General features: G+C 36.8%; 1 protein-coding gene across 1 annotated transcript; it reads left to right on the plus strand.

The window, feature by feature from the left end:
* Window positions 1-54,263: 54,263 nt before the first annotated feature.
* TET2 (tet methylcytosine dioxygenase 2) lies at window positions 54,264-115,055 on the plus strand. Its single transcript, XM_044682144.1, has 9 exons — window positions 54,264-57,723; window positions 59,608-59,698; window positions 61,520-61,613; window positions 63,227-63,435; window positions 68,674-68,824; window positions 80,854-80,943; window positions 100,442-100,579; window positions 106,423-106,783; window positions 112,779-115,055. The coding sequence occupies exons 1-9, from the start codon at window positions 54,264-54,266 to the stop codon at window positions 114,221-114,223; spliced, it is 6,039 nt and encodes a 2,012-aa protein (XP_044538079.1). The 3' UTR covers window positions 114,224-115,055.
* Window positions 115,056-144,179: the final 29,124 nt, after the last annotated feature.

Here is a 144,179-nt window from a genome sequence, read left to right on the forward strand (position 1 = left end):
TGCATTGGATCCTCATGGTGGCCTGTTGAGTTACCAGCCCCATAAGCAGGAGATGGGTTCAGCAGTAATCAGCCAGTCATGATCCACAGAGGACTGTGAGGGATAGACCCACTGGTAAGCCAATTGTAGTGAATGGGCTATTAAGAAAGACATTGCTTTGGAAGGAGGATCTTAAGGTGATTCTGCTTCAATGATAACCTATTTAAGCCCTTTCTCTGTGTGCAAGTTATTCACGTCTAAGTTCTTTCCTTTCAAATTGAAGAGCTGATAAATCTTTGTGTGTGTTAGGTGATAAATCTTTATTATCACTTTTCCTCTCCCATAATTCTCATCCTTGTGTATAACTACTTCATCTTCTTCGGGAGAACTGAGCAGAATCATTGGACTGAGACCTTCAAGGTTTAAGAAACTGGGTCCAATAGATTGTAAGGATGGTTTGGGGGATCTGATATGACATTTCTTGAATCTCTGTATGGTTATCATATGGAATCAGCTCTGAACTCAAATTGACCTCAGAGTGGTACATTTTCAGAAGATGGTTTGAATTTCCATAAGGCTTGTTAGTATAAGATAGAAAGATAAGGCAGAGGAAACAAAAGGAGGAGCCAATGTTTTTTTTTTTCATTTTTCATTATTATTTCACCAGAGGGAAATTTTGATAAAAGTTCAAAGTTATTTTTAATATTTCTTCTTGATATCTGCTTACTCACCTTCCCCATCCTGTCTTTTTTCCCCATCATAAGTTGTCTTGTGCCTTGCTATGAAAATAACATTATCTTGCAGATAAAATTGATTTGTAAGCTAGAAAATGCCCCCCCCCAATCAAACCACTGTGGTTTATAAGAGATCATAGATGATGAGAGCCACAGTATTTTTCATAGGATATTTTACATTGGTGCCAGGATTATTTTTAGAAACTTCTAAATCTAAAAAATCTAAAAAAAAATCTTTTGTAGATTTACCATAAATCAATAAAATTGTGGATAAGCAAAAAATTATTTCAGGCAGGAAAAGGTAAAGAGAACAACATTGGTGTTTTCCATCTTCTAGGATTCTTTTAATAAATTACATCATTTTAATTTCATTGATTCTTTTAATCAATTACATTGCTACATTTTATTGAATCCCATTTAAGTATTTATCAGGTTGTAACTACTAATGAAGCACTGGATAGCAGAATTGTCCCCTTGCTGAGAAGTTTGAGCCTATAAGTAGCTAGTCTGTTACTTAATATTTCTAAGGGACTATCTTGGCAGTCAGACATACACGCTGAGGTTATCCTCAGTTAAACTCCCATAATTCCTGGTCTGGGAACATTATCATTTTCAAGAGAGACTAGAGTTCTATTTGCCTAGATCACCTCTCTTTCATCAAGGAATTTCAAATCATTTTGAGTAACAAGAACAGTACTGAATTTCAGAATGAAACTTCTCTTTCCCCTTTCAAGTTAATTTTGTCAGAGTAATTATTGTCACTGAAAATAGACTTCCTCTTTCCCTTCTCATGCTGGAAAATCTTAGGCAATTATATATAAATGTTGTTTTTCTTTTTTTCACTTTACCATGATGAATTTAATTATTTGAATAAGTTTTGGGCCAGAGCAAACTCTGGATTTACCCTTTAAATAAGGACTAGGGAAAGCTTTTCTTGGGATTTTTACAGAGGTATGAAGCCCTAAGGTCAGCTCAATAATTTTCTATACCCCTTGGGGAGAAATTCCAAGGTCTAAAAAAATAGGAGAAATATTATCACAAGTAAAAGAAGATTTTTACAAGTAAGTTTCCAGGAATTTTCATTCTCCTATCCCAAAGGAATTTTGTTTTAGAATTACTTTTCTACAGCTGGATAAGGCCACTCTTGGGTTTGCTCTCTTAAGTGCCTTCATATTGAAATATGATACTCCTGAATATGTCAGTGAAATGCAAAATAATTTTTAAAAATCATTTATTAAGCAAATGTAGCAAGCACTAACAGCTAGTCCTGTCCTCAAGGAAGTTATGTTCTATGGCTAAGAAAACATGTAAATGAAATTAAATATGAAAATAAATATGAAATATGAAATATGAAAATAAATATGAAATATCCACAAAATAATTTCTGGATGGGAAGAGCACTAGCAATTAATTAGGGGACTCAGAAGAAATTTCCAATAGCAGATCATTTAGGCAACAAACATTTATTAAGTACATACTATGTGCCAGAGATTATAATAAGCACTGGAGATATAAGGAATGATTAGAGACTCGAGCCTCAAGGAGCTCAAAGTCTGATGGAGGAGACAATCTAGAAACAACTATGTACAAACATTCCATGTATAAGATAACTTGTAGATAATCTCAGAGGGAAGGCACTAAGGTGAAGGATGACTGAGAAAGACTTCTTGTAGAAGGTAGAACTTGAGCTGAAATGTGAAGAAAGTCAAGAGACAGAGATGGGGTGGGTCAACCATCTTGTCTGAGAAACAGTAAGCCAGCCAATTTGGTTGGAACATAGAATATTCAAGGAACAATAATATAGTAATGTGCAGTCATCTTAGAAAGGTAAACTGGAACAAGATGGTGAATGGCTTCAAAAGTGAAACTGAGGCATTGTAAATTATTTTAAAGGCAAGAGAGAACCCCTGGAATTTCTTAAGTGGGGGAGTGAAACAGTAAAACCTGTGCATTAGTTATTTAAGTTTGACAGCTACTTGAAGGATAGTTGGAGAAGGGAGAGACTAGAGCAGGGTCTATTATCCTGGTATATATGAGCTATTAAAAAACTATTTTCAAAACTATTTCATTATAATCCCATTCCTTTATAATTTTATGTATCTTATTTTATACACTTAAAAACATGATACTGAGGAGTACTCTACCAGTCTGCCAAAGGGAATCAATAGCACAAAAATAATCAAGAACCCCTGAACTAGAGGTGGGAAGACCAATTGAGAAGGAAATTGAAATGGTGAAAGGGTAGTGACTATGAGAAAAGAGATTATATGTGAAATTCATGTTTTGGAGATATAGTTAACAAGACTTGGAAGCTGATCAGTTATGAAGGGTGAAAGGGAAGAGGGAAGGGAAAAATCCATTTAGTAAGTGCCTGCTATGTACTAGGAATTGTGCTAAGGAATTTACAAATATTATCTGATTTGAGAATAGAAATATTATATCATTTCATCATGCCATTTCCCTACTCTGAAACAAGGATGAGACAAAAGTGATGTATGGATTGAAAACCTGTATTATTAGAAGGAGAGTGAAACAAACATTTATTATGTGCCTACTGTCTACTAGGCACCTTACAAATATCATCTCATTTTATCCTATGAAGTAGGTGCTTTTTTTATCTCCATTTTACAGGTGAGGAAACTGAGGCAAACAGAGGTTATGGGACTTGGTTGGGCAAATTACACAGATAGTAAGTATGCAAGATCACATTTGAATTTATGCCATCCTGATATCGAAGCTTTATCTACTGTGCCATCTATCTGCCATTAGGTGGAAGGATGTTGTTATGATGTGTACTTTATGGATTTTACTGCTCACAGAACAAAAAATCCCAGAATAATTAAATAATAACCAAGTGCCAAAGTATGGCCAATTAGTGCTATGCACGTTTAAAGAAAAGGGAGTTGAATGATTGTTAGCTAACAAAAAAACCTATCCACAGCCATACAACCAAGAGTACAAAGTTTAGTCAAAATAAACCAAAACCAAAACCTATGTACCTTTCAAAGTCCAACTCTGGCAAGAGGTCTTCTTGTGACTACCTCAAGTAGTAGAGTTAGATGAAACTGAAACAAATGAAAAAGAAATTTATGGTCATCGGAATTCTCATACTTCAGGGCTGGAAAGGACTGAGAGATCATCTCCAACCCCTTATTTTATAGATGAAGAAATTGAGACCCAGAGAGACTTCATTAAAAATCACATAGTGAGTTTATGAAAGAGCTGGGATTAGAAACCAAATAGAATTACTCCAGGCAGACTTCTTTTTCTACTTACCAGGTTGCCACTTTACACCTCCCGCTAACATGCATTTTACAAGACGATTGGCAGGGGACTGGGGCAGAGTCTTTGCCTTTTAGAGTAAAGCTAACTGAATCAGAAAGAAATCTGAACTTAATAGCATCTGAATTTATCCTTTTCTTTCAATGTGTGCTTTTTTCATGCCATAAGACTCCCAAAGATCCTATTTCCTTAGAAGTCTCCAAGTAGATCTCACTAATCCTATAAAGTTAGATTCCAAACTTAACTTGACTAAGAACTTTCTTCATTTGTGATCAGTTATCAGAGCTATCCTGTTTGAAAGACATTACAAATCTTCTGATCACTCAGTACATTGAAAACAAGAGATTCTGCTATCCTAAAGCCCCACCCCACCCCATTGATCTCTGGGAAAATATCATTGTTTTTTTTTCCTAAAAATGTCATCACTTTGACTATAAAATTCTCAACATATACTTCTTTGATGCTGCAACTACTTTTCCCTGTTTCCCTAACTCTATTCCCACTGAACTTGAATTCACACCCTCCACTGAAGCCATACAAACTGCCATTTTGTTTGTGGAATCAGACATAGGCCTTTATGTTTACAAGGAATCTTAGAGATTTTCTAGTCCAGTTTCCTTATCCCATAGGCGAGGAAAGTGAAGCTCACAAGTAATAAGTCATTTAACCAAATTCAAATAACTAGTTGATGTCAGAGCTGCAACTAGGATTGCAATGTCCTAATTTGGTGTCAAGGAAAAAGCACTGGGTCCCTTCCACTCTTTGGCCCTCTTCCACCTTTAAACAACGTGTAAAGGTCACCCCTACCCTACACTCTTTTTCTTCAAAGTTCCACTCAAAATTCATCTCCTCCATGAGGTCCTTCTAGTCCAACCCTGCCAAGTTAATCTCTTCAATTATCCAACAACCAACATTTCCTTTTGTTTTAATTATTGGTTTTAATGTTATTCATAGAGGCCCATACAAAAGAAAGAACAAATTGTAAGGGTTGGGCATATATGAGTAGGAAAATGTGCAACAGATTTTATCTGACCCTTAGTGATAGTCACAATCCTTTATAATGCTGCTTCCTAATCAGGCTTAATTGGTGAGCAATTCATGTAATTGGCAGTAATCAAAACTGCAAAGAACCAGGCATTTCTGGGAACTATTATGGGTAACTGAGGCAAGGAACTGATTTGGGCAGGAAACTATCCTAATTTCCCTCTAACAACCTCTGGATCTCTAAATCTAGGCAGATCTAAGTCTTTTCACTCCATCAAAGCTACAGTTTCATTGAAGAAGATTAATCAGATTGCTTTTCTAAATTTAGAACTGAGCTGTGAAGAAATGGTTGAAATCTGATGCCTCCTAAACCTTAACTCTGCCTAGGGTTTTTATTTCTTAGCTCCTAGATAATTTTAATTCATAGAATTTCAGAGGGAGGTCGGGTATTTAGTGTAGATTTGGATACTTAAAGGACTCTCAGTCTTGGGGGAGATGGGAAGGAGAGAAGAAAGTGGGCTTTATCCAAGTGTCAAAATAGGGTTTATCTGCTCATTGAAAGTGCCCTCCCACATCCCTTACTCCCTTCTGCACTTCAAAGCCCCCAACTCTGCCTGCTTATCTTTTTGTGTAGTGCCCTAAACTTCCAAATTATCTTTGGTTTCTTTCCATTCACTATTTTCAGTTACACTTCATAGTCCCTTAGGCTATTGCAAGTAGCCAAGAAGCATTTACTAAGTGTTTACTTGGACTAAATTCTGGGGATTCTAAGAAAAGCAAAAACTTGGTCTCTGCCCTCAAGGAGCTAGTGTTCTAATGGAGGAAGCAACATGCAAATAACTAGAAAATAGAGACAGAACATACCCCAGGTGATCTCAAAAGAGAAGACACAAGATCTCAAGAGGAAAGGCATTCTGTAGAAAGTGACATTTAAACTGTGTTTCTATGACTGTCAGGGAAGGCAGGAAGAAGAGGCAAGTGGGAAGAGCAGCCTGTTTGTGGGGAAAGGCTCATGATATAAAAGCCCAGATTGGGAAATGGAGGGAGAAACAGCAGATAGATGAGAACAGCTAACTAAATCAGAGAGTAAGTGGAGGGGAATCAACTGTAAGAAGCTTGCCGAGGTAGGAAGGGGTCAGGTTGTAAAAAGCCTTCAATGGCAAACTGTACTTTATAATTTATTCAGGAGATAATTGGGAGCCAGTGGATTTTGCATGAGTATGTGTGAGGAGGAGAAAGTAACTTGACTATGCTTTAGGAAAATCCCTTTGGGGTTTTTCACATTTTCACATTTAGAATCCATTTTTTAGGGAATGTGTTCTAAAGGCTTCAAATAAGAGAAATTCCACAGAGAGACAGACTTTGACTTTTTCCCCCACCCCAATTCTTCCATTCAGAACCATTGCCTCTCTAAATACAGAAATTGGCCCTGATCCATAAAACACCAGAATCAACTTTGATGTGTGCCCAAACAATGGGAAACTCTGGTTATTTCCCTCATTTGGGGGGCAATTATTGCTTTCTTGGCATTATGATCCTATGGAGTCTAGTTTATAAATGTGACAGTTTAGGAATCTGCTATCCTAAACTGTACCATCCCCCATATAAGGGAAGGAGCAGACAGAGGGGACAATGTTATTTCAATTCAGTAAGTGGACACTAATCATCTATTACATCCAGAGACTTATTGAAAGTATGATATAAAGTTTATGTGTGTGACCTTTGTTCTCTTAGTACTTACATAGGATCAGAGATTTAGAATTAAAAGGAATCTTCAGATTTTACAATTGAGGAAACTGACTCTAAAGGGAAAGTGGGTTGTGAATTGCCTTAAGATCCCATAGCTACTAAGCTTCCAAGATAGGATTTGGACCCAAGTCTTCTGATTCCAGAACCAATACTCTTTTCATTATTCCTATATCACACTAGCTCCCTATCACCTTTGCCCCTCCCTCTTTCTCCATTTCTCCTGTGGGGAAGATGATTATGCTGACTGCCTGCAACCTTCCAAACTAGTACTGTACTCTCTCATATCAGGTAAGGACAACGTATCTTACCTTCTCTCTCCTGCAACCCCAATATTCAATACTCTCAAATCGAATTCTCTTCTCCTGCCATCTTGCCTCCCCTCCCCCCCCACACACACACATTGTTCTAGCTTGTTTCCCTCTCCTTGGATATCCCTCCTTCCTATGAGGCCAATTAAGTACTTGCCCATTCTCTAGATGCTAAGTATTGCTCAGCTAAGTGTTAGAAGATTGTCTGGTTAAAGCAATTCACACTAAGATGGTTAAATCCTCCCCAAGGTGCCTGCTTTGTAAAAGAAGAGGGTTTTTTTTTTCTTTTCATGCAGATGAATCTCCAAATTCATGTAATGAGCTTTCTAGTCTATAACCATATTGATCTCCATACTGTCTTCCTCCCGTTTATAAGAAAAAGAAAGGGGATGGAGAGAGAAATGATACCACTTAATGAAAATAAATAATTAGCTAGCCAGTAAAGCATATTCAACTGGCTCTTACTGGAGCTTGGGGGGCCCCCAACCAGCTGTGAAAAGGCAACAGAAGGTAAGCTCCTGGGGTTTGTTTGTTTGCTTATTTTGCAAAAGGCGGGTATTTTAATAGGAAAACTACCAGCAATCACTCATTCATAGATTCTGCAGGGATAGTCATTCATTCCATAACATTTAGGATGCCGAAATACATAGAATGCAGGATAAGACATTTTTGAGAAGATAAAAGGCAGTTATATTTCCTCTCCTCAAATAATTTATAGCTCTCATATTTATATACAGTATATTTCCCTTTCTTGCTTCTTTTAAGCTCTTTTGCCTTTGTAACTCTCCCATAATATCTGCCCACGTGTCTGTACTTAGTGGGCAACTAGTAAATGTCATTGGTCAATCAACTTCATATTCCTATTAATACCCTTAAGAGAAATACCTCTGAGTATAACTGCTCATGTAGCTCTTTTTTCAAAGACTCATTGAATTTGAATTTTCAATAAAAAGAGAGGAGAATTAAGTGGGATTTGGGGGGGGCAGCATATGCAGAGAAAGAACAGAATTAAGAAAACTAGAAGTAACCTTTAGGTACAATTTTTTATTCAAGGCATTTTAGTTGTTGTTTTTTTTAATAGAGATATTGGAATATTAATTTTAAAACTTACAGTTTAGGGGGCAGCTGGGTAGCTCAGTGGAGTGAGAGTCAGGCCTAGAGATGGGAGGTCCTAGGTTCAAACCCAGCCTCAGCCACTTCCCAGCTGTGTGACCCTGGGCAAGTCACTTGACCCCCATTGCCCACCCTTACCAATCTTCCACCTATGAGACAATAAACCGAAGTACAAGGGTTTAAAAAAAATTAAAAAAAAAACAACTTACAGTTTATAATAATAGTCTTGTTTGCTTAGGAAAGGGAATGTCATTAACAATTGTTTGTTTTTATCAGTCATTCAGTAAATATATAGTAACCTTCTAGTATGTTTCAGGAACTGTGCTAAGTGCCAAAGTTAGAAAAAACTGCAAGAGTCAATTCCTGCCCTCAAGAAGCTAATAATCTAATGGATCTTCATACATAGAGAGAATTTGTCCTTAAAACTAAGTACATTATCTAAGGAAAACTAATGAGATATTTTTTCTCATTGACCTTGGAGAAATCATTTCCTTTCTCATGGCTTAGTTTACTCATCTGTTAAATAAGACATTTTGACTAGGTGATCTCTAAGGTCCCTTTCAAATCTGATATTTTATACTTTTGTAATTCCTGACTCAAATAATACTTGAATTAAGATAGTGCATAGGCAGAAGGAGACAGAGAAAGAAGTATCAGCCTAACCATTTGGGGAGTGGAGCCATCATTATTTATTTATTTATTTGGTAAAGAGTTTTTTGTTTTTGTTTTTTTTTTTACTTTTCCTTCTGTTTGGACACATATAAAGCTATGGTTTTCCCCTAAATAATGGCAATCTGTCCTCTAACTTTGTTTTAAGGCATCTGAGTCAGATTTTGGCATTATTATCAAAAGACTAATTAAGTTATATTATTCCTTGAATTAAAGTAATTAAATATGGTAGACTGTAATTATTTGATCATGATAATATGGAAGTTTTACAAGTTAGTATGGAAAATGGTCTTTTCCTTTAAAACAAGAAAGGATCGAATGGGATCATCACTTATTCACTTGAAATCCTCAGACATAATTCTTTTGGATGATTGTTCTACTTAAACACTAAATCGATTTCTGGCTGATTACAAAAGAGTAAAACCATAGGGACAAGCATTCCTATTAAGAGCCCAGATATCAATATTCAGTAAATATTTTGACTTTCCTTTAACGCATTGTACATCTTTAGTTTTGGTCTGCTCTTTAGGAATTATGGTTGGGAACTCAATAATGCATCTGAGGTATCATCAATTATTATCCTACCTTCCTATTTATAGTTCAAAATCTCCCAATTGTAAATAATAATCTAGCATATTGTAATGGAACTGGAAAGACATTTAAAAGAGAAAGTTTCTTAGGTGGTGTTTTTTTTCCCCCAAGGCTGGCACCATGCTTACAATATGTTTGTTCTGAATTCTTTCTTCCATCTTATCTATTGCCATCATAAATGTTTTGTAGGATACTCATAGGATAACAGAGCCATGTGTAATGGACTTTCTAAATTAGAGGAATAATCGATTAAGCAATTGTTCTTTTCTGAAGACCTCAAAGCTTTCTATGAACTTCAGCTTTAGAATCATAGAATGTCAGAGCTCAAAGCAACCTTTAAAAAGGGCATAGATAGGCCCCACCTAGAGTTGGTGGCTTTACAGAGTACTTCCTCTACTGTAGAAAATTAATGCAAATAAGCTTTCTTTCTCTATCTAGTGCTTTCATTGTGTCTCTGTGTCCAGAGGGTTATGATATTTGTGGATATGTGCATGTGTGTATAGCTTTAAGATTTCCAAAGCATTTTACATAAGTAACCTCATTGGATCTCTGCAACAAGCCTGTGAGAGGAAAACTACAGGTATTATTCCTTTATTGATTGATTGGCTTTCTTGTTTATTTTTTTGTCTGTCTGTCTGTCTGTCTGTGTATCTATCTATCTATCTATCTATCTATCTATCTATCTATCTATCTATCCATCTATCAGGACTTGAAATTTCATCTCTGCAGGAAATTCCTGATACAGAAATTTCCTTTCTCAGTGCAGACGAGCCCTGATTCTATTAGCTGCTTGGGGAACAAAGAGGTTAAGTTAAGTGACTTGCAGAGGGTTATATAGCTAATATGTGTCTGAGGCAGACTTGAATCCATTATCTGTTTACAATACTCAATTATCTCTCATCTCCATTTTACAGATGGGGAAGCTTAGGCTCAACAAATTTAAATGATTGACCTATACTCATACAATGTCATAAACAGAATCAGAACTTTAGTGTCATTATATTCTAGATCTCTTATGACTTTCTTGGCAGTGTGATTTAGCATTTTAATAATGGAAATTAATCTTTCTGAAATTATTTAGTCATACTCAGTTCTAATTTTCTACTGCTTTAGGAGAGCTCTATAGACTTGTTTTTACTCATATTTTCTCTCTGTTTCTATTTCTGTTTAGTATCTGTATCTCTTTGTCTTTCTCTGTATGTCTAACACAAATTAATTTGGTTGCATTAAATGTTAAGGATTTGGGGGTAAAATCATGCAAAAAACGAATCTAATCAGTAGCCAAAGGGAATAAAGTGACATCATGTCACCAATATTGGAAGTTAGGTAGTCTGGATTCTGATCTCAGCTAAAATTTTGATGATATGAAAGTAAATTTTGTACAAACTTTGACTTCATAAAAGTAAATTTTAATCTTGTTATGTCTGTTTCCTTCTTTCACCTAAAATGATCATGCTGTTTCAATGGAAATTTTTGGAACAAATGAGATCAAGTGAAACTACCTTGCAAGATGGGGTAGGGGAGTCAGAAGGTTTTGTGTGAATATATATGTGTATATATGGGTATAAATTGTGTTATTTTATTAAGAGGAGTCACTATAGTATTTTCCTCATGTAAAGTTACATTTGTTGGTCTTTCTTGATATAAATGTGGAAAGTATGTGAGATGTCTTACATGCTTAGCCCTTTAAATATGGAGAGCAGAGGGACCAATCAGGTTTTCCAAAGGACTTGTGTTCAGGAGTTTAGAGCAAGATGCTCAGATTTCAGATCCCTGAGTTCTGTTTTCAATTCAATGATTCAGTCAATTACCTTTATTTTGTGTTTAGAATACCATTTTCTCCTTCAACTAACTCTTTCTCAAAACTGATCAAATAACTACCTCATGGGGAGGTTGTAGAACTCAAGCAACAGATTCTGAAGGTTGGAGATTCCACGTACAACGTCAAGTTATTTCAGACTTCGGGCTTTTAGAGATGTTTAATTGTTGCCAGTGTTTGAAATATATACTCATTTTATGCACTGTTCGATACTTTCCTATTTTGGATCCACTATCCAAAATAAATTGGTTGTAAATTTCCTGAGTATTTTGTAAAGTTTTCCTGCAGTGTAATTTTCTAATTTTCCAGAACTCTGATTTCCATAGAATCATTGCCTAGTGATGTTTTCTTATAACGAGATCAAAATGGCATCTCTGGAGGACATATACTATTAGCACAATTAGCCATGCTTTTGACCCTGGAGAAATGTTCAGAACCATTCATTTTGGGGGGGAAAGGAGGAGCTTCAGAAATATAGAAAAATTCCTGTGCTAAATAGGTAAGTTTCTGTTGTGATTTCTCTCTCAGTACTATATTCTCAGGGATGAGAATGGAGAAATTAACCATAGTTTTCAGAGAATAATTATGTGTCTGTCAGACATCCTTACCTCACTTCTAAGCCTCTGAAAGACACAAAAGGCACACAACTTTGAAGAAATATATTTAGAATGACCAAGTTACCATGTCAGTTGGGACAAGTCTTCAGAAAAATAACAAAACCATAAAGTGTTCAATGGACTAAGGTTGCATTCAAATATTATTAGGAGACATGGTCAAAATGTTAAATGAACTCAGACCTGTGGCATTACTTGTCCTATTCATGATTTTTAGGGTATACTTTGTGTCTTTTGGGGAAAGAAAATACATTTTTATCTTAGAATATGTGGTAGATGTAGAGTGTTTAATACTAGGTCAAATTAAGCCAGGAAATGCTTAGAAATGTGGAGAATTGGACACAAGTGATTGTAACATGATCTCGAAGACTTCTTATGACTTCTGAACCTACTGTGTATTAGTTTCCAGTATGTTATCGGGGAGAGAAAAAATGTAAATTTCTTTATCATTTCCCACAGTCTCAATACAAGGTATTTCTTTTGTGGGAAAGCCCCAATAGTACCACAAGGTTATTTGTTTTTCCAACCTAGGAAAGTAGTTTTATTTCACAAATTTCTATTCCAGTTCCCTTCATTGAAATTACCATCTACTAGAGGTCACCCAATAACTATACTCTCATTTCTTCCTACCTTCTTACTACATTTTTTCTCTTATTTTCTTGTCTTTAAAACTCCCTTGTTTATCAGTGAACCAAGTGGAATATGTTGCTTCTAATACAACTTTATTTCCTCCTACTAAAAGAAAAGCTAATGACTCTCTGTTGCTTATAGAATAAGGGTTGTCAACCTTGGGATACAAGAATGTGGGGTATACACCTCTTCATCATCATTTTGTATTTATTCCTCTGAGCAAACATTGTATTAACCTCATAGAGTATAAGCTAAGCTTTTTGAGTGGTGTTGTTTTTTTTTTTTTCCCCTTTGCATCTCTAGTATCCAGTGCAGTATTATCCAGCATAGTACTAACTTGACCTTAATAAGTATTTGTTGATTTTTTTAAACTTGAACTTCATACCGCAAACCCTGTTGGATCATCATCCCTAATCTAGGAAATTTTTACATAAAAGGAATGAGGTCCAGGAGCACTGAGCTTTCTTTTTGACAAAGCCATTGGCTTTCATTATAACTAGGAACATGAACCTATTTCGTTCGGTTATTGTATATAAAGGCATCTCTTTATCTACACACATTGATCTCTTCTTGGGACATGAATGAAGGATCTCCAAAGATGTACACCCTTTGTGATAGATGTTTCTGAAAAAAAAAATCTAATCATTTCGAATATGCCATGTTGTATGGCTTCTAAAGTCAAACTGGGATAAATCTACTTTGAATCTGGAAACTTCCATTAACAAAGGAATCATAAAACACCGAATCTTAAAAAAAAAAATGAATCCTATCCTCTCAAATTGATTGTTGATAAAATTGAATCTTAGAGGTCCTTGGCCTATTCTACCTTTACTATGGTCCCATGGCTATTTTAGTCACAGAGCTGGAACTAGAATGCATTTCTTCAATTCTACAATCTAATGTGCTTTCCATTATACCATATATTCTAATTATTTTCTTCTTTTTACAGTTTTATAATATTATTTTTATTTAAATTTATTTGTTTGTCACATTAAAATACCCATGTAACTCCTCTTCTCCTCTCTCCTCCCCTTATTAGAGAAGACATTATTTGACAAAAAGATATATGTATATGTAAAACTACATCTTGCTTATTTGTATTTATCAGTTCTTTCTCTTGAGAGGGATATACACATATCACTCTTTAACCAATATTTCTGTAGCTATATGTAATGTTCTTTTGGTTCTGTTTGTTTCATTCTTCATAATTTCATATAGGTCTTTCCATGTTTTTTTAATTAGCCTGCTTAGTATTTCTTATAACCCAGTAGTATTCCATCACAATTGATTTTAGTGTTTCATAAATTCATGTTTTTACACGTAAATTTTCTTCAAGCTATGTACTGAAGAACAGCTGGTAGTAGTTTTCTTCTCTGAACTGGTATTTTCTACAGTCATCATGGGGGAATAGCAGGATAGCACAATGGATATTTGCATTTGAAGGTGGAAGGTGGCATTTTGGGTAAAGTAATCACTAAGTTTTTTTCTTGATACTTCATTTACTTTTACTTAGCCAAGTTGCGATGAGCTTTTTTTAGAATTCTGAAACAAAGAATAAAAGCTATTTGCTTCTTTGGCTTCACAACAGAATTCATCTCAATTGAGAAGTACTACTGATGGCAAAACTTTTATGGTTCAGAATAATAGTTAAACATGTAAGGCAAAAGAAATGTACATATAATGAGAAAAATGGTGAAACATTAGAACCTGTTTTGAGATGTTACATTCGAAAATTTCTGACTCTAGGCTATTTGGAATGTAGATTGAAAACTGAGAAAGGAAGGCTGGTTAACATAATTATTTCATTTGTTGAATTAGAAACATGATTGGGACGGAGCTACTTATTCAACATCAAGCTCAGTCCCTTCCATAGTGTTTTGTTTGTTTGTTTGTTCCATTTTTTTTTAAGATTGGGAAGAGAAAATCAGTGGCACATGAATGAAACATGGAGACGGTACTAAGTTGTGAAGTGTTGCCAACACTACCTAGAGCAGAGAAATTAATATGGGAAACTCTAGAGAGATCATGGGCATACACACAAAAAAATCAAATGTTTGGATATTGATAAGAGAAACTATAGAGCAAAAGAAAAGCCAAGAGGATAAGGCTTACCTGGAGACAGTTACTAACAAGAAAAATCCTGGACTAAAATATGCATTGAATGTTTTATGCCAGAGGAATGGTGCTTGGCTTACCCAATGCATTACATTACAGGAGATGGAGGAAAGTAGGGAGTATCTGGCTCTGAGGGGAAACACATCTGCTTTTTAAACAATTATTATACATTGACTTATAGAAGGAACATTAGGAAGAATCATAATCATAATTAATGATGTTAAGATAATAGCAGGTAAGACAATGTGATAGAACTTGGAAAAATTATGATGAGACACATCATCATATTCTATATCTGAAATACAGTAATGACAAGGAAGGACAGGATTTGCTTATGTTGAAAGTTTCAGCTACATCAAGTCATTTTCCAATATGGCTGTTCTTTAGCATTTAAAGTTATGCACACTTAAAATTAATTTATTGGAATTTGTTGTTTTTACTTCATCTATAAATATAAATATGTTCCTCCTAACATCCCCGAGCCATCCCATGTAACCAATGTTTCTTTTTTTAATATAGGTGGGGGAAATTGTTTAGTAAAACTATGAGAATAAAAAAGTAATAAAGTAATTATCAGCAATATTCCATACTCTAGAAAAAAAAAGATTTTTTTTTCATAGCTTAGCCAGGACGATTTTACAGCATTCAGTTTCAATTTTGTTTTAGTTCTTTACATATTTGTGTTAATATTCAGCTATTATATTGTTTCCCCGGTTCTGCTTACTTCACTCTGCTGAGTTTATGTCTTCCTATATTTCTGTGTATCCTTCACGGTCTTTATTTCTTAGAGTATAATAGTATCCATTACATTCATGTAGCACAACTTCTTTCACCAGTTTCCAGGCAGTGGACATCCACTGGTTCCACAGCTTTTTTGTAAATACAGAAGATCTATGCTGATTAAAAGATTTCAAAACTAGGTGGAGATTTTTAGAAAAGAGAGAACAAAGGACAGCTGGGTGGTTCAGTAGATTGAGAGCCAGACCTAGAAATTATGTAGAGTGTAGGTTCAAATCTGGCCTCAGACTCTTCTTAAATGGGTAATTTTGAGCAAGTTCCTTAATTATTCTCCATTGCCTAGCCCTTAACATTCTTCTGCCTTGGAACCAATACACAGTATTGATTCTAAGACAGAAGGTAAAGGTTTAAAAAAAAAAAAAAGAAAAAATATAGAATAGAAAGTGATCTTTCAACTAGAGGAAAGAGAGATTATGGACACAAGCTCAAAAGAAGACAAGCAATATGAAGCAGGAGTGACAAGAAGAAGTGTTAATTGACACTTACTTAACACTTTTTAAAGTTTTAAAGAGTGAGCTGATGGCTGAGTAGATAAAGCAGAAGACCTGGAGATAGGAAGATCTGAGTTCAAATCTAGCCTAAAACACTTCCAACTTGTGTGCTAAGGCAAATTGCTTAACCTATTTGCCTCAGTTTCTTCAACTGTAAAATGTAAATGATAATAACATCTCTCACAGTATACTTGTTAGGATCAAATGAGATATTTGTAAAAAGCATTTAGTATAGGGCAGCTAAGTGGCTCTCAGTGTATTGAGGTCTGGCCTCAGCTACTTCCTAGCTATTTGACTCTGGGTAAGTCATTTACCCCCCAACTGCTGAGCCTTTATTGGTCTTCTGCCTTAAAACCAGTCAATACAAATGGAATATAAGGGTTAAGAAAATGAAAACATTTAGTACAGTGCTTGGCATTATAATAGACACTTTATACATTCTTATTCCCTTCCCTCCCTGCCATTTTAGAAGCACTTTACATATATTACATGTCATTAAAGCCTCTTAGCCTCCCTATGAGAGAGTCACCACACTATGCCCATTTTACAGATGGGGTAACTGACACTAAGAAAGATAAAATGATTTGCCCATTGTCTCACGGCTAGCAAATGTCAGAGGTGGGATTCGAACCCTTGTCTTCTGATTCCAAGTCTAGCCTCATAATACATTCACTCCCCAGGCAAATGGAATTGTGCCAAACATTCTCCAGCACCTACTTCTTGATCAGAGAATATGCAAGTATATGAAAGAGAACAAACTTTATAGGCAAGCAGCTAGAATGAAACTTTGATCGTTTCTAAATCAGGTTGACCTCTATGGAGAAAACCGTCTAGCAATTATTTGTTGATTTTATTAATACATTGAAGGAGGAAGTGCTCTCTGGTATCCAATTTTTATATTAACCTTCCATCCCACAGCCCATTCCTTCAGAAACAAAGTTGGTTGTTTAGCGACAGGTAGAAGAAGCCAATTTCCTTTTATGTGGTCTGTTCTGCACAGATGGGAGCAGGGCAATGCAGAAGACTGTGGAGCCTTGGAATGGCTTGGAGGTGCTGAGGTTTTGAAACACGCCCAATATAACTAGCAAACACGTTTGAAACAGGATCCTGTATTGCCTAGTTACCCTGGTATGCTGAAAGAGGAAGAGACAGGGAGATTTAAAAGACAAGTGGAAAGTAGGATTTTGTTTATTTTGGCTCTGGGTAAAATTTCTGCAATTTTATTTGGGACATAGCAGAAGGGTGAGTATAGGTGAGGAGAGGAGAACACACATAGGAGAGCTGAAATGACTGGTGGGAGTAGCGAGACTATTTGTGCCCCTGGAGGTTCCTGGCCCAGGAGTTCATGAATTGTTTTAAGGGAGCCTGTGCTGCCAGTGGGGTCAGTGTGAGTACCTTTCTTTTACTCTTAAATGTTAGCTGAGTAAATAAAACTCCTTGGTTCAGGTCAGGAAGGTTTTTGTCTGCTTTGCGAACTATTGTGAAACTTCCAAACATTTTCATAGTTTTCTTTGTTTATTCATTCATTCATTCATTGAGTGAGGGTGGAGTGTGATGAGGAATCCAAAGAGTTATTTGTGGTATTAGAAGGAACATACATTTTGTTCTTTCTATCATTGTATTATGTACCTACTGTTCCTCCCTTTTAAAAATCCATATCCCCCCAGATATTCTTCATTGTTATCCCTTTGGTTTTACCTTAAGTTCAGGAGATCCTTGTTTTGTTTTTATGGATAATACAGGAAGAATAAAAAATGTGTTCCATTGAGGTCTTTTCATCACTTGGCTTTTTTTGTATTGGGGGTTTTCTTTGCAGTTTATCTTTCCAAGGCTAAGTTTGTTCAACATATTTTGAAGGCAGATAAAGAGAGGAGGAGGAGGAGGAGAGGAAGACTGGAGTGAGGAGATGCAGAGGGAGGGTGGGTGGAGTATTCTCTGTCAATTCAAGAAGTTCAGAAGCATTTTGGCTTTTATTCTAAAAATTGTGTTGTACTTTCCACATGGTGTTCTGTCATAAGAAATAGAGCAAGGCTTGGTTTACAAACTCAAACCATTCTCTTTTCACTCTTGATCAGAGTTGTTACTCAAAACACACATTAATTACATTTGGAGAGAGAAAGAGAAAGCATGAATAATGGAGAAAGGGAGAAACTGTAAATTTATAACATCTACCAGATAGTAATCGAAGCAAAAAGCCAGTATAATCAAGTTTGGTATTTAATGAGTTACAACTTGTATCAAAGAAACACACAGAAGGGAGCTCAATGTACTCAGGCAAAATGTCAGTCTATCTACCCTTGCTGGACATGATCCAATCCTGTTGGTTGTTAAGCCATTTCATTTCATTATAGTTGTCCAGCCATTTAATTTGTGTTAGATTCTTTGTGACCCCACATGGGGTTTTCTTGGCAAAGATACTAGAGTAGTTTGCCATTTGCTTATTGAACTCATTTTTTACAGATGAGGAAACTAAAGCAAACAGGGTTAAATGACTTGACGAGGGTCACATAGCAAGGAAGTATGTGGAGCTGAATTTGAACTCAGGTCTTCCTGATTCTATAACTGGAAGTCTTTCTACTGCACCACCTACTTGCCCTCTGATCTAATCCTAGGAATGAATTATTTAGATTCACTGGTGTCAAACTCAGTTAGGAAAAGGGACTGTTGGGTCATAGGTAAGGATCCCTGCAGATGCATCTTGACTTGGAAAATCACATATTAACATTATCTATGCCTTAGTGTATTTTTCTTTATTTTATTAATTAGTTCTCAACTATATTTTAATCTGGTTTGGGCTACACTGGGATCTGTTATGGACAGCATATATATGGCTGCAGGTGTATACATGATACCTCTGCTCTAAACAATAATTCCACTTGAAGATTATGGATCTTAGAGGATAGTCAGATAGAATCTCAGTATTTTGAAGGATCTCTGACTTTGTCCTAGTAATTGATATACCTGCCCTCAAGATCATCTCATAACTTCCCCAAACTTCTCCGGGGCTCTCTGTGCACTGATCCAAGATCTTTCTCCCTACATACCTGTACCCCAAAAACTTAATTAAAGCTGGACTTCCTTGAAGGAGTAAAAAGAAATATGTAAATATCTTCATGCTGGATCAGAGTTTTTAGCCTGGGTTCTATCATTTTTTTAAATTTTGATAGCTTTATTCCAATATAATTGCTTTCATTTGTGCTCATTTTTTTTCTATGACTTTAAAAATATGATTCTTGGATGGGTTGTAAGGTTCACCACAGTACCTAAAGGGTTCTTGGCACGCAGAAACATTTAAAACATATCACATGCAATGTATACCTCCAAATGTTTTAACCCACATCTAGGGAAGAAAGGGGAGGACAATTTTCTCTCAAAATAGAGTTAATTATTTTCATATAACTTACTAGCTTTTGAAAATAGAATTTAAAACATTTTTTTCTGAAGTATATTAATATATTCTTAAAAATAAAGGTCATAGAAATAATTCAGAATTCTGGAATGCCTAAATAATCTAGTCAATAAAATAGATTTAGTGTTTAAATTGTTGAACTATAGTTTTGCTTATGATACTCATCATGTGTTGAATGCTATTTTTCCCCCTTATGATTGTTATTCCATTACTAGCCCGTAAATATTTACTACAGTGTATGTTTTTTAATTCCTCCATGTTTTAGCAGTTTAAAGTGAGGATTTCAAGCACAATCATCCCAACTTTACAGAAAGAACTGATTTGAAGAAGCAAAAAACAGTCAAAGATCACCTGAAAAAGCTCTGAGAAAATCAGAAATCAAACTGAAAGCTTTTTTAATCCTCTGAAAGAGGACGTTCACATAATACAATTAAAAATATACATGGAATGTTAACAAATGAAATGTTGTTATTAAAGCTGTTTTTTTTTCTTCTTTTTAAGTGGCAGGGAGCAGAACTAGGCATTAAGATGAACAGAAAGCTACATTGAATCTCTTTCCAATTTATTGATCTCACCAATGTGGATATGACCTCAAGTAGTAAAGATTACTACTTATCCAAGTCCTTCTTATCCTGAACCACTCTTATCCATGTCCTCCCATAAATTTCTATAGAGAGTACATCCAGTGTGCCAGGATCTTCTTAATCTGTGACCATTGCATGGATACCAGTATAGCACATAATTTACTGGCAGTCTCTTAGGTGTTCTTGTTTTTGCTACATAACCAGATCTTTTTTCCTGGTCATACATCTTTCTAATGACCTCCTTTAAGCCTCTCCTCTTGTGAAATTGGTGTTGCACTCTAGGTGTAGCCCCCACATACCTCTTCGTTGACCTCTTGACAACCTACAACTTTGAAGATTGTAGTATTTATTGGAGTATTTGTAGTTCTCAGCTATCCATAAGCAGTGGAAGAAGAATATGCAAACACACATACATATATATGTATGTGGATAGATAGGGAGAAAGACAAGCAGGTCAGTAGGTAAATAGACCAGCTATCTAAGCTGACAGTCCATAGTCTGGGAAGTAGGCATTTTTCATCCATTTGGTTTTTACTGTGTGGATAGTTAGACGAACTCTTCTGAATGATTACTTGTCTTTTTGCAAATATCAAGGAGTGATCCTGATCTTTCTGCAGTCAGCATGATGCCATCTACAAAAAAGAAGTAACTTAAAAGCCTTGAACTAGAGGACTAAAGAATCCTTTTTCTGACTTCATAATGGATCGCTTACATTCTAGTGGCAAACACCTTTGATTAATATATGTCTACTTATTTTATGCTTCCATTGATATTGGTGAACAGGAGAAAAAGTTATCTCACATGTTTCAAGACCTCTCAGGTGATTCTGACATATGCATTTAAAATATTTTACTGAGGAAGAACTCCCAAGGTGATACTTTACTTTGCTAAATAAAATTGTTTTTTAATCTTCAAACAAGCATACTTAGGTTCCGTGTCCTTTGAACTCCTAAACTGGTTCTAAAGATGACTGCAAATATGTGAAATTTGTAGAATATTATTGGAAAAAGTATTTGTTTCTTTCTCATCCCTTCATCAAGGATGGCTTCAAAGTGGAAGATTTTGTAGATTCTTCACATAAAAGGAATGTAGGTTGGCAGTTTTTTTTTTCTTATTTCCCTTATTGATATAAAGTTTGGACTTTTTCTTAAGCATTTGGTTAGTGTCTTTTACAGATATCTATCTTGAGAATCAGTCCCTTCATGCCCTCAAAACTGTTTTGCCTTCATCTAGCACATACTTTTTTTCTGTATATAGTTGGTCTAGCCTGGCTATTTTTTCCATCTTTACTGATATTTAAAACTTCCTCATCCTGTATTTTGATGAGTGTGATGTCAGAATGCAAACCCTAATGATTCCATTGTCATTGATGGAGAAGAGATTTTATAACAGAAATCTTTGCTGATCTTTTCCTTTAAGTAACTTGTTCTTTGCTCTTCATTCAATTTCATGCTCAAATGCCTTCAGGGTGATTTGGCCTAGTAGGTTATCTCTCCAAGCTGACTATAAACTTCTTTCCCTTTCCTCTGTTTCTTGCTATTTACAAGATGATTGTTCTCATAATCTTCTTCCATTCTTTGCCCAGTGATTTTATAAACACATTTGTGGTCTAAACTGGTTTTACCCATGATTGCCATCTTCCTTGGTTTGACAAGGAAATCAAATCTTTGTTGTCCGAGGTTTCAAAACTCTTGCAATTTATTTTCAATGTTTAAACTTCCTTATAAAATGGTGAAAGTCTCTGAAGATATCTGTACTTTTATCCTCCTACCTTTTTGATTTATTTTGTCCAACATTTTGTCTAAATAGGTCAGGTTGAAGCCATATCAATTGGTTACTATCTAGTCTTCTCATTATTTTCTATAATTTAATATATATGCTTATATATATATGTATATATTGATCTTTCTCCTTAAAACTTAAGTTTATGACTATATGTATATGGTTGTATTGGTCTTGTTATGCAAAACCTTTTTTAATATGACATAATCAAAATTATTCATTTTACATCTTTTAATACTATCTCCTGATTGGTTATAAATTCTTTCCTCATCCACAGATCTGACAGATAAACTATTCCATGCTTTACTAATTTGCATATGCTATCACCCTTTATGTCTAAATCACATTCTTATTTTGACCTTATCTTTGTATACAGCGTGAGATGTTAGCTATACCCTCCTCATCCTTTGCAATAGACATTAGCATGGACAATGCTATTATTTTCAAGGTGATCCTTTTGCAAATGTTGATTATGAGCACTGGAATACATAAAATGAAGACTAAAGCAGTGTGCTCTCTGGTGTTCAGAAAGAACCTGCACTCACCTTTAGGTTAAAAGAATAAGGATTATTCTCATGTGTTAGATGTTATTTCTGCCAACCAATTGTTTTGCTAATCAAACAGGTTAGGCCAGTGGCGCTGCTTACCAAATAGAGAAACAAGGTATATTGTGCTTTAGTATTGGTTTACTGTACTTTATGTGCCCTTTTGGTGGTACAGATGACAGAAACTTAATTATATTACATTTAAATATCAATCATAGTGTTTGTGATATTACTTCTGTCTACCTCTCAAAAACTTTAAAAGGTCATAGACCTCAGAAGTGCCTTGGGGGATACCACTAAGTAATACTCCTGGTAAGTGCTGATCCAGCCTGATTGAAGAATTTCAAAAATAGGAACTTGTCATTTCCTAGGGTAACCCATTCATCTTTGGACAGCCATTCCATTAAATGGAAGCCAGTTTCTTCTCATGTCAAGTTGAAATCTGCTTCTCTTCAACTTCTGCCCATTATTCTTCATAGCATCAAAAAAAAGAAAGTCTATTACTCTTACACTGTCCTTTAAAGATCTGAAGACACCTTTCATAAAATTTAAGTAGAATTAATTTCTCTTGTTCTTGTCAGTTATATTTTAATTCTAATTTTTGCTACCCCAACCCCAAAAAGGGATTCAACTTTCATGTAAGAGAAATGATTAGATTAATAAATATTATGGAAAATGCATGACAGCAAAATGAAATTATGAGCCCAGGTATTTGATTTCCTATCATTTGATCTCCTTGTTTCTTCTGCCTTTGTGAAGTTTGGAGAATGGTTATACCAATAAATATAGTATCTGCTCTTAAACCATGGAATTGACCTCTAGCCAAGTCATTTTCTTTAGTTTTCCTATCACAGTCTTTCTTCCCTTCATTTCATAAGCCTTCAAGTTTATTTTAATTTTTTAATTTTTTAAGTTTTTATTTTGAATATTTTCCCTTAGTTACATATTTCATGTTTTTTCCCTCTCCCCTAAATCCCCCTAACCTCTTATCCGATGTGCAATTCCACTGGGTTTTACATGTATCATTGATCAAGACCTAATTCCCTATTATTGATAGTTGAACTAGAGTTATCATTTAGTGACTACATCCCCAATAATATCCCTATCAGCCCATGTGTTCATGCAATTGTTTTTCTTCTGCGTTTCTTCTCTCAGAGTTTTTCCTCTGAACGTGACTAGTTTTCTTTCCCATAAGTCCCTCAGCCTTGCTCTGGATCCTTGCGTTGCTGCTAGTAGAGAAGTCCATTATGTTCGATTGTGCCACCGTGTATCAGCTTTTGTGTACAATGTTCTCCTGGTTCTGCTCCTTTCACTCTGCATCAATTCCTGGAGATTTTCCCAGTTCACATGAAATTCCTCCAGTTCTTTATTCCTTTGAGCACAATAGCATCTATCACCAACATATACCACAATTTGTTCAGCCATTCCCCAATCCAAGGACATTCTCTCATTTTCCAATTTTTTGCCTCCACAAAGAGCACGGCTATAAATATTTTTGTACATGTCTTTTTCCTTATTACATAAGCCTTCAAGTTTAAAGAGAATCAGCAATCAATTATCTGTACTAAAGGAAGCATCTGTGATATGGAAAATATATCATGATTCTTATTTAAAAATTATATTTGGGATATAAAATGCTTTTGAAGAGAGGAAAGGAAGGGAGAAAGGGAGGGAGGGAAAAATAAAGGAAGAATTGATTAAATAAGCATCCACCGTGTGCCAGTCACTATGTCAAGTGCTTTCCAAATATCTCATTTCCATCACCCTAGGAGGTAGGTGCTTTGATTTTCCTCATTACAGGTAAGAAAAATGAATCAGATTTTAAATTACTTGCCTAAGTTAATGTAGCTGGTAAGGTTTTGAGGTCATATTTGAACTCAGATCTTCTTGACTTGAGATGTAGCACTCTATCTACTGCAACATGTCAGAAATTATGAAGGAGATAATTTCAGAAAAGCCCAAGAAGACTTGTATAAATTGATATAAAAACAAAATGAGCAGAACTAAAAGAACAATCTACAGAGTAATAGCAATAGTTTAAAGATATTCTAGTTTGAAGTTCTTATAAACAAAATGACCCAGCATACTTCCTAAGAACTCATGATGTCATGATGAAACATGCCATTCACATCTATGGAAGATGCAGATTGAAGCATATTTTTCTAAGCTTTTTTTTTTGGACACAGCAAATGCAGAAATTTGTTTTGCAAGTCTGCACATATTTGTTTTTCCTTACTTTCTCATTGAATGGAGTGGATGATTTAGAATTTAAAATAAAATTTAAATCTATATTTTAAAAAGTAACTTATGAAAGAATGAATTCACTCAATGATAGTAGTACTTCGCACAAATCTTTGGACTTTTACAATGTAGTTTTCAATTTTATTGACTTTTTCTTTTTTTGTCTTTAAAATATTATTTGTTATATGAAATGAGTCCCTGTGAGGGGAAAAGAGAAGATGGTGGGCTTTTGATGATATAAAAAAAAAGACATCAATAAAAATTTATTTAAAACATTTTAAGAATAAATTTACTAGACAGTTAGGTGGTACAGTGGGTTGAGCACTGGACACAGAGTCAGGACGATTCATCTTCCTGAGTTCAGATTTTGCCTCAGATACTTATTAGCTCTGTGACCTTGAGCAAGTCACTAATCCTTGTTTGCTTCAATTTCCTCATCTGCAAAATGAGCTGGAGAAGGAAATGGCAAACCACTTCAGTATCTTTGGCAAGAAAACACCAAATGAGGTTATGGAAAGTCAGACATTACTGAATAACAACTCCTAGTGGCTCAGGGTATTGAAAGCCAGACCTAGAGGTGGGAGGGAGGTCCTGGCTTCATATCTGGCCTCAGATACTTCCTAGCTATGTGACCCTGGGCAAATTATTTAACTCCAATTGTCTAGCCTTTTCTTCTCTTCTCAGGATCAATTCTAAGACAGAAAGTAAGGGTTTAAAAAATGTTAGTTCATACTTAAGCACAGAACCCTGAAATTATCTGGCAAAAATCTCCTTCTAGGTTGATCTTGAACCTAATTTAATCTTTGGATCAAGCCATTTGACCAGATCTAAACCCATCTATTTGTATTATCATCCATCCCATCTCTCTCCATATTTTTCACAAGAACAAAATGAGAGACTTTGTCAAATGTTTTGCTAAAATCTAGGTAAAATTCATCTATAGTATTCTCTTGTTCTTAAAGTTCAATAAGCTTGTCAAAAAAATATCTAGTAGACACAGGGGATAGAATGTTGGACTTGGGAGTCAGGGAAACCTGAAATTGAATCCTGCCCCTAAATGCTTCCTAGCTATGTAACCCTGGGCAAATCATTTAATGTACCTTCATAGTTCTCCAGTCTTTGAAAGATCTTTTTTAACCCTGATTCAACAATCAGTTCCCAGGTGCTTATCTTAGGATGTAGTTCATCTGGTTGAGACTTGAAGTGATCAAGGGCAGCTGGGTGAATTCTACTATTTATTGCCTTGTTTCTCTTGGATATTAATTCCCTCTTAGCTATTTTGGTTTTGACTTTTCCAGTTGAAAGATCGTTTTGCTTGATAGAGATGAGAGCTCTGCCTTCTCTCTGTTATTACTTATTATTCTATCCTCCCAGAATTGCAGCCTCATTTTTTTCTTCTATCCACTCTCCCACCCACTATAGCTCTAAAATTTACTTGCTGCTGTACTTTGCTTTCCTTGACTCATTCTGAATGTTAGCACAAATAAGGCTATTCTTAGAGGACTCTCACATCCTTTTGTAAGCTGCCTCTGTTACTTGCTCTGGCTTTCATTTTTTGTACATCCATCCTGGACCCTTCTAGTTAGCTTCCTCTTTTCCTTATCAGAATTGTTTCCTTGTGTCTTCAAACTTAAATTCTTAAAAGCTGCCCATCTCTGATGGGCAGATTTCCTCTGTACAATTTTAGTCTTTTAAAACCTGATGATCCCTTTCAACCTTTGTGAAATTTCCCCCAAACTAGAATGCATACCAGATTACTTCTGTTTTTTTTCCCCTTACAACAAATTCTAATATGAAGCAGTCACTTTACTCAGCATTGGCACTACATTGCCTCCTCAAGTCCTTCAGCTTGATTTCCTCTAATAAAAATGCCACTATCCAATGTTTTATGAATCACTATCCAATTCATAAAACATTTATTAGCATATCTACTATGTACAGGGCATTTTGCTAGGTTCTGAAAATACTCAGACAACTAGGACAGAGGCTCTGCCCTTAATTTTATGTGCAAGAGAGTGGGAAAACACACAGGAGAAGTTCAGGCAAAATCCTATTTTTAAAAATTTAGGACAGAGAAATCACTTTGTGGAGGCTGGGAAAGGAAGGCTTCATGGAGGAGATGGGATCTGAGTTGAGCCTTGATGGAAGAGAGTAGATATTAACAGATAGGTACTCCATTCCAGATATTTCCAACAACATAAAGATTAGAGAAGCAGACAACAACAGAGAATAGAGTTCTACTGTGTAAATGTTGTTGCCCCAAAGACTTCTTATTAAGATTACTTCCTTTCTTGGTCCCTGCCTTTCATTCTATTATCGAAGGAGTGGCTCATTTAGTATATATCTTTCATTTTTGAGGTATGGTTAGCTTTCAAAAATACAGTTAAAAAGAACAGATATAGCTATGGATTTTTTTTTAAAACCTTATCTTCCATTTGAGAATCAATACTGTATATCCGATCCAAGGGAAAAGAGCAGTAAGGGGTAGGCAATGGGGGTTATGTGATTTTTCTCAGGGTCACACAGCTAGGAAATGCCTGAGGCCAAATTTGAACCCAGGACCTTCCATCTCCCGTCCTGGCTCTCAATCCATGGAACTGTCCCCAACCATAAACTTTGATTTGACAATCTTTAATTAATTAATTAATTAATTAAGGATATTTTCCCATGATTACATGATTCATGTTCTTTCTTCCTCTCACCCCTCTCCTGTAGCCAACAAGCAATTCCACTGGGTTTTACATGTGTCATTGAAGCCATGGACTTTGAGAGGTATATACTGGATTGAGGAGTTTAATTATGCTCTAATCAATCCACATTTATTAAGTGACTACTTTGTTCTAGGCACTGTGCAAAGTGTTGGAGATATAAAAAGAGGCAAAAGATAATCCCTGTTCTTAAGGAGCTTCAATTTAATGGGGGTAGACAGAGGGGAACCATATGCAAACAAACATATACAAAACATGCTGTATACAGGATGAACAGGGAGTAACTTAAAAGGGGGAAAGTAGTGGAATTAAGGTTAGTTAGGAAAAGACTTCCTACAGAAGGTAAGATTTTTGTAGGGATGTAAAGGAAGCCAGGGAGGTCAGTATTTGAAGCATGAGAGGTAGAGCATTCCAGACACTAATAATAATAATAATGATGATGATGATAATAATGATAATGACAATAATTCCCAGAGTTAAAAGCTAAAAGAATGTCTTGTTTGTGGGATATCCAGGAGGCTAGTGTCACTAGATCACAGAATATGAGTTGGGAAATAACATGTAAAAATAATGAAAAGGTAAGAAGGGCATTGAATGCCAAACAGACCATTTTTGTCTTCGCTCCAAGAGGCAAAAGTAATCCACTGGAGTTCATTGAATAGAGAAAACAGCATAACCAAAAGTTACTCAAATTTTATTAAATTAGATAGGGCTTATAGGTGATTGTTTACTGGGGTATGTAATGAGTTTATCTCCTTGTTAATTTTCCCACTTTATAGTAATATTATTAGCCTGTACTATCTAAATAAAGTTTAACTAGATCTCAAATTTTATAAATTTACAAATGTTTATGGCGGGTATGCATGTCCTGAGACACGTCTTTCAGCCTATATGACCAATTTAAAATTTTAGTTGTAGCTAGTATTAAGGATTCTGAATTCCCTTTCCATTTGCTTTTTAAAAAGTCATTCATTGGGTTCCGGGTTAAGATGGCGGCAGAGTAAGAAGCAGCTCTTAACCTCTCCTGACCAAAACACACAAAACTCCTCAAGGGGACATAAAAGCAAGTCCAGACGAACGGAGGAACCCCACAACAGGGCACAGCGTGGAAGGTACGTGGAATTGAGTCATTTCCATGCTATAAAGGGGTGAAACGGCTCTCACTAAATCGCGGGCTGAGCAACCACCCCACCCCCACCCCCTCCACACACAACACCTATAGCGCCGAAGCCAGCTAAAAAGAAATAGAGCAAGTTTGGGGCACCCATCGAGTCATTGGCAGCTCCGGGGCCTGTTCCTGAGAGCAGCAAGATTTAGGACCCCAAAAAGCTAACGAACGCACACCAAATCTGAGCGCGGGAGCAGGGCGCCGAGAGCGGACGCAGGGCGCAGAGTACGGGCGCAGGGCTCAGAGCACAGGCAAGGGCAGAGGTGTGGGTGGAGGCAGACACAGCCACGAGCTAAAGCTCTGAAACCCTGAGTGGGGAACCAGCGTAGGCGGGTATACGACTGTGGAAGCAGCGCCCTGAGACTTGTAAAGAAACCTCTGGCAGAGGATCAAGCAAGGGGGTCCACCAAGGGGCTTGACCACAGACAGACCCTGAGCATGAGGATAAACCTGAGAAGCTGCTGGGCTAACTATGGCTACCCAGTCTCAGGAAGTTCAGAAGAAAAAGATTAACAACAAGAAAAAGAAGTCTTTAACACTCGACAACTTTTACACAGAGAAAATCCAGACAACCAAGCAAACAGAGGAGGAGAACAAACAAGCATCCGAACCCTCCTCAAATAAGGAAAACTCCTCACAAGCTATGGAAGAGTTCAAAACTGAGATTTTGAGGAAAATGGAAGAGATCTGGCAAGAAAATAACTGTTTAAAAGGTAGAATCTTGCAATTGGAAAGTGAGGCTCAGAAACCAAATGAACTGATAAGCAAATTGAACACCAGAAATGACCAGATTGAAAAGGAATACCAGAAGATTATGGCCAAAAACCAGAAGATTATAGCCGAAAACCAGAAGATTACAGCCGAAAACCAGAAGATTACAGCCGAAAATCAAAAGATCATAGCTGAAAACCAAAAGATTATAGCCGAAAATCAATCCCTAAAGGCTAGAATTGAGCAAGTAGAAGCTAATGATCTCTCAAGACAACAAGAACAAATAAAACAAAGCCAAAAGACTGAAAAAATAGAAGGAAACATGAAATATCTCAATGAGAAAGTGACAGACCAAGAAAACCAGTCTAGAAGAGACAATTTGAGAATAATTGGTCTTCCAGAAAAACCAGAAATTAATAGAAACCTGGACTCCATACTAACAGAAATAATCCAGCAAAATTGCCCTGAAGTCCTACAACAAGAGGGCAATATAGACATTGAAAGGATTCATAGAACACCTGTGACATTCGATCAAGAAAAGAAAACACCCAGAAATATAATTGCCAAATTCAAGAGTTTCCAAGCAAAAGAAAAAATCTTACAAGAAGCCAGAAAGAAACAATTCAAATATCAAGGAGCACCAATCAGGATCACACAGGATCTGGCAGCCTCCACACTAAAAGATCGCAAGGCTTGGAATACGATATTCAGAAAGGCAAGAGAGCTGGGCCTGCAACCACGGATCAACTACCCATCAAAATTGACTATATATTTCCAGGGGAAAGTATGGGCATTCAACAGAATTGAATAATTCCAGGTATTTCCACAGAAAAGACCAGGGCTAAATGGAAAGTTTGATATCGAACCACAGAAATCGAGAGAAACCTGAAAAGGTAAATAAGATACAGAGGGGAAAGAAAGAAAACTTATAATTTTTAAATTTGCCTTTTTAAGGGCCTCAGTGAGATCTAATTATCTGTATTCCTATGTAGAGAAACATTATGTATAATTCTCTGTAGTGAACTCTATTCACTATTATAATATTCACTATTATAGTAATCAGAAGAATAATTCACAGGGTGAGGGTGGAACACTAAATAATCTAAGATGACATGGGGGATGGGAAAGAGGGGGTGAATAGCAGGGGACACCAAGAGAAACTTGAGTGAATAAGAAAATAGGATTTTCTATTACACACAAAGAGGGCATGGGAGGGAGAGGGGACAAATACTATTTTAAGAAGGAGAGGAAGAGAGCATTAAGAGGCAATAATCAAACCTTAGTCTTAGTGTAATCAACCCAGAGAGGGAAGAGTAGCTATACTATCCATTGGGACATAAAACTCTTATCTAACCCTTCTGAGAAAGTTAGAATGGATAAACCAAGGGGAGCAGGGGAGTGGGGAGGTCAAAAAAAGGGAGGGGAGAAGAGAGAGGGAATTCATAAGGCCTTTAAAAACAAAAAGAGGGGGAAAAATAAGGGAGGGGGTAGAAAGGGAAGTTAATCAAGGGAAGGGATAAGGGATAGCGGCTCAATAGCAAACCACTGATTTAAAAGGAAAAAGTATAAGGAAAAAGGGGGTAGGAAGAGGGGAGGATTCGAAAATGTCAGCAAATGCACAACTGATGATTATAACTCTGAATGTGAATGGGATGAACTCGCTCATAAAATGGAAGCAAATAGCAGAGTGGATTAGAAACCAAAATCCCACCATATGTTGTCTACAAGAAACACATATGAGGCGGGTGGACATACACAAGTTTAAGGTTCAGGGTTTGAGCAAAATCTTTTGGGCGTCAAATGAGAAAAAGAAGGCAGGAGTGGCTATTATGATTTCTGACAAAGCCAAAGTAAAAATAGATATGATTAAAAAAGATAGGGAAGGTCATTTCATCCTGATTAAAGGCAGTATAAACAATGAGGAAATAACACTGCTCAATATGTTTGCACCAAGTGGCATAGCACCCAAATTCATAAAGGAGAAACTGGCAGAGCTCAAGAAGGAAATAGATAGTAAAACCATACTAGTGGGAGATCTAAATATTCCTCTGTCAGATCTAGATAAATCAAACCGAAAAATAAATAAGAAAGAGGTAAGAGAGGTGAATGAAGTCCTAGAAAAATTAGATTTAATTGATATGTGGAGAAAAATAAATAGGGACAAAAAGGAATACACCTTCTTCTCAGCTGCACATGGCACATTCACAAAGATTGACCATGTTATAGGGCATAGAATCATTGCAAACAAATGCAAAAGAGCAGAAATAATAAATGTAACCTTCTCAGATCATAATGCAATAAAAATAATAATTAGAGATGGTAAAAATTAAAGATTGAATTTTTATATATAGGGAGGAATTCCTTCCTCAAAGCCAGTGTCAGAGATTGCCAGGTTTAGCTCTCTCTCCCCCTTTCCCTTTCCAGGTGTCCCTAAGTGCCTCTTGAAGACTCATTAAAGATTCAAGGAAAGCTAGCTACCAGGAAAGTTGAACAGAAGTCATTTGCTTCAGCCCAGATAGGATAGAGAACTGTGAAACTTTAGGTTAGGAGAGGGGAGAAAACAGACTGGATAACAAATTAAATCATTATAAAAGGGAGTTTGACAACTTCTTGAAGATCTTTCTGTGCCAGCAGGGTATGGATGTGAGCCTGACTTACAAAGACATGAAAATATGTTGATTAGCTCCATGTGTGATGACCAGGACAGTCTCTTTTAAAAACAATAACATTCCCTTTGGAGAAGAAGCTGCAGTAGATAAAATTTTCTGGAGACCATATCTTGATTTTATAATTATTTATTAAATGTCAAAAAGAGGTCCAGGAAAAGAATGAGAGTGTGAGCCATATATGGCTGACTAGTTCTTTCTACCACCTCCCCATGAGCAGGCAAAGCCAGTCACAAGGCAGACCTCATGCCTCCTAATTCCATGTTTCCCAGGAAGAGAGTTACTTCCTATCCCCTCCACCAATTATGCTCTTTGTGATATTGATTTTCCTAGTTTCTCAGACTGGCGACTCAGACAAAAGGGGGTTGGGTCTTCCAGATGCCAGCAGTAACCATAGGGCTTTTAGAATGGCCCACAGCAACCATATACCTCCTCCTAAAATGGTAGATAAAAGGAGGGAAGTCTCCATCCATATCCTAGGGAGATACAGTCCAGAATTTCAGTCTTGAGATTTTTTTGCTTTAAACAAAAGATTATTTGGGGAGCCAAAAATGGTTACAGATTAATATTAACTTTCCACAATAGTTAGCAAATGGAAATGGCAGCAAATAATAGCTTTGGTGAAAGGGAGAAATGGAAGTAATGAGGTACATCTGGTTACAGGAAATGAAGCCATAAAAAGTATCCAAATATATACACTTTGGTATGGGTTTTCTGGGAATTGTTCACTCTCCAAGTGATTTGGGACTCTATAGGAGGCTATATACCTTTGTATCGAGGGGGAAGGGAATGAAGACACTTCTTGATTTTATCTTTCTTACTTATTTTACTAGTATCCCAATTAAATGTATTGCAATCTGAAAAAAAAAAAAGTCATTCATTTTCCCTCAGGGTCTTCAGAGAAATTATATTCAACTGAAGTTTTTTAGGTCTTTTGGTCTGTTTGCTGTCAGTTTTGATACTTCACAGAGGACCCTGACAAGGTTCTTCAAGTCCCAATTAGCCACTCTTCTCTTCTTCAGATTGTTCCTCAGGTGATAAGGAGCAGCCATGGTGTGAAACAGCTGGTAATTATAGTTTTCTTTCAGGCCTGCAACCCAATAGCTGTAAACACACAGAAACAGGCAGCTGAAGTGTGACGAGAACATGAAAAAAAAATGTAATTGCTTACTTGAAGTTTAGAGAAGCATCCAGCTTTGTTAGCATATTTAGAAGAAATGAAGATTCTTTGGGGAGTAATTAATCATTACAAAGACTACCTACTAATCTTTTATGAGAAGCTAAAGAAGATGTACTAAATGGCTAACTAGGTGGTTCAGTGATTAGAGCTCTAGGCCTAGAGTCAGGAAGACTCATCCTCCTAAGTTCAAATCTGCCTTCAGACACTTACTAGTTGCATGACCCTAGGCAAATCATTTAATCCTGTTTGCCTCACTTCCTCATCTACAAAATAGCCAGAGAAGGAAATGGCGAACCACTCCAGTATCTCTGCCAAGAAAACCCCAAGTGGGATCATGACAAGTCAGACACAATTGAACAACCAAAAGAAAACATACTAAATGGTTTAGTATGATTTAATTTTGCATTTTTAGAGAAGTTATATAATTTGTTTTTTTTTTTTTCAAAGCTCAAGATTTTTAGCTAGTTTAATTCAGTCTTGTCAAGAATACTGCCCAACCTTTCCTTTTGTAGGTATACTCTTGGTCATTACAACTTTTATCTACTCAAAAATTGTTCCCCATTTGTCCTCCTGTCAAGCAGTTTCATGTAATGAAAGCCATAATTACTTTTTTCTCAGACCCTGAGAAATCAGGTAAAAGTGATTTCTTGACCCTTGTTTTTTCAACCAATTGGTATTATCAATCTGAAATGACTGAATTCTTAATTTTTATACTGTTAATCTTTTTTGGAACCAAAGTATGTCTGTTAGGGAGGAGACACCAATAGGTTTCTGTAGGACTATCTTTCATCATATGGCAGATGAGGAAAAAATGTTTTTGGAAAGTTAAGCTTTTAATACTTTCGTAATCATTACATTGGCTTTATTTTTGAATACTAAGAAAGTTTAGCTTCTTACACTAATTAATTTTTAAGCACAAGTTTAATAAATTTACCTAAATGAAATTCTAGATCTAATAAATTTTATTGTGATGTCTTTTCAATTATGAAAGTGATGTTAGCCTGTAGAGCATAATTTCTGGCAGGTCCTAAGAAAATAGAAAGTTTTTAGATGTAGTCTGGGCAAATGAATTCTCTCTTTTGTCTAAGGACTAGCCTAGCTAAATTAGGACAGATCTGACATTGACTATAAAGCAGTGAATTTTTTTTTTTTTGGTTGGGATGTGTGTGCCCATATTAACATCTGCTAAATTGGGAGGAAGATATTTATTTGGAGGAAGTCCTAAGATTTCTGATGGTTATCTGTGCTCAAAAAGTGGCATTTATCAACAGTATGGAAATAGATCTTGATCAATGACACATGTAAAACCCAGTGGAATTGCCCCTCGGCTGTGGGAAGGGGGTAGAGGGCAGGGGAGGGAAAGAACATGAATCTTGTAACCATGTCAAAAAACCCCAAATTAATTAATTAAATAAAATTTTCAAAGATCAAAAAAAATGGCATTTGGCTATTGTTCAGGAAATATATGATCAGTAAAAGATGGATCAGTCATGTGGTAAGAGCAATGGATAACATGAGCCAGATAGCACCACCGAAAAAGTACCCAGGAAATCTACAAAGACCTAGAGGAAGGCACATTGGATAAATAATTTATGGGGAAGAAACTGGACAAAAATCATGCCTGATAGGAAAAAATGGATAAAGTCTACTCTTTAATGGGAAGAATGCCTACATTGATGAGATCACAAATCCACTGAGGTATGGGAAGAAATGTAGTCCTATATTTGCATTAAAAATCAATTATAAAAGTATATAATAGAGGAAATCTGAAAAAGAACTCAGGGTTTCACCAAGATCATCATGAGTCAATGGTGTGATATGAACAGTGAGAAAACTAGATTGCATTAAAGAGAGGAATGATGTTCAAAAATAAGTAGGCAATACTCTTTTGGGGCTCTGTCTTTGTTAGACAACATCTGTAATATTATGGTCAGTGTTGGATACTGCATTTTAAAGACGTTGATAGACCAAGGAGAACAACTAGGATAGTAACTTCTTTCAGTTCAGTGTCATATGGATCAATTGAAGGTACTCTGGCTGTTAAACTTGTAGAAGGGTAGACATGGTGAGGTCAGGACAGCTGCCACCTAGTTTTTTTAAGCTGTTGTGAAGATTTTCTCTGCTGGGCTATCCTTTCTTAGTCATATTGAAAGCATAGATGTCATCTTAATAAAGAGGTCAAATTTGCTGCCTTTATTAAAGATTTATAGTTGTTCTCGTTTGTTAATTATAGTTTGTGCATTTGCATATAACCATGTAGAAACATGTGTTTTACTTTTACTCCTTTCTAAAAATGTGGTGTTTTTTGTTGTTGTTTGTTTGTTTGTTTTACCATGTAATTTTCTAAGGATCTCCACTGCTATTCTTCTTCCTTATAACATCTAGCAATTCTTGATATGTCTTCTTAGGGGTAGGTAGATGGTAGAGTACCAGACCTGGAGTCAGGAAGACATGAGTTAAAATCTGGCTTTATACACTTACTACTGGGCAGGTCACTTAATCTTTGTTTTCTTCAGTTTCCTCATCTGTAAAATGAGGATCATAGTAGTAATTGCCTTCCAACATTGTTGTGAGGATCAAATATGATAGCAGTTGTAAGGTGTTTAGCACAGTGCCTAGCACATAGTAAGTGCAATGCAAATGCTATTTATTGTTATTATTTATCTAGCTTAATATTCATAGGCGGGCTTTTTCTTTCTTCTCTTTCCCTTTCTAAGTCCTCTTAGACTAGATTTTGTTCTTGCTCGGTTGCTTTTCAGTCCTACAGGACTTTTTGCAACCCCATTTGGGATTTTCTTGGCAAAGATACTTGAATGGCTTGCCATTTCCTTCTCCGACTCATTTTTCCAGATAAGGAAAGTGAGGTGAGCAGCCATTAAGTGACTTGCTCACAGTCACAGAGCTAGTAAGTGTTTGAGGTCAGATTTGAACGCTGATCTTCCTGACCCCAGGTCTAGTGTGTTAGCCACTGAACCAGCAAAGCTGCCCTTTGATTAGATCTACAAGACTCCAAAAAAAAAAAAGACATTTTTACCGACTTCATCTTTTATGTTCTCTGTCAGTAGCCAGGATGGTGATATTCCCATATTTTAAGCTATGATCTAGAAGTCCAAATTCCATCCTCAGATGCCATCATCTTAACTAAAAATTTACCTCCAAAATCCACTTTTTTTCCTTACAAGTTTCTTGCCTTTGATAAGGCAGCAGTGATGAAAACACCACCTGTGCTTCTATGGTTTTCATTTTCTTTCTGAAGACTTTGTAGGTTCCTTCTGACAGCATCATATGTGCCCCATATGAAGCACCAGAAGTGTCTGGACATTCATTTTGACAAGGATTTGCAGCTTCTCTATTATTTCTTGGAGGCAGGCCATTGTTCTGAACTATACTGATCACTTCCTTCTTAACTACTGGCAGTAAGTCACTAACAACTACTTCCCATCTCATCTTCAGTCCTTTACTGGATGACTTTCCATCTTATTTGTTATCATTCACTTGTTCAGTCCTGTTTGACTCTTCAAGACTTCATGGACCATAATACTGCACCATAATAATGGAGGTCATTCTATTCTCTGCTATCTCTCAAATTCTATCCAAGTTCATGGTCATCATTTCCATGGCTCTATCTATCTCCTCCTCGGCCATCTCCCTTTTGCCTTCAGTCTTTCCCAGCATCAAGGTCTTTTCCAATGAGTTCTGTCTTCTCATTATGTAATCAAAGGATTAAGCTTCAGCTTCAATATTTGATCTTCCAGTGAAGAGTCTGAATTAGTTTCTTTCAGTTTCCATCTGATAGCATCTATAAATCCACATTGTTATTCTTTGTAAGACAAGCAGCTCTGATTCCCCAGAGCATCCAGTTCTCTCCTCTTTATGAAGTCTGGAAATTTTTTCTTGGCTCAAATATTCAGTGGTTCTTCTTCCTTTTCTTCTCTACATTCTTCCATCCTCCATCCTCTCAACCCATACCAGAATTCCCCTTGGCCCTTTCAGATCATTTTTCTCCTCTCCCACACTGACAATGATTTTGTAAAGAGATGCTATTATGCCTCAAAACCTTGAGGTTAAAAGGGGCATACCTGGAACTTCATGGACTATGATTTTCCCTCTTCAGCTTTCCTATCCCTAAATGATATGATTGATTTCCAAAATAAGTTGCTTCAATAATCACTTCTGAACTGATGGCCCCAAATCCATACCTCTATTTTCAGCTGCTCTTTGAGATACTAACCCCTTATTTACAGTATTGGAAATAAATCCAGGATTGTATATAATTTATTGGATATGCTTCTGGTTTCTCAAAATCAGCATATTCAAAACTGATCTTATAACCCCTGTCAAATTTTCCCTTCCTTAACATCTCTATTTCCATCAATGAGTCTATGACCTTTTTAATCACTCAGGCCTATAATTTGTCTTCTTGCATTTTTCCTTCTCCCTTCTTCCACATATACAATCAGTTGTCAGGTTTTGTCAATTTTCTCTCCACAAACTCTACTATTGATTCTTTCTTTTCTGTGCCTAATACCTTCACCTATACTCTTCTTGAAAGCCACAACAGCTTCCTCATTGGTCTTCTATACACCACACTATTAACTGATCCTTCATAATGTGAGCTGGATAATCTTCCTAATGCAACACTGTGAAGATGTCATCACAATTCTCAAAGACTTTCTCCAAATCCCAAATACTCTCAATGGTTTGCCATGGCCTACTAAATAAAGTACAAACTCTCTTTCTAATATAATTTTCCAGTTTTATGACATATTATTACTCTTTCATGGATTTTTATGTTCTACCCTAATGAGACTATTCTCTATCCTTATTTTTATCCTGCCTCTCCTTTCACTTTGGCTTTGCTCACATCATACCCCATACCTGGATTGAATTCCTTCCTTTCTTTCAAGGTCCACCTCCATTACTTGCTCTTTTAAGGAACCTTTCCTTATCTTCCTCTTTCCTACAAGTGGAAAAGATTTCATTCTCAAGTTTCTCAAACCATTTTACCTGGACTTCCTAGACTTCTCTTTTGCATTCCTCACTTTTTCTTATATCATTTTTATTTTTGTTTATATTTTCTTCTTCTATTTGAATTCTTTTGTATCAATTTTATGCCCTAATGTCTTACATATCAATAAATAAATATTTGTTGAATTAAATATATTGAATTGACTCTCTGGGAGATGAATTCTATTCCTTTTTATACACAGCTATAGTGATATTTCTATTTTATTTTTTCTGAATGTACTATACCCAACAATATTCAAGCATTTTTAAAATACATAATGAAAAGCTATGTTATGTGAGATTGTTTTAACCCATGGAATAATACCAAGTTGAAGTCATCTTTTCATATTAGTATTGTTTATTCATTTTTATCCACTTAACTTAATCTCTTATGTTTTTTTTTAATTTTAAACCCTTAACTTCTGTGTATTGACTTATAGGTGGAAGAGTGGTAAGGGTAGGCAATGGGGGTCAAGTGACTTGCCCAGGGTCACACAGCTGGGAAGTGTCTGAGGCCGGATTTGAACCTAGGACCTCCCGTCTCTAGGCCTGGCTCTCAATCCACTGAGCTACCCAGCTGCCCCAACTTAATCTCTTATTGATATTTAACTTTTTCTTTTGGTATCTGGTATGGAAATATCAACCAATTCAACTACATTCATTGCAGTCTGAAAGTGAATTTATTTGATAAATTTGGAGGGACTAGAAAGCCTAAAAAATAATAAATATACCATAATTAAATTCTAAAAATCTTTCCTCACTTAACCTCTGAAATTAAACCCAAAAGTTATTTGTGCAATAAAAATAGCTTGTCACAGCAACTGGGCTATGTGTCTCAATCATGATGCCAGTGGTCATCTTCAAATATTTTAAATTTCCATTGTTGGTACATCCTCTGCCAACACAAATAATTAGTAACAAGGATATATTAAATGTTTATCATATATTAGGTTCCATATCACTGGAACCTAAAGCAAAAGTTATTTACTTCTTATTTATGCAGCTGGAATAGAACTGTTTATATAAACATATGAGCTGGGTATAGTGGCATATAGTCTCTGTTATTGGGAAGATGTTGAGCTTATTAGTTTTGAGCTGTAGTAGGATTAAAGCTGTGAAGGTACCCATACTATATATGGCACCTAAGAAGGGGCCCAAGTCAGAAATAGAGCAAGTCACAACTTCCATGGCATTTAGCAGTAGTATGGATCCTAAGAGTGGCCACAATACTTCCATCTTGAATGAGATCAGGAGGGTGTGTGTGTGTGTGTGTGTGTGTGTGTGTGTGTGTGTGTGTGTGTGTGTGTGTGTGTGTGAGAGAGAGAGAGAGAGAGAGAGAGAGAGAGAGAGAGAGAGAGGTGGGGGGGAGGAGACAGACAGAAAGAGATAAAAACAGAGACAGAGACAGACAAAGAGAGAAGAAAAAAGAGGAGGAGAAGGAGGGCATGAAAGGGAATAAGCATTATTAAGCACCAACAATATGCCAGGCACTCTGCTAATCACTTTACAAATATTCCATTTGATTCTCACATCTCAGTGAGGTAGTCCCTATTATTATTCTCATAACAGTTGAGGAACCTGAGGCAGAGGTTTAGTAACTTCCCCAGGGCCTTTCTGATGCCATGTGCAATGATCTATTCACCACATCACTTAGGAAAGTAAAAACAAACAAACAAAAAGCATACATAAATATTTGTATGCATATGTATAGATTTGATAATTTAGTAGAGTTCTATGTTTATAGCTTATATAATAGCTTCTTGTCCTCATGGACTTAGAAGTCTCTCCTCTCTATTCCACAACCAGTTACTTTTTTTATACAATGAGAAAGAAAGATAAAGCTACTTTACATATTTTATTCATTAAGTAAAGATATGACTACCCACAATGGGCGTGGTATAGTAGGCACCATATCCTACAGAGAATATAAAGAAAACATATGACTTTTTCTCTTACCTTTAGAACATTGAATCCTATTTGCAGTGTTAAGAATTTTGTGAAATAGATAATTAATCATGGAAATATGTTTTGCATGACTGCACATGTATAAACTGTAGCAAGTCGCTTGTCTTCTCAAAGAGAGGGGAGGGAAGGGAGAAAGGAAGAGAATATGGAACTCAAATTTTTTTTTTAAAATCCAAATGTTAAAAATTGTTTTTACATGGAATTGGGGGGAGGGGAATGTGAGTAAAGTGATAAGTAACAATAAAACAGAAAGGCAGTATGAGATTGAGTCTCCAAAATGAGAAATACAGAAAATCAGAGTTAAGGGAATTTAAGAGGATAAAATCATTGTGAATTCAAGTAGTAACAGAACTTGAGCTTGAACTTGAAAGATAGAATTTGAATATTAGGAGAGAAGCTAGATGGACCTCTCCAGGGTAGTAGGAGTCACAGGAATAGTACTAACCGAAGCTTTAAAGCAGTGATTCCCAAAGTGGGCACTACCTCCCCCTGGTGGGTGCTACAGCGATCCAGGTGGGGTGGTGATGGCCACAGGTGCATTTATCTTTCTATTAATTTCTATTAAAATTTAAAAAAATTAATTTCCAAGGGGCTAAGTAATATTTTTTCTGGAAAGGGGGCAGTAGGCCAAAAAAGTTTGGGAACCACTGCTTTAAAGTCTAGAAAAATCTTGGTGTGTGAAGAGTAACAGTGAAGGAAATAGCTTGGCTGAACCAAAATGTTCATCATAGAGATTATAGTGGGAAATGAAGCTGGTTATGTAAAGTGGGGTGAATTTATAGAGAATCAGGCTGTGGGATAGACATTGTCCTGAGCAAGCAGTGAACTTCTGAAGCTTTGTGAGCAGTCCAATGACAAAATTAAATCAGAGTTGTAGGAATGTTATTCTGGTGACTCTGTGTAGAATCGATTAGATTGGAGAATGATGGAAGGCAGGGACACAGGATTCTACAACAGAACTCCTAACTTGGAGGTATAAGCACTGTAGCTAGGGGAAGAGCAATAATAATGGAGAGAAAGGGAGGTTACAAGAGCTATTTCAAAGAAGAAATTAATGGGCCTTGGTGTGTGACTGGATATACCAGCTAGGGTAGAGGAAAGAATCAAAGAGGGTTTCATTGCTTTTTAGTCCAAATAATTAGGAGAATGGTAATGTTATTGGCAGAAGTAGAGTAGTCGAAGAACAAACAGTTCATGTTGGAACACGATGTCATTTGACTGGATGATAAGACAATTACCTGTTGTTTTTCAATGGTCAGAAATAGGTGTGTATGTGTGTGGAAATGTGTGTGAAATATCTTCTCATTCCACAAGTCTTCTCAAAATGTGGAGGACAAGATAAATTAATTTTATTAGCAAGCAGGTTTTAATGATGTGGATACACCAAAATGTATGCAAATATTAATGCATTAAAAAGCACAGGTATAGTTTAATAATTTATATTTTAATATTTTATTTTTTAATCCACCTCAGCAATGTTATATAATATTAAACCTGCTAAGTGCCTCTGAGGTCACCTAGTCCAATCCTCTTATTTCATAGATAAAGAAGTAGGTACAAAGAGTAAGGAACCCAAAGTCACTTGAACTTCTTTTTTCACTTAGCACTAGATCTTGGACTGTAATATAAATTTCTAATCAATCAATTTATCAGGCATTTATTAAGTACCTACTATTTGCCAAGAACTGTGCTAGGCACTAGGGACAAAAAGACACAACAGAAAGATTTTTGACCTCAAGGAGTTTTTTAGTCTATTAGAGAAAGTAACATTCAAACATTTAAGTAAATATATATACAAAAATAATTTCAGAGGTCAAGGGAGTCATTATCTTTTAGAAAAAAGTCAAAAAATATGTCTTGCAAGAAATAAAGCTTGGCTTGTAGAGGCTAAGAAATCTAAGGGATGAATATAAGAAGGCAAACATACAAAGGACTGTCATGTATTTATCCTAGAAAAGTATTCCTTACTTGTTTCAAGTCTCATTCCCAGTGTTTTTATTTCTCCAGTAGGCAGGGCACATGTCTTCCTTTCCTTCCAGATTACATGGATCAGACCCTGATGGGGGGAAAATAATTTAAAATTTTGAAAATTTCAATTTAAAAAAAAAAAAGAACCTGATTGGGGAAAAAAAACAAAACAACTCCTTAGTGTTCTACTATGTCTCTTAACCTCAATTAATTGTTTAAATCTCTCTAAGATGGTTGCAACTATCTGGGTTAAATCAAGTCAAGGGTGAAAATCATAATGGAATATAGTACACTTAAATTTAATCCCACCACAATGAATATCGCTCTCTTCAATTTTTCTATTTATTTATTTAAATTTTGACTCCTAAAGTGCCTCTAGTGATCACATAACTTTTCGATAGGATGCCTTGAAAAATATATAAGTTACATAAAAGCCTTTTACCTATCTCAAGTATTTCTCATTTGCCTAATACTCTACCCACGAGACAATTTCCTACATTTTTCCTCTTCTGGATAGAATAGAATTCTTATATTTTATATCATAAAATAATGAAGTCAGGTGCCTTTAGGACTGGCACATATCACAGAAAATAAAAATGATATTGCATTGAGTAGCAGTGGTTGCATGGAATTACTCATTCTTGAGCTCTAAGTAGAGTGTGCCTATCTCATCTCCCAAGGGTAACTTTGCAGCTTGCTTGTAAGTTAAACCAAAAGCGTGATAATCACTAGTTGCTCCAAAAATAAGCAAAATGAAAATTTAAAAAAATATATATCTGGGTTGTCATGGCAACTGTAGCAGATAACAGCTCTATTACTGCAGAGTTAGACCTATTTAAGTTTCTTTAGAACTTCACAGGGCCACATTGTGTATATTTTAGGAAACAGATGAGAGAAGAAGACCACTGGGCAAACCATCAACCATCAACTTTTTTAATATGACAAAAAAGCCTTACGATGAAATTTTCAAGGAAGGCATTATTTAATAGTAGTAATAATAATTATGATGATGATGTCAATGCTAATAATAGCTAGCATTTTTATAGTGCCTTAAGGTTTGCAAAATACTTTTTATATATTATCTCATTCTATCCCTGCAACTTATTCTGCGGCAAAGGTACTATTATTATTCCCAATTTGTAAATGAACAAAATAATTTTCATATGTTATCTCATTCTATCCCTGCAACTTACTCTGGGGCAAAGGTACTATTATACCAATATACCAATATACCAATATACCAATTTGTAAATGAGGAAATTGAGTTAGGTAGCAGTTAAGTGATTTCCCCAGGGTCCATAGCTAGTAAGCATCCAAAGCAGAATTTGAACTCCAGTCTTCCTGATTCCAAGTCCAACACTCTATGAACTGTACTCCCTAGTTGCCTTGATCTTTGGTTATTATCCATTAATTTTTTTTAAACCTTTTCCTTCTGTCTTCAAGGCTGAAGAGTGGTAAGGGGTAGACAATGGGGATTAAGTGGCTTGCCCAGGGTCACACAGGAAGTGTCTGAGGTCATTGAGCTGTTTCTGAGCCTGGCTTTCAATCCTCTGAGCCACCCAGCTGTTCCTCTATCCATTAATTTTTGTGAGTCTGTTGGGTGTGTTGCACTGCATTGGACATTAATGTAATTATTTTCTGTATCTTAAAAATGGCATTTCTCCATGTATTAGAAATGTCTCTAAAAGGGAAGAACAATTAGCATATTTATTCATTTGGATCCTCTTTCTAGTTTACTTTCATTTTTCAAAGACTACTTATTTGTTAAATAATAGGAGCCACCTTAACGTGGTTACAGCTATCATTATATAAAGATGTTGTCTGGAGAACAACTTTCTTTACTTATTATTCTTGTTGTTGTTGCTTTTTTCTTCTTTTTTTTCTCTCTACTTATTCTTGAAATTAAACATGTATATTTGATGACTTCAGGGAAGACAGATATAAATTTCATTCAAACTAATATATGATATTGAAGTATTAAAAGGAAACTAATAAATGATTTTTGTTGATTTCTTTTTACCTGATTTCAATTGCCTTTTTACCTAAGAGTTTACAAGTATAAAATATATATTGTGTGATTCTCATTGTACCTTACCAGGTACAATCAACTCATATTTTATTTGAATAATGGAGAGCCATTGTTTAAGTGATCTAAAACAGTATCACCCAAGTCATTTGTATTTTGCATTGAGAAACATTATATCTTGTTTTGTGGTAATTCACCATTTAGTTATGTTTTGTTTAAACAAAAACACATCTTCATCCTTAGGGTCCAAATAACAAGCTAATAACCAACAAAGTAGCCCAGTTTTAATAAATTATAATTAAGAGCTGACCAAAAGGTGCTGTCCACTTTACTAGTGGGAAAATTGGCATTAACCGATTTTCCACTGGTTCCCATTGTGAATCAGAACCTATTCTATTCCCCTTTTACCCAACATGCTCAAATTCTAACTTCATTCCTCTGAGTATGAGGCCTCCCATCATTCTTGATCAAGTAATCTAAAGTTAATTAGCTCTATCTTTAATCTTTTTTTATAAAGAAAAAAGGAAACAGAAAGCATAGCGTATGGAGAGCTAGATTTGAGAACAAGACTGGATCTAAATGCCACCTCTGACACATACGGATTGTGTGACTCTTGGCAAATCATTTAACCTATCTGTACTTTAGAAAACTCTCTAAGACTATAAGTTAAAGATAAGGTATTGGCTTGACTGGTAAGAGAGGGCTTTCCTCACCAGGAAGCTTCCAGTTTCATTGAAATCACAGGTCCAATCTGGTGCCTAAAATAAGGAGACCTTATTTAAAGCTGCAAACCTAGAAATGTATTCATCCTAAGTGATGTCTGGGACATCTGTGCATGTCCCAGAGCAAAAAATGTATTGTTTATAAGTAACCTTATAAACATATCTGCTTAGTATGTGCAGATGTCTGGAATCAAGGACAAAGCTGTTTTTTTTTTTTCCTTCTATTTTCTTTGAAGGGAAAGGGTTAACTGCCCCTTTTATTAAGGACCTAAAAACAATTCCAAACTCTTGGCCTTAAATTCCCTTCTAGGATGAGAAGTTCAAAAAGTCAAGATTGCCATAATACTATGACAGCCCACATTCTCCATGCTTAGGACATGTGTTAACTATTAAGTATGGAATCCAAACTGCAATCTCCGTGTAGGTTGGGTAGGCTAATTTTCCAACAAGAACCTGAGAAGTTTTGATTCTTTATGGTTTTAATTTGTAACCTTAAAGTTGCCTTGATATAGTTTTTTAAATTTAATTTTTAAGTTTCATAAGTTTACTGCAGGGTATCAAATCACTTCACCACTGGGACTGAACATGGCAACTATTTAACAGTCACATTACCTAATAGTTTAAGGTATAAAGCGAAACTCCCGAGAGTGATAGTTTGATGAATACAGAGAGGGAAGATTCAAACTCAAATTGTTATCCATACTCAAGAGCTTCCTCCAGAGGGCCTGGCAATAGACAATAATAGAAAGTGTTGTTCTGGGTCCATATCAGAAATAATGGGGAAGGTACTCTTATCCTTCACTAGGAAAAGCTTAGAAAATAACCCCAAAGGAGAAGGGAGCTACTTACTGTGGTAACCTCAGGTATTTTCCAAAACATCCATTTCTCTCAAACTTTTTCCAAAGCAAATGCTAATTTTATCCTAATGCTTTGGACTGATGACATCTGACAAGACCTGCAGTTGGACTGTTTGGGGATATGAATACAGAATGGCACCTCAGGCTGTTGTTGAGGCACACATTGCCTACAAGAGAACCATTCACATGGAGTAATTGGTGTTAAATGGTTCCACAGATAAGCTAAATTAATGAGCAACATGTTGCCATTTGAGGGCTTTGGGAGTTGGTGGTCATAGAAGCTTTTGTCTATTTGTTTAGAAAAAAAAATCAAACTGCAAAAACATTCAGTAGCTCATTTAATATTAGGCAATTAATATTACCATATTACGCATTTAATAAATGCTTATGGAATTGAATTGTAAGAAATGGAGGAGAGGGAAAATTTGGTGTCTTATCAGCATAGCCACGAATAGACAAAAGAAAAATGTTTACAGGATGTCAGTTATTTTTCAGAAGAGCACACCTCCTCTTTTCCCCCTAAATCCTTTTACATAATTACCAAGAACCATCTACAGTTTTTTGTGGCAAGAGATGCATCTACATTCCTTCTTGATTCCTAAGAAGTCAAATGGTGTTGAGTTGAATTACAACCCTAAATGCATATTGGTGGAATGAGATGCCGACCCATTTGCACAGTAATATGCTATTTTTAAGTCATGCATCATAGCATCTTCAAAGAGGCCAGTCATAATTATGATGGATTAGACTGCAGAGCCAGTCCTAGATGGAGTAATTGTTTCACAGATGCTGCTGATGTGACTTGAATTTATAATAAATTATTGCTTGAGGTTGGGAGGGGGCGGTTTACAATTATCCAATGCAGAGTTGATAACTGCTGTATCTAAAACCTGGCTTGGCTTTCTCAGATCCAAGTGTCATCCCCTGGTCAAAGATGCAATGTTCCTGCTTTGAAATGAAATGAGAATGCTTTGTAATTGTGTTTCTGACACTGAAAACACAAGCTTTAGGTGCTTGGTGCTTCTATAGATGATATATGCTTTGTGAAGATGATGCTAGAGAACTATTGGAATTCAGAAACCAGAGGGATCAGAAGACTAATTTCGCATCTTCCATATTTAAATTACACAACATGACTACAATAATGATTTTATTGCCTCCTAAATAATTGATTGTATTCGTAGTTGTCGGAAACAGAAGCAGTGAAGTGACTTCTTGTAAAACCAGACATTAGAGCATCATTAGCTAGGATGATAGATCCAGGAATCAAAATTATGTGCAAGATCATTTCTGGGCTACTTTGTCTCTAAAATGTGGATTTGCTTAATTAAACGAACACTCCTCACCCCTAACTACTAAATTTATTATTTCTGGAGATGATTGTTTCTTCCTTGTTTTTAAAAAAGAACTTGCTGCCTGCGATATAAAAATCTGAGCCCTTAATTTTTGAGATTTCTGTTATGTATGCAAAGATAACCCTAAGTATTACAGTGAAACAGTTATATATACTTGCAGGTATTTTCCAAAGTAGTGATAATAGTCCAGTAATCCAACATTCCAGTGATTCTGTGATTTCATTTCTGGGTACATTCTCTCAATCTGGGCAAATGACCACCTATTCATGCCTTCTTAGGCAACTAGGTGACACAATGGAGAGAGGACTGAAGTGAAGAAGACTCATCTTCCTGAGTTCGAATCTGGCCTCGGATACTCCTAGCTATGTGACGTTGGGCAAGTCAATTAACCTTATTTGCCTCAGTTTCCTTATTGGTAAAATAAGCTGGAGAAGGAAATGGCAAACTACTTTGCCAAAAAAAAACCACACACACAAATAGGTTCACTAAGAGTTAGACATAACTGAACAACTCAACTACAGCATGCTTTCTTTTCCGATGTAGTTCTTCATGCTTCTTTAATGATGGCTTGTTTGCATGTGTATCCATGCATACATGTGTGTGGTTTGCAAAACAACTCAACAAAAGGGGCAAAAGATAGTCTAAGTTGCTTTATATTTCATAGTATTAGTATGGAACTTGAACTATTCATTTATTTATATCATTCTTGCTAAATCTTCTATTTTGAACATACATTTCTTCATTATTTTCATGGAGAAAACATAATTTCACCAAGGAAGTAGTTCAGTAATGAGTGAAATATTCAAAATACTCTCAACATCACTGGCCAAAAAACTACATCATTGTTATTTAAGAATGTGATCATTATGATTCTAGTATCTAGGTTTTCTTAGAGTAGAATAACATTCACATAAACATTTAACTATGAAGCCATTTCTTCTCCCATCCTCCCAGGACCTTATGTGTGTTATAATATCATAAGATAGATATTGTTTTTCAGTCATCAGTTGGGTCTCACTCTTCATGACCCTATTTGGGGTTCTCTTATCAAAGATACTGCAGTAGTTTGCCATTTGCTTCTTCAGCTCATTTGACAGATGAGGAAACTGAAGCAAACAGGATTACATTATTTTCTAGGGTCACACAAAAAACAAGTATCTGAAGCCAGATTTGAACTGGGGTCTTCCTAATTTCAGGCTTATTACTCTATCCACTGGGCTACATAGCTACCTCTTACATATAGATGTACATATCTCTATAATAGTAATGCTAACATTTGTATAGCACTTTGAAATGTTTAAATATGTTAGATGTATTATCTCGTTTTCTCACAACTCTGGGAAATTAGGGCTATTATTATCCTCTCCATTTTTTTAGACGAGAAAACCAAGGCAAACAGGATTAAGTGACTTGTCCACGGTCACATCAACAAGTATCTGAGACTGTATTTAAAGTCATTTTCCTGACTCCAGACCCAGGATTTAATCCACTATACCTGTCTTTATATGTATATATCAAATATGTCATACTTTATGTGTCACACTTTATACATGTCTCATTGTATAAAACATAAGCTCTTTGAGGTATGTACTGTTATGTTTTTCTTTCTTTCTATTTTTAATGCCTAGCTTAATGTCTGATACATATTGGTCCTTTAATAGATGTTTATGTACTGATAACTGACAGATACATCTAACGGAATTAAATAATAAATTTATTTATTGTTCTCCTTATTTTATAATTTGCTAGAAAAGTAATTTTCATTTAGAGCATTTGTTTTCCACTATGATCAAATCAATAGGTTGGGACTATATTTCACTTGAGAGATTCGAATTAGACCTCAGAAAGGGAAAAGTGTTCTTTCCTTCCACTGAAATCCAAGAGCACAGGAGTATATACATATTTATGTGAATATATGTATACATTTGCACACATAGGTACATATATACACATATGCACACACACAGTCAGATCTACTTTAATATTGTATATGCATTCCTAAAAACCATTGCATTAAGCCAAATTGTTCAGCAAAAATCACAGGACACATGGGGAAAATGAGGTTCAGAACCAACACTCAAAAACTCTGTAGTGACAACTTAAAGAAAGATATGAGTGTAATAAAAATGGTAGCATGTTTTTATGCATGTGAAATGGTTAAGAAATACATAAATACTACAATAAATAGTGTAAAAGTCTGGGGCTTTGGGCTGCTGCTGATGCCATACCTTGTTTTCATAGAACCAGCCTGGCAAAGACTGAGACTATGGAGCAAGGGGATGAGGAGGGGGTCCTCAGTTATAGAGAGGGGTTGGGGTTAGTTGAATGGAATGGAGTATGTGAGTATAGACCAATCCCTCCTGCATCCCTTCTTCCTTCTACATGAGAAGATAGTTGATAACATAGCACTTAGACATTTTTTTAAGAAGGTGAGTGTTGTTGTTTTTTTTTAATTATAATAAAGTTCAAATATGCTAAACTTTGTGGGATTACACATACATTGAACTGAGGCAGCTGGTGGCTATTAGAGGTGTGTTCCAAAGTGCGTTTTGTTCATTCCTTTTCAGCTTCATTAAGCTGCAACTTTTCTATGTTCACTCTGTTTCTTTGGGATGAAATTACACATAAGCAAACACGAAATTCATGTTATGCTCAAATTGTTCCCTCATATATCAAACACATTGGAACAAATTTACATTTTCAAAACACATATGTGTATATGTTTCTATATATGAGCATGCATATGTGAGTTTATGTGTATGTTACAGTGCAGAAACCATTTCTTCTTCCTAGTCGATGGTACCTAAGCACAATAGTAGGTCCATAAAAATTTCTTAGTAAATATTTATTGAATGAACTAATATTAGGAAGATAGCTTTGGAGATAAAGGGCTGACACCCTAGAACACTGTACTAGAGAATGTATAGAAATTATCAATTCTATAAGTTTGAAGAAAACCTAGACAACTACTTCTCTGGCCCAAAGTACAATATTGCCTAGAAGAGATATGTATCTTGGGTAATCTTTTAAAATAAGGGCCAATTAGTTTTTTGTCTGTCATGGTACCCTTTGGCATTCTGGCAAAGCCTATAGATCTCTCCTCAAAATCATATTTTTAAGTGCATAAAATAAATTGCACAGAATTACAAAGGAAATTAATATATTGGAAAATGGTTATTAAAGCATTTTGTTTTCAAACAAGTTTATAAATGCCCTCCTTCCCCATTAAGAACTCTTGCATTAAGATCTCTTTAAGTTATTTCCTTATTTCTTTTTTTCTCAGGAACTTTCCACTTCAGTTCACATACACAGCGAAAAATGAGGCAACCCATCAGATTAGGATGGAGATATAGTTCTTTATGTTGTCATACTAATGATCGCAGGCCCATTGGGTATAGGGTCTGAAATAAGCAAATCCCATATTTAAAAATATTTAGGGAATAGCAAAATATGATTTTAAATAAAAAATATAATCTTCCATAGCACTAATTCTTCCTTCCCTCAAGCCATCCTGGTTCTTCATCATAGGGAATGCCATTACTGTTCCTTTGGTAAATGTCTCACAATTTTTTGGTTGGACCACCAGATTAAACATTTGATTCAATGAGAAACAGGGGGATTAAAGTGCTATATTGCATGTATGTCATCATAGGAGAATTGCTATACATTTTGGTTTTCCTTCCACTCCTGAATAACATTTACCAGTATTTCTATAGTAATATATATATATATATTTTAAATTTTAAACCCTTAACTTTTTTGTGTATTGATTTATAGTTGGAAGATTGGTAAGGGTAGGCAATGGGGGTCAAGTGACTTGCCCAGGGTCACACAGCTAGGAAGTGTCTGAGGCTGGATTTGAACCTAGGACCTCCTGTCTCTAGGCCTGGCTCTCAATCCACTGAGCTACCCAGCTGCCCCCTTATAGTAATATATTTGAGCCCAAATCCTCTATTTTGCAAGAGCCATGAATTCATATGGTACCTTTCCTTAGTCTTCCAGTTCAAATTTAAACAAGAAATCAAAAGCATAAATATATAATAAAGGGATAAGTAAACTAGATGGTAGAATTTATATGTTGATATATTTCAGTATTGCAGCATGTTACTAGCATAGTCCTATCTTTCTTCTTACATAGCAGATTTAAATTCCTAATTATGGATGGATGGATGGATGGATGGGTGGATGGATGGATGGACAGAGAATTTATTAAATGTTTATAGTCAATCGTGTAAAATGGCAGGGACACAAACATAAGCAAGCAAGATGTTTTCTGCTCTTCACCAAGCTTCCATTTTAATGGGAGAAGATAATATATAAAGGAGAGCTGAAAAAAGGATGGAAGTACACGTGAAAGTATGGCATCAAGCAACCCAGGAAGTCATGGAGAAGCCCAGAACCATGCAAGCTAAGGGAAACAACTCATCTATCAGAGCTGAGGAATGCATTTTGGGAGGAGATGGGAGTGATGATCTGAGAAAAGAAGGCATGGAATGAATTGGGCTAGGAAAATCACATTTTGGGTCTATTCAAAGAAATTACAGAAAGAAGGTCTTTCCTGAGAGAGGATGATTGACTTTCCCTGAGTCAGGGAGCTAGTAAGTATCAGAGGCATGACATAAACTCTTCCTGACTTCAAGGCTAACATTTAATCTACTATGCCACCTAATTGATTGTTTGTGCGTAGACACAACACTCTCTATAAATTTAAGCCCTTTGAAGCTAGGTAGCATTAGGATCAATCCAAAAAATATATATCCTAGTATTAGGATCTATCCAAGACTAGCTAGTTTATCTATTATGGAATTAGGGTCTATTCGAAGGAAATTACATGAAGAAGGTAATTGTCCAGTAGGTTTACAGAATAGTATTAGAACTGGAAAGGACCTTTCAGGACATCTAATCTAGCCCCTTTATTTTAATCTGTTCCCTTTTTATAATTTATTTGCATTTATAAATGACTTATTAACTACAATTCCTCTGTCAGTAGTGTGTAAAGCTTCGTCTTATATGATATTCTCCCAGTCTGTCATTGGGTATGTGTGCCATTGGTAAAGATTTAGAAAGCCAAAAGCAAAATTTGGTACTATTTAGGGAACAGCTTTCAGTTCACTAGAATCATGAATCTTTAAACTGTTATTTTAAGTAGAATTCGACTGCTACTGAATGGAATGTGGGCCTTTGTATTGTAATATGCTTATATGGTAAAAATCATTTTAATGAATACCCCAATACTCCAGTTCATATGAGGGGAAAACTTTTGAATCTCTGTATTTAAATATAGCTTACATGTAAAACATGGAGTATTTCTCTTTTGTTTTGTTTTTTAAATATCCAACAAGTAAGAATTTAAAAATATATGATCAATGATCATTAAGCATTCCTACAATGAGAAAATGAATAAGTCAAACATTGGGGTTTCTTTCTCTTGTAGCTAAATACCACCATAAAAAGTAATAGGTGAGAAAAAGCCAAGATTTTGGTTTGTTATATGTGTAATATACAGTGAATAATGACTCAGAAATAGAACCCAAGAAGATGATGTCAGGCAGCTGACAAGAGGTTGGGAGGGAGGGGCAGGGGAGTTAAGGGCAGCAGTGGAGAAAGGAATGAAAGGGAGAGTTGAAGAGAGGCATCTTTTTCTTGCTTTGAATTGGCAAGCTTACTTGATGTAATCTTCTAAGTCAGAGTCTTGGCACACTAATAAAATAACAGTCTTAGCCTTTAGCCTGGAAACTAAGATTTTTGTATAAGTTCCCCACCCTCCTTTGGAAAAGCTAACCACAAGAGTTTATGTGAGTAATTGGTAAAAAGAAAATGCTTGCATTAACTACAAAAAATGGGATTAATATTCCTTGTCAGTGTTTATCTCTACAAAGAGAATCACTATGTTGACTAGTTAAATTAGTTGTTGAAAATACCACTGTACTAAGGAATGTATTAAAAGAAAACTTCTGACCTTTGTTTCTTATGCATTTAATAAATTTATTAATCTCTTTTAGAATTCAGTTTTTGATAGTTTAATGCATGTCCCTCCGATATATATAATAGAGAATAGTTATGCTGAATTTTAATTCTTTGTGTGCAAAAAAGGTATATATTTGAGAAACAAGCACATATCTTATGCCTACCTCTATATTTGTGTGTTTATAGGCACAAAGTTGGCCAGTGGATTTCCGTTCATGCATTTTTATAGTTTCTTACCTAGAAGGTATGATCCAGCTCTATGATTCCATATCCCTAACAACTCTGCATTGCCTCTTCATGCCTAAATTATTTAAAGATTGTTTCAATTCTCCAAATCATAGATTTTTCTTGCATATGAGACAGTTGGCTTTCTTGGAAATGAGGCTTTTCCTACATATAAATTTTGTAAGCTAACTAAATAGATTGAGGTCTCCCTACCAAACGTGAAGTAAAAGGTGAAGTGGTAGAAATAAAAAAGTCTCCTTGTTCTGCCTCTTTTTTCCTATGGTTTGGTTTCTCTGCCCAATAGGAGTAATTGTTTTGTTAGAGCATTTTGTGGTCAAATAAATAAAACACATCATTTTATATTATTCTTATACGTGTCTCAAAACCAAGTGTTTTGAGAATGAGGAGAAATTTTGAAGAAAATAGCAAGACATTAGAGACATAGTGCTAACTAAAGAGTGGAAGAAGGCAAAAGTCCATAAAAAAAGAAATAGATGGATGAAATAGCAGACCTAAAATACATGTCTATGGGTTTATTGGTTTATAACCTTAAAATGAATAGATTAAGCAAAAACTAGTTACGGGAAAGAATGACTGGATGAAACAGAATGTATAAGTAATATTCCATTATTCAGAGACAGATTATGTGAGCTATGCTTCTCACACCTTTCACATACTTCTCATTTCCCTCCTTTTCTTGAACCTCCAAAACTCTGAATTACTAATTAACAACTCTATCATCAACTGTTGGGTGTGTTGCTAACTGGTGAGCAAAGAGAAAGAAGTGACCCTCCTTTGTTATTGTTGCTATTCGGTTAATGTTTCTAATGTTAGTGGTGGAATAATCTGAAACTGTTGATGAATAAATACTATAAGCACTTACTGCAATGCTTTTATTTACTGTCTTTGCACCCTCCACTCCTCTACCATGAATAACTAAGAATTGACTACAAGAGATTAAAGGGAAGATAAAGGATATTCATTTGTGAGTAGCTGTTGGTAGTTTGCAAAGTTCAGTAAGTTTGGTAACTCATTGAGAAAAAAAGAAGTATAGATTATACTACTGTATGAACTATTATTCTGTATTACTATTATTCTTATTATTTATTAGATCATTATTATATTATTATATCATTACATTATTATTATATTATATTATTATTACATCACTATTATTCTGTATTAGCATTTAAAATATGTTCACAAATTTAAAGGATTTTTTTCCCCCTTTTTCTCCTCCCATTTTCTCCTTTAAGATACCTTTACAGGGCAGCCTTGTGGATGGCCCCGAAGCAAGCCAGATGGAACAGGATAGAACTGACCATGTTGAGGGGAACAGACTAAGTCCATTCCTGATACCACCTCCTTCTCACATTTGCCAGACAGAATCATTGGCAGTGAAGCTACAGAATGGAAGTCCATTAACAGAGAGACCTCATCCAGAAGTAAATGGTGAAAATAAGTGGCTGTCATTCAAGAGCAATTATGGAATGCCCCCAACAAAGGGAAGTCAGAACAACTTTATCAGTCCCAATTTCAAGCATGAAGATAGAGAGTATCCCAAATGTATGCAAAATGGGGGAATAAAACGGACATCTAGTGAACCTTCTCTCTTCGGATTCCATCAGAACAAGAAAGTGAAGCAGGATCAAGATGTTAATGGACAAAGAGATGACTTCAGGGGAAAACAAGAAGGAAATAGCGAAGGTGAAAGCAGCAGTCAACCAAATGTCTCCAATTCATGGAACAAGGTGCCAGTGAACTTTACAGTTCAGGAAGAATCCGCCTCAGATTTCCCCTGCTCTGCTGGGCATAATTGCAGCAGGTCTGAAAACGCGGAACTTCAAAATCAAAACGAGCAAGAGAAGAAAAATGCTGGTTACTCGAACAGGAACGTTGTATCATATCTTACAAACCAGGCAATGCCAATGCCTAACGGTGCTACAGTTTCTGCCTCTTCAATGGAAAACACACACAGTGAACTCCTGGAAAAAACGCTGTCTCCATACTATCCAGACCGTGTTTCCATTGCAGCGCAGAACACCACATCTCACATGAACGCCATTAATAGTCAGGCTACTAATGAGTTGTCCTATGAGGTCACTCATTCATCCCATACCTCAGGGCAGATCAACTCCCCGCAGACCTCAAACTCGGAGCTGTCTCAAGTGACAGCTTCAGTGGTGCCTGAGGGCTGCCATGCTGATGACTCCGGTATACCAGCCACAATGCCAGGTAGTTATCCCCTTCAGAAGCCAGAGCAACAGGTGCAGCAACAGAAATCCATTTTTGAGATGTGCCCCTCTACGGTAGAGAACAGTAATCACCAAGGAGACACAGAGCTGATACCTCGTGAAGAATTCTGCCTGGGTTCCAGCAACAATCTGCAAATTTCCAGTGGTGCTCCCGATGGATATTCAAAGCAGACTGAAATGAGTGCAGCTTACCCAAAGCCAAACTCTGTGTTTGCAAAGGATTCCTTCACCGATACACCTCCTCCACCACCACCCCAACCATCTCCTCTTCCTTTTCTTCTTCCTCCTCCTCCTCCTCCCCATCCAGTTCCTCAACCTCCCTCAGAAATGGAAGGCACTCTGACTGAAGAGGTGACAGAAGAACCCCATCACTACCCCAGCCAACGTAAAGAAAGTCTTCTAAGGGAAATGAAGAATGGGGAGCTGTCAGAGGGTCCTATGTCCCAGAATCCTGACCTATCCACATGTGCTACCAAATCTTTGGTGTTTCCAGAGAAACCTCAGACTAACTGTGTCCACAGAAATGAAATGCCAACTTCCATGGTGGCGTTGGCAGCTCCCTCATGCTCTGAGGAAAGAAAACCAATGGCTGAACAGCTTAAACAGCAACCAGAAGTCATTGGAAGTGGTAGAGATCTTCAACAACACTATCAGAAGCCAAGTGGACATAAAGATCAGGAAGTACCAAATGAGAAGGAAAGGAAAGAGACAAGAGAGGATGTACTACAAACTCAGCCATACCTGAAGCCAGGCTGGATTGAGCTGACTTCCTCCCATTTTCATCAAGGAGAATCTCACTCAAAGTCCAAGGAGGAACTACTGAGAATGATGCTTCAGTATCAGCCCAATAAAGTCGATCAGATGACCTCAAAACAATATGTCAGGGCCCCCAACATATCCAAAGGAAACCCGGGACACACTTATATCCAGAAAATGGTGCAACAGGATCAGATGCCCCAGATGTACCAAATGGAGAATGCACAGGGGCAGTCTCAGGCCCCCGTGGACCAGCAGTTCCAGTTCCAAAAGCCTTCACCCCAAATGCCCCGCCCCAAGAGAGAATCACCACACCAAACCCATATGCAGGCACACTGCATGCCCAAATTTCATTTTCAGGCAAAACCAGATCACCAAGCTGAGAAAGCCTTGGGCCCACCACTGAAACAGCAGCACTTGAACCCTCAGGCTGCAGAGACTGAGCCATTCTTACCCTCCCACCTCCCGCAGCCTTCCCTGCAGAAACAGGCAGCACAAACAAAATTGCCTCTGAACATGCCTCTCACTCTGAACCATCAGCAGCAAAAACTAGCAGGGAAGAGTAAAGAAGCAGGGCCCCAGACTTTTCCTCATCCACACAGCAGCAACGAACAACACCTAGAGAGGTCCTCCTTTGGCCAGATAAAAAGGGAGGAATGCCTTCATTCTGAAAGTCGGTATAGCAAGTCAACCGAGTTCTTGCCTCATCATACACACGTGGGGCTAGAGCAGGTTAACAATAGCAATAGCAGAAACCCTTCTTGCAGCCAGATGCTGAAATCCAACATAAATAATATGCAACTTTCATGCCAAAACAATGTGCACTTGGCTTCAGAGAGGAAGGAAAATGCCATCAATTCTGAATTTTTCATAGGAAACGAAACACAAGCCTTGCAACACATGCAATACTTTCCAAATAATGCAACTCCAAAGCCAAGTGTGTCTCATGGGTGCTTTCAAGAACAGGGACATAACCTACAGCAAAGGTCTCCCCATCAACAGTTACCACTCCAGCCACCACAGGGATATCACAGTAAGAACCAAGACTTGCCTGGTAAGCAAGCAAGCCGGGACCTTCAGCAAAGGTACTCATTGCATCACCAAACAGCTGCCCCACTTGCACCAGAACAGAGGGGAAGCCACATCCAGTCGCCCCCACAGAAGGACTTCCAAAAGCATGCAGCCCTCCGGTGGCATCTCCTGCAGAGGCAAGAACAGCAACAATCCCAGCAAGCCAAGGCTGAGGCTTGCCACAGGCACATGCTCAAGTCAATTAAGGTGGAAGCCGGAGCTAAGTCTAATGCCTGTATGCGCTCCTTGGCAGGACTGCCGGAGAACAGAGGATGGAAGAAAACTTCGAAGCAGGAAGTTCAACACTTGGGGTGCGATCAGTCCCAACAAAAGAGCATCATCGAGACCATGGAACAACAGCTGAAACAGATTCAGGTCAAGTCCTTATTTGATCACAAGGCCCTTACTATCAGGTCACAGAAACACGTGAAGGTGGAAATGGCAGGGCCGGTCACTGTGTTAACGAGAAATACCAGTGCTTCGGAACTCAATGGGCATACCCCAACACCAGAACAGCAGGCAACTTCTTCCTCAGAAAAAACACCCACAAAAAGAACAGCTGGTTCTGTTCTCACTCATTTTTTAGAGTCACCTTCCAAGTTACTAGATACACCTATAAAAAATTTATTGGATACACCTGTCAAGACCCAATATGATTTCCCATCATGCAGTTGTGTGGGTAAGTGCCAGAAATGAAAGTGAAACACATAGCATTCAGTTAAAATTAGCAAACTTGCCTTCAGTTGTGAGATTGTGTTTTTGTTTTTTGTTTTTTAACTAAGTCTACCAGTAGTTTGTAGAGGATCATAAAAAGCTGAAGCTTGCATTTTTGTCTTTTCAATTAAAGATGCTAATGCTATACATAAAGAACATCAGGGCTAAACTAGTTTTTCCAAAAGAGTTGGGTATATTCATTTATCTTATGTTCAAAGCCTTTTAAAATATATGTGTGTGTCTATTTAAGATTATTCAATCTATTGAATTATTCAGTTAGCCCATTGCATCCCATTTCTTTGTGAGGATGACTATGCAAACAAATGTTATCCAAACAGAAAATAGTGTCTTAAAAAAGTTTTAATCAATGCTGATTTTGGTGGTTAGCATTTTTTGGTACTTTTTTAATGAGAATAAAATAAATGTATATTCTGCTAATGAATTGTGAAAAATAACATGAACTTTGGAAGTGTCTTTTTTTTTAGGTATTTGCATCCTAAATGTGATTTTTTTCATTTTTCTCTCCATTTTATCTTTAAAGTGTCAATAACCAAGTTGGTATTTTTTCAAAGATCTTTTGGTTAAAATTCAAGTTATTTAATACATCCAAGGGAAATAGGGAGGTCTTTGTATCTTTCAGTATGGGATTTGTGGTTGAGAAAAAGAACAAAATTCCAAATTCCCCCCTTTCTTGATATTAAAATGCATGCTATTTGAAAGAACATTAAGAAATGGCATATTGGTAAGACTAATGGTCCACCCAGACCAACATTCTCTTTCTGACAATGATACCAAAAGATATTTTGTAAGGGGGATGAGCTAAATGAAGACTAGGATTGCTTGTTCTTTTCTCTGTGTGGTCAGTGTTAACTAGCCTACATACCTCACGGCAGTCTTTTATGACTGATGCTAGATAAATTATAGCCTAGGATCCTTTATTCGCTTCTCTTGTCCTCCAACTCCCCAAATCCCCAAGGTATGGTTGTGTGTATATACATATACAAACATATGTATATATTTATATGTAAATATTATACTTCTAATATTGTGTTTATATATTATATTTATACTATTTGTATGAATATAAAATATTTATACATGCCATTATATATTTATGTATAGCAAAATATACAGTATACACACACATAGAGAATTGGCTAAGAAAAACAAGGGGACAAATTGGCTGTTCTGTTTACATGAACTATTGTTCCAATTTTTGTTTTTGCTTTTGTTTGCTTTTCCTGCAAATCATTTTGTTTTGTTTTTCCTACAAATCATTCCATGACAAAGTAGGAGAGTCTATACAATGAGGTTCAGTTAAGTATTCTTAATTTAAAAGAATCCCTTGAATAATTTGAGGAAATAAATAATCTAACTTTGATATTGTGGCAAAGCAGAAGGAGGAAGAGAATACAATTAACTGCATCCTTGAAGATAAATTTTGTTAATGTCAAATAAGCCAGGTAACAGAAAATTCTCATTAGCTTTTAAAATAACTTTTTTTCATTTAAAATTGGAGCTTGTGGTGAATGTGACTCATATTTGTAATTCAGTTCTACTTACTTGATTCCCCTACACTATCAAAAAAGGGGTCAGTGTCTCTCCTCCCCATCTTTGAAATGCACATTTAAATATACTTTTTATCCAGCTGCCCTCCTTATTAATCATTTGGCACAATTTCTGATAGAAAATCAGTCAACTAATTTGCTCATCCTGTAATTTTTTCCCCCTATATAACAAGTCACATTTAGTGTTCTTAATGTGCAGTTGGGGGATAAGCTTTGTGAATGTAGTCTTTGTACTTAGTATAATTGAGGTCTAAAATAATAATCTTCTATTATTTCAACAGAGCAAATTATTGAAAAAGATGAAGGTCCTTTTTATACCCATCTAGGAGCAGGTCCTAATGTGGCAGCTATTAGAGAAATCATGGAAGAAAGGTAATTAACGCAAAGGCACAGGGCAGATTAACGTTTATCCTTTTGTGTATGTCAGAATTTTTCCAGCCTTCACATACAAAGAAGTAAACAATTGTAAATCAAGTAATTACTCGTAGGCTTAGCTACCCCAGTGTTGCCAACATTACACACTGCGCTATTCACCAGAGAGTCACAATATTTGACAGGACTAATAGTCTGCTGGCTGGCAGAGGCTGCCCACTTTGAGGTGGATGCCAGGAAACCCGAGCAAGAACAAGAATTAGCCAACCTGCGAGGCACAGGAGGATTGGCAGGGGCTGCAAAGACAGACCCCAATCTAGCTTTTCCCTGCTGATGATAAAACTTGAAAGAGGAAAGACATAAAATGTGGATGGAGAAGTGAAATGGACACAAATATACCTACAGTTGCCAATTAGCAACTTCCTAAGAAAGTTGGCCATTATGAACAGAGAGGAAAGTGTGATACATGGAATATGACAGAGAATCTGTCAATAAATTGAACTTCCTTAGCTGTTAGCTTTGAGTGTGGAACAGTTTCCCACCATCTGTAAAAATTCTATCTGTGTGTAAGCAGCCCATTATGAGAGTGACCCATGAATGTAAGATTCTGTGGCCTCCAAGTCATAGGCATCATCGATGAGGGTGGTTGAGTTCCTGCATGATTCTACACCCAGGATGCCTTTTCTTTGTTAGTATTTTATCTAATCTTTAAAATACAATAAGGTGCCTCAGACATAGGGAGAAATGCTTAGCTTGAGTCTTTCCTCATTCCTAAATTGTCCATGCTAGCAAGTTAGGCACTTACACATATTTAAATGCACTAATGGCCCATCCCCTAGTGGCCTGGTAGTCTTAGAATGCCTCTCCCAGTGCCTGACTGATTAGTAGGGAATGCCCTAGGCAGAAGGGAAAAACAGAACCCATTGTTCAGATTATCTTGATTTCCAAAATGCTTGCCTAAGAGTTTGTCTGTATAATAAACTAAACCCTTAAAGGAAAGTAGTGGAAATAAAGGCACTGTGACATCTAAAATCTTCTGTGAATTTTGCTAAACTTCAGAATGACTACAATGAGTGGTAGATGAAAATTAATTAAGTGTATGGTTCGGATGACTACATTTAGCAAATTGAAAGGAAGTTTTATGGTTTGGGAGATTTTGTATTAGAATGACAGTTTGGGATGGTTATTGCCTAATTAGCACCATTTCTAAAATAGTCCATTACAATTTATCAATATGTTCTTCTACTGAGAGAAACAAGTTTGAAACAACTTACTATTACTCATTTTTAATGGATGAGACCTTACTTTTAAAAATAAACTGCAGAATGATCCAGCACAATTCCCAAGGGACTTATGAGAAGGAACGCTATCCACATTGAGAGAAAGAACTGTGGGAGGAGAAACACAGAAGAAAAACTTTATCACTTGTTTATATGGGTATAGGATTTGGGGTTTTGGTTTTAAAAGATGACTCTATTACAAAGATGAATAATATGGAAATGGGTATCAAGTGATAACACTTGTGCAACCCATTGGAATTGCTTTTCTGCTCCAGGAAGTGGGAGGGAAGAGGAGAGGAAAGAAAACGAATCATGCAAACACGGCAAAACACTTAAATAAAAAAACAAGCAAACAAATAAAACAAAGGCAACTAAAAATAAAAAATAAAATTAATTAATTAATTAAAATAAACTGCAGAATCCTTTTTTAAAATGTTTTGGTCATAGAATTGTATGTACTCTTGAATTATGTGCTTTTTGTTGATCGTGTTACCAATTCAATCTACTGACTTTGTATATGTGGGTGTGTGTGTTTTTTAAGGTTTGGACAAAAGGGTAAAGCTATTAGGATTGAAAGAGTCATCTATACTGGTAAAGAAGGCAAGAGTTCTCAGGGATGCCCTATTGCCAAATGGGTAAGTAAAATAAGATATAATGTCAGAGTTCTCTGAATCATTAGTCCCATATTAGAAATCAAGTTGTCCAGTCCAAAAAATTATTTGAAAACTAGTATCTTTTCAATAATATACAATACTATATGTACACATATATGTATATACAACATATGTAATATTTTATAACCTGGGAAAAGCAGGCAGTTTAAAAATATATATGGCCTGAGTCTTTTTAAATTAAATTTTATTTTCTTTAAATTAACAAAGCATTTATTTTTTTTGCTCTCATTTTCCCTTCCCCTCAATTAAAAAGAAAAAGAAAAAATAAATAAAAACCCTGCCACAAATACGTGTAGTCAAGCCAAACAAGTTCCCACATTGGTGACATCCAAAATTATGTGTCATAGTCTACATTTTAAATCCATCGCCAAATTTAGCTTCTTGAGAGACTGTGTAGTAATCATTTAATAAATTTTTGTTTGAAAAATATGAGCTGGTTAGCAATTAGAGCTTAATAGAATATTACAAAAGCCGGGGCAGCTGGGTAGCTCAGTGGACTGAGAACCAAGCCTAGAGATGAGAGGTCCTAGGTTGAAATCTGGCCTCAGACACTTCCCAGCTGTGTGACCCTGGGCAAGTCACTTAACCCCCATTGCCTACCCCTACCACTCTTCTGCCTTGGAGCCAATACACAGTATTGACTCAGCTTCAAGATGGAAGGTAAAGGTTTAAAAAAAAAAGCATATTATAAAAGTAAAAGAAAATGCACCTACTGATAAGTGCTCAGAGAATAATCCTTCTGAGAATGTAAGTCTGTAGTGACATCATTCCACTGATAATAATAATTAATAATAAAGCTAGCATTTGTGCACTTTAAGATCTGCAAAAGTGTTTTTCAATTATTATCTCACTTTATCCTCACAACAACTCTGTGAGGTCGGTGCTATTGTTATTCCCATTTTTAGATCAGGGAGGTAAAGTAGAGATTAGTTGACTTCTCCTAGGGGCCGAGAGCTAACAACTGTCAGAGGCTGGATTTGAACACAGGCTTTCCTGAATGCAAGTCCAGTGCTCTACCCAGCGGACCATTTGACAAAGAAGTTAAATGTCCCCGTCAACCAGTACCTATAGATGGAAAATGGAATCTCCTAATAATTCCCCTGATATATTGAACTGGACAGTGAAGAGTTTAGTCGTTACCACTTGTGCCCAACTCTTTTTGATCTCTTTTGGAGGTTTTCTTGGCAAAGATACTAGAGGGGTTTGTCATTTCTTTCTTCAGCTCATTTTACAGAGGAGGAAGCAGAGACAAACAGCATTAAGTGACTTGCCCAGGCTCACCGGGCTAGTCTAAGGCCAGATGGGGACTGGCGCAGCCTCCTCAATGGAGAGCTGGCGTCTCTCAGTCTCTCCTTGTCTATAGACAAGTTCGCTGGTTATCCATAAAAGGCAAAGGAAGTCTTCTCTCCCCCATGGACATAGCTCTAATTTTGAATCTATCTGGACTTGCGCCCATGCTTTTAAATGCTCTAAGTAACACTGTTTGTTTGTTTCTTTCTTTCTTTTGTTGTTTGTTTTGTTTCTGTCTGGGGGCGGGGTTTCTTTGTGTCCGGGTGAAACCTTGGTCTCCGCAGGTAGTTCGCAGAAGCTGCAATGAAGAAAAGCTCCTGTGTTTGGTGCGGGAGCGAGCCGGCCACACCTGTGAAGCGGCTGTTATCGTGATCCTCATCCTGGTCTGGGAGGGAATCCCCCTTTCCCTTGCTGACCAACTGTACTCGGAACTCACCGAAACGCTAAGGAAATACGGCACTCTCACCAATCGGCGATGTGCGCTGAATGAAGAGTAAGTGAAGCCCGTCGCCTTCTTTTCTTCAGGGATCCATTGAAACACCGCCAGAAATCTTGTCCTAAATGATTTAGCCCTAAAGTATTACTGGAGAATCCTGAGAGCCGAGCCCTAGTCCCAGTTTTCTCATAGTGGTGAGTTAGTACCGCCCCATTTCTACATTTTTTAATATGAGAATTGAAAGGCTCAAGCATGCTCTATAATAATAGTCTGAGATAATTCGAGGGCTTTTTTTTTTTTTTGCTAGCGTTTACCTTAAAAAAAAAAAAAAAAGGTATTATTGGTATTTAAATAGGCGTTATAAGAAGCATGACCGAGAATTAAGTGAAGGTGATCGGAAACCAAGAGCCACGATGTCTTTTTGCTATGTGCCAAGGCTCTTGAGTGACCTAGCATTGGCGTCACCCCCACAATAAATGCTGACTTTGGTTTCCCTAAACAGAAGACAATGAAGAGGCGCATTCTTTGGCCAAGTGTATCAATATGTATTGCCTCTAGGGCAGTGCAGGGCAGTTAGTTGGAGCAATCTATAGAGTACCAGGGCTGAAGTCAGGAACCCGGATCTTCCTGAGTTCATATTAGCTGTGTGACATAACTCTATTTGCCTCAGCTTCCCTCATCTATAAAGGGAGTTGGAGAAGGACAAACCACTCTAGTGTTTTTGCCAAGCAAACCCCAAATAGATTCATGAAGAGTCAGACTCAGGGGGCAGCTGGGTAGCTCAGTGGATTGAGAGCCAGACCTAGAGGCAGGAGGTCCTAGGTTCAAATCTGGCCTCAGACACTTCCCAGCTGTGTTACCCTGGGCAAGTCACTTGACCCCCATTGCCTACCCTTACCACTCTTCTGCCTTGGAGCCAATACACAGTATTGACTCCAAGACGGAAGGTAAGGGTTAAGAAAAAAAAAGTCAGACTCAACTGAAACAAATGGACAACATTACTACAAATAGAGAGCAAAATATAGTAATCCACAGTGAAGAATTGGAGCACCAAAGTCTGGGAGAATTATATTTTTTAAACAGTGATGACTCCCAAGAGTTGGATGACTAAGGAATAAATTATTAGGGACATTCACAACTGGCCTGAAACAACTATGATCAAAGTTGTTGCTATTTGACAGCCAAATTAAATATAATAAAAATAATAGCCATAAAATAATTAAAATATTTATCTCTTCTTTTGATTGAAGGTATTCAGGATTCTGATCCTAAATTTATTTATAGAAAAAAAAACACCTTTTACATATGTTCAATTGTCTGAATATTGGTTCTCTCTATCTCTTCCATTTTTATGAAGGAAAGCATAAAAGATCAAAGAACTAAAGTTAGATAAAATTTCAGAGGCTACCTCGCCCTACCCCTTTAGTTTATATATGAACACCCCAGCAGTCTAGAGGGGTTAACACAAGACACCGGCAGTAAGTTTCAGTTAGGATTTGAACACAGGTACAAAGACTATAGATCCAGTATTTTTTCCCCACTTACAGAAAAATAGTATAATAAAATGATATATAATCAATATGATTAAATTATTTATATAAAACATATCTATAATGTAAAAAATTATATAAGAAAATAAACCCTCCCTCCTGATGTGCTTAAAGCAGAAGTCATTTTCATTTCACTTCATTAAAAAATAGAATTATTATTCGAATCACCATTAAAGAGGACATATGTCATGAAATTTTGTCATGATATTCTGATAGACCCAAAGTATATATTGCACTTATATTCAGTTTCACAATCCTTAAGTTTTCCCTTCTTTTCTTCTTCTTGTTTCTTCTCTTTCACCCATATATAATAAGAATATAAGAAATAGATTTCTGGGATTGTATACTACTTTCACATATTCAATAGTGATGAATATTCCCCCAGCTACATACACACACACACACCTCGCTTTACATATCTTAGAGGTGTCACCTCAGGATGCAAGAACCCACAATTAAGCAAATCACACAACTTTGTTAGCTTCAACTGTTTGTCACTGTTGGGTTTTAGTAGTTTTCGTATCTTCTCAAAAGAGTGGTTCTCTATCTATGTTTATTTGTTTGTTTGAAAGTTGGGCACCATATATAACTTGAATGACAATTTATGAGATGAGAAAAATCGCTTTTTCCTTGAATCAGAATTCTAGCTTGGCTTTCAGTAATATAGTCTGTAGCTCTCAAAGAGTGATTTTGATGTACATATCTTAAAATTTTGCATTCTAAAATGGATTTAGGCTTTTGACCTAAAGAAAAAGGGGCTGGCTATATGTTTGGCTGGTCGCATTGATTTATAATGAGAACCTTTCATAGTTCATGCCATCTTCCAGCCTTAAAAAAAAATCTAGTTCAAGGAACAAAAAGCTTTCATGTGTTGTGTTGGTGTCTTCATTTTTGATGGTGATCTTTCACTCTAAACTCCAGCAAGGAATTACAGTTGCTCTAAAGTGGCTTATTTTTTGGCCTGTTGAGTTACTGGTATGCAAAAAAACAAAAACAAAAACCAAAAAAAAAAAAAAAACAAGTTATTTGTTTTATAGGATCTTTTTTATAGTTTCATTCAAATTGTACTTCTCACTAATTGTAATAGAATTAATTTTCTTTAATGTCACACATCTATGATCTTTTTCCCTGCAGGCTTTCCTCTAATTTCCTGTAAATGACATCCCCAGAATCAAAGCCTATGGCTTATGGGAAGAAGTTTTTTGTTAGGAACTTTCCTAAAGATGTCTCATTGATATTTGAGGAATTAATCCAGCCTTCCTCCACTAAAATCATCCTCTGATGCTTCCTTCTCACTTGGGGGTAGGGGTCCTCCTTGGAATCTTAAAGGCTATGCTGGAAGAATGCAATGTTTGGCATGTTCTCCCAAACTAGAAAAATTTGGAATACATACCTGGCAATGGATTACATGTCTGATGCCCAAGGACCACTCTAGCTAAGCTCAGGGAAGCTTATTCATCTCCTGGGCATTGGCCACCAGGTAATAACTTTTTTTGGGGGGTGAGGGTCACAATGACTCAAGAAATAGCATGCCTAAGTGTGAAGGAGAGCATGTTCTTTATGAGCGAAGGGAGAACCCAACCCAGCCTTTCATCTTCCATTTTTATTGAACAAAGTGAGCTGTGTCCTTTAATTAAAATACAAATCATCAAGCATTTTTTAAGGTCCTAGTATATAGTGGGCTCTGTGCTTCATGCTGGGGACTCAGAGTCAAAAATGGAACCATTCTTGTGCTTAAAGACCTTCTCATTCCATAGGAGAAGACAAGTACAAACACTACTATATTAAAAATAAACAAAAAGCAATCTGATAGCATTCTAGCAACCAAAAGGACCAGGAAAGGCTTCATTTAGAAAGAGATACTTAGAGGTATCCAGGTACCACAGTAGATAGGAGGCCTGGAATTTGGAGGACCTGGAGATACTTCCTAGCTGTATGACCCTCGGGAAGTCATTTAACCCCAGTTACCTAGCCTTTCCACTTTTCTAACTTCGGATCAATATTTAGTATTGATTCTGAGACAGAAGGGAAGGGTTTAAAAATAAAGAAGGGGATACTTGAGCTGAGCTTTAAAGGGATCTAGGGACTCTAGTAAGTAGAAGGGAGGCAGGGAACTTCATTCCAGATATTAAAAATATCTAAGAGGATTCCCTAAGTTCATTAGAGTATTATAAGAAAAAATATTATACAAAGCTTAAGAGAGAAGATCATTCTGAATTAGTAACATCATGGGAAGATTTATAAAGTAGGTACTATTTGAATTGGACTAAAAAAACAGATAGAAATTAAACATATAAGGAGGGAGAGAGACAGGGGAAATAATGTGAGCAACATAGAGTCAAGAAAGGACAGGAATTGTTTGAGGGTAGAAATTGGCAGCAGAGAGTAGGCTTATTAGGCCAGGGTATTGATTTTATGGGGTTTTCGTGAGTAATATGAGATTATGAGGCTGGAAAGATTGGGTGGTGCCAGATTAGAGAGAGCTTTGAATTTCAGGCAAAGGAGTTTGAACTTTAATCAGTAGGCAATAGAATCCACTAAGATGTTTAAGTAGATGAAAGATATGAATAGTAGTATACGCAAGAAAAACTATCCTTCCTCTATACCTGCCTCTATTATCTGTTTACTCCTGTATATGTGTGTCTATGTGTTAAACCCATAACTTCAGAAATAATGTGTTTGTATACAGATGTAAAAATATTAGCTATGATAATTTTAAATTTTAAAATAAGAATATGCATTTAATAATTATGTATATACATTCAAATTCTTATTCAAAATTTATCACATTTTTGCATTATCAAAATTTCTTTCAGTATCTACATTTCCCCCTTGCAAGAAAGCAATCACAAATAATATTTTTGAAAAAAAAGAAAAAAGCCACAAAACTGATAAATACATCAAGCAATCTGAAAATATGTCAATAAACCACACTTGTGGATCATCTATTTCTGCAAAAGGGTTGGGGGTGGGGCATGTCTTCTCATAGCTCTTTTTTGGAGTCTATATATTCTTATGGTAGAAGTCAAGGTTGAGGTTTTCTGCCCAAAAGAAGGAATAATTCCACATCTGGGACTGCTAACTTAGATTGAAATGTTTAAAACTAATCAGGCATTGCTTTTGAATCTGCTAATATCTTGTGCCTTACATTGCATACATTTCCCAGAAAAGCCCTCCAAAAGTATTCAACATTGTGAGATTTGAATTGGTTCTGGTGTTTTTCTCCAAACAAAGCCCAACTGTTTTTTTCCAACAAACAAGCTTCCCTAGGAATTTCTTTCTTTTTTTTTTTTTTAATTTTTTTTGAATTGATTAATTAAGACAATTTTTCCATGGTTACATGATTCATGTTCTTTCTTTCCCCTCCTCCCACCTCCCTCCTATAGCTGATGTGCAATTCCACTGGGTTTTACATGTGTCATTGATCAAGACCTATTTCCATATTATTGATATTTGCACTATTCCCCAGGAATTTCTGTTTTGTGACTAGGTGGTGTTAGCCATGTGTTCAGTTTGGGTAAGTTGGATGGTGGGTCTGCCATTACAGTGGCCCCTGGTATCACAAATAATTTCTGTTATGTGGGATCAAGTAGAACTCATTTATATTTAGACCTCAGTTTGTACTGCCTGTGATACAATATTAAGTGAGGCTGATGTTTCTGATGCAAAAAGACACTTGATATGCAAAGGCGATAGTCTGTCTAACTACACATCTAGCAACATTAGTGGTTCTTTGATTCCTCAGACGAACCTGTGCATGTCAGGGGCTGGACCCAGAAACCTGTGGTGCTTCTTTTTCTTTTGGCTGCTCGTGGAGTATGTACTACAATGGATGTAAGTTTGCCAGAAGCAAGATTCCAAGGAAATTTAAGCTGCTTGGGGATGATCCAAAAGAGGTTGGTTTTCCATTTCCACCTGTTTACTTTCTTCTGTCTAATGTCTTTTGTCTTCTCTTGGGTCACTGAATCACAAATTTAGTAATAAGACCTATTCTTTGAGGAACTGGTCAATCAATAGATAAGCGCTCCTAGGACAGAGAGCTGGAAAGGACCTTAGAGAACATTCAGCTTAATCTTGGAAGCCTGGTGAAAGGAAGTAACAGTTCAAGTTATTCAGGTAGTAAATAGCTGACTTTGGATTCATGCCCAGGGCTTTCCATTCTCACTACCATTGTATTTCTATCACATCACACTAGAGTAGCAAAAATAAAGAAAATCTCAGATAAATAACACATGAATTGTCAGTGGGATGTGGCAGAATATGGAAAGTATTTACAATTGCCCTGAATTAATATTCAAACAAGAGTGAAGAAAGAGTGCCATGTACTAGCCGTGGAAAGAATACTGGATCTGTACTCAGAAATAAGTAGATTTGAATCCTGCCTTTGATAACCACTAGCTATATGACTGGACAAATCACTTATCCTCTCTGAGCCTTGATTTCCTCATATACAAAAGTAGTGGCTCGCACTCTGTGACATCTAAGGACTTGTCCAGCTCTAAATCCATAATTCTATAAATTGATGTTTTTGAAGTCTAATGACTTAGGTTTGAATCCTGGTTCTGCTAGTCATTCAACTAGTATTTATTGAGGACCCATGTGTCAGGCACTTTGCTAAGCATTAGGGATAAAAAACAAAACAAAACTATAAATTCGAGCTCTCATCTTTTTGACATATAAAATGGGTGTAATTATACCTGTTCCCACCTACCCCACAGGATTGATGTAGGAACCCAGTGAGCTAATGTACATGAGATCACAGTAAACTGGTGGTGATATTCATAGAGGAAGTATATCATCATCATAGCAATGGATAGGTAAAACATATTATTCCCCTTATACTTTATCGTGACATGAAATCCTGGTGTTTTAGAGAATTGTCAAGATAGTGTTAAAGTTAAATGAGGATATGTTCTGTATAATTTTAATCTTCCAGAGCTATTGAGACCTTATTTTTAGACTTTTCCAGTTCAAAACAAGCCATGCTTTCTCTTCTTATTTATTTCATGGACTATATGTGTGTATATATTTATATTTATTTACATATATGTTATATATGTAAAATATATATAGTTAGATGACATTATGAAAATGGTGCTTTTGAGTTTTAACAAAACTGTATATTGCAAATATAATGCAAATGTGGTATTATTACCAAACTAATTTGGTAATATATTTACCAAAATTTTGCCATTAACTTTTTTCTTTATGGAATATTTCTTGTCAAAATGCAGTGAGCTTTTTTTCCCACTCTTTCTTTCAAATGACTTTTTGAGCTTCACATGGCTTGCAGTCTGTCAGGTAGACAATAAGATCAATTATTGGTTGATGGAAAATCTTGAAAGGTTTTGCATTAAAGCTATAATCAATCTTCCAGGAAGCCAAGGCAAATCCAAAAGCATTATTTTATGTTGCTAAGTGAATTTGAATTGTAGTCAATGTATGCATACAAATGGAAGACATAATACCATTGATACTTCCTGCTGCCTTTTGAAAACTGAGCCGCCTTCTGTTTGTGGCTCTATTAGTTTGCTAATGATGAGTGCAAGAAATGAAAGTCCAAGTCATCAAGGATTAATAACATAAAAGTTCCTAAAAGGACATTCATAGTGTTTCCATTTTAAAATAATATTACCTAAATGCACAAAATGTCCATTTTAATATATAGAAGGCTCTCCAGATGTAATGGGGATAATTTGAGGAAAGGTGTGTGGAAAAAGGGGATTTTTACAGGAGGTTGTCAAGGACTTGCTAGGTAGGTAATCTAGGTTACAGGTAGGCTGGAACAGGGAGATTCAGGATATAATATAGCTGAAGACAGGGAGTACAGCACTGAAGGGAAATAGACTAAACTGAAATTAACTACTGGCTTTAGTTAATTTCACAGGAAGGGACTTGTTTTGAAGTTACACCTTCCTTCAAGATGGATACCCGGCTTCCCTTCAAGCCCAGAGTATGTTGGTTCTTTCCTCTCCTTCCCTCTTTTAATAACTAACTGACAATTAACTAACAGCTGTTGAACTCAAAAGGATTTATTATCTTCAAGGATGATTTGTCAGGAAAGTGGATTAAAGAAAGCCCTAACCATTGTCTCAGGAACCTCAGGTGGGGGAAGGGAGGGAGAGATGGAGTCTGTGTAAGGACCTGCCTTTAACTCAGCTTACAAAATGCTCTTGATATCTAAAGGGAATAAATGATGACTGACTAGTTTCTTTATATTTAATACTGTCAAATAATAATTAACCCTTCACAGATTTGAACTCCTCTCTATTTACTCTCCTTATTAACTCCACAGACAAGAAGGAAGGTAGGAAATAATATAGGGAAGGAAGATACAAAGGGTTTATCCAAAATAACAATTTCTTAAGTAAATATCTCAAAGCCAGGCTAAATTTCAATTCTACAGATAGGTAAGGAAGCCCCTCAGCTGATCTGAACCCTCTCTCCACGAGAAACCCAAACCAACTCACTTTACTCTCTCAAGATTCCAAACCCCTAACTGATTACAGAACTCAGCAAAAGCTTGAAAAAACTATCATGACCCCCTCTCTCTGTACTACAACTGTGATTTCATAGACCAAATGGATGGTGGCAGTTTTTTGTGATGACAACCAGTTTTATTTTACCCACTAGAAAGTAATTTCACATCCATTCTATAAATCCTTATCTCCTGGAACAGGGATTCACAAACACTAAGTGGAAGGGGTGACCAGTAATCTCTTCCCTGAGAAAAGATAGGACATAGTTGCAATTCTGAGCAAAATTACAGTGAATGACAGAAGATGCAAATCTGAGGCACCATCTAAATCAGATCATTGGGGACTGTTGTAGTCACACATTTTACAGTTGGTGACAGGTTTATCTTTTATTTAACAATGTATTTATAGTTAAAGTTAGAATTCTAAACAATAGCCAAGAACAAAATCACTTAATATTAGGAGATAATTTCACATATTTATAAAGGTAAGATAATATGGTAGTAAAAAGGCAATTTCTGAGTCAGGAGGTCCAAGCTTAAGTCCCACCTATGACACATATACTGGTTAAGTGACCCCTGGCAAATGATTTAACCTCTCATTTTCCCAGGAATGCACAAAAGTAACTGATATGCTTTGGTAGAAAGAATTTCCTCACTGGGGAACTACCTGCATTGATGGAATGATGAGCAGGGACCAAAAATAAGAAACAACAAAAAAATCCAATATATCCCACTTAAAAAGCTTATTGTTCTTCGTCAACTGAAAATGTAAATGGGCATTTCTTATTTATGTTTGAATAGACTTGGAAGTATTGCTCCAAGGTTTTATCGATATTGAAAAATTTATCGATATTGAAAAATTTTCAGCCATTTTTTACAGATAAACGAAAAACTCATTTTGACTTATTGAAATAGTTTTTATAAATCTACTGAAACATGAAGTTCATAAATAGACAGCAAGCTTAAGATTGTTTTTTAGTCCAAGAGAATAAGAATCTCTGGCTCCACTAAATAAGACCTCAGATGTTATAATTAAGCAGTATTTAGCCAAAGGACATTATTAATCTGAGATAATGATTGATTAGTGATTAATAGAATTACAGGAAATATATTTTATAGGGTTATTTAAGTAAAACCAATGCATTATTAAGCTAACCTAGTGCAATAGATTTAGTGAGACCCAGGGTGGGACCCTAATGTAATAGGAAAGATGAAACCGCTGAAACCATGATGGCAAACCTATGGCATGAGGGCAAGAGAAGGCACACAGAGTGTTCTCTGGGCACATGTACTATCCCAAGGCAGAGTTCGTTACTAGAAAGGCAAAGGAACTTGGGAGGAGCTGCTCCCTTCCTCTCTCCACCTTGCCTGATAAAATTTTTTCACATCACCCATTCCTCTGCCCAGTAGCCCAATGGGAGCACTCAGGGGGTAAGGTGGGTGGCTTACAGGTGGCAGAGCTGGAGGGGAGCAGAGCATTATGGTTACTCCCTTCCCCCTCTCTATACATGCTAAAGACCTTCCTCACGTTATCTACTCCTCTGCCCAGAAGCCCAATAAGAGTGCTTTTTCCCTCCCCCATGTGGGGCACTTGGTTGGGGGGAAGCAGGGCATGGTACACCATCTCTAAAAGGTTCATCATCACTGAGCTAAAAGATGCAAGAGACAATCTAGTAAGGAGAATAGAGCTCTTTGCTGAGAGAACAGAGAAGTACAGCAAGTTTCAGGAAGTGGTACGGGAAATAAGCCAAAATCCATCAAGGTTTTATGATAGATTATGCAAAAATGCCAGATGCTTTGCTAGACTAGATCCAGTAAGTCCTAAAGATGCTACAATAATAAATATAGCTTTTATTGATCAGACTTTACCAACTATTAAAGAATATTTTTTTAAATATTGTCTAAGCTGGCATAAGAAAAATATTGGAGAACTAAAAGCAATAACTCAGTTTGTAAATGAAGGTAGGAAGAAACTCAGAAACAGGAAATTGCTGAGGTCAAAGCAAAATATTAAATCTGTCCTAGCCACAGTTCAATCTATAAAACTGAATCAAAGAAATGTTCGTATCTGTTATTACTGCAACAAAGTAGGACGTTTTGCCCATGATTGTTATAAAAGGCAACAAGATCTGAGAAAGGGACCTGTAAATAAGTTCCAGTGACAAGGGAAATTCAGGAATCTGCCTTCAGGACTCTTTAAGGGAGTTTCTAGTCATGGGGAAGAGCAGCCAGGAAGCAGGGCTCAGGTACAGGGAAGTTTTCAAAAGTTCTCTCCCTGATGGTGTAAGGCAGTGATGGGCAAACTTTTTAAAGAGGGGGCCAAAGGAAAGGGAATGCTCATCTGTCAGTCTGTTTCTAAGGCAACTCTTTCGAAGGTTCATTGTTTTGTATCCTATTCATTGTATTCATCAGATTAGGAATAATGTCTCATGGCTGGATAGAACATTTCAGGGAGCCACATCTGGCCCACTTAGTTTGCCCATCACTGGTGTAGGGGAGAGGTAGAGAAGATAAAAGACTTTTTTGTATCCTTTGCCCCTGTTATCTCTGTCCATGCCTCTCCCTTTCTTAGGGTCACCTTGTGCATTGAAGGAGTTGATTGCAGTTGTTTGATACATACTGGAGCTCCTATATCTGTTTTAAAATCCATACCTAAGGGTAAAGTCAGTATTATTAAGAAAATATCAGTAGTAGAGGTAGAGGGAAATAGCCAAAATATTCCACCATTGTCCACACTTGAAGTTTTAATTGGCCACATAACTGTTATACATTCATTTTTATTGATACCATGATCACCTACTAATCTTTTGGGAAGAAATTTATTGTGTAAACTTCAAACTATTATCTATTGTCAACCTGATAATACTATGCTAATACAAGTACCTGATGTAAACCTACTGACACCTCTGTTTATGGCTATTCTGAATCAGATTGAAGAATCTACTACTTCATTGATAGTGATACATAAGATTCTAACAATATCAGATAATTTACGTAGTGATGTTTGGACAAATTCTCCATCTGATATGGTACTTCTTAAGTCAGCTGCCCACTTTCTGTTGCTGTGAGAGGAGGGAAACCACCATCTGTACCTCAGTATCCTCTCTCTAAAGAGGTTATTAAAGCCATAACCCCAATTATAAATTCTCTTATTGAAAAGGGAATTATTGTTCCATGCAGATCTCCTGTCAATAGTCCTATTCTTCCAGTGAAGAAGCCAAAACCTGGTCCTAACGGTAAGCATATGTATTGCTTTGTCCAGGATCTTTGTATTGTTAACGCTTATGTTGTACCTTTACATTCTGTAGTGCCAAATCCAAGTACAATTGTGTCTGCCATACCTTGTACCACTACTTGTTTTTAAGTATTTGATTTATGCGCTGCCTTCCATTCCATTCTTATAAATCCAGAATCACAGTACCTGTTTAGCTTTACTGGCTTAATCAACAAAATACTTGGGCCAGATTGCCTCAAGATTTTGTTAATTTCCTGACAATATTTTCTTAAATTCTTCAAAGGTATCTTTTTTTAAAACCCTTACCTTCTGTCTTGGAGTCAATACTGTGTATTGGCTCCAAGGCAGAAGAGTGGTAAGGGTGGGCAGTGGGGGTCAAGTGACTTGTCCAGGGTCACACAGCTGGGAAGTGCCTGAGGTCAGATTTGAACCTAGGACCTCCCGTCTCTAGGCTTGACTCTCAATCCACTGAGCTACCCAGCTGCCCCTCAAAAGTATCTTTTCACTATTAAATTTAAGGATTCAGTTTTGATCTAGTATGTTGATGATCTTCTCCTAGCTTCACCTAATGAAGAAATATACAATCAAAATAGCTATCAGCTGGTTTTGGAGCTGCACCAGTGAGGACTTAAGATCTCTTCATCTAAAGTGCAATTGTATCAATCTGAGCTAGAGTATCTAGCTTTTATTCTTTCTCCAGGAAAAAGAACTACATCAACAAAAAGAATGCAGGCTCTACAACATCTCACTGTGCCATGGACTAAGAAATAGGTATGGGCAATATTAGGAGCTGCTGGATATTGCAGGATGTATCCCAACCTTTGTGGAAATTGTAAAACCTTTAACTGGCTTGAGCAGAAGCTCCATTACAGAACCCTTGCAGATGGATATAGAACACCTGATGGTCCTGAGAGAGCTAAGTATTAGCCTCTCAGTACATTTGTTCTCCACAAGTTCTCCCCCTTCTTAAATACTGGGGAAAAGCAATAGATGATAGGAAAGGTTGGAGGCTCCATGCTCACTAGTTGGCTCTAGGATCCCCAGCTTGACCAAGTCAGAAGTTCAGTATACTGGACCTTTAAGAGCCCTGGTTGATATTGATGTAATTTATCTAGGTCCCTGCCAGGCCCAGCTTATTTGTTTTGTTTACCCTGGAGACTTCTTGTTCTTTGTCTCAAGAAACATTTTTCTATACATACATACATACATACATATATCTATATGTGTGTGTATATATACATATACATATATATATATTTGGGTTTTTTATTGTTTTGTTTTTTAAACAAAAAAAGGTAAAAAAAAAAAAAAAAAAAGAAAGAAAGAAAGCTCCAGCTCTTGGACTTACTGACTACAGTAAACCTTTTACCCTATTTGTGCACAAGAGGAGGGTATGTGCTCATGAAATGCAGGCTTTGCTATTACGACACAGGGCCTAAATCAGCCGCTGGCTATATATGAAGTGACTCTTATTGGGAAATGAGAACATCACCATAAAAAGGTGTGCCACCATAAATCCTTCTACCTTGTTATCTGACCTCCCAGTTTCAGGGGAGTCACTCCATGATTGCAACCAGATGTGTATCTAGCTGAAAAGCCCCGTGATGATCTTAATGATATTCCCTTAGAAATTCTGGAGTTGGAATTATATGCAGATTGTTCTTCTTTCATGAAAGAAGGGGAGCTGTTTATGGGAGCTAATATTGTTTAAGACTACAGTGTTATATGGGCAGCCTCCTTTCCTCCTAATCTCAATGCTCAAGCTGCTGAATTTATAGCATTGACTAAAGCCTGTCAAATTGTATCAAGAGAAAGTACAAATATTTTTACTGACTCGCAGTATGCTTTTGGAGTATGCCATACCATTGGGATGATTTGAAAGCAGAGAGAATTTCTTACATCATCAAGAAAACAATTGCATATTCTTACTTAAGGATTTATTAGAAGCCATAAAATTACCAAAGAAGCTTGAGGTAATCCATTGCTCTGCTTACACAAGAAGAACTAACTCTATATCAAGGGAAATGCACTGACTGATGCTGCTGCAAAACAAGCAGCTATATAAGATCCTTCTGTACTAATGTTCCTGCAAGATGACACCTCTACTGACAAAGATGAAATTGGAGATGTAAGCAGCAAAAATCAGAGGCCTCACCCACAAATGATGACCCTGAAGTGGAGACTTGGAAACAGCAATATAATGCAAAATGGGTATCTGGGATATGGATGAATCTAGATGGTAAGCCTTTCCTTCCTAAGAACTGTCTAGCAGTTCATGCTGGTTGATATTGAGTCACACAAAGTATATTAGACACAATTAGGAGGGAATTGATAGCTCCTGGCATCACTTTTGAGGCTTCTCATATTGGTTGTCCTATATGTTTGACTTTTAATCAACATGCTTTTAAAAAAGGTGGCATATGGTGGTCACCCTCTGGCTTCTCAATTCTTTGAAAATTGAAAATTTGATTTTGTTTATATGCCTAAGATGGACATTTAAAACATTGTCCTATAAGAGTTGATCAGTTAACTAGATGGATAGATGCATTTCCAAGTTAAAAGCAGATGTAGCCTTTGTGTCAAAAATAATTTTAAAAGAAATTGTTCCAAGGTATGGGCCCCCCGCTCTAACAGACTCTGATCTGTGGTTCTCGTTATATTGATATTTTCCTGGCTAGATATGCTTGTGGGAATTAATTTAAGCTTTCAAACTCCCTACCATCCTTACTCATCAGGACAAGTAGAATGTATGAATAAAAAGCTAAAGGGATTGCCTGGAAAACTATCCAATGAAACTCATTTGAAGTGGCCAGATGTTTGCCTTTAACTCTTTTCTATTTGAGGAGCAGACCTATAGGGAGATTGCCTCATATTCGCTTATGAAATGTCATTTGGCCATCCTCCTTTAAAATCAAAAACCTTGTCACTAGTATATACCACCATGGTGGGAAGGGATTTGATTCTCTCCACATATGTAAGAGAATTACACAACAACTTAAAAGAATTGCAATCAGTCAGAGTCATGGTACAGACTGAGCCTATAGATTTCTCACTGCATAATTTCCAGTCAGGTAATTATGTTTATACTAAGAACTCTCAAAATTCTAGTGTATTATAACCTGCCTGGGAAAGCCCTTTAAAAGTTCCCCTGACCACTCCAACTGCTATTAAGATTAGTCAAAAAGGCTTCTGGTTTCATTGTTCTCACTTGAAACCTGCACCTTTTGTTCACTTATAATGGAATCCTACAATGTTCCTGAAGACCTAAAGTATTCTGGCAGTCTTTGTTAATGTCTAATATACTTTGGGTAGGAATTCTATTAATTCTCTTGATAGCCCTAGTTCTAGTCTGGCCTAAGATAGTGGCTCATCTGTTCCAAAGATTCCCTGATATATGCCCTTTTAGACATGAGATTTTGTTAATGGTTTATGTTCTGCTAATATGTCCTTTTCTTGTTGGGACTTCATATATCAAAACAACAGCTAATCTTTCGCCCACTATAATGTGTAATTTGATGCTTAATGAAATATAAATTCTTTTTCCTTTTATGTTCCCCTGGAGATACTAATTCTTGTCCATCCTCTATGAAATGTTGCTGGCATAAAATAGGATTCCTTTATTGTATTGAAAGGACTAACATCTTTTTTCAAAAATATCTTACAAGTATTAGCGAAAAGTTGTTTTACTAATGGTACTGATTTTATGTGTACTCTTAAAATTTGATTTTTGGAGTCTTATACAACTTGTATGGGTTAGGGAAATGATTATCTCAAAACAATCACATGAAATCACTACTCCTGTTGTGGTCATGCTACACCCTTTAATAACAAAAATAAAAAAGGTTTGTTTGCATGTTTCACCTGAAATGTTACTGGTTCTGGTGATACCATCTCAGTAAATCCTATGGAAATTACCTTTGAACCTACAGCACTCAGTGAATTTAACAAGCTCACTGATTTCACAGGGTATTATAAGTCTAAAGTACTCCTGAATAAAGAGTATATACTGAAACAACCAGCTCTTTGGGTCTACATTGTATGCTAAATCCATTGTACTCAAAGAACTTATCACACTAGATCTTGATAATATCACTTTCACAAACTGAATGATATCAGCATACAAAACCTAACCAAAAACAATTTTACTGTTAAGGAGTTCATACAAAAAATTACAAATTTAACCTCTTTGTTCACCACTGTCAAAATGGTTACTGATTATTTGGTGGTAACTAATACTTATATCTCAGAGGATGGGTCTGGTGAATTCTCCAATAAAAACTTCCCTAATTATTGGGACCTCTTCCTTAGTGTTAGTAAAGGTTTCAATCAGATTATCTCAGAGCTCATGAATTTAGACCCTGAACTCATGAATTTTACCAGTGTTGAATTAGCTCTTGATTACCCCATTGCATTTAATGAATCTTTTATGGGAACCATACCACACTGCCCTAATTATAAGCAAGTTTCTTACTCTCCCTGTCCATTAGGAAATAAGAATGCTTGCATTTCTTTTTGGCTTCTTACCACTCTTTTGGAAGTAATTCTAGTAGAAGTGACAGTGTTTTTTAAGATATCTTAGAAATCAGTTTATAATGCAAATCAAGAACAAAATGCATGTTAATTGACCATTGAAACCATCTTGTCCCCTGAAGCTACCAGAGCTTTAAAGACATTTCATAAGGACTTATAGTTTACTGTGTTTAATGTGTGGAAATCATGTTTTTGTTGACATTGATGTTCTGGCTTTGTACCTCATTTGTTCTTTTAAATCTATTGAGGAGGAAGAGGAAGAGGTAGAGTCGGTTTGTGGTTGACCCTGTGATGACACCTCCACATTATTCAGTTTAATGTCTTATGTTCTCTGATTCTGCTTCAATAAGTATATTGTTATTTTGCTAAGTATGTATTGTAATCATGTAATTATAATTAATTCCCTATAAATTATACCCATTCATTCAGTCTTGGATGAATAATTGTATAGGTGCATGTCAGTAGGGAACTTCCCCCTATGGATTTGGCACTGAGGTTAGATAACTGTCCTCTATGGCAACTATTTTAAACATAGATTGTGATGATCAACAGGAAAATGTAGGCATTTTTCTTCAGATCAGAGGAGGGACTGAAGAGAATGAGAATCCCTTTAAATAAGACCCCAAATCTTAGATAAAAACAGTATTTAGCCAAAGGAAGTTATTAATCTGAGATATTGATTGATTAGTGATTAATAGAATTATAGGAAATATATTTTATAGGGTTATTAAGTAAAATTAATGCATTATAAAGCTAAACTAGTGGAGTAGATTTAACTATTTTTCTCTTTATACTATAAAAGTATAAGTCAATATTTTGCAATAGGGTGTTTCTTATTTGTGGGACATGTCATACCCTCTAAGCAGAAGACCTACCAACTTAGAATACCATACAGGTCATATCCATAGGAGTGTTGGTGGCCTCAGACCTTTCATGATTATAAGGTTGTGATCTATCATATCATCTTAAGGACCATACTAACTAATCAGGACTGAGTAAGAAACTGAGGCATCTCCTCATGAAGCTAGAACACCAACCCAAGTACAAGAAGTGAACTGTCCCAGGTCAGAGCAGATGACTAAAATGGTTGACCTATTCAGGGTGGCTCTTGAGATCTTGTATGATGTAATATTGGTGTATATAAAGGATGGGAAACTCATTCAATTGTCTTAGATGGGAGGTAACCTAATGACCAAGCTTTCCTGAGAGATACCAGTTTCTCTCAATAAACCTGTAATTGGCTTGGAGTCTGCCTTTGTTTTCTTTCAAATTAGCTTAAAAATATTTGTCACATAATTCATTATGTCCTTTGGGTTCTAATGGGAAAGTGAGAGAATGATGAAACATTTTTTTTTCTTTCCAAATGTGAGTTGTGTTTCTATAGTATAAGGTATGTTGTCAGACACAGAAATCAATCCAACAGACATTTCTAAAGAACCGGATATTTGGTGGTCCATGGATAAAACATTTAGATGACAATATTAGTTTATTTTGCATTTAAATATTATGGTGTCATGCCAAAAAATCCTATATTTTAAAGTATAAGGTTTTATAAGTAAAGGAGCACATTTTTGATTTGTACCAAAAATGTAGTCAAATCAAAGTTAATTGCCTACAAATGAAGAGAAAGTAAATATAAAGTAAATATATGATTGATCTGTATAATATTTAATTTTATACAGGAAGAGAAATTGGAATCCCATTTGCAAAACCTATCCACTCTTATGGCACCTACATATAAGAAACTTGCACCCGATGCATATAATAATCAGGTAAGTTTAAAATAATTGGTGATATCACTGGATTAATTTAGTTCTTGTTTAATCATTTATTTGATTTGCGGTTTCTATACTTTTAAGAGTGTGTTTTTTTAATGTCATGTAGACAAAAATTAGAGCCTCAAAAATTAGAGCCTCACAATCTGAAGGCAGATTATAGAGGGGAGAGAGGAAAGGTAGAAGTTGTTGTTTTCCCAACATAATGATAAGTTTCTTGTTATTAAGAGTAACTTCATCTTCTGTATCAGTTTCTTACATGCATTTTGTTTTTCAAGTTGGACTCTTAGAGACTGACATTTAACATAAGCTTCTATGTTTTACTTAATGATTCACATTGCTTATATTTACAACTCCACCCATCATTTTATATGTGCATTTTTATAGTTCTATTTGTACATGCCTAAATATAAAATTTTTGCAAATTGGCTACCACTGCTTATGTAAACATATACATTTATGCAAACATACCACACCTTCACTTTTATGTGCATTCTGTACTTTAGGCCTTTTCTGTCTGCACAGCCAATCAAAGGAGAACCCAAATACCCATATGACAGGAGATACAAAGAGCCTTCATGTAGGCCAATTTGCTCATGATCCAAAGATCCCTCAGGGTACCTCCATATTAGGTAATTTGGGCATGCCCAAAATAGAGCAATACATCTATTTTTTTGTTGATTCCTGTTATTTCATCTGTGTAGGGAAACTCCTCATGAGGAAATTTTTCATTCAAAGTGGAACAATATAGAGTTTTAAATTTCTCATCCTCATACTATTTCTTTAGATATTTAAAGTTAGCTATCATGTGACATCTCCCTTCCCTTCCTCACTTCCAATGCAAGTTTTGGCTCTTACAGGCTAAAGATGTTCTTTTCCTTCACTTGGCATAGTTATTTGACTTTAACATCTTCGTTACCCATTTCTGTATGCTGTTTACACTATTGATAACTTAAAGTACAATGTCTAAAACTGGTCATATTTCTTCATAAGTGTTCTGACCAGCATGAAGTATGGGGAATAGGACCACCTGCTACTTTGATCTGAACTTGATGTTTCATATCAAACATGACCAACTGAAAAAACTTTTTTCAAGTTTTTGTTTTCTTTTTCCCACACAAACATGTTATCGTGAGTCCCTGATGACATTTATGCAAAGGATTTTTGTAGACTTTTTTTAGCTTCTTTTTTTTAACATTTATTAATATTCACTTTTTTAGATAAGTTAATATGATTACATGATTCATGCTCGTACTTTCCCCTTCACCCCTCACGCTCCCTGCACCCCTTACCAATGTGCATTTCCACTGGTTTTAACATGTGTCATCGATCAAGACCTATTTCCAAATTGTTGATCATTGCATTGATATGGTAGTTTCAAATGAAAATCCCCAATCATGTCTGCCTAAACCCATGTGTTCAAGCAGCTGCTTTTTTTTTTCTGTGTTTCCACTCCTGTAGTTCTTCCTCTGAATATGGGAAGCATTCTTTTCCATAAATCCCTAAGAATTGTCCTGGAATTGCTGTTAGTACAGAAGTCCATTACATTCTATTTTACCACAGTGTATTTGTCTCTGTGTACAATGTTCTTCTGGTTCTGCTCCTTTCTCTCTGCATCAATTCCTGGAGGTCTTTCCAGTTCACATGGAATTCCTCCAGTTTATTATTCCTTAGAGCACAATAGTATTCCGTCACCAGCATATACCACAATTTGTTCAGCCATTCCCCAATTGAAGGACTTACCCTCCTTTTCCAGTTTTTTGCCACCACAAAAAGCCCAGCTATAAATATTTTCGTACAAGTCTGTTTATCTATGATCTCTTTGGGGTATAAACCCAACAATGGTATGCCTGGATCAAAGGGCAGGCATTCTTTTATAGCCCTTTGAGCATAGTTCCAAATTGCCATCCAGAATGGTTAGATCAGTTCACAGCTCCACCAGCAATGCATTAATGTCCCAATTTTGCCACATCCCCTCCAGCATTCATTACTCTCCCCTTCTTTCATTTTAGCCAATCTGCTAGGTGTGAGGTGATACCTCAGAGTTGTTTTGATTTGCATTTCTCTAATTATTAGAGATTTAGAACACTTTCTCATGTGCTTATTGATACTTTTGATTTCGTTACTTGAAAATTGCTTATTCATGTCTCTTGCCCATTTATCAATTGGGGAATGGCTTGATTTTTTATACAATTGCTTTAACTCCTTGTATATTTGAGTAATTAGACCCCTGTCAGAGTTTTTTGTTATAAAGATTTTTTCCCAATTTGTTGTTTCCCTTCTGATTTTGACTACATTGTTTTTGTTTGTACAAAAGCTTTTTAGTTTAATATAATCAAAACCATTTATTTTACATTTTTGTAATTTTCTCTAACTCTTGCTTGGTTTTAAAATCTTTCCTTTCCCAGAGATCTGACAGGTATACTATTTTGTGTTTACTTAACTTGTTTATGGTTTCCCTCTTTATATTCAAGTCGTTCATCCATTCTGAATTTATCTTGGTGTAGGGTGTGAGATATTGATCTAAACCTAATCTCTCCCATATTGTTTTCCAAATTTCCCAGCAGTTTTTGTCAAATAGTGGATCCATGTCCCAAAAGTTGGGCTCTTTGGGTTTATCATATACTGTCTTGCTGATGTCATTTACCCCAAGTCTATTCCACTGATCCTCCTCTCTGTCTCTTAGCCAGTACCATATTGTTTTGATGACTGCTGCTTTATAGTATAGTTTAATATCTGGTACTGCTAGGCCCCCTTCCTTCACATTTTTTTTCATTATTTCCCTTGATATTCTTGATCTTTTGTTATTGCAAATGAAATTTGTTATAGTTTTTCCTAATTCAGTAAAGAAGTTTTTTGGTAGTTTGATAGGTATGGCGCTAAATAGGTAAATTAATTTGGGTAGAATGATCATTTTCATTATATTAGCTCATCCTACCCATAAGCAATCAATGTTTTTCCAATTGTTTAGATCTAGTTTTATTTGTTTGGAAAGTGTTTTGTAGTTGTTTTTGTATAATTGATCTATTTGTTTTGGTAGATAGATTCCTAAGTATTTTATATTGTCTAGGGTGATTTTAAATGGTGTTTCTCTTTCTACCTCTTGCTGCTCTAATGTGTTGGAAATATATAGAAATGCTGATGATTTATGTGCATTTATTTTGTATCCTGCAACTTTGCTAAAGTTGTTGATTCTTTCTACAAGCTTCTTAGTTGATTCTTTAGGATTTTTTAAGTAGACCATCATATCATCCGCAAAGAGTGATAGCTTAGTCTCCTCATTGCCTATTTTGATACCTTCAATTTCTTTTTCTTCTCTAATTGCTACTGCTAGTGTTTCTAGTACTGTGTTGAATAATAGAGGTGATAATGGGCATCCTTGTTTTACTCCTGATCTTATTGGGAAGGCTTCTAATTTATCCCCATTGCATATGATGCTTGTTGATGGTTTTAAGTATATAATGTTTATTATTTTTAGGAAAGATCCTTCTATTCCTATACTTTCCAGGGTTTTCAATAGGAATGGGTGCTGTCTTTTGTCAAAGGCTTTTTTTTTTGCATCTATCGAAATAATAATGTGATTTATGTTTGTTAGATTGTTGATATGGTCAATTATGTGGATGGTTTTCCTAATGTTGAACCATCCTTGCATTCCTGGTATAAATCCCACATGATCATGGTGGATGATCCTCTTTATCACTTGCTGGAGTCTCTTTGCTAGTATTCTATTTAAGTTTTTTGCATCTATGTTCATTAGGGAGATTGGTCTGTAGTTTTCTTTCTCTGTTTTTGATCTACCTGGCTTTGGAATCAGTACCATATTTGTGTCATAAAAGGAATTTGGTAGGACTCCTTCTTTGCTTATCATATCAAATAATTTGTATAGTATTCGGATTAGTTGCTCTTTGAATGTCTGAAAGAATTCACTTGTGAATCCATCAGGCCCTGGTGATTTTTTCTTAGGGAGTTCTTTGATGGCTTGTTCGATTTCTATTTCTGATATGGGATTATTTAGGTATTCTATTTCTTCTGCTGTTAATCTAGGCAATTTATATTTTTGTAGATATTCATTCATATCTCCTAAATTGTAATATTTGTTGCCATGTAATTGGGTGAAATAGTTCTTAGTGATTGCCTTGATTTCCCCTTCATTAGAGGTGAGGTTTCCCTTTTCATCTTTAATACTGTCAATTTGGTTTTCTTCTTTCCTTTTTCTTATTAGATTGACTAGTACTTTGTCTATTTTATCTGTTTTTTCAAAATACCAGCTTCTAGTCTTATTTATTAATTCAATAGTTCTTTTACTTTCAATTTTATTAATTTCTCCCTTAATTTTTAGTATTTCTAATTTAGTTTTCATCTGGAGATTTTTAATTTGCTCGCTTTCTAATTTTTTAAGTTGTATTCCCAATTCATTAATCTCTGCCCTCCCTAGTTTGTTAATATATGCACTCAAGGATATAAATTTATCCCTGAGTACTGCCTTGGCTGCATCCCACAGAGTTTGGTAGGATGTCTCATCATTGTCATTCTCTTCAATGAAATTGTTGATTGTTTCTATGATTTCTTCTTTGACTAACTGGTTTTGGAGAATCATATTATTTAATTTCCAATTCGTTTTTGATTTGCCTGTTCAGGTGCCCTTACTAATAATTATTTTTATTGCATTATGATCTGAGAAGATTACATTTATTATTTCTGCCCTTTTGCATTTGTTTGCAATGTTTTTATGCCCCATTACATGGTCAATCTTTGTGAATGTACCATGTGCAGCTGAAAAGAAGGTGTATTCCTTTTTGCCCCTATTTATTTTTCTCCACATATCTATTAGCTCTAATTTTTCTAGGACTTCATTCACCTCTCTTACCTCTTTCTTATTTATTTTTTGGTTTGATTTATCTAGATCAGAAAGAGGAATATTTAGATCTCCCACTAGTATGGTTTTACTATCTATTTCCTTCTTGAGCTCTGCCAGTTTCTCCTTTATGAATTTGGATGCTGTGCCACTTGGTGCATACATATTGAGCACTGTTATTTCCTCATTGTCTATGCTACCTTTAATCAGGATGTAATGGCCTTCCCTGTCTTTTTTAATCATATCTATTTTTACTTTGGCTTTGTCAGAAATCACAAATCACCACTTCAGCCTTCTTTTTCTCATTTGATGCCCAAAAGATTTTGTTCAAGCCCTTTACCTTAAACCTGTGTATGTCCACCCGCCTCATATGTGTTTCTTGTAGACCACATATGGTAGGATTTTGTTTCTAATCCACTCTGCTGTTTGCTTCCATTTTATGGGTGAGTTCATCCCATTCACATTCAGAGTTATAATTATCAGTTGTGTATTCTCCAACATTTTGGTATCCTCTCCTAGTTCTACCCCTTCTCCTTAAACTTTTTCCTTTTAAACCAGTGGTTGGCTTTAAGCCAGTAACCCTTGTCCCCTCCCTTGATTAACTTCCCTTTCTACTCCCTCCCTTATTATTCCCCTATTTTTATTTTTAAAGGCCTAATGAAATCCCACCCCTTTCTCCCCTCCCTTTTTTGACCTCCACACTTCCCTGCTCCCCTTGGTTTATCCCTTCTGACTTTCTCAGTAGGGTTAGATAGAGTTTTATATCCCAATGGATAATATAGCTACTCTTCCCTCTCAGGGTTAATTACACTGAGAGTAAGGTTTAAATATTACCTCTTAATGCTCTCTTCCTCTCCTTCTTATGATAGTATTCAACCCTTCCCCTTCCCATGCCCTCTTTGTTTGTAATAGATTATCCTATTTTTCTTATTCATTCAAGTTTCTCTTGGTGTCCTCTACTATTCACCCCCCTCTTTTCCACCCCCCATATCATCTTAGACCATTTAGTATTCCAACCTCTTCCTATGTATAAAATTCTTCTGATTACTGTAATAGTGAGTACTATAATAATGAATAACGTTCACTACAGAGAATTATACATAACATTTCTCCACATAGGAATACAAATAATTAGATCTTATTGAAGCCCTTAAAGAGGCAAATTTAAAAAATAAGAGTTTTCTTTCTTTCCCCTTTGTTTTATATTTACCTTTTTATGTTTCTTCTGATTTTTGTGGTTGGATATCGAACTTTCCATTTAGTCCTAGTCTCTTCTGTGCAAATACTTGGAAATCTTCTATCTTGTTGAATGCCGAATCTTTCCCCTGGAAGTATATAGTTAGTTTTGATGGGTAGGTGATCCTTGGTTGTAGACCCAGTTCTCTTTCCTTTCTGAATATCATATTCCAAGCTTTGTGATCTTTTAGTGTGGAGGCTGTCAGATCCTGTGTGATCCTGATTGGTGCTCCTTGATATCTGAATTGTCTCTTTCTGGCTTCTTTTAAGATTTCTTCTTTTACTTGTAAGCTCTTGAATTTGGCTATTATATTCCTGGGGGTTGTCTTTTTTAAGGATCTAGTGTGGAGGGTGATCTATGCATCCTTTCAATGTCTATATTACTCTCTTGTTGTAGAACTTTAGGGCAATTTTGCTGAATAATTTCTTTTAGTATGGAGTCCAAATTTCTATTAATTTCTGCTTTTTCAGGAAGATCAATGATTCTCAGAATGTCTCTTCTACCCCTGTTTTCGTGATCTGTGAATTTCTCAATTAGATATTTCATGTTTCCTTCTATTTTATCAGTCTTTTGACTTTGTTTTATTTGTTTTTGCTGTCTTGAGAGATCATTAGCTTCTGATTGCTCAATTCTAGCCTTTAGGCACTGGTTTTCAGTTATAATATTTTGGTTTTCAGCTATAATCTTTTAGTTTTCCTTTTCAATCTGGTCATTTCTGGTCTTCAATTGATTTGCCTCACTTTCCAATTGTGAAATTATGCCTTTTAAACTGTTATTTTTTTTTGCCAGATCTCTTCCATCTTTCTCATCATCTCAGATTGGAACTCTTCAATAGCTTGTGACCAGTTTTCATTATTTTGGGAAGGTTTGCATGTGATTACTTGTTTGTTATCCTCTGCTGTTTGCTCTATTGTCTGGATTTTCTCAGTGTAAAAGTTGTCAAGTGTTACAGATTTCTTCTTGATTATCTTTCTCTTTTGAGGTTCTTGTCTCTGGCTTGCCATTGTTAGCCCTGTGCCCTCTCAGGTTTATCCTCACACCCAGGGTCTGTTTGCACTCTCTAGGCTCCTGAAGTCTCAGATCTAGTTGTTCTCAGGGTCAAGCCTCCTGGTGGTCCCCTTCCTTGTTCCTCTGTCCTAGTCTCCTTTAACAGTTTCAGGGCAATGTTTCCACAGTCATGCACCCCTCTGCACTGGTTTCTCACTCAAGGTCCATTCCTGTGCTCAGGATCCGAGTCTACTCCTGCGCTCAGGATCCGTGGACCCAAGAGCATGCGCTTGAGCCTGTGCTCAAGGTCTGTGTTCAATGTCCACGTGTTCTTTTAGCCTCTTGGGGTCTTAAGTCTTGCAGCTCTCAGGAACAGGCCCTGGTGACCCTTGTTAGCTGCCAAGGACTTAATGAATGCACCAAGCTTGCTCTAGCTTTTTTGGGCTGGCTTTGGCACTGTAGGTGGTGTGGGTTGGGGGAGGGGGTTGCTCAGCTTGCATTTTAGTGAGAGCTGTTTCACCCCCTTATAGCATGGAAATGCCCCAATTCCATGTACCTTCAATGCTGCGCCCTGTTGTGGAGTCCCTTCATTCCTCTGGATTTGTTTTTATGTCTTCTTGAGGAGTCCTATGTGTTTTGTTTAGGAGAGGTTAAGCAGCTGCTTTTTACTCTGCTGCCATCTTAACCAGGAAGTCTCTGATAATTTCCCCACATTAGCTTCTTCATCGTGGCTTGGAATTCAATTCATTCTCACTTGTGCCTCTTCCAATTCTTAGTTTCCTTTGAAATTCAGGAAACATGCCACATTGTCCTACTTAAGGATTTTCCTAAGGTCTCTGGACCCAAATATTTAGAGCTTCCTCATTTCCCAATATCCTTGCATTCACTCTGTTATTAACAAATACACACACACACACACACACACACACACACACACACACACACACACACACGTTTTCTCCACCAACAGGATTTAAGATCCTGGAATCCAGAGTGTATTTAATGATTAGTCTCTTTTGTAGCCTTTTAAAATTTTATTTTTAAGAATCTTAAAAAAAAATTTAAGTTTTAGATTCTCTTCCTCTTTTCCACCTGCTTCTCCCTGAAAAGGCAAAGAATATGATATCAATTATACATGTGAAATCATGAAAAATATATTCCCATTTTAGTCATATTGTAAAACAAAGCAAAAAGCTAAATAAAGTGAGAAAATTACTTCAGTTTGCAATCAGAGTAGGTCAGTTCTCTCTCTGGAGGTAGATAGCATTTTCATCATGAGTCCCTTGGAACCGTCTTAGATCATTGTATTGATCTGAGTCTCTAAGTTTTTCATAGCCGATGATTATTACAATGTTGCTGTTACTTTGCAACAATGATCTCCCAATTCTCACTTAGCTTTGCATCAGTTCATATAGATCTTCCAATGTTTTATTTTTCCTGAAGATTTCCTTTTCTAGCATAATAGCATCCCATCACAATCATATGCCACAATTTATTCAGCCATTTCCAAATTGACGAGCATCCCTTCTATATTCAAGCCTTGGCCCACACAAAAAAGAGCTGCCATAAAAAATTTTGTAAATATAGTTCCTTTTGCTTTGAATTTTTTAGGGAACAGTCTGGCAGTGTTATTGCTGAATTAAAGGGTATGTACAATTTTATAACCCTTTGGACCTATTTCCAGATTGTTCTACAGTATAGTTGGACCCGTTCACAACTCCGCCAACAATTCCTTTAACTCTTTTCCTTCATCCCCTCCAGTACTCCGGCATTTTCCATTTCTGATAGGTTTAAGGTGGTATCTCAAGTTAGTTTAACTTTCCCTAATCCAGTGGTGGGGAAACGACGGCCTGCAGGCCAGATGCAGCTCCCTGAAATGTTCTGTCTGGCTGCTTGACATTATTCCTAATCTGACAAATGCAATGAGTAGGATACAATACAATGAAACTTAGAAAGAGTTGCCTCAGATACAGACTGACAGATAAGCATTTTCTTTCCTCTGGCCCCCTCTTTAAAAAGTTTGCCCATCACTGCCCTAATCAATAATGATTTCGAACACTTTATATGACTATAGATAGCTTTGATTTCTTCTTCTGAAAACTGCCTATTCATATCTCTTGGTTATAAAAATTGGGGAATGGCTCTTATTTTGATAAATATAACTCAGTCATTTATTTGAGAAATGAGACCTCTATTAGAAAAACTTGCTGTAGAAAATTTTTGATGTTACTTCATTGTCTATCGTACCTCTTAGCAAAATGTAATTTCTTTAATTATCTCTTTTAATTGAATTTATTTTTGCTTTATCTGTGATAATGATTGCTACCCCTGTTTTTTTTATTTTTGTTTTTTGTTTTTTTTCACTTTAGTTAAAGCATATTAGGTTCTGCTTTCAAACTTTTATTTTAGTGGTGTATGTTTTTCTTTTTCAAGTGACTCTTGTATCCAACAAATTGTTGGATTCTGGTTTCTACTTCATTTTATTATCTGCTTCCATTTTGCAGATTAGTGCATCCTATTCACAGTTTTGATTAACTATATATTTCCCTCCATTTCATTTTCTTCTATTTATTCTTCTCTCTCTCTGTCTTTTTATCCTGTGCTTCCTCAAAATTTTGTTTGGCTTCTGACTACTACTTCCCTTCATCCACTTTCCCTTTTATCATACCCCAACCCATATCTCTTATCTTTTTCCCCTCTATTTTTCTATTGAATAAGATAGAGTTCTATGCTCAATTCAGTGTGTGTGTGTGTGTGTATTCTTCCCATTTTGAATTATTTCCAGTGAGAGGTTCAAGCATTGCCCTTCATCCCTCTCATTTTCCTCTCTACTATGAAACCTCTTTCTTCTATGCTTCTTTTATTTGTATGTTTTTCTAATTACATGTAATAACAAATTTACACATGAGTTTTCCAAAGTTATATGATCCAAATTGTCTCTCTTCTTCCCTTTTCTTCCCCTTCTCAGAGATGGCAAGCAATTTGTTCTGCATTATATATGTATTATCATGCAAAAGATATTTCTGTATTATTCATTTTTGTAACCAAATAATCCTATAAAATTCAAACTCCAGAACAAAAACCCAAAGAAATAAGTGAAAAATTGTATGCTTTCATCTATATTCTGACTCCCACAGTTCTTTCTCTGGAGGTAGATAACCTTCTTTGTCCTAAGTCCCTCAGAATTGTCCTGGATCTTTGTATTACTGAGAGTAGCTAAATCAATCACCTTTGATTATTCTACAATATTGCTATTACTATGTACAATGTTACCCTGGTTCTGCTTACCTCATTTCGTATCAGTTCATGTGGGTTTTTCAAGGTTTTTCCAAAATCACCTTGCTCATTGTTTCTTACAGCAAAAAAGTATTCCATCCTCCACCATCATATCCCACAATTTGTTCAGACATTCCCCAATTAATGAACATCCTTTTAATTTCTAATGCTTTACTATTACACTGAATGCCTCATTTATCAGAAAATTTTCTACATTCTACCTCTTCCTTCCACTTTCTCCCAGTGTATCCCTCTTTCTCATACCTACATTTTTTTGAGATCATCCCAATATAACTGACTCATACTCATGCTGCCAAGTAGATTTTTTTAGCTGCTCTAAAAATGATAAAGTTCTTAGGAGTTACATATATCATCTTCCCATTTAGAAACTGAAACTTATAGAGTCCCTCATGATTATTCTTTCACATTTACCTTTATATAATTTCCTTGGGTTTTGTGTTTGAATGTCAGTTTTCTATTCAGCACTGATTTTTTTTAAATATCAGGAATGCTTTGAAGTTCTCTATTCAACTAATCATTTTTTTCCTTGAAGAAGTAGACTCAATTTTGCTGAGTAGGTGGTTCTTGCTGGTAATTCTTTGCTTTCTACAATATTATATTCCAAGCCCTCTGCTCCTTTAATATAGAAGCCACTAAATCTTGTGTGATCCTGACTGTGGTTCCATGAAACTTGAATAGTTTCTTTCTAGCTACTTGAAATATTTTCTCTTTGACTTGGAAACACTAGAATTTAGCTATAATATTCCTGGGAGTTTTCATTTTGAAAATGCTTTCTGGAAGTGATTGGTGTAGTCTTTCAATTTCTATTTTACCTTTTGGGTTTAAGATTTTGGAGCAGTTTTCCTTGATAATTTCTTGAAATATGATACCTAGTTTCTTTTTTAAAAAATTTTAGCATTCGGGTAATTTAGTAATTCTTAAATTATACTCCTCAATTCATTTTCCAGTTTAGTTGTTTTCCACTAAGCTATCTCACATTTTTCTATTTTTCATCCTTTTTTCTTTGTTTTATTGTTTGTCAAAATCTGATGAAGTCATTAGCTTCCACTTGCTCAATTCTAATTGATAAAGAATTATTTTCTTCAGTGAGCATTTGTACTTTTATCCCCCCCCCCCCCAATTTGGCCAATTCTGTCTTTTTAGGAAGTTCTTTTTCTTCAGTGAATTTCTGTGCCTCCTTTACCATTAGGACAAATCTGTTTTATAAAGTGTTATTTTATTCACTATTCGTGTGTGTATGTCTTTTACCACTGATAATTTATTTTCACAATTTTATTGCATCAATCTCATTTCTTTCCGCAATTTTTCTTCTACCACTTTTCCCTCTTTTAGGAAAAACCCTTCCAGCAATTCTTAATGGCTTTGGATCAAATTAGCATTTTTGTTTGAGACTTTGCTTATAGACATTTTTACATTGTTATCTTCTAAATTTATATCCGGTGGTCTTTTCTGCCTCTATAGTAGCTTTTTATCAACAAGGTTTTTTTTGTTGTTGTTTTTGCTGTTTGCTTATTTTTTTTTCTTGACTTTTAACTTTATGTTAAAGCTGGAGTCTGCTTACCTATGGGTGGGAAGGCATTGTCCCAAACTTCTAGCTTTTTTGTGCTGATGTTTTCAGAGCTATTTCTGAGAGTCCACAAGTTTTTTTTTGTGCTTTCAAGAAGGTATGACACGGGGAGAGGCATGACCTATCCTGGTCTGTGTTGTGGTCTTTACCAAAGAAGGACCCCTACTCACTTACAGTCACAAATTCTAGTGCTTCTCTTGGCCCTGCAATGGTGACCAGGTCCTACCTTGTGACTGACCAAAAGGGCAAAAACTTCCTTTCTCCCAAGAACTAAAATCCAGAACTGTGTAGAGCAATAGTTACTAATTAGTACTAGCTGCTCCTAGTTCTATCAGAGGGTCCCCATAATCTCTTTCTGACCAAATGTCAAATGTTACAAAGGATTTTTAAAAGAAGAACTGAAGAACTTGCATTTATTCATTTTGAAATAAACAAATTTTATATTCAGTGGTCTTTAAGCAAATACTTTCCATTGAATAAATGCAATTGCTAGAGAAATAATTAAATTTGGTGACTGAAATGCAGAGGGGACTCAGTTTTTTCCAGCAATAGATGTTTTTCTAAATTCAAATAAAAAGTGTGATACTCTTTGTATTCTGCCTATTTGTAGTTAGTATGGCTTTGTTACTTCATTTAACTTCTCTCTTCTCTAAAGTCTTCTAGAATCATTTAAAATATCAACATACTTTTGAAAGTTTTCAGTAATACAATACCAAAGCAAAACAAATAAAATGAGGTTCCCATTAGAATGTGCTTTTCAATATGGTCTTTGAAAAATTTTTATTTGATGACTTTAAAAAAAGCAGCTGGACAAGTTTTCTCCTTAAGCAGATATTTATTCATTATGTTCAGTTCAGTTCAGAACTGATGACCCTAAAGGTTTTTCACACTTAGCCATTCTAGTTCCACATGTACAATATTACTTAAGCACACAGCTGTGTAATATATTAACTAACAATCAAATAAGAATAAAGAAATTTATGATTCAATACACTTTCTATAGTTCTGTTGAAATATAATTGTTGGTTTAAGTAATATCTGGGTAGAATTGTATGTGAAAATATTGTTTAAGCCTGGATTTCTACCATAAAATGAGATAAATTTACATTTTGATCATACTTGTGGAAATTCAAATCATTATCATTAACTGATAGACACTAATTACTCTAATAAAGGTAGAAAAGCTACCTTTTCATATATCAAACAGACATAAGATTAACCTCCATGAGAAAGCTATTAATAAACTTTTTTATTCCAATGAATAGCAATGTGTTTTACATTTTTAAATTATGTTCATGAAACTATATAGAAGATAAATCAATTTTTATATCCTCTCTGTGCTATATATATGGTGTATCCCAAAAAATCTTAGTGCAATTTTAAGCTCTAGTAGTTTAAATAGAATATACTATATATGTGATTATATATATGTGTGTAGGCAACTAGTCAAGGATATTCCTCATCTATTTTTTGATGAAGTATGTTCTTTGATGATGTTATGGGTTGATGAGTTAAGGGGATTTTATTTCTTCCTCTAGTAAGAGAATATGGACATGCTATTTTTATCTCTTCTAGGAATTTTTTTTAATTTTAAATTTTATTTATTTTTCCATATTGTTCATTTTTGTGAGTAATCTTATAAAACCAAAACACCAAAATATCAACCCAAATAAACAATTGAAAAATTATTTCATCTGTATTCTGACTCCAACAGTTCTCTCTCTGGAGGCAGATAACATTCTTTTTTCCCCAAGTTCCTCAGAATTGCCCTGGATCTTTGTATTGCTGAGAGAAGCTAAGTCTATCACAGTCAATCATTCAACAATGTTGCTGTTAGTGTGAACAATGTTATCCTGGTTCTGCTTATTTCATTGCATCAGTCAATGAAAGTCTTTCCATCATTCTGTGCAGCACAATATTATTCTATCACTATTATATACCACAATTTGTTCATCCATTCCCCAATTGTTGGACAAATCTTCAATTTCCAAGTCTTTACCACCATAAAAAGAGCAGCTTTAAATATTTTTGTACAAGTAGGCCTTTACTCTGCTTTTTATCTATGGAATATAGAACTAGTAGTGATATTACTGGATCAATGCATACACTGATATCCCTTTGGGCATAGTTCCAATTTGCCCTCCAAATGACTGGATCAGTTCATGACTACACCCTCAGTGCATTAGTGTCCCAGTTTTGCCACATCCCCTCCAACATTTATCGTTTTCCTTTACTGCCATATTGGCCAATCTGTAGGTGTTAGGCATTAACTCAGAGTTGTTTTAATTGCATTTTCTAATCAGGAAGGATTTAATACATTTTTTTCAAATGATTATTGATAGCTTTGATTTCTTCATCTGAAAACTTCTTATTCATGTCCTTTGAACATTTGTCAATTGGGGAATAACTTGTATTCTTCTTTAAATGTTTGAGAAATGAAGACTTTTATCAGAGAAATTTGTTATAAATTATTTTCCCCAGTTTGTTGTTTCCCTTCTAATCTTGGTTGCATTGGTTTTGTTTGTACAAAAACTTTTAAATTTAATATAATCAGAATTATTCATTTTACATCTTGTAATGTTGTCCATCTCTTATTTTGTCATAAATTCTTCTCTTCTCCATAGATCTAACAAGTAAACTATTCTATGTTCCCCTAACTTACTTATAATATTACCCTTTATATATAAATCAGAAAAAAATCTCAAAAGCTAGGATCTTTGGATTTATCTAACACTAGATTGCTGAGGTCATTTACCCCTATTCTATTCCATTGAGCCACCCTTTTATTTCTTGGCCAGTACCAGATTGTTTTGATGATTACTGCTTTATAGTACAGTTTAAGATCTGGTACTGCTAGGCCACTATCCTTCACATTTTTTTTCATTCATTTGCTTGATATTCTTGACCTTTTGTTCTCCCAGATGAATTTTATTATTACTTTTCTTGTTCTATAAAATAGTTTTTTGGTAGTTTGATAGGTATGGCACTGAATAAGTAAATTAAATTAGGTAGGATTGTCATTTTTATTATATTAGTTTGGCCTAACTGTGAGCAATTAATGTTTTTCCAAGTATTTAGTTCTAACTTTATTTGGTGACAATTGTTTTGTAATTGTGGTCATATAATTACTGTGTTTGTCTTGACAAATAGATTTCCAAATATTTTATATTGTCTAGAGCAGTGATGGGCAAACTACAACCTGTGGGCCAGATGTGGCCCCCTGAAATGTTCTATCTGGAAGTGCAGCATTATTCCTAATCTGACAAATACAATGAGTAGGATACAATACAATGAAACTTCGAAAAACTTGCCCTAGAAACAGACTGACAGATGAGCATGTCCTTTTCTTTGGCCCCCTCTTTTAAAAGTTTGCCCATCACTGGTCTAGAGTGATTTTAAATGGAATTTCTCTTTCTAACTCTTGCTGCCAGACTTTGTTGGCAATATGTAGAGATGATGATGATTTATGTGGCTTTATTTTGTATCCTGCAATTCTGCCAAAGTTATTAATTATTTCAACTAGTTTTTTTAGTTGATTCTCTGGGATTCTTTAAGTATACATCATATCATTGACCAAAAGTGATAGTTTTGTTCGCTCTTTGCCTACTCTAACTCCTTCAACTTCTTTCTCTTATTAATAACGCTAACATTTCTGGTACAGTAATTATTATTACTGTATTACTATATATTAAATTATTAAATTATTATTAAAAATATTAAATAATAGTGGTGATAATGGGCATCTTTTTTCACTCCTGATCCTTTTAGGAAGGCTTCTAACATCTCCTTTGCAGATGATACTTCTTCCAGGAATTCTTATTAGGTTTAGGTTTAATTAGCATTTTTTTTTGAGGTTTTGCATGTAGCGGCTTTCACATTGTGTTTTCTTCTAAGTTTATATCTTGGTCTTCCCTACCATTGTGGAAATTTGAGTATGGATCTCATCAGAATAAATTGGATTAGAGGTCCGTGGGGTGAAGTCTTATGGAAAAATATATCCTTTTTGCTAGCCTTTCAAAGGGCAGCTTAATCCTGATTTCTATCTTTTTCATCCTCTATTGAATATCTTCAGTTTAACCTACTGGTATCTTACTGGTGCATATTTGTTTGCAAGTTGTCTTCCCCATTAGACTATGAGCTCCTTGAGAGGATCCTGGTTTTTTTACAATTTCTTTTTCATTGTATCCCTAGTAGTTAGCACAGTGTCTGGCACAAAGAAGGCACTAAGGGTTGACTTTTAAAACTTCTTTTGTCAGCCCCCGTGCATATGTGTATTAATACCACTTTGAAATGCTGTCTAGCTATGAGGCACTAGCTATTGAGTATATAATTATATGTATGTATGTATGTATGTATGTATGTATGTATGTGTAACTGAAAAAACCTAGGCAACAGTGGTAGTTGCAAATAGTATTAATTCCTTTTGACACATATAAAGATTCTTCTTTAGTTTGCATTTCTTCCCAAGTGGCACAGTGCTTTTGTTCCAAATGAAAAGACCTTCTCCCTCTCTTTTTGTTATCTGCTTACCTAATCCATCCACTGCTTTCTTTTCCAGTCATCCCAAAACCCCACCTTGCTTAGAGTTATGCTTTACTATGTCCTCATAATGAATTTTGTTCTGCCAGCTGTCTTCTGGTTACTAGTACTTACCTTCTTCAAAAGGTTGCTATGATGATCAAATGTGAAATTCCCTATTAAAGTTACATGTCATCATCATCACTATTATTTAATTATTCTTTTCTTTTTTAATGGAGTTAAGGAAGAAATAGTTTATACCACCATAATATATTTCTCATCCATTCCCCCTCTGTCCATTCACAGTATCCTACCCTAATTAAAATAAATCATCATATGCTTCCAGAATCTCTTTTTCTCCAAACCATAGCTACCCAAAGCATCTTCCTGTGGAACAGTACTGACCATGTCATGCCCCTTGCAAAGCCTTCAGTGGTTCTTTATTCTCTCTAACATAAAATAAAAACTCAGCCTGATATTTAAAGCCTTCTACAATCTTGACTCTAATCTACCTTTTCAGTCTTCTTCCTTTGCTCATATTGTACATTCCAATCAAACCAGAACCAACTATTCCTGAGCTTGCCAATCCATCTCCCAACTCTGGGCATTTGCAAAATATATTTCCAGTGCCCAGAATGTCCCTCAACATCTCTACCTCCAAGAATCTTTAGCTTCTTTCAAGATTCAACTCAAGCACAAGCTTCTCTGAAAACTCTTCTTTAATGCCAATACTCCCCAGCTATTAATGTTCTCCCCTCAAATAAGACATTTACTAAGAGGCAGTATGGTGAAGAGGCTCCAGAGTTAGCCCCCAACCAGGAACACATGTCTCTGTTCCATAATAGCTATGTGATCCTGGGCAAATTATTTAACCTCTCATTGGTATCAAACTCAAATAAAAGGGGATGGGGGTGATAATGAAGCATATATAAGGACCCCTGCTGCCACATATTAACTTAGAATTATTCATATATTATATGTATGCTATATTTCTATGATCTATGTCCTATTTTTATTTATTTTATTAAATGTTTCCCAATTACATTTTAATCTATTCTGGGTATATTTCAATTGTGGTAGCATTTGATACCTCTTCTCTAAAAAACTAGAGAATGCAGAGAAAGTAGGAACCTTCATTGATAAAGGGAGTTTCCTCTCCTAAAAGTTCCTTAAAAGACTAAAATCACAGGTCTAATATCTATTTACCTACATATGTATAAGTGGAATCTCTCCAATAAGGAACTGTTTCTTTTTAGTTTTTCTTTGTATGTCCAGTGCCTAACATGAGCCTAATAAAATTTTGTTAAATTTATTGGCTATAACTATTCGTAAAGAAGATATATTAGAACTTCAATGATTCTCACAGGCATGCTTTTCTTTAGAATATGAACATGATGGTTTGATTTATAATCAGGAAGGCATGAATTTTACTCCTCCCCCTATTCACTCCCACAAAGCATAGAAGACTAATAATCAATCCACATTTACATAGGTTTACTGGTAGTAATAATGTAGCATGTAGTTTCTGAGTGGTTATTTGGAAGGAGCATTGCATTCTGTGACCACAGAACACAGTGAAACTAATGAGACCATTTGTGAATGAGCTCTTTGATCTTGGCCTCATTATGTTCCTGTTCCATACCTGATCTTTCCAATCTTCTTTCAACTTATACCCCACTAGGTACTCGTTGATCCCATAATACTGATATGAATATATCCTGATTCTTGGCTTTGTCAGTGGCTGTCCCCATGCCTGGAAAGCTCTCTACCCATCTCTGTCTCCTGGCTCCCTTTGAGTCCTCAACAAAATTTCGTCTTCTGCAGAAAGTCTTTTCCACTCATCCTTAACTCTAGTCATTTCCCTCTTTATTATTTCCAATTTATCCTGTATATCACATTTGTATAAAGTTGTTTGCATGTTGTCTACACTATTAGATTGTAAGTTAATCAAGAGCAGAAGCTGTCTTCTACTTTGTTTTATCCACAGAGCTCAGCACTTAATAAATATTTATTGATTATTATTGATTATTCAATAATCAACTGTCCTAATCAGCCATAGGTCTACCGATATATATGAGTTTGGTCAGTACCATCAATTTGACTCTTTCATTTGTATTAATTCTTATTTCTCCAAATACACCAGATTCTTATCAGTCAGGCAAAATCCATAGATCCCCTCTTATAATAATGTTTTTGAAATATTTATAGCCACACTCTTTGTGGTGGCAAAAAATTGGAAAATGAGGGAATGTCCTTCGATTGGAGAATGGCTGAACAAATTGTGGTATCTGCTGGTGATGGAATACTATTGTGCTCAAAGGAATAATAAACTGGAGGAATTCCAGGTGAACTGGAACGACCTCCAGGAATTGATGCAGAGTGAAAGGAGCAGAACCAGAAGAACATTGTACACAGAGACTGATACACTGTGGTAAAATCTAATGTAATGGACTTCTGTACTAGCAGCAATGCAATGATCCAGGACAATTCTTAGGGATTTATGGTAAAGATGCTACCCACATTCAGAGGAAGAACTGCAGGAGTGGAAACACAGAAGAAAAACAACTACTTGAACATATGGGCTAAGGGGGATATTATTGGGAGGGAGACACTAAATGATAACTCTAGTCCAACTATCAATAATATGGAATTAGGTCTTAATCAGTGATACATGTAAAACCCAGTGGAATTGTGAGTCGCCTACAGGGGTTGGGTGGGGGTAGGGAGAGAGGGAAAGAACATGAAATATGTAACTATGGAAAAATATTGTCAAAACATTTTTTAAAAAAATTTCACAGATTTCAGATTAAGGAACTCTGACTTTGATATCCTAGAAGCAGAAATACACAAAAATATTCAAGAAGCAAAGAAAAGGGATGGGTTTTTACAGTGTTATTGTGACAATGTATTTGCTTTATATTATGTAATTCTTTTTTTTTTCTTTCTGTAGGGCAGAAGTACAGAAATATTAATGCTTTGATACTAGGTGTATGTTGATCAGGTTCATGCTCTTGACTCCTTTGTCTTGTTCCAGATTGAATATGAACACAGAGCCCCGGAATGTCGTTTGGGTTTAAAGGAAGGTCGCCCATTCTCTGGTGTCACTGCTTGCCTGGATTTCTGTGCCCACGCCCACAGAGACTTGCACAACATGCAAAATGGCAGTACACTGGTAAGTGATAGCAGTTCCCACCAGGGTCAGTTCCATTCCATGTGTCAGAGGGTTATACTTAATGTATAAAATTAACTATATTTCTTAATGTTATACCTCATTAAGAAAAAAATATTTTCTCTTCAGAAGCCATGTGAAGCAGTATTTTTATGAATGGGTTGCTGTTGTGTGGTGACCCTGCTTGGCATTGCTATTGCCCCCAGAACAAGCTGGCACATTAAAGCCAAACCCTAAGACAAGCGTATGAGAATTTCATGGAAATCCTGTGTACGAACCTACAGCAGGGAGAGCACATTGCCAGCTGCAGCCTGCCTCCAAGGAACACTCGCAATGCCAGAGTGTCGTACGTCTGGCATTTCACAATTCACTGATCATAGAATCATTCACTTGCCAAGATATCTGTGTGGTCTGCATTACAAAAGAGGGTTATGTGCCTGGATGGATATCTGGATTGGGATTAAGAGGAAAAAGAGAGGTATGAGCATCCAACTGAACCCTTAGGTTCTTGGACTACCTTTACCCCATCATTGGAGGAAGAAAGTGCCAAAGAATAAATCTGGAATGGTACCATGTCTGTGGTCTCTAACTGTGCACACTTCCCCACTGTTCCCTTTCCCAGGCCCAGGGCTTTCTTTTTCCATTGGTAGAAAAAGTTAATCACCTCTGCATCTGTCTATGAGTATCCAGACTTCCCTGCCATTCTTGACTTTCAATTTCTGCTTCTATGTCTAAATCACATCAATAGATGAACTGACAGGAGACAGGTGGTGTTTTTGTTTATTTGTTTAGCAACTGTACCTTTTACTGTAAATGACAATACAGAAAATTCTCAATTATTCACTTTGGGGATTTTTCACAAAATGGCTTTTACCAGGAACAAAATATCTCCCACTTTTTGAACTAATCCCTCCTACTGCCATTTATTTGAAACTTATTATGTAAAGAGGAGCAAGGAAGACTAGACTCTCATGAATATTTGTTGTGTGACTCTGGGCAAATTATTAAATTTCTTGAAGTTCCAGGCAATCATTGCAGAACAGGTGGCCATTTACAGCCCCGTATCAGTGAAATCACTAGCCTTATCTTATAGGGGAAGACTCTGGGCAGGACAGAGATACAGGGTAGAAATAGGGCTGGCCTCAGAGCTAGGAAGTTTGAGGTTTTAATTCAGTCTAGGTTGCATGCTGTATGACCCTGAGCCAAGTGACTTAATCTCTTGGTGCTCTGGGCAACTCTTTAAGTCTGTAAGTTGCAAAGAAGATGAAGATTATGCTTTTTTAAAGCCCTTACTTTCTATGTTAGTAACAGCTCTAAGACAGAAGGGTAAGGGCTAGGTAAATAGTGCTAAGTGATTTTCCCAGCGTCACACAGTTGGTTTGAACTTGGATCCTACCAATTCCAAGTTGGATGCTCTATCCATTGTGACACCTAGGTGCCCCAAAGATCTATATCATTAGTGGGAATTTCCTCACTGAAAATTCCATGTGGCTAGATGACAAATCCATTTCTTACTCCTGTGCTTTCAGATAACTGGGACATAATGTGATATGGTAGAAAGAGTGGGGAATAGGTTTTGATTAACTTCATGTCTATAATTAATATCCTATTGCTTGCCTTCTTAATGGATATGGGACAGGGAGAATTTGGAACTCAAAATTTTAAAAATGAATGTTATTTCTGGACTTGGAGTTGTAGGAGCTAAATTCAGATATTAACTTAGAAACTACTTATGGATCCTTTTATGTTTTGTTTTGTATTGTTTTTTTTTAAGTTATTTAACATCCCTGGACTATGGGATCTCATCAACAAATAAATATGAATAAAAAATAAAATAAACAATGAAGTATTTAGGCAGTTTCTAACTCTCCCAACACCAAGGTTTAATCCTAAGAACTATATTACAAGCAAACAGAAAGTGTTTTGGGATTTCAGAGGAGACATATAATGTGCCCATCTGGGGTAGTTACATATTGCAGGTCAGCACCTATCTGCTTTCTAGAGGCAGTAAGGTCTGAACTTTGAAGGAGGAGTATGATTTGCTGTGGCTCCTAATTCTTTTTTTCTACAGTGCTTTAAAATTTACAAAAATGCTTTAAAATTCACAGTAATCCTCTGAGGTAGACAGGGCACAGAGAGGTGACATATTTTGCCCAGAACCATATAATTGATAAGTTTAAGAACTTCAATTCAAGTCTAGGTCTCCTATCAACCTAGTGTTTGCCCCCACTTTAACACACTGCCCAGCAACTATAAAGGCAAAACTGAGTTAGGACATTCCAAATGAGGGAAAAAGCAGGAAAAGACACATAGAGGTGGTGAAATTCATAAAGGAAAGTTAGGTTTGTCTGGCACCGGGGACTGGATAAAGCCTTTAACCTGTAGAGAATGGAGAATCTTTACCAGTACAGTAATACCATGAAAGTAATATTCTAGGAATCTAGAATGCTGTTTTAGATAGATCAAAGATAGTGAAGACCCAGGGGCAAGGGGATCATTTCAGAAGTCAAGGTTCTGTCATAAGAAAATATAGCAGGAAGGAAATTACAGAAGTCCAGGAAGAAATATATTGAATTTGATGACTAGTTGGATGTGACAGAGAAGAGTAAAGGAGGAATCAAAAAGGACATTGACATTTTGAGCTTCAGTGATTTGGAGAATGATGGTAACATTAAGATATAGTTTAGAAAAATCAGAGGAAGGAATTTGTTTAAAGATGAGATGGCAAATAAGTTCTGATATAGAGATATTCCATTTGAAGACATGAAAGGATATTCAAATGGAAATGTTGAGAAGGAAAAAGGAGTTTGGAAGAGAAATCAGAAGCTGTAAATATCTATTTGGGAGTCATTTAGGTATAATATAATCTAAATTATGGAACTGTGATCTTTGAGGGAGCAAATGAAAAGATAGAATAAGAACGCTAATGAAGAACCCCTATGAAGAGGAAAAGGGGCCAATGAAGAATCCAAAGAAAATAGTACCCAAAACAATAGAACCGAGATCATCCAGTCTCATAGAAAACAGAAGAGTTTCAAGAAATTAAAAAAAAAATTGAGAGAATCACATGCTGCTTCACAAATGGTGAATGGGGGAAAGATCATTGGATTTAACAGTTAAGAAGTCAAGAAGCTAGAGACAGGAGGTTCTAAGTTCAAATCTGGCCTCAGACACTTCCCAGCTGTATTGATTCCCAGTATTGATTCCAAGATGGAAGGTAAGGGTTTAAAAAAAAAAAGTTTTTTTAAGTTACGAGTGATATCAAGAGCATTGTTTCAATAATTATGACACCCAATTTCAGGTTACAGGAAGTGAGGAAGGAGTAAGTAGTTTTGTTGTTTGTTTTTGTAATTCCAATTTTTTAAAAAACCCTTACCTTCCATCTTAGAATCAATACTGTGTATTGGTTCCAAGGTAGAAGAGTGGTAAGGGCTAGGCAATTGGGGTTAAGTGACTTGCCCAGGGTCACACAGCTAGGAATGTCTGAGGCCAAATTTGAACTGTGTCTAGGCCTTGTTCTCAATCCACTGAGCCATCCAGCTGCCCCTTATAATTCCAAATTTTGTCAAACCAAGTCTACAAATGAAATCACAAATCTCCTATATGTTTAGCTTACTTTTCTTCATATCTACATAATAAATCCCATCCACTAGTCACTCCTCTCCCTCCTCACATCACAAAAGATATTGTCAAGGCAGCTAACACATATAGATCAAACAAATCTTTCTCATATTTCACCTTTCTGTTCACTTTCTGGAGATGGCATTCACAGTTTATTCTTCCAGGATTAATTCTGTGGCTGTGTATAATGTTTTCCTTGTTTCAGTTAGCTCTTCATTATCTCATGTAGTTCTTTCCAAGTTTTTGGTCAGTCTAGTAGTATTCCATCACAATCATGTAGCATAATTTGTTTAGCCATCCCCCAATTGCTGGGCTTCCCTTCAGTTTCCAATTCTTTGCCACCACAAAGAGAGCTGCTGTAAATATTTTGGAACATAGGAGTTCTTTTCCTCTTTCTCTGAGGAATGAGTAAATAGTGAATGTATAACATTCTTTAAAAAGTTTGGCTAACAAAGGAAGGAGAGTGTTAGGTGAAGTTTTCAAGCTATAGAGGAAGATCTATGTGTATTTGGAGACAGAAAAGAAGGGGAAAGTGAAGGGAAAGAATAAATTGCAGGAGGCAAATTCCCAAAGGGAAGGGCTTCAGGGCACATGTAGATGGATTAGAATGGTGAAAGACTAGAAAGAGCCATATGGTAAGAAAAGGCTATTAGGAAGTTTGTACTTTGTGGTTTTCATTTCCTCAGTGAAGTAGATGAAGGACTCATCTGCCAAGAGAAAGATAGAGTGAAGCGTAAGATCATGAATCTCAGTAGTATTGCATTACCTTGTTGCATAGCAGATGATGAGTAGAGATTGATTGAGTTTTTGGAGTCTCTAAGAAACTGAGGAATTATGAAGCTAGAGATTATGATAGAAACATGATTAATATGGATTTGGAAGTAAAGAAATATGTAGGATGATGGTAGAAAACCAAGTGTGGGGGAAGAATATGAGTGAGATGCTAAATTCAGTTGAGATAAAGGAAATGGATACATGGAAGCAATAGTCAGTAACAACAAGGATTTTCAGATTTTCAATGAGATCACTAAAGCAGATGGTGAGAGAGAGTGAGATGAGAAGAGGGGAGAGGAAGAGAGAGAGAGACAGAGAGGCAGAGACAGAGACACAAAACAGTTGAGAAGTAATACAAGGGATTAAGGAGAAAGCCAAATCTCCCCACTTCCTATTCATTATCATCAACATTTATTGAATTTTATGCTTTATGAGGAATAGAGAAAAGAGAAACTATTGCAGGGGAATCAAGATAAAAGCCACATTTTTAGTTCAAGCAAAGAGCAGAGAATTGCTTAGTAAAACAACAGTTCTATAGGGCACAGCAGTGGAAGGAGAAAGTAGGTAAGGGGTTAGAGGGAAGACAGGCATGACAGGTGAGGAAATGCTAAGAGATTAAGTGACTTGCCTAGGTTTATACAATCTAGTGTCCAAGGCAGAATTTGAACTCATCTCTTCCAAGTTCAGCCCTCCATCCAGTGTTCCGCCTTTGAAATGCAAAAGTAATTTGTTAGGATGGTGGTTTTGTCCTAAGCCTCAGTTATTTAAATCCTAGTAGTATCTTAGGAAGGAAAGGAAAGGAGAAGAGAAGTAATCTGTAAATTTGATTTAAAACAGCACAGGAGAAAAGAAGGAAAAATGAAGGATTGAAATGGTACCATGGAATATATCACTAGCATGGGCCAGACTATCATCTCCTGACTCTTTCTCAAATAGATCTTCACTGGAGAATCTTCTGGGCTTTCCTTAAACCAGGAAACTAGGACAGTTAGAACGCAAAGTTAGAGAGGGGCACCCAGTATTGAAGTATTTCTTTGGGTACAGACATCTTGCAATTGAAAAGGAATTGAGAAGATTATTTGATAAAAAGTGGTTTGAAGAGAATGCTTTGCTTTTTACATATTTTAGAGTGCAATGTTTGGGGTGAGCAAAGTGAGGAAGGCTTCTGGCAGGATAAGTATAGATCTTGCACAGAATAATCTCAGATTATATATACCAAGAGCACTGCCTTGGAAGGTGTAAATGGGACCAATTTACCCATTTATTTACTTTCCTCCAAAGAGAGTAGGTTTATGATTCATTTCAACCTTGTGCTTCACAAAACAGTCAAGAATGATTCTGGATTCCCTTGGTAAGTGGTATTACACCAGCCAGCATTAAGTGGACAACTATTTTTTTTTCTCACTTTTTTGATCAGAAACTGAAGCTGTCATTTCTTTTTACACTGTTAGGTATGCACGCTCACCAGAGAAGACAATCGGGAGGTTGGTAGAACCCCTGAGGATGAGCAGCTCCATGTTCTGCCCTTGTACAAAGTCTCCAACATGGATGAATTTGGAAGTGTGGAAGCCCAGGAGGAAAAGAAGAGGAATGGGGCCATTCAGGTGCTTAGTTCCTTTCGCCGCAAAGTCAGAATGTTGGCTGAGCCTGCCAAGACGTGCCGGCAGAGGAAATTGGAAGCCAAGAAAGCTGTAGCTGAAAGGCTCTCCTCCTTGGAGGCCAGCTCAAACAAGAATGAAAAAGAGAAGTCAGCTTCTGGACGTCAAAAGCAGGCTAGCTCGGAGACAGCAAACCATGCTAAACAGTTGGCAGGTGAGCTCAGTTTGGGGTATTACAAGTATATACATTGTGTGGAACGACCATAGGGAAAGAATACAGGATCATTTATATTGAATGGCACACCTTGTGATCTTCTTTCCTATAGCACAATCCCCAAAAGTGGAATGAGGTTTGGGTCACTGGGAATTTCCACTTGGATGCCCTTTCATAAAGATCCGAATATGGTTTACATAAAAATTAGCATCACGTATAGCCTCTAAATGATAACCCAAATGCAAATATTTATAATATGGAAATAAGTTTTGATTAATGGCACACGTAAAACCCAGTGGAATTGCACATTAGCTTAAGGGGAGGAAGGGTGGGAAAAGGGGAGGAAAAGAACATGAATCATGTAACCATGGGAAAATTCCTTTTCATTTATTTATTAATTATTCCCCCAAACCCCAAGACCCCTAAATTATTTATTTATTTCTGTTGGCCATTAATTAATTAATTAAATAAAGATTTTTTTTTAGGATTAAAAAAGAAGTTAATATCACAGATGGAAAAGTGAGAAAAAGCCACTGAAGTTGGCCATTAGAAAATCATCAATGACCTTAAAGAGCATTTTTCCCAGTAGTTATGAAGACCAATCTAGGTTGCAGAGGATGAGGAAGAAGTAACCAATGAATATATACATTCATCTGAAAAGTTCTGCTAAGAAAAGGGGAAAGTTAGGGCTTTCAATGGAGGGAGCAGTTGCATCTGTACTCCCTTCCCGACCTTTACTAAAGGATTAGATATTTAGAACTAAAAGGGCCCATACAGGCCATCCAGTATAATCTTGTGGGGGCAATTAAGAGGCACAGTAGAGTGCCAGGCCTGGAGGTAGAAAGAGTTAAAACTTGTCCTAAGGTTTTGAGCCTAGTTAACTGTAAGAATGATGACATCTAGCCAAAAAAGAAAAAAGAATGCTGACATTACTGATGGAAATGAGTAAGTTGAGGGTGGAGGGAAAACAGTAACAGTGTTGATTTTGGACATCCTGAGTTTAAGGTGATTTGAGGATATCTAGCTATAGTTACAAAGCACTTGGAGAGATGGGGACTAGAGTTTGGATGATGAAAAGAGAATTGAAGCTAGAAGATAATATGTACTTACCAAGAACAAAGCCTGGCGCAGGTGATTCAGAGAACCAAGATTTGAACCTTAGGGAATGCCTACAGTAAGGAAGAAAGTCCAACCAAAGAGTGTTTAGTTAGTAGGAAAATCACAAAAACATGTTAGTTCAGCATCTTCTCTTTTTAAATGTGGCTGTAGAAGTAGTCCTGGAGCCTACGAGTGATGGGAAACCACAGCTATAACCTGGGTCTGTGGTCTGGACCAGATCAGGGTATGTGAAGCCCCTTGACCACAGCTTCTGACCAAGACCATCATTTTGGAACTTTTTGGACTTATCTCAGACATCAGAATGATACCCTCCACTGCTTTGAAAACAAATATTCTTCTATTGATTTCTGAACCTAACAAAAATATGAATGTTTAAAAAAAATTTCATTGATCTTATTTGTCTTGGTAGTGGCCATTTAGAAGTAGTGTGAGCAGGTGAAATGGATAGAATTTGATCATTATGTTTGGAAGATTATAGGAAGGAACCTTAGAGATTATTTACTTCAACTTCCTTATTTTACAGGCAGAGAAATTGAAGTAAAGGGAAGTGATTTACTCTAGATTACACAGGAAAGAAATGATGGAGCCCCAACACTTAATAAACAACAATAGTTGCAAAATCCTTTACAAATATAACAAATCTACAGTATAGGTACTGTTATTATCCATACTTTACAGTTGAAGAAACTGAGGTAAACAAGTTAAATCACTTCTCCGGGGTCATATCATATTCAGAAACTGAAGGTCTCTGACATTGGATTTAAACTCAGATCTTCCTGACTCCAAGTCTGAGACTCTTATCTATTATACAACATAGCTGTCTCTGACTCCAAATCCAAGATGCTTTCCTGTCTCTATGTAAACGTATGATTTTTTTTGTTAGTTTATGACTCTGTGAATCCTTAATGCTTTGTTTGTAACAAAAATATTATTGGATTTAACTCATTTTGGTTTCGTCTCTTTAAATTTAGAGATTTCTTGGGAGATATTTACTATTTTTCATAGTTAGACACAGAATTGTAGGCATGAATTTTGTTCACGGGGCATACAAAAATATAGGAAGAGGAGACCTCATGCCTTTCTCATGTCATCAATATGTTTTAATCAATTATTATATCATTTTGGCTGACTGATATCCCAGACAGCCAGTGACGAGAGAACCACGAATAATAGAAAGTGATGGATGCTCCCCTTCTTGTCCCTTCCATTTGCTGCCTCGATACCAGAAGAAGGTCTGAGAAGCCATAGGGTGCGAAGTATTTCTTTCTGTTCTTGAAATCCTGGAACACCAGTTGATACCATCAAGTCTTAACTTCCCATTAGCCCACCTTGTAGATAAGTGCCAGTGCAAGACATCTCAGTGTTTGAGGGCTTGGTCATCCCCCCAATGTGGCAAAGTCTCAGTGTGATATTGGCCTTCCCTGGGAAATAATCCATTGTCATACTCTTAACAATAATAGCTGTCATTTTATAGAGCACTTTAACGGCTACAAAGCTTATATGTGTTATCTCTTTTGGTTCCCATGACCAAAGTGTTGCCATTGTTGTCAGTCTATTAGGAAGAATTGCGTGTGAATTAATTTGATCCCATTTCTTAAGACCCTATTGTGGATGGGAGCCAGACACACAGTTCACACATATGTATATGCCTGCATATGTATGTGTATAGATAGATAGATATAGATATAGATATAGATATAGATATAGATATAGATATAGATATAGATATAGATACCATAAGCATACCTGATCTTCTTTCTCTTAGGCTTTGTAGAGAGAAGGAGATCAGATGCCTTATATTACCATACAAGGATTTAAAAAATATTTTTGACTGATTATTCTAATTTCAGGGAACAATATTCTTTTAAGTCCCTTGGTTGAGTTGTGAGGAAGAAGGGTAAGAGACTTCCTTTTCAGAGCAACTGTTTTAATTCTTTTTCCCTAGATCACAATCCCCAGGGCTGCCAAAATTCCCCTCTTTCACTTGTATTCAATTCATATGACTTTTTTTTTAAGTTAGGTTGTGAAAAGGAAGTAAGAGTTTCTGAAAGTTTCACTTATAATATTGACAGTTTCATACATCAGCTCAGGCTATTTTCCTTTCCCCAAAAACCCATTAACTAGTAAGATTTGCCTTTTTAGCATGAGAAACTTTCTCTGTTGTTCCTTTCAGCTACAAATCTATGACCCTATTAGAGAAGGCCATTAAGAGGTTGTAGATGGTGGGATGCCAATCATTATCACCTTCAATTAAAAAAATGGACCTTCCTCTACTATAACCACAGGGATTAGGCTACTAGAAATAAGATCACCTGATGTGCCCTCCAAAATAAATGTGATTTTTATTTCCTTCCGGCATCCCCTAAATACCAAATGTCCAGTTTTATGCTGTTTTATTTTCCTATAGTCTAATTTCTTCAAATAAAAAATGACATTAGCCTTCATTGAAAAAACTGAAGGCACTTGTATTTGTAGCACAAAAGTAGAGACTCAATGGATCTTTTTTCCCTTTCTTCTTTAGATGCTCACCAACCTTTTTATTAGTTTTGTTTAACAATCCTTGATATTTGGCTATAGATTTAAAGTTTACAAAGTGACTTCATGTACCTAAGGTCATTTGAGGATTACAGAACTCTTATGAGTTGAGGCAGATCATATGTTTTCCACCTTAGGAAATGGAGATTTCACAACTGGCTTCTTTTCAGGTCTTCTGACTCACAGATCTATCCCCACTACACCAAACGTCTCACAACAAAACTATTAAACTGGGAGGAGGGGAGGCCACAATAAAGACTAATTAGAGCTTTAAACATCTTTTAAGATTCTTGAATGAAAAGTATGAAATGTGATTGTATAAGGTAATGACACTGATTTAACAAGCCATGAGCCATCATCAGTCTCATTATTATATAATCACTCCTCAGATTTACTGTTTTTGGACCCCAAATTCTAAAGAAAAAGCAACAACAATAAAACTAATAACAGCAACAACAATAAACTTACAGAGATCTGTTAGTATACTGTGACTTTAAAGGAGTTTTGTTTTGTTCCCAGAGTACAATGTGTCATTGTCTTAGCATCCCTCCTCCCAATTAAATTTCACAAACATGCTCTTCTAGCTGAAAATCTAGTTACAGATAAGGACAATTCCTGCTAAAATTTGTGGGAATTAGTTATGGGTAAAAAATTTTCTTTAGGGTCAGGTTATTGACCATTGAATATTTTTTTTAACCCTCAACTCCTGTGTATTGGCTCATAGGTGGAAGAGTGGTAAGGGCAGGCAATGGGGGTCAAGTGACTTGCCCAGGGTCACACAGCTGGGAAGTGTCTGAGGCTGGATTTAAACCTAGAACCTCCTATCTCTAGGCCTGACTCTCAATCCACTGAGCTACCCAGCTGCCCCCAACCATTGACTATTAATGAACAAGATGATAAATATCAATGAGGTGCAATTGAGGTTCCATTTTAATTTATGTTGTTTTCAAAATTCCCCTTCTGATCCATTTTTCAGATTCTACAGATTTGTCATTCTTATTTCTAATTTTTTGGCCACTGGTATGATCACTAAAACGTGACCTTAAATCAAAAGTTCTTAATCTTTTGGGGGGTATTAGACTCCTTCTGAAGTCTGATGAAATCTATGGATCTCCCTCAGGATAATATTTTTAAATGTGTAAAATAAAATACATAGAAGAGGATAACAGAGGAAACTAATTACAATGAAAATAGTGCTGATTTTTTTTCTACCCAAGTTACAGACCTCCCTGAAACATGAGTCCATGAACCTCAGATTAAGAACTCCTACTTTAAACACAATCCTTGTCATGTGATTTACTGGTCTAGAACAGAAGTGTCAAAGATGTGGTCCCCAGGTGGCATACAGTTGCAACCCTCCAAAATGTGGTTAAAACCAAGTTAAAATGTAATTGGGAAATATTTAACAAAATAAATAAAAAGGTAATAAAACATTGATGATATTAGACTTTAAAACTAAGACAACATGTGACCTATGGGCAACTAGATGACACAGTGGATAGTATGACAGGCCTGGAGTCAGGAAGACCTGATTCTGAGACACTAGCTCTGTGACCCTAGGCAAGTTATTTAACCCTTTTTGCCTCAGTTTCCTCATCTGTAAAATGAATTGGAAGTGGAAATGATATACCACTCCAGGATCTTTACTGGGAAACCCCAAATAGGGTTGCTAAGTATCAGAAATGACTGAATTGGCTGAAGAACAATAATATGTAGCCTTTGGGAATTTACTTTTATAAAGATAAACTATTTATTGAGAATATAAGGATAAAAAAAAGGGATTTCTAACTCTAAGGGATTCTAACTCCACCCAAATAAAACTTCCTGGTTCTGCAAGGAACTACTTCTCCTGTTTCCACAGGCTACACTGATCCTTCCTGATCTGACTCACCCAAATTTTCCCTATTCTACAATAAAAATAATACTATTGTCCTTATACAAAGTTATAAAAATAACAAAGACCAGCTGGCTGAGCCTCCTTTGGGAATCTTACATATGGTTGCCATGTTGGTGAATCTATGGCACTCGTGCTGGAGCATGCCAGAAGGGACTGCTCCCCTCCCCCTCTCCATGTATACCTGAGGACATTTCTCCCATCACCCACCCCTCTGCCCAGCAGCCCAATGGGAGTGCTTCCTCCCTCTCCTGTCTGTGTTAAGGTGGGTACAGCATGAGGGTTGTACTTTGGGTACTCAGTCTCCAAAAGGTGTGTCATCACTAGTTTAGGAGATTCTCATTCTATCTGAGTTTGACACTACTGGTCTACATTGTGGTTCTTACACAGATTGAAGTTTTCATTTAAGTACATCATCCCTTTTTATCCCCTCTCTCCTACTTACAGAGCTTTTACGACTTTCAGGACCATCAGTGCAACAACAGCAACAGCAGCCACAACAGCAGCATCCCCTGACGAATACCCCTCAGTCATCTTCTGTCAATTCTTATGCTACTTCAGGTCCCCCGAATCTGTATATGAGACGACCCAACCCAGTCAGTCCTTATTCCAGCTCTTCCCACCCTTCAGACCTTTATAGCGGGGCCAACCCTATGAATCTCTATACCAACTCCTCCCAGGCTGCAGGCTCTTATTTGAATTCTTCCAATCCCATGAACCCCTATGCAGGGGCTCTGAATCAGAATAATCAATATCCACCTTACCAATGCAATGGAAACATGCCTCTGGACAACTGCTCTGCCTATTTGGGTTCCTACCCTTCCCAATCCCAACCAATGGATCTATACAGGTATCAGAGCCAGGACCCTCTATCAAAGCTAAATCTCCCACCTATTCATACACTATACCAGCAGAGATTTGGAAATAGCCAGAGTTTTGGTCCCAAGTACTTGAATTATGGAAACCAGAATATTCAGGTGGATCCTTATAGTAGCTGTACCATTAGACCCAACGTACACCACGTAGGGTCTTTTCCTCCTTACTCCATGCACGATATCGATGGCCACTTCATGGACTCTGCCTCAAGGTTACCACCCAATCTGAACAATCCAAACTTAGATTACCCGTCTAGGAATAAGAATGGTGAACATCATCCACCTCCCCACTTAGTTCCTGACTACCACACTGCTTCAGGTATCTTCGGTAGCCCTCCTCACTCCTTCCATCTCCCAAACAAAGAACGCGAGATGCTTTCCCACACAGCTAATGGGTTGTCTAAGATGCTTTCGGGTTTTAACCATGATAGGACTACTCCTGCTCAAGGTGGCTTAAGCAAATTAAATGATGCTAATCATTTGGAAAAGCAGCTACACATCCCCGGCCAGGGTTCAGCCTCTGCCACAGAGGACAACGATGACGTCTGGTCAGACAGCGAGCACAGCTTTCTGGATCCCGATATCGGTGGCGTGGCGGTGGCTCCGACTCATGGGTCGATTCTCATTGAATGTGCGAAGCGTGAGCTCCATGCGACCACCCCCTTAAAAAATCCCAACAGAAACCACCCCACCAGGATATCCCTTGTGTTCTACCAGCATAAAAGCATGAATGAACCCAAACATGGGCTGGCTCTTTGGGAAGCCAAAATGGCGGAGAAAGCCCGGGAGAAGGAGGAAGAGTGTGAAAAGTATGGCCCAGATTACGTGCCTCAGAAAACCTACGGTAAAAAAACAAAACGGGAGCCTGTTGAGCCTCATGAACCTTCAGAACCAACTTATTTGCGCTTCATCAAGTCTCTTACCCAAAGGACAATGTCCATCACCACAAACTCCACAGTAACTACATCTCCATATGCCTTTACACGGGTCACAGGGCCTTATAACAGATATATATGATGTCACACCCTCTGTTGGTTACCTCATTCATAAAGATGACCACCAACTGGTCAGTGGGAGAGTTCTCATTTTGGGAGGCGGCAGGGGGGAGCGGGAAAGGGGAACAAATATCCTATTTATGTTCAACATGGTGGAATGACCTCAGCACACCAGCAAAAAAAAAAAAAAAAAAAAAAGAGGTAATCTTACCATGGTACTTAATTTCCACCGACTAGTCATAAGTGGTCACAGGTGGTAGGTAGGAAACGAGACCAAAGCATTCTATGCAAAAAAAAAAAAAAAAAAAAAAGAGGAGGGAGGGATGGAAGTGTTTCATAATTCACATTTTGAAAACACAGGTTCTATTATTGGATGAGATAATATGTAAATGTGAATTTTCCTTACAACTCTGCACATCTGTGACCACTTTTAATAATATCAAGATTGCATAGTCATGGAACAGGAGTCAAACAAGTACTATAGTGTTACAGTAGGAATCATAAAATACCATCTGGTGCTGAATATATGATGTACTGAAATACTGGAATTATGGGTTCTTAACATGCAGTTTTTTTTTACTGTAATCTTAATATTAACTTTTATTTATCAAAACAGATAACGTAGAAACAAGAAAACAACTAGATGGCAAACACTGAATTTGTTTGGAAATCCTAAAATATGGTGCTAAGAAAATGGTGTCTTTTGATAGAGAAGTTGAACATTTAATGCCTTCCTAATAGTCCAAATGTTAACAGTGTACTCAAATGCCTCTGAATAACACGGGCATCTTTTCATCCAAGTTTTTATCCAAGTTAATGTATTCTTACACAAGCTTTTAAAAAAAGTGGAAATTTGAAAGGTCTCTGGATTTTGCTCATCCAGTGAAGTCCTCATTAGGACAATAAGCATATCGATGTACATATATATATATATATTTATATATATATATATTTACATACTATGTATATGTGCACATAGACATGCACATCCATGTATAAGTATAAATATTTTTAATGGTGTTTTAGAAGCACTTTGTCTACCTAAGCTTTGACATCATGAACAATGCTAAGGTACTAAGACATTTGAAATGAAAACGTTTACTTTAATTTTAAAATGTAAAGTGATTTTTTTAAGGAGAAAAAGAAAAGCTTTTAAATATATATATTTTTTTCGTTTTTAGCCATACATCTGCTGGTGGGCTACATATCCATTTTAATGCAGCCAGTTACAACAGAAACGGGGCTTACTGGATTCAAGGGAATTCTTTAGTACACAAAACACATGTTTTCTGGTGCTCATCTCACTGCTATACTGTAAACCCATTTTATACTATTGTTATGACAAGTTCATTGCTCAAATGTGTACAGTTTGAAGACACAGATTTTCTATTAATCACAGGTAACAATTAGCCACAAACTGCAGATTCGACGGCTGTAGTTAGCTTGGACCGAGGCCATTTGGTAGCTCTCTTAAGTTCCTAGAGGACGGGAAGGACAGCTTGCTTCATGCTGATAATTACATGCATTGTGATATATGACATTTCCCCTGCATGAAGTGTCCTCTTAGACCAGGAAGACTAAGCAGACTGATGCCTACACAAGATGAATAAAACAGGGTTAGTTCCGTGTGATTCTGTCGATGACAAATAAACAAAAGCAAAAACAAAAAAACAGGCAGCTGGTTTGCTATGGTGGTTTTTAAGTCAATAATTTGTATTAAAAAAAAGAAGCAAAAGAATTGTATAGTAAATTAAATTGTAAACAAAACTTTTTTAACACAATGCTTTAGTATTTTAGTACTGTAAAAATTAAAATATATTAAATATATATTATATATATTTGGGTTTGAAAGTGAATTCACATCATGATGGTGCTACTCAGCCTGCTACAAATAAATCATAATGTGAGCTAAGAGTACATTAAAGGTTTGAGTGATGTTCCTACTTGTCATATACCTCAACACTAGTTTGGCAATAGGAAATTGAACTGAGAGTGAAAGTTTATAACATTGTATACCATCTCTCTCTCTCTCTCTCTTTTTTTTAGTTTTGTTTTGTTTCCAACAGTCTTTGTTTCATAATTTTTTTTAAAAAACATACCTTTTTCTCAATACTTGATATCTTAGCAAGTATCACTTGAAATGTCAATCTTTTTTTGTTCTAAAACTTCAGGGATATTTCAGCTTGTTTTCCTTATGCCAACACGTCACCTGTGTTTATGTAAAGCTGTTTTAGGTTAATAAATATATTCTTTTTTTTTTCAGGGATCTAACCCTTCTATTTCAAATCCCTTCTCTAATTTTTCTTGTATATATATATTGATGTAACTACAACTAATTTTGTAAATTTATTAACTTTTTATTGTAATAAAAGTGTTTTTTACAGTTTAGGGAATGTTTTGACTGTTTCAAGCAGAAAAAAACACACACACACACAATATACATGTAAGTAGAATGCACTGAGCTGATAAAGGGAAAAAAAAAAACTGTAATGCAGGGGTTTGGCAAGTGGCCATTTTACCAGAGTTTCGCAACTCTCTAAATGAGGCTTTTATGATACTGTAATAAACAAAGGTACGGACAGTTTGATGGCTTCCCTAAATATGCAAACCACCATCACCTATGTTGTGCAATATACTGTATGAGTCAGTTTGGGTCTGAAGAAATGTTTGACCAGCAGGATTTCAATGAATTCTTCAAGGAAGCCTTTGGGTTTTAGAGGTCGGATATTTATAACACGGCTCTTGGCCTTTTAAAGAAAATTCTCCCATTTGTGGGTTTGTCCACTATAATGTTGGATCTGCATTTTTTACATCAAACCAAAAGTTTTTGTTTGTTTGTTTTTAGGTTTTAAACTATCATGGTAGTATTAACCTGATTCGCTAAAAACACAAAAATCATTGGTTTAGGGTCTTGGGTTGCCATGTCCACGGCGAATACTTGGTTTTTATGCTAACCATCATCATCTGCCAAACTGCTGATGGACGACAGCAGTGAGCTTAGTTGGGGGGCGGGGGGTTGAGAAAAGGTGGGATTCCATTTTTACTGTAAATAGAGACCTGTAATTTTGATGTACAGCACCCTGCCTCAGTTAGAATGAATGGAAAACAGACAGAAATTGCTTGTATAGGATTATCAGGTTGACTATAGCCATACTTGAAAATGCTTCCAAGAGGTGTCAACTCTACTTGAATGAATTTTTTCATCTTGATTGACGCACAGTGACAGAGTCACTTCTAAAGCTAGTGGTTAACTTGTGTAGGAAATTTTTGCAGTTTGACACTAAGCAAATGAACTTCTGTGTGCATTTTCTATGCTTTATGTCCTATCTCCTCCCCTTTGGTTTCATTTCATTTTCACGAAATGTTTGATTTGTCTACAAAAAAAAATCTGAAGATGGTTATAAATACTGTAAGTATTGTAATGTAATGAATGCAGGTTATTTGAAAGCTGTTTATTATTATATCATTCCTGATGACGCTATGTGGGTGTTTTTAATAAAATTTATATTTATTTAATGCACTCTAACTATGTCTCGTGAAAGCCTGTTTCCTGTTTGATAACTCATTGGGAGAAGAAAGAAATCATCCCTTATATAACCCCTTTGGTTATTTAGATTTTAAGTAGAGAATCTGAATAATAACCAAGATACTTCAGGCTCTTCCCAACATTCCCTCCCATCAGCCCACCAAAAAAAAAATACCTTGCAACTAAATATTCAAACAAATGAGGCCAAAACTTTTCTCTGAATAAATTATCTAAGAACTGTGAGTTTGGAATGATTTTGTGTGTGTGTGTGTGTGTGTGTAGACAATGTAGAAAGCTGCAGCTAGTGAGGTTCTCCCCCTCTTTAGCATCAGCTCAGTTGGAATTAGGCATGTGTGCTAGGACAGAACATGCCCCCTTAAACAAAGGGGTTGGTTTCCTGGTATTTAAAATATCTATTTCGCTGCCTAACCCTCTTCAGCCCTTCTGTTCCCTGCATTTCCACACACCTCACACAAATAGCCTCTCCCTCCATATCATGTCTCTACATGCATTGGTTTCTCTTCCCTTGCTAATAATGCTTAGCAAGGAGATATGGGGGTGGAGGGAACCCCCTTAGAAAAGAGAACACCCATTTAGATGTCATTCTCCTTTTACCTATGATTTCCTAGAACAGGAGGTTAAATATACTCCTGTGTCCTTCCCCACTCCCTCCCCTCCTTTTTCTCCCTCCTCTCTGGGAATCTCTCCCTAGTTTCTAGCACACAGAGCTGTCTCTCACAGAAAGGCTCCTCAAAAGTACCCCAGAGTCATTAAGAGTGACTATTGTTTCTGGGAGTTTCCCACCCCTCTCTTTGGCTGAGAAATGGCCCCTTTGTGAAAAGAGAGAATTCCCCAGCCTTCTTTCCTCCAGCCCTCCCACAGCCTTCCAGTCCTTCCTCACTAGGACAAACTTTGATTCAAATACCCCAAAGCCTCTTGGACTTGTAGGCAGACTCAGGAGGGCTGCTCCTAGGACCCTGCTTTAAGCTGGCAGCATCAAGAGCCCAGGAACTTTCCTCTCAATAGCTGTTAAAAAGCAAGGATCTAATTATCCATACCCCCCCCCTTTTTTCCTTCTTCAACCCTCTGGGCACACTGTCAAACCTCATTACAGCATCCATCATCTGTCTGCACCTTTGGAGCTGTCCCTCTCTCCACATTTATATGCCTCAGGTGCCCAGTGCTGGGAGATTTAAGTCTCTCCCAGCTCTGCCCTGTGCCTGCCTGGCCCCCTTTTCATGTTCCCTGATGGGGAAGGCTGGGGATGCCATCTTATTGGGAGCAGAGGTATAGCCCTGCTGCCTGAGAGAGTGCAGGTGGCCTTGAATGCAGGAGACAGCTGGAAATAACAGATGAGCCAGCATGAGCAAAGCTTTATTGGTCCCTTGGCTTTTCTGGAAATAATTGCCAAGAATGAACCTATTCACACAGGCACGCCTGCGCACAGATGTCTCTTCACTGCTTTCTTCCTTTCCCAGACCCACCTTCTGCCTGCTCATTCCAAGTTTTTCCTTCTGCTTATTTCTTCCTAATCCTCTCCTTTGCATCATTTGAGGTTAGATGCAAACTGCCATTCTTTTTTTTTATTATTATTGTTTTTAAACCTTTACTCTGTTCTAGTAACAACTCTAAGACAGAAGAGCAAGGGCTAGACAATGTGGGGGGGGGGGGTGAGGTATGTGACTTGTTCATGGTCACACAGCTAGGAAGTATCTGAGGTCAAATTTGAACCCAAGATGTTCTGTATCCAATCTTGGAGCTCTATCCACTGAGCCAACCTAGCTGCCCCATTGGTAAGATGCTTAACACTACAAATGCCATTATTAAGAGTATTTTATCTTTTGTGCTTAGCATATAGTAAGCACTTAATGTTTGTGGTCTGATTGACTAAAACCAGTTTCATAGACCATTGGAGAGTAGATCAAGATGGAAGGTTTTTTGGAGGTAATCTAATACAATCCCTTCATTTAACAGGTGAAGAAATCGAGACTAAGAGAACTTAAAATGATATAAGACCCAAAGATCATAGATTCAGAGTTAGAAGAGGTCAGAGATGTCAACCAGTCTTCAGATGAGGTCTCTGGAGGTTGTGACTTGTCAGATGGTTACGGTTCAGTGGTAGGATTTGAACCCAGGTCTCCTGACTTCATAGCCTATGACTCTTTTCACTACCTCTTTAGGAAGAAGTAAGCAAACAGCTCTAGTATCTTTTGCCAAGAAAACCCCAAATGTGGTCACAATGAGTCAAATTCGACTGAAAATGATTGAATAACACAACAACAACAAAAACAGTCTATTAGCCTAGGCTTTGTCCTCCTCTCCTGTACCCAGGAGAAACACACTTGGTACTTGGATAAGGCTTGAGTTGATCACTTCATCCCTCAATGACTAGACTTGCTCCTGTTGTCTTCCATTAAAATTTTTCTTTCCCCACCCCGTTGAGGTGTGAGATTTACTGAGGTAATATTCACTTGTGAGTCACCAATAGTTTGCTTTGTAAATCTGACCCACTATTTACCCAATTATGTAGTAACTCATGCCTTGTCAATTCACCACGAATATTGATTTCTTTTAGTTTTCCTTTTTTTTTCTTTTTTCTTTTGTGGAAGGAGGAAGTAAAAGGAAATTAGAAGAAATCTGTGCAGCCCTTTCAATGATCCCAAACTGCCATCCATGGCAAAAGCTCATCTCTTTAACAGCAGCATTCACCTGATCGGTATAGGGAACTCCCTCTAATAATAATAGCTCAAACTTCCATAGTACTTACTATGTGCCTGGCACTATGCTAAAGCAGTTTACAATGATTATCTTATTTGATTCTCACAACAACCCTGGGAGGTACTAGTATGTTATTGGTCAGTTTTTGTGACCCACTCTTTGTGACCTCATTATGAGCTTTTCTTGGCAAAGATGTTTTTTGTCTTTTCCTTCTCCAGAGGATTAAGGCAAGCAGAAGTTAAGTGACTTGCCCTGGTCACACAGCTAGTAAGTGCCAGAGACCAAATTCAAACTCAGATCTTTCTTGCTCTCTAAGGCCAGCAGTGATTGAGCTGACTAGCTGACTCAATTTTTATTTTACAGATGAAAAAAACTGAGGCAGAGTTTAAGTGCCTTCTCTAGGATTACACTGCTAGTAGTTGTCTACTTCAGGATTTGAACCCAGATCTTCCTAACTCCAGGTTCTTTAGCATCTCTCTGTAAACTTCCTGTCTCAGAGAATTACCTAAAACAGAGATTGATGACTGGTCCAAGATCATGCAGCCAGTGTCCGAGTCTTCTGGGCTTGAAAGAGTGACTATCTACTACCCCACACTGTCTCCCTCTACCACTGATATTGCAGCCTGCAAATTACAGTTTAATTCTAGAAGAGTGGAATTACAAATAACTCAAAGAACAGAGGAAAGATGTATAGTGAGTAGAAAAAGACTGAACGGCACACTCCAAACTTCTGAACAAGAGAATCTCTGTCTCCACCTCATTGGATTTTGTGTCCTAACTCTAAAAAGTTTATTTGCAGCCACCATCATCCCTCCAAGTTGACTATCAATAGAATTGCTTCTGACTCCAAGTACCACACTTAAGGTACCTAGTCAAGTAAACTCATAGAACCACCAACATACTGAGTGAGGAAAGGCTTCTTCTTCTGTTTTCTCATAATTCTTATGGCAACATTAAGTGGTTTCGCTCTCATTATAAAAGGCTCTTTACTAGAACAGATTCACATTGCATAACAACATCATCTTTGGAAAACTGAAGCTCATGGCATGGTCCAGTGAAATGAAGTTTGAAAGCCAGGACTTGAGTTCCAATCTCACTTTGCAACTTAACTACCTTTGTGACTTTGGGGAAATGGCTTTGTCTTTGGATGACCTCCCCCTTTTATGACTCCATCCATACTCATACCCTGCTCTAATTAACAGATAATTCAATTGTTTCATTTTTGGATACGGTACCATTAAAGTCAGATTTTGATGCCTGAAAATCAATTATTACTGAGATTCACAATCTGCTTTACACCATTTTTAATTCTATCTCACATGCCCTCCTATCCCCAGCACTGGGATATCTAAGCTATTAGCTGGGATACTTTGCATGTGGATCCATGAAGAATGTTTTTCTTTTCAGTAGGTACGGTGGAGAGAGAACTAATTTAAAATTCTAGGGCTGAATTCAAATTGTAGTACTATCACTTTTTTTCAGTCATGTCTGATTCTTCCTATTCAATTTTGCGTTTTCTTAGCACAAATGCTAGAGTAGTTTTCCATTTCCCTCTCTATGAGGAAACAGAGATAAACAGGGTTAAGTGACTTGCCCAGAGTCACACAGCTAGTAACTGTCCACGGTCATATTAAGATGACTCCAGGTTCAGCACTCTATCCACTCGACCACCTGGCTGCCCCTGTCACTTATTATTGTACATTAGTACAAATTGTTTAATCTCTAGGAGTTTTGGATTTCTCAATCTTAAGACGGAGGGTTGGACTAGAACGCATCTAAGATCCCTTCAAGTGCTAAATCTGTAACTGAGGATTTTTTGACCTCTGAGGTCCATCTAGCTCTCAGGCTCATTTTATCACCCCATTCTAAGGGCGATGGTCCCATAGACTCTTCCCTCATGGGCTTGCCCCTACATTCGAAGACAGAAAAGGGTATTCAGGCTCCGCCTACTGGTGAGATCTTGCAACTTTGCTCGTCTTACTCCCAGGTGTCCCCAGGAAGGCATCCTCCCGTTTGTCTCTGACGAGACCTGTCTGTTATTGTAAGAGCCAAAATAGTGCCCACCGAAGCTATTGAAGTCCTCCCTGAAGAGAAAGAAGAAGGTGAGCCCCCTTCTCCAAGTCCCCAGGGTGCCAAACTGTTGTTGAGGCCACTCTGGGAGTCTGGTGACTGTTGCTAAGCACCCTGCTGTTGCCATGACGTCATTGTTTCCATAGTATTGAATGCATCTCAGGGCTGATAAAAACTGAGACTGGAGGGCTAAAAGCAGAACAAAGCCCCGGAACAGCTAAGAGTAGAAGAGAAACATGTGGCAATTGGGGGGAAATCATTAAGTTTTTATTCCCAGTAATTTAGGGTGACCTCATCTGTATGTTTAGATGTGCAGTTGTGTACAAGGGATCATTTTGATTGAGGTCCAAGATATAATCATACATAGAGAGTATTTCCAGGCTGTCTATGGCGCTCATAGATGTTTGCTTTCTTGGTGATGGGGGTGGGGTAAGGAGAAAGAGAGAGAGAGAGAGAGAGAGAGAGAGAGAGAGAGAGAGAGAGAGAGAGAGAGAGAGAGAGCATAAGTTATTCATTGTTTTCAAAGCGGATTTCATGAGTGTATTCCATAGGTTCCAGTTTTGTAAGTTGACAGCTTAGCTTGAGTTATTCAAACAGCTGAGATGCTCTTCTCTCTCCCATAGATTTTTTCTTTATATGTTGTCAAGATGAGAAAGACAGAAAGACAGACAGACAGAAATAGAAACAGAGAGACAGAAGCAAGAGAGACAGAAACAGAGATGGAGAGAGACAGAGAAGGGGTGGGACAGAATAAAACAGAGAGAGAGAGAGGACTGATTAGCTAAAGCTTCTGGAAAGGGCTTTAGAGGGCTTCTGGTCAAACCCCTCTATGTACTCATTTTAAAGATGAAGAAAATGAAGTGAGATGACTTGTCCAAAGTCACAGTTAGCTAGAGGAGGATTTTATGCTCATTGCTTAACTTTCAGTTCTGGAATCTTCCTATTAGAGCAGTTGCTTCTCCTATAAAATCAAAGACAAAATAAAGTAATATAGAAAAGCCCAGGCAATCTGGTCTAGATGAATTCTGCCTTTATTATCATCTAACCCTGGGCAGCAAAGTGGTACTAGACCTGAAGTTAAAAAGACTCATTTTCCTGAGTTCAAATTTGGTCTCAGACACTTAATAGCTGTGTGACCCATAGTTAAGTCTCTTAATCCTGTTTGCCTTGGTTTCCTCATTTGTAAAATGAGCTGGAGACGGAAATGGCAAACTACTCCAGTATCTCTGCCAAGAAAATCTCAAATGGGGTCATGAAACAGTCAGACATAACTGAAAACAGCTACACAATAATGAAACATAGGCAAGGTTTTAGTTTACCTTTTTGTTTAGATAGCATAATGTACTGGATAGCATGATAGACTGATAGTTATTAACTGCATGTCTTTGAGCTGTTCACATCATGCCTCTAAATCTCAGTTTCCTTATCTGTCAAATTACTCATTAGACAAAAAGAGATTAATTTAGTAAATAATAATACACATTTGCATGGTGCTAATGCATTATGCAAATATGAGTTATTTAATAGCATAAACAAGATTGGGGGAAGAGATATGGCTAGCCTGTTTGCTATTATAAATATAACACATTACTTATCAATATACAGAGAGTTGTTGCTAATTACAAATGAGTCTTAGCAATTCATTAAAATAGACCTGGAAGGGTCTTGGCTTAGAAATTAGCTATATTTGTGGAGTGAAGTGTGGAACCAGGAAAACAAATTATACGATAACAGCATTAGAGAGAAAAACAACTTTGAAAGGCTCTAGAAATAAGACAGTGACCAACCATGATTCCAGAGGACCAGTGATGACAAACCACCTTTCAGAGGGGAGGTGCATTTAGGGTGTGAAAAGAAACATATCTTTAGACATGTCCAATGTGGAAATTTATTTTGTTTGACATGGCTCACTTTTTCTAGTGTGTGTTTCAGGACATTTTTTTTTCCTCCAGTGGGGACGAAGGGAATAAATTTTTGATAACTTTTAAAAAGGGAAATTAAATTTAAAAAATTTAGCTGGTTTTAAAAAATTAACTTCTCATTATACATGTAAAATGCTTGTCAAGGCAGAACAAGCCCAAGAGGTATATTCAGTAGAATTCTGGGGAAAACTTTAGAGGGTGTTTGTGTAGTGCATGACCAGAATTAGTACTTGGAAAATTCTGAGAAGATGGAAAGGAAGGTCTGATTATATTCTTCAATTTGAGAAAGAGAAACACGTGGAGAAAGTTTTACCCACCTCTAGAAGCACTCTCCCTCTCTGGTGGCTTTCAAGGGAGACACAAAGGACCATTTTAAACCTCCTGGTAGAGGAGGGGGGAATTGGTAGCCACCCTATCACACCACATAAGGTCACGGTGTGGCCTGTGAATGTGTCTCCCTATTGTTTCTTCTGTAGCTGTTGTATTTATGCTTTCCTTGATCTTAGGTGAAGCAATATGTGACCCAGAACAACCTTGTGGGCTTTGAAAGGTGAGAAGAATGACCAGAGATTCAAACCCAGCAGCTCATGGCAGAGACTGAAGCAGCCTTGGATGAACCAGCTTAGCCATAAAGAGGGACATACCCAGGTAGTGAATCAATCCAGAAACAGAGACATTGTTCTGCACACAAGGGAGTGACTTATCTATTGACTAAGCTACATCCAGAAGTGAAACTGGTGGGAGGAATATTTGCAGCAACCATTTTCACTTTGAGTATACCCTCCCCATGGCCCTATGTGGTAGAGAGGAGAGTTTGCCCCAGTTCAGGAGAATGTGTTTGTACTTCTTGCTATATCATTTTTTTTTAAAGAAAACTCTTAGCTTCCATCTTAGAATCAATACTGTGTATTGGTTTCAAGGCAGAGGAGCAATAAGGGCTGGGCAATGGGGATGAGTATTGTGTGGCCACAAAGTGGATATTAAGGACAGAGAAGTGAAGGCAAAATCTCTGGAAGACAAATTCCAGTCAAAAGTAACTACAATTGGGGGCAGCTGGGTAGCTCAGTGGAGTGAGAGCCAGGCCTAGAGACAGGAGGTCCTAGGTTCAAATACCGCCTCAGACACTTCCCAGCTGTGTGACCCTGGGCAAGTCACTTGACCCCCATTGCCTACCCTTACCAATCTTCCATCAAGGAACTAATACACAGAAGTTAAGGGTTTAAAAAAAAAGTAACTACAATTTTGAGAAACCCTTCCTTTGGCTTGCTGGAAAATGTATTGCAGACTCTCATTTGGAATTGGTTGCCATCCCTGATCTTGCCTTGCCAGAGATTATCATGGATCCATGTATGGACCCATGGACCCACAGTATGAGCAGGGCTTATAGATTGCTCAGATAACTGAGCTCCCTGATGAATATGATGACCTGCAAGGGAATGAAGCTAGAGTCCAGCATCAGAGGGGTCTAGTTTTATAGGTAACTATCCTGCAATGCGAGCAGTGTAGCTTGTCACTTTATTAAATAGCTGAGTAGAACATGTGCTTCATCTTTGAAATGCTGAAGGAGATGAATGGGCTTCAGAGTGAATGTGGCCATTTAAAAATATATAATTCGTATTTTGGACCTGTGTTATTTAGCTCTTTTGGACCACAATGACATCCCTTCAGGTTTTAAATATAAGACTGCTGCAGTCTCATCACATTATTCAGTGGTGAATCTTGTTTCTTACTATTATTCCCATTCCTTTCTTCATTTAGAACCTAATAAAGTTGTATTTCAAATATCTAAAAAAAAGTGATTTTCTCAGGGTCACACAGCTAGGAAGTGTCTGAGGCCAGATTTGAACCCAAGAATTCCTGTCTCAAGGGGCTGGTTCTCAATCCACTGAATCATCTAGCTACCCCCTTGATACATCTTCTTAACAAATATTCCTTTTTAAAGGCTCATTTATGTGACTTGTAAATTATATTAAGCAGACACTGTCACTAGCAAATGATATTTAGATAATAATCTCATGCAAATTAGCAATAATATTAGAAGAGTTACATCCACCTCTTCAAGATAATCCCAAAAACCCTGAGAAAGAAATGTGGTTGCCTTATGACTTGCCACTGGAAGTGGAAACTGGGCTACATACAGATGAAAAAACTGAGGTTCAGAGAAATTAAGTGATTTACCCAGTGTCTCAAAGGTAGGAAATGGATTTGAACTTAAGTAATGGAATTCCAACTTCTATTGCTCCCCCTCCATTTCTTCATCTACAAAATAACATACTTGGATCTGTTGCTCATTTTTCAATTGTGTCCAACTCTTCATGACCCCATTTCTGGTTTTCTTGGCTTAGCAAAAATCCAGGTGTAGCTTGTCATTTTCTTTTCTAGCTCCTTTTACTGATGAGGACGTGGAGGCAAATAGGGTTAAAATAACTTGCTCAAGTTCACAGCTAGTAAATATTTGAGGTCAGATTTGAACTCAGATCTTCCTGAATACTGGTCAGGTGGTCTATTCACTGTGTCACCTATTTGCCCCCAAGGTACTTGGATTAGATGATCTTAAAGTTCTTTTCAGTTTTTAAAGTTCTATGGGTCCATAAGACAGGAAGTTGTGGAAGATAAAGAAAAATGAATTTTTAAAAACATTTTATTTATTTATTTAGAATACTTTTCCATGGTTACATAATTCATGTTCTTTCCCTTCTCTCTTCCCTCCCCTCTTCCAGAGCTAACAAGCAATTCCACTGGGTAATACATATATCATTGTTCAAAACCTATTTCCATGTTATTCATATTTGCAGTAGAGTGATCTTTTAATGCGAAAACTCTAATCATATCCCCCTCAAACCACATGATTGATTCTATTTTTTTCTTCTGCATTTCTGCTCCTGCAGTTCTTTCTCTGGATGTAGATAGCATTCTTTCTCATAAGTTCCTTGGAATTATTCTGGATCATTACATTACTGCTAGTAGAGAAGTTCATTACATTCGATTGTGCCACAATCTATCTCTGTGTATAATGTTCTCCTACTTCTGCTCCTTTTGCTCTGCATTAATTAATTCCTGGAGATTGTTCCAGTTCACATGTGTAAGAAATTAAATTTAGGGGTTTTGACTAAATATGAGAATTCTAAAGTAATATTGTGGTCAGCAATTTAAAAATATTATAGGTCAAGTCAAAATGACTTTTAGTAGCTTTTTTTATAGAGATGGAAAGAATGAAAGTAGAGAAATATAAGAGGATAGAGAAAAATGTCTAATCTATCACACTAAATGTTGCTCCAGTGTCCAGCTCAGCCCCAGCAGGGCTTGGTAACCCTCAGCCAGAGGACTCCAGTGGTGTCTTTGCAAGGGCCCCTGCAGCACAGCCTCCTCTAGGAAACGAAGGCCTCTCTGGAACCAATCTCTACAGAAGCCAGGAAAGGAAGGCCAGCTACTCACTTACCCAAGACAAAGTCCAAAGGAGAATTCTGATCCAGGAGCAGTCCACCAAGAAACAGTCCAAGAGCCAAATCCAAGGTTCAAGCCAAAGGTCAAGTCCAAAGCCACCTCGAAAAGCCAAGTCACCAGGAGAAGCTCCCTGGACAGGAAGTTTAGGACTTTTTATAGTCCTTTTTCCATGTCACTTCCTGTCCTTTCCTCCACTTTATGGGAACCAATTGCAGTCTTTTAATTTGCTTAGAATTAACCCATGGGGTGGTCAGTGACCTTTGGAGTTGTCACCCACTTTAGTAAGTGACTTGTGCACTCTCTTACTTCGTGTTAAGTAGGGATGTTTAAGTTTTTGGTTGATTAACTTAAAAATTGCTTATAGACAAAGGAATTTTGGTTCACTCTTCACACATGGAATTCCTCCAGTTCATCATTCCTTTCAGCACAAAAATCACTATCAGATACCATATTTGTTCAGCCAATCTCCAATCATTCCATAGCCCCTCATTTTCCATTGTTTGCCACCACAAAGAGTATGGTTATAAATATTTTTGTAAAAGCCTTTTTCCTTATTATTTCTTTGGGATACAAACCCAGCAGTAATATGGATGGATCAAAGGGGAAGCATTCTTTTAAAGCTTTTTGTGCATAATTCCAAATTGCCCTCCAGAATGGTTGGATTAATTCACAACTGTCCCAGTTCTGCCACATCCCTTCCAACATTCACCACTTTCCTTTGCTGTCATGTTAGCCAATCTGCTAGGTGTGAGGCAGTACCTCAGAGTTGTTTTTATTTGCATTTCTCAAATCAAGAGGGATTTAGGATACTTTTTCTTATGCTTATTGACAGTTTTGATTTCTTCATGTGAAAACTTCCTATTCAAGGTCCCTTGACCATTGAGGATTGGGGTATGGCTTGATTTTTTTGTAAATTTGACTTAGTTCCTTATATATTTGGGAAATTAAACCTTTGTCAGAGAGTTTTGCTATAAAATCTTTTCCCCACAGTTTATTGCTTTCCTGCTAATTTTGGTTGCATTGGTTTTGTTTATACAAAACCTTTTTAATTTGATACACTCAAAGTCATTCATTTTACATTTTGTAATGTTCTCTATCTCTTGTTTGGTTTTAAATTTGTTCCTTTCCCACAGATCTGACAGATATACTATTCTATGTTCATCTAATTTATTTATGATTTCACTCTTTATATTTAAGTCATTTACTCATTTTGAATTTATCTTGATACAGGGTGTAAAATGTTCATCTAAACCTAATTTTTCCCATACTGTTTTCCAATTTTCCCAGTAGATTTTGTCAAATAGTGAGTTCTTGTCTCAAAATCTTGTAACTTTGGGTTTATCAAACACTACCTTACTAAGGTCATTTACCCCAAGTCTATTCCATTGATCCACCCTTCTGTCTCTTAGCCAGTACCATCTTGTTTTGATGAGCACTGTTTTATAATACAGTTTAAGATCTGGTACTGCTAGGCCTCTGTCCTTGACATTTTTTTTCATTAGTTCCCTTGATATTCACAAAATGAATTTTTAATGGAGGTCCAGATAGTGACCGGTTTGAAGAGTAATAAACTTCTATTTCTAAAATGCTTTCAGATTTACAAAATTCAACAATCCCATGGAGACAAAAAGAAGTATTATCTGTTTAGACAGATAAGGTAACTGAGTACAGAAAGGTGGAGAGATTTGTGAAAGGTCCTATAACTAGTAAATGGAAGGACCAAGACTCATGTAAATCCAATACTCTTATCATTATGTCAAGAAGGAGAATGCTTCCTGATGGTAGTTTTCCAGGTCTGAGGCAGGTGAGGACAAATTTAAGTCAAAGGGAACCAGAGTAAATATATGGAAGGAAAAAATAAGAGGAAAGAAACATTAGAAGACAGACAACTTTTCAGATTTGTTTTATGTAAACTCCCTTTTTTATGTAAACTCCATTTCAGGCAAACTGGTCTAAGTGGTGGTCTGCACATTAGCTTTCTATCTCCCACTTTGGGCCTGTCTTCCATGCCTAGAATGAACTTCCTCCTCATTCTTATAGCTTAGGTCAGGTACCAACTCCTCCATGAAGCCTTTTCTGATTTTCTTATTTCTTAGTATTTTCTTTCTCCTCAATTCATATTTTTTGTATTTGCTTACCTCTGTATACATGTAACTGGGGTGTATTAGGTATGCCAGGCGGGTGCACCTCCTCTGGTGGGAGTGTCCATGTCCTTTGCAAAATGGCACCACATAGACAGAAACCCAGGGAGGACAGCATCTCTGGTGGGAGAGTTTTCTGGGCACTATGGCATCACCTAGCTGCCCAGGGAGGAGAAGTACTTCTGGGGTGAGGGCTTGCAGAGATCTTTTCAGGGCGGCTCATCTGCCTTTGGTGTCCAACTGTCATCCAGCTCTCACCTGTGACTCCAAGAAGCTATAGCATGATCAGTGGACATACACCAGGAAAAGCATCTTGATAGATTGGCTAGACTAAATTGAGAGGAATCAAGAGGCCTCAAACCTATAAATGAGTTAGAGGGATGTCTACCCCAAGCACGCAAGAACTTCCTTCAGCTGAACTGGTAGATTAGAAACATTTGTTCTAATAGCCATGAAAGCAGCTGAAACAGGAACTGTGGAGCACTTAGAGTTTGGTCAGACAAAGCTAAAAAGGGAAGAGAAGCAAATCTCTGTGTTGCCTCTTTACATTCACTTTCTCAACTCTGGCATGATCCTTTACTTCAGCCCTCTCCTACCTTTTTCCTTCTCTCTACCTATTGTAGTGCAGAGAGAGGGGGTCATGACAATTTTTTCAAGCTTTGGCTGAGTTCTGAAATCAGTTAGGAGTTTAGAATCTTGAGGGAGAGAAGGCAGTTGGTTTGGGAATCTCGTGGAGAGAGGGTCAGACCAACTGAGCTGCTTCCTTGTCTATCTGAAGAATTGAAAATTGAGCCTAGCTTTGGAATATTTATTTAAGAATTGTTAGTTTAGATAAACCCTTTGTATCTTCATTCCCTACCTTATTCCTACCTTCCTTCCCTTACCTTAAATGTCTGTGGAGTGAATCAGGAGAGTAAATTAGAGAGTAGTTCAAATCTGTGAGGGGTTTAACTATAATTTGACAGTATTTTATCTAAAGAAATTGGTTAGTCATCATTTTATTCCCTTTAGACATCAAGAGCACCTTGAGAGCTGAGCTAAGGCAGGACCTTGCTCAGACTCCATTTTTGCCTCCCTTCCTCCCACCTGAGGTCTCTTTAAAAAACTGTTAGGGCTTCCTCAATCCACTTTCCTGACAAATCATCCTTAAAGACAATAAACCCTTTTGTGTTTTCAACAGACCTGTTAGTTAATTTGTCAGTTAATTAGTAAGAGAGGGAAGAAGAGGGAAAGAATCAACATACTCTGGGCTTGAAGGGGAGCCGGGGTATCCATCTTAAAGGAAGGTGTAACTTCAAAACAAGTCCCTTCCTGTGAAATTAACTAAAGCCTGTAGTTAATTTCAGTTCAGTCTATTTCCCTCAGTTTGTCTTTAAGTCTAAGTCCTAGTCTATAAGCCCTGCTGTCTTTGCCTGTTTATATTAATTCCTCCTCTCCCTGAAGATCTTTGTTCCCTTCAGTGCTATACTCCCTGACTTCAGCCCATATTATATCCTGAATCTCCTTATTCCAGCCTATCTGTAACCCATATTACTTACCTAGCAAGTCCCTGACAACCTCCTTTCAAAATCCCCTTTTACCACACACCTTTCCTCAAATTCTCCCCATAACATCTGGCGAGCCAAGTCAAACAAAACCTACAATCTTCTGAAGCAAAAGAAAATGAATTTCACAAGAATAATTTTTGTATTAGGCAGTCTTTCCCTGCTTATTTGGTCTTTTATGCAGGGACTATCTACATTTTGGCTGATAAAGGTACCAAATTTGATACAACAATTAATTGAAATCTATGACTATTATTAATGGTTTGCTTTCACTTTAGCTGAGTGTATATGCTTCATACCAACAGCTATGGCAATTGTTCTGTCTCTATGGCATTTTATGGCAATTTCAAAAGCGGTCCTGACTCATCTGTTCAATTATTACAAGGCATCTTCTCCAAAACACAATAATGATAGCAAGGAACTAGTAGAGAACATTAAACTACTGTTCCAAGTGTTAAGGCAAATATGTGAAGGCAAAGAACTCGATAAGCACACGATCTTACAACTAGAAATTGTGGAATCAAAATTTTGGGGGCAAAAGGAAACTGAGAAAGAGCAACCGATTCAAAATGCAGTGGTCTCTGTACTACCAATAGTGGACAGGACTATTGTGCAACCTGGAGAGGGGGTGGTGCATGTCAAAACATACAAGGCATTCACTCCTAGTGACATGGAAGTTTTAAAAAGGCGTTTTCCTAGGTTCTACAAAAAACCTTACAAGAGCCTAAAAGAATTAAAACGGGTGTTCACTCTTTTCAACCCTAGTTTCGAAGATGTCGAATTTCTTTTGGGGGAATTTTACTCTCCCTCGGAAAAGGAAAAATTCCTCAATGAAACTAGGACGAATCCCAATTTAGAGTCATGGCCACTGGTGCATCAAGATCTGGATTTCACTCAACACGCTAACATGAGATACTTGTTAAGATGCAGGGCTGATCTTATTGAAGCAATGAGATTATTTGCAAAAAGACCAAATGCCTGGCAGAAATTTGAAAAACTGAGGCAAGGGGAAGAAGAATACCCGAGCAATTTTCTAGATAGAGTTATTGAAGCAGCAGAAACAATTTTAGGACTTAGAGACACACATGCCCAGGATACAATTGATCATATAAGGAGGCAATTTGTAAAGGGAACCTCAATCCTGATACAAAATTATTTCAGGCAAAGTTGTCCACAGTGGGAATCATTACCACTGGAGGATATTAGGCAACATGCGGCATATATACATGATTCAAAACAGAAAGAAGTAAGAATGGCTAGGCAATCTGACAATGATAAAGATGAGATCATAGCAGATTTAAAGCGTCAATTAAAGCAATCCAGACGTGAGAAAGAAATTGAGGAGGTAAAGAATTTTGCTCTCCAAACAAGTAGAAATCAATTTAGACAACCTGCCAACAGCACCCCAAAATCAAAATCAGCACCCCATTGCTACTTGTGTGGGAAGATCGGGCACGTTATTCATGTTTGTAGATATAAGCAACAAATAGATTTTTCAAAACCCAATAATCAAAGAGATAATAGAAAGACATTTTATAATTCAAAATGGGCTAGGAATAATGAATCTAAAAGGCATAATGAAGATAAACATGAAGGTACTTGCTGCAATCATACATGCAAAAAGTACAGTCAAACACCTTCGTTAGATGACATGGAGAGATATATACAAATGGGAACAAAACCGAAAAAATCATTATGAATCGAGATTCCTGATTTAAAACCTATCAATCAATGTAATTTGGGTGTGTCTAATAGAAATGAGGAAAGCAAAATGGGAAATCTGGGCAAAATAGAAAAAGTGTCTAAAGTAATCTACACAGAGGATACACATAGGTCTGTGGTAGATAATGAGCAATGGGAAGAGATAATGCAAATACGCAAAGAAATCTTTGGCATTAAGGAGGATGATTATAAGGGATCAGCTTTCTCATTCCATATCACACACATTGGGTGGGAAGCATGAATCAAACCATTGCAAAGAATCACATCAAGAGATTTTGCAAACTGGTTTAGAATCATCAAAAACTAAAATTCCTCTCTTTATTCCAAGTATAAAGCAAAGGGGCAGCTTGGATAAAGAACATTATGGCGAGGATTTACAAAGTTTCCAGAAAGGAACACTTTCAGTAACCTTGGGGGAATTAGATGCAACAATTCTTTCCCATTCAATTGCTTTAGACACAATGTCACAGTTAGGGGTTAAAGAGCAAAAAAGTCTAGATGTTGGCAAGAACTTGATTTTAAAGAAACGACCCACTGAATTAAAAGATGATAGCAGCTGTGTAGGGAAGTCCAAATCCACCTTTCTCAACCCCTTAGCTACAGAATTTCATCCTAAACTTTGGGGAAGAGATAGGGAACAGTTGTCTTCTTCTGCAATCAGTGTAGCTAAGCATAACATCAATGAGACTGTTGCTGTGATTGATAACAAAAATCATCTAATGTCAGTCACAAAAACAGCAGGGCAAAATAGGGAACATCAGTCAGCTTTTGAATCAGTAGTTGTACCTGAAGTGTTGCAGGGAACACAATCTATCAAACAATCCCGGATACTACTGAAGGAAAGATTGCTGATTTGAGGCTTGACAGTTCTTTAAATAGCAGAGTGGAAGGTAAATCAAATCAAACCTCCATTTCTGAAGCCCTTAAGGAAAGCTAACATGGAATTTGCAATAATGACAATTACTTACAAACTCTCAATGAGAGTATGCTCTTTAAGCCTGCTTCTGTAATCCTGATTCTAAACTGAACTTGCCTATAGGAAGTTTGGGTTTAGAGACAAAAGACCATATGCAACACAGAATCAATGACAAGTGTACACAAAATACTGAGGATTCTTTATTACCCTTAGTGCCAGTGAAGTCCAATGACAGTGGAGAACCCTTAGTTACTCTAGAAATCGGGGGGGGGGTACATTATGAGGGACTACTGGACACGGGAGCAACTTGTTCCGTACTACGAGAACCACCTGAAGGATGTCAATTTCAAGGCAGTTTAAGAGTAAGAGGAGCTTTTGGGGTAACACAACAAGACCCAAAGCTAAAGGTTAAAATGCTAAAATTTGGACCTCTGACTCTTGAACACACTTTCCTATTGATGCCATCATGTCCTTCAAACCTCGTGGGAAGAGATCTTCTATGCAAATTGGCCGCAACCATCCAATGTCAACCTGATGGACAAATTTATTTACACATACCCAAAAGATCTCTGAAACACCATCCCATTTTATTTTTAGACACATGTAGTGAGGAACCATCATACCAATCAACTGATAACATCTATGAGATTCCAGATGATATTCCAGATTATGTGTGGGCTAAAAATTCAAATGAGGTGGGCAGGATATTGTCAGCGGGACCAGTAAAGATAGAGGTGAAAGAAGGCTTACCTCCAAGAATTCCTCAGTTCAGACTTAGTCAAGAAGCTATAGAAGGAGTGAAACCCATCATAAAGAGTTTATTGCAGCAGGTTTTAAAATATGGATTTTCACAATACAATACACCAATCATGCCAATAAAGAAAGCAAAATTATCTCCTGATGGGAAGACTCAATGGCGTTTAGTTCAAGATCTCAGAGCAATAAACGACCATGTGCAAAAGACCTATGCCGTGGTACCAAGTCCATCACAAATCATTGCAGCCATTCCACCTGAAGCTGCTTGGTTTACTGTTCTGGACCTGAGCTCTGCGTACTTCTCTGTTCCCCTGCACAGAGAGAGCCAGAAGCTGTTCGCTTTCTCATGGGAGGGTAAATCACTTTTGGACTCGTTTGCCCCAGGGATTTGCAGATTCAGCTTCAGTATTCTGCCAAATTCTGCAGAGAGACCTTGAGTTGATAACATTCCTTGACAGCAAAATGGTACATTATGTTGATGACATCCTGCTTATGTCACCATCTGCTGAAGTCTGTTACACTGCTAGCGTACATTTGATCAAAGAGGTAGGCAAAAGGGGCCATAAAATTTCCAAATCAAAACTTCAATTCATGAAGGAAAAAGTAAATTATTTAGGATTCATCCTAGGGAAAGGCTCCAGAAGAATTTCCCAAAAGAGAACACAAGATATACAAAATTTGAGTTTGCCTAGACCAAAAAGCAACTCAGGGCAGTCATAGGAATAATGAGCTTCTGTAGAAACTGGATTCCAGGTTATGCTTACATTGCAAGACCTCTGATAGAGCTAACCAAGAAGGAAGTTCCAGAACCATTAAAGCTGAATAAAGAACATATCCATGCATTAGAGAAATTGAAATCACTTACTCTATCAGCTCCAGCCCTAGGTATCCCTGATCATGAGGAACCATTCCTACTTTATGTGCATGAAGACAAAGGGATAGCCTCCAGTGTTCTCACACAAACATTCGGAAATAGACTTAGACCAGTTGTTTAAAAGCCATAGCTGCTGTAGCCATCATGATTAGAAAGTCTTCATCCTTGGTATTAGGGAGTGAACTGAAAGTATTTTCCCAACACCAAGTGGAATCTACTTTAAGAAACACCAACTTGCAGGCATTCACTTCTCAGAGATTATCAAGATACCAAGCGATCCTGTTGGCTAGCGAAAATATAACTTTTCACTGGTGCAGAAACTTAAATCCTGCTACTCTAATTCCAGATTTATCTCTGGAAGGAGAAATTCTACACATCTTTGAAGATGCACTTAACATCATGCATAAAACAAGATCTGATTTAGATGATAAGCCAATGAAAGACCCCAATATTACCTTATTCACAGATGGATCATCATATATAGTAGACAATCAGAGATATACCGGAGCAGCCGTAGTGACAACCTCTGAAACCCTTTGGTGCTCATCATTACCATCAACCATATATGATAAAAAATATGATAAAAAGGGAAGAGAAGCAAATCTCTGGGTTGCCTCTTTACATTCACTTTCTCAACTCTGGCACGATCCTTTACTTCAGCCCTCTCCTACCTCTTTCCTTCTCTCTACCTATGGACAACAAGAATTTACTTGTTTCTCTGTTCTTCAAATATATTTATAAATTCTGATTTAATTTGTGTGTTTGAAAGCTTTTCTTCTCTTGACTCCAAACTGTGGTTGTTTATGGTTTTGTAATGCATATCTATATATTGTGTCTGAGGGGTGGTCAATGGTGGATGTCAGTGGCTAAAATCAAATAAACAAAATTACCTAGACCAGAAGGTTTATATTTCAACCCAGAATAGTTAAGGGATTTGGTAACTGGAGGACTCTTAGCTGTAATTGTGAGGGAACCTTATGTTTATCATTTCATTTTTAAAACAATTATAAACTTCCGAAAAGGGAGAAATAAATTCAATCCAAAGTTGTTGTTTTTTTCCCCTTTGCTCTAAAGTAAACAAAGGCTTCCTTACAACATCTGCTTTTATACAAGTGTCACTCTAGGAGAATGTCAGTTTCTTGAGGGCAGGAACTATTTTTTTGTTCTTCTTTTATTTCCTGAGTTCTCAGCAAAGAACCTTGCACACTAGCCTGCTTCATCAATGCTGGCTGAATAGTACTCAATTATTGAAATACTCAGATTTTAAACTGCACACCAAAAGAAAAAGGCAAGGTAGCCAGAGAGGCATAGCAGAGATTCTGGGAACAAACACATTCTGTGGTCAGAACAGAAGGGCATCCTGTGAGATATAGTTTAAAGGAGTCAAGAGTTCTTTTCTTCCCATCCTAAAGATACTTGGAGATTCTCAAGGAAGTAGTATATACAGAGATGGTATGGGGATTGGGAACTGAGGCTGGGGCTGAGAAAAAGGAAGGGGCAAACAGCTGTGACAGATATCATTTGGAAAAAAGAGTTATGCGAGATAGAAGCATCAATCAACTTGTTCCATTAAAGTTCCCAGGTAGTTCCCTCCCTCCATTCTCCCATTCTAGAGAAGCTATCATTTGACTAAAAAGATAAATGTATATATAAAATTATGTCCTGCTTGTTTCTCTTTCTCAGTACTTTCTCTGGAGGTAGATATACACAAGTCATTCTTCAAATACTCCTATTTTTGTACATAATGTTCTATTGGTTCTGCTCCCATCTTCTAGAGAAAACCTTTAGATTTCTGTGTTCATTAGGGAGATTGGTCTGTAGTTTTCTTTCTCTGTTTTTGATCTCCCTGACTTTGGAATCAGTACCATATTTGTGTCATAAAAGGAATTTGGTAGGACTCCTTCTTTGCTTATCATATCAAATAATTTGTATAGTATTGGGATTAGTTGCTCTTTGAATGTCTGATAGAATTCACTTGTGAATCCATCAGGCCCTGGCGATTTTTTCTTAGGGAGTTCTTTGATGGCTTGTTCAATTTCTTTTTCTGATATGGGATTATTTAGGTATTCTATTTCTTCTGCTGTTAATCTAGGCAATTTATATTTTTGTAAATATTTGCCCATATCTCCTAAATTGTTATATTTATTGCCATATAATTGGGTGAAACAGTTTTTAATGATTGCCTTAATTTCCCCTTCATTAGAGGTGAGGTCTCCCTTTTCATCTTTGATACTGTCAATTTGGTTTTCTTCTTTCCTTTTTTTTATTAGTTTGACCAGTACTTTGTGTTATGAGTAAGATTAGATTAGCTAGTTATTAGGTATTGATTATATATTGATTAGGAAGTACCTAGCAGGAAGGAGCTGGGAATTCCAGGTTGGAATGAAGGAGGAGGAAGTCTATCTGTGTTCTGTGTGTGGACTCCATTAGTGGTAGGCAAAAACTGTTGCCAGCCTGGGAGACCTCAGAGCAAAGGACATCTTGCATCCTGTTTTCCCCTGGATCCTGTGTGGTGTGGCATCTAAAAAGGACAAGATCTACAAAGCCAAGAGAAGAGGTGAAATTGGAGTTCTGGCGGACAGTGCTCCAAGCAAAACCCTTACTGCTTGGTTCCTGAGACAACTGTAGCTCCTGGCATCCAGAGATCATCAGTGAATTGCAGTGAGAAATCCCAAAGCCACAAACCCTAGCTGCACTCAAGCCTGGCAAGTTCCAGGTGTGAGGCAGAAACCCAAAGACTCCAGTATAGCTCCTTGGGCCCTGTTAGTTAGATAGCTTAGATTAGTGTAAGTCCTTCCCTGTCCCTTTGGGTTTTGTTATTAAGTGTTAAGATTTTAGAGTAGTCATTCCTATCCCTCCTTTTAATTGTTTCTAATTAAAACTCAATTTCACCTTGTTACCTTGTCAGTTAATTCAAGGCCTCTGGCCAGAGTGACAGTTGGCTGTTATTTTTTCAGTTGGGAGTGGTGTAGCTGTACAAGACTTCAATGTTCAGTTTTAGTCTCTCTTACATCCCAGAGAGTGTTCCCACAAACCCCATAGTTGATTTTAATATCCCTGGTGACCCCATTACTTATATTTTCCTACAGTTTGGCACTACCCAGATGGATGGATAGGGAGAAAGACAGGAAGTGAACAGTTGGTCAGCTAGATTCATAAAGGAAGTAAGAGGGGCTTGAACATTCCAAGAGGGAGCTCAGCCATTGGGTGAGAGCTGAGAGTTCTCAACCAGTGGTGAGCTGCTCAGAGCTTCTCAGCCCCCACCCCAGGTCATTCATAAATCTCTGTGGGTAAGGGAAAATACTATCAAGCTTGATGTTGCCCCAGAAAGAGGGATTTTCTTCATTTCTTTTTTGTTTTTGATGGTTCTGTTTTCTGTTGCTGTGTTTAATTGTACTTGTATTTAATTAATTGTGTTAGTAATTATTATTAGTCAGAATAGTGGCTAATAATACAATAAATTTTGTTGTTAGTTGGTCTGTTTGGGGAATGATGGGTACAATGGTGATTGAAGATTGGATAGATTATGTATTTGTGATGTTGTGGAAAGGTGTTTGGGCTATTCCTTACCTTCGGTTTAGAGTTATACTCAGGTATTTTAGAGGGATAATGGACTTGGAATTTGCACAACTGATTTTGACAATCAACATACTGGATTTATTGTGTCATATGCCAGTTCTGATTCTGACTGGTTATGTTGTATACAAACTGAGGTGGATATTGTTTCATATTGGGTATTTTGTTAAAATCATTGTGACTTGGTGTTTCAGGGATTCTGAAACCAAAAAAATGTTAAGACTATTACAAATTAAGATAGATAATCTAGAAATGTGTATACAAAACAGTTCGTTCTCTGGTCAATCACTTGGTACATCTCACACTGGCAATGAATATATGAACATGGGCATTTCTGGCAAAGGTATTCCAACAAAGGCTGAGCTAGAACAACAGGCTCAAAATAACCCCCATTAATCTTTTTCCCTTTCGCGATCTTCCCATCGTTCGCGAAGATGGTGTATTCCACTTGAAACAACATACTCGATTCAGATCTGAAGATGTAGATAATCTAAAACGTAAGATACCAAATTTCCACGATGACTCTGGGAAATTTGTGAAGATTTTCAAAGCTTTTGTAAAACAACATGATCCAGACTTTGAGGATTGCTGGTTCGTGTTAGGGGAGATCTTATCGCACCATGACAGAGCAAAGTTTGTAGAGGAGACACGAAACATGGAGGGAATGACACCATGGCCTGTAGCTTGGGAGGAACTGGACCTGAATTCAGTTCCTACCTACAGAATGTTAAAACAAGCGCGTAAATCTCTGATTCAGGTTCTAGAGAAGCATGCTAAGCATCCAAATTCATGGAACAAATTCGAAAAGATCAGGCAGACAGCAATAGAGACCCCTGCAACTTTTTTGGACAGAATCATAGAGGCAGCAGAAATGTATTTGAACATGAATATTCTAGAAAATACCACTGTAGATCATGTTAAAAGAATTTTTGTCAGAAATTCGGTTCCCCAGGTAAAGAAATTTTTTATGGACAATTACCCTGATTGGGAATTGTTGAGCTTAGACGAACTAAAACAAAGAGCAACATACGTTTTTGCCCAAGAGAAGGACAGGAGTAGTGATGACAAGGATACAATTATTGAAAATCTTAGGAAACAATTAAGGGAGGCAAATTCTCGAGCTGACCAGAAAGAAATAAGTGAAATCAAGGTGGTAGCAGCATTACGGGCAGCAAAAAAGAGAAACAATAATAATAATTATAAGACCAATAGCAATTCAAACAATAGGAACCAGAGGCAGCAATCTTGTTATGTTTGTGGATGTATTGGGCATTTTGCAAGGGACTGCAGATACAGAAGGAGATCATATGGGCAGAGATACAATAATAGCAATGGAAATAACCGGTATAATAATAATAATTATGGTTACAGGGGAAATAATTGGAATAATGGTTTTAGTCAGGGAAATGGACAACAAAATGTATTCCAATGTCAGAATACATGTTGTCAAGGTGTACAAGCTCCTAATTTGGCAACAACACAGGATTATCTTCGTGCAGGAGCCAGGCCAAAGTATAGTCACGTTGTTCAAGGGAATATTACTAATGGTAACATGAATGGAGGGACAACTTCATTATGAAGGTGTGCTCGAAGTTCAGAAGTGATTGATCAAGGAAATGGAACTAAAGTAAATGTTGATGAAATTGTATGTGTTAAAGATGATGATAATGTATTTGTGAATAATGGAAATGGTGCACTTGGTATTAATATTGATTTGATTCATGATAATAAGAATTTAATTAATAATGGTAATGGGTTGATCAGTGTTAATTTAAATGGAATCAATAATAGTTTAATCAATGTGAATGATAATTTGATGAGAATTAATGATAATTTAAGTGGTGTTAATGTTAAATTATCTGAATTAACTACTAGTAATGGTGTAAATAGTACTTTAACCAATGTTAATGGTAATTTACCTACTGGTAGTAGTAATTTAACTAGTGTTGATAATAATTTGATTAATGTTGCAAATAATTGTGAGAAAAAGAGAAATAATGTTGTAAATGGTGTTAGGAATTCTAGTAAGAGTGGAATTAAGAAGAATAATAGAAATTGTAATTTGATTAAGGATAATTTGATTGTGAATAAGAACAATGATACCAGAATAGAGGTGAAAAGGACCAATGATTTAAAATCCTGGGAAAATTCTGTAATTCTTGACGATGTTAACTTGGATGGACAGGAAATGGCTGAGCTTTGTTCTGATGTTACTGTTTTAGCTCTGGGGTTGGAAACTTTCCAACCTCCCAATAGTACTGAACCATATGTGTCTGTAACTATTGGAGATCAGATTTACGACCTTCTTGTGGATACCGGCGCGAGTAAATCAGTTTTGCAAAGCTTTCCTGCAGATTGTAGAGCTGTTGGAACAATGGATTTTGTTGGTGCGACAGGTGTGACTCAGAAAGTAGCTAAATTAAATCCAAAAATGGTGACCCTAGGACCACTTTCGGTGGAACATGCATTTTTGTGTGTTCCGGAGTGTCCTATGAATCTGTTGGGAAGAGATCTATTGTGTAAATTAAGAGCTACTATCCAATGTACTGAATCTGGTGATATTTCTTTGCATCTCCCAGAGGAATCTTTGAAGGCTTTTCCATTGCTTTTCTTAGATTCTAGCAGTACAGAGGATGATTTAGGTACTATCTATCCAATACCTGAGGATATACCCAAGGATTTATGGTCAAAATCATCTACAAATGTTGGGTTGCTAAAATCAGCTATTCTGGTCAGGGTGAGGACAAAGGAAGGACCAGTTCCTTGTGTGCCTCAGTATCCCTTGACTAAGGAGGTGATAGAGGGTATTCGTCCTATTATTGAATCTCTAATCCAACAAGGGATAATAATACCATGTTTTTCTGAGTGCAATACACCAATTTTGCCTATAAAGAAGCCAAAACCGGATGAAAATGGCCGACCTGTTTACCGATTTATTCAAGATCTAAGAGTGGTAAATGATTATGTCATCAAGACACATCCAGTTGTCCCAAGACCAGCTATAATTTCTTCCATTCCAAGTCAGGATAGATATTTCACTGTGGTAGATTTATGTTCTGCGTTTTTCTCGATACCAATTCACAAGGATTCTCAAAAGATCTTTGCTTTTACATGGGAAAAGACACAATGGACCTGGACTCGTCTCCCACAAGGGTATACCGAGTCATCATCAAAGTTTTCACAAATTCTAAATTGAGATCTGCAAACTATTAAATTTAAAGAGAGTAAATTGGTGCATTTTGTGGATGATATTCTTCTAGCATCCCCAAATGCAAAGGTGTGTCTTAGGGACAGCAAGATTCTTTTGATTGAATTATATAAACGAGGACATAAAATCTCAAAAGCGAAATTACAATTCGTTTTACCCAGGGTGCAATATCTCGGATTCGTGTTATCAGAGGGTTCCAGAAGTATTACACAAAAGAGAATAGCTGACATACAAAAATTGAGTGCACCGAAAACTAAAAAACAACTTAGAGCTATTCTTGGAACTACTGGTTTCTGTAGACAATGGATTCCTAGATATAGTGGAATAACTAAGTGTTTAATAGATCTGACCAGGAATATAGACCCAGAACCTCTGAAGCTAAAGCCTGAACATCGATTAGCCTTAGATAAGCTGAAAGAAGCCATTCTATCTGCACCTGCGTTAGGAATCCCAGACTATGAGAAACCTTTTCAGCTATTTGTCAATGAAACGAAGGGTATAGCTTCTGGTGTGTTGACACAGACTCTTGGACAAAGTTATCATCCAATTGGGTATAACAGCTGTCAATTAGATCCAATAGCTGCGGGGACAGTACCCTGTCTAAGGGGGGTAGCTGCAGCAGCTGTGTTAGTCCAGAAGTCAGCTGATCTAGTTTTGGGATGTCCTTTGACTGTCTATTGTTCACATCAGATAGAAGCACTAACGAGGAAGTTTCGTACTCAAGCATATTCTGACCAACAAATTGCTAAGTATGAAATTATTCTCTTAGGTAGTGAGAACATCAAGTTGAAGAGATGTAGCATACTTAATCCAGCTACTCTTCTTCCTGATTTACCAAAGAACGGTGAGCCATTGCATGAATGTGTTGAGGTAGTAGATCTTGTGGATATGCCTAGGATGGATTTAAAAGATATTCCACTCGAAAATCCAGACTGGGTGTTATTCACAGATGGGTCATCATATTTATGTAATGGAATTAGATGTACTGGTGCTGCAGTTGTCACAGAATTTGAGACACTGTGGTATGGCTCATTACCTAATAATCTTAGTGCTCAAGGTGCTGAATTGGTGGCATTGAAGGAAGTATGTCTTCTAGCTGAAGGTAAACGTGTGAATATTTACACAGACTCTCGATATGCATTTTCTGTTTGCCATGCAACAGGAACGATCTGGAAACAACGAGGTTTTATTACTGCATCGGGAAAACCAATAGCTCATGCAGGAATAATAACTGAGTTGTTGGAAGCAATCCAGAAGCCAAAACAGCTGGCAGTAATTCATTGTAGGAGTCATACTAGTGGTTGAGATTCAGTCTCTAAAGGAAATCATAGAGCAGATATCACTGCGAAGTATGCAGCTCAGAATGCTCCAATCTATGTGATGAATTTAACATCTATTGATTCTGATGATCTAGAGAAAGCTTATGTAGACTCAGATATTGAGAAATGGAAGGATAAATTTGGAGCTAGGAAATAACATGGGATATGGATTACTGATACAGGAAGAGCATTGTTACCAAAAGATTTGTATACCTATTTGTGTCAAGCCATCCACACAAAAG

This window comes from Gracilinanus agilis, chromosome 6 (genome assembly GCF_016433145.1).
Source record: "Gracilinanus agilis isolate LMUSP501 chromosome 6, AgileGrace, whole genome shotgun sequence".
NCBI lineage: Eukaryota > Metazoa > Chordata > Mammalia > Didelphimorphia > Didelphidae > Gracilinanus > Gracilinanus agilis.

What these genes read in the sequence shown, in the direction of transcription:
- TET2 (XM_044682144.1), top strand. Translation starts at nt 54,264, where the DNA reads ATGGAACAGGATAGAACTGACCATGTTGAGGGGAACAGACTAAGTCCA. An exon ending in TTGGGGATGATCCAAAAGAG is followed by an intron (nt 68,825 to 80,853) that starts GTTGGTTTTCCA and finishes AATTTTATACAG; the next exon opens with GAAGAGAAATTGGAATCCCA. An exon ending in CCGATGCATATAATAATCAG is followed by an intron (nt 80,944 to 100,441) that starts GTAAGTTTAAAA and finishes GTCTTGTTCCAG; the next exon opens with ATTGAATATGAACACAGAGC.